The sequence below is a fragment of the Megascapheus bottae genome, chromosome 5, assembly GCF_031878675.1.
Source record: "Megascapheus bottae isolate mThoBot1 chromosome 5, mThoBot2.hap1, whole genome shotgun sequence".
NCBI classification, from domain to species: Eukaryota; Metazoa; Chordata; class Mammalia; order Rodentia; family Geomyidae; genus Megascapheus; species Megascapheus bottae.
Genome location: NC_143513.1, coordinates 10,353,955 through 10,476,787, shown reverse-complemented (window position 1 = coordinate 10,476,787; position 122,833 = coordinate 10,353,955). Strand labels below are relative to the sequence as shown.

At 44.4% G+C, this 122,833-nt stretch overlaps 5 protein-coding genes and 1 pseudogene across 19 annotated transcripts in view; 2 read left to right on the top strand and 4 right to left on the bottom strand.

Annotated features, from left to right (window-relative positions):
- Positions 1-4,136: 4,136 nt before the first annotated feature.
- LOC150062828 (retinitis pigmentosa 9 protein-like) lies at positions 4,137-15,927 on the bottom strand. The gene is made up of 6 exons (XM_090332671.1): positions 15,627-15,927; positions 9,655-9,685; positions 8,782-8,911; positions 8,404-8,495; positions 6,719-6,780; positions 4,137-5,952 (listed from the first exon to the last, which is right to left on the bottom strand). The coding sequence occupies exons 1-6, from the start codon at positions 15,782-15,784 to the stop codon at positions 5,754-5,756; spliced, it is 672 nt and encodes a 223-aa protein (XP_090188797.1). The 5' UTR covers positions 15,785-15,927; the 3' UTR covers positions 4,137-5,753.
- A 3,675-nt stretch (positions 15,928-19,602) lies between these two features.
- Fkbp9 (FKBP prolyl isomerase 9) lies at positions 19,603-38,215 on the top strand. The gene is made up of 10 exons (XM_090332669.1): positions 19,603-19,956; positions 25,401-25,546; positions 26,227-26,416; positions 27,097-27,242; positions 29,531-29,720; positions 31,579-31,724; positions 31,801-31,987; positions 32,739-32,884; positions 34,306-34,469; positions 37,040-38,215. Exons 1-10 carry the CDS (start codon positions 19,730-19,732, stop codon positions 37,214-37,216), a joined length of 1,719 nt encoding a protein of 572 aa, XP_090188795.1. The 5' UTR covers positions 19,603-19,729; the 3' UTR covers positions 37,217-38,215.
- Positions 34,593-35,681, bottom strand: LOC150062827 (large ribosomal subunit protein eL8 pseudogene; annotated as a pseudogene).
- Positions 38,216-39,817: 1,602 nt separating the features above from the next.
- On the bottom strand, positions 39,818-88,986 carry Nt5c3a (5'-nucleotidase, cytosolic IIIA). Its single transcript, XM_090332668.1, has 9 exons — positions 88,755-88,986; positions 53,725-53,823; positions 51,989-52,058; positions 50,370-50,416; positions 48,493-48,578; positions 46,078-46,167; positions 43,832-43,994; positions 41,612-41,812; positions 39,818-40,993 (listed from the first exon to the last, which is right to left on the bottom strand). The coding sequence occupies exons 1-9, from the start codon at positions 88,890-88,892 to the stop codon at positions 40,892-40,894; spliced, it is 996 nt and encodes a 331-aa protein (XP_090188794.1). The 5' UTR covers positions 88,893-88,986; the 3' UTR covers positions 39,818-40,891.
- Positions 88,987-91,423: 2,437 nt separating this feature from the next.
- Positions 91,424-100,122, bottom strand: LOC150062824 (retinitis pigmentosa 9 protein homolog). Its single transcript, XM_090332667.1, has 6 exons — positions 99,913-100,122; positions 96,514-96,544; positions 95,477-95,606; positions 94,223-94,314; positions 92,621-92,682; positions 91,424-91,960 (listed from the first exon to the last, which is right to left on the bottom strand). The coding sequence occupies exons 1-6, from the start codon at positions 100,074-100,076 to the stop codon at positions 91,765-91,767; spliced, it is 675 nt and encodes a 224-aa protein (XP_090188793.1). The 5' UTR covers positions 100,077-100,122; the 3' UTR covers positions 91,424-91,764.
- Positions 100,123-102,695: 2,573 nt separating this feature from the next.
- Positions 102,696-122,833, top strand: part of Bbs9 (Bardet-Biedl syndrome 9) — a 304,919-nt gene continuing 284,781 nt past the window's right edge. For 9 of the 15 annotated variants that reach the window (XR_016535495.1, XM_090332660.1, XM_090332659.1 and 6 more), the window contains exons 1-5: positions 102,696-102,787; positions 108,207-108,329; positions 114,939-115,089; positions 119,214-119,278; positions 122,545-122,658. Coding sequence is in view for 14 of the 15 variants with exons in the window: in XM_090332660.1 (XP_090188786.1) it covers positions 108,218-108,329; positions 114,939-115,089; positions 119,214-119,278; positions 122,545-122,658 (442 nt within the window). In the remaining variant the exon portion in view is untranslated. Of the gene's footprint in view, positions 102,788-103,035; positions 103,287-107,249; positions 107,352-108,206; positions 108,330-114,938; positions 115,090-119,213; positions 119,279-122,544; positions 122,659-122,833 lie in introns of those variants that run through there. The other 6 variants (XM_090332656.1, XM_090332664.1, XM_090332655.1 and 3 more) reach the window with 6 other exon arrangements.

The window sequence follows — 122,833 nt, the reverse complement described above, 5'->3', positions numbered from 1 at the left end:
CGGGAGGCCAAGCGTGGCCGTCTCCGACTCTGCGTTTCCCCTGGAAATACCGGTACTGGGAAGCGAGGGCGCCGTGGACAGTCCTGGCAGGCTCGGGAAGGAGTCACTTGCATGGCTACCGATAATAAATAGTACAGTCAATAAGCTAGGCTCAAAGAGGGACTCTTACTTGAGTTCTAGTATCCAATCACAGTGCTTACGGAGTCTGACCCAATGTTTGAGGAGTCTGTTAATAAATAAGCCCGACGAGAGTTAATAGGTGCGGAGGGGTGAGCATGGCTCAGGGTGCTTGGAATGCACAGGGCTTAGGGAAGAGTCTTGGAACCCGAGCACTGCCTCGCCGGGAAGGCTGCCGGGACAAGAAATGCCTCCTGTGGTTGTAAAGCACTAGACCCTGGGCTGGGAGTGTGGCTACTCAAATAGTCCAGATGTGACCTGGAGAGAGAATCCAAACTAATGCTGCTTAAAAGCGGCTTCCGCCGATCCCATGAACTAATTACAAGGAGAAAAAAGCATCTCTGTCTCCATCTTGTATGTGTCTCCTCCCGTAGCCATTTTCCCTGCCGTCAGTATGCTGTCACACTGGACTCTGGGAAGGACAGAACTTAGCACTGGTCCATAACATTTTCATAGAAATGGGAACTTAAGAGTTTCCACCAGACATGCTCCACGTAGGACAGTTCAACAGTTATGCCTACCTCTCTTTCCCGCGCACTTGAGAAACCCTAAGGCAAATGTCTGTAGGTCGGTAGACATACTGAAATGCTGTCTTCCCATGTGGCTGCCACATGAGCCTTTCTCTGTCATTCACTATGAGGCTATTTGCCATATAGAGACAATATGCTAGAACCGGTATTTGAGCCAGGTCTACAAATTCCTGTTTCAGCTTTGAAAACTAACCATGATGAACAAGCCTTGGTTACCAAGAGTATCAAGGAATGAGTTTTTACTTGAAGTGTCAAGACAGTGATATTAGCTGAGAGGAATAAGGAATTATGAGTAAAAAAAATACTTAGAAACCATTCTTGCTAAAAAGCACTAATTCCTACTTTTGAGACCTGCAAAGTAACTTTAACCAAGATAAAAGCTGGGCAGCCATCTCTGCCATTACTTGATTTCTCCTTTACTTTGGGTCAGACATCTGCTTACTTTTGCATGTAGAAATGCTAATTACTTAGGATGTGCCTTTTAAAAGGTGAAAAGTAACCTATTTGGTCCCCTTTCAAACCGAAGGCCCTAAGATTGATGCAATGGGTATCTCTGTCATATACTGTCATATTGGGGGGTGAGGGGCTTGAACTCAGGACCTACACTAAGTGCTGTCCCTGAGTCTTTTTACACAAGGCTAAGGCTCTACTACTTGAACCACAGCTCCACTTCACACCTGTTAATGACTGGAGATGAGTGTCACAGACTTTCCTGCCCCCAGGTTGGCCACAATCTTCAGATCAGCCTCCCAAGTAGCTAGTTATTAACCACTGGCTGCTGATGTCAATGGCAGCTTTCATACTGTCCTATAACAGATACTCTTCTCCCCCCCCCAAGATGTCTGAAATCCCAATCATAATTATAAACCTGCAGTCACACTGGATTTTTTTTTTTCCAGTCCTGGGAACTGAACTCAGGACCTGAGCACTGTCCTTGGGCTTTCCTCAAGGCTAGGGTTCTACCACTTAAGCCACAGCCCTAGATCTGGCTTTTCTATGTATGTGGTACCCAGGAATTGAACCTAGGACTTCCTGTATGCTAGATAAGTGCTCTACCATTAGGTCAAACTCCTAGCCCTCACACTCGATTTTTTTCACATTGAAATTGTTTCAGAGACAAATCACCCACAAATGAGGTCATCCTCCAAACAGGCTATCACCTCCTTGAACCAAATTGTCTCCTTGAACAGTAAAAACATCTTCAAATCCTCACAGAATCAAAACTGCTATAATGATCAACATTGCCTGGAACTCTCTACCTATGCATACTTCTTGCCTCTGCCCCAGTTCTTCCTGTTTAAACTTGTGCCTCCAAGATGAACACTTTTAAGTTGTCTACGCAGCAGAGCTGTGATGACTGAGATCCTTTCCTACCTTTCCACATTCATCCAGTTGCTTTCTTTGGGGCCAGAGGCTGGACCTAGAACCTTTGGAGTTGCACTTCTGGGGATGTGAAGGCAAAAGGTCACACTTTTTAGTCCTTTTAATTGCTGTGCAGTCAGGAATGCATTTGAATGCAAGTAAAATTACAAAGATTCCATTACAATGCAGTAAATAAATATATGGTCACAAAACATCTGTAGGGAGGCAAAACCTTTGTTGACCCAAAGCTGTAGAGTCATCATTTCAGTGATTCTCTGGACATTTCCCTCAGAGCTGCAAGCTGCCTGCAGGAATTTTAGGTTTCATGCCACTCTTCAGGTCAGGGGATTGTAAAAAAATTTTTCAGGAGAGCAAAGCTTTCTCCATACCCTGCTTCTGCAATTTGGTAGACTTCCCCAAGCATCTCACTTTGTAGAGTTCCTGTCTGGCCACCTGTAGCTACAAAGATTTGTTTCCAAGTTCTAGCTCTGCCTTGCCCTCACATTTGTTAGGGACAGTCCTGAGAAGGAACTCTCAGCTGGAAATTTGAGGCAGAAGCAAATAGGGTGTGTAGCTGTAAATCAGATACATTCCTGTAGCCTGTAGTAAGTCATCCTAGTGTTTTATCTCTGTAACAAATATGACTAAAATAGGTACCTGTTAGCCAATCTGCTCTTTAAGCATGGGCATAGGATGCTTGGCTGTAAATATGGTGCTATTGCATTGCAGTCGCTGGTTTCTTTCCTTCAGAAGGGAAAGATGACAAGGCAGAAGAGGAAGGAAGAAAGTAGGAAGGGAGTCTATGTATGTATGTGTGTGTGTGTATACTTTTAAATTATACATACAGCCAGGTGCTGGTGGCTCATGCTTGTAATTCTAGCTACTCAGGTGGCCCAGGCTGGTGTGATTCTCAGATCTCAACCTCCTAAAGTAGCTAGGATTACAGGTATACTGCATTTAAGAAATGACAAGAAAGTAAAATAGAACAATGAAATCTCTTGAAATTGTTTTACTAATAGGTAAGAGGAGACAGGGGGAATTTGATGCGTATGCATATTTGGAAATGTCAGTGAACCCTTTACACTATTATAATACCAATAAAAATGTAATGAAGGGCTAGGAGTTTGGCCTAGTGGTAGTGCTTGCATAGCAAGCACAAAGCCCTGGATTAGATTCCTTAGTACCACATACATTGAAAAAGCCGGAAGTGGTGTGGCTCAAGTGGTAGAACCCTTGCCTTGAGAAAGCCCAAGGACAGTGCTCAGGCCCTGAGTTCAAGTCCTAGAACTGTCTAGATAGATAGATAGATAGATAGATAGATAGATAGATAGAATGAAAAATACTTTTTACAAGACTTACACTTAAATCTAACTCATTTTGTGTTGGTCTTTATTAGTGGAAATAGTCTCATTTCATTCTTCTACATGTGTAAATCCAATTTTTCCTGCACCCTTTGTTGTAAACTATCCTTTGGCCAATATATTTTCTAAGCAAGCGACAATCAGTTGGGCTGGGTGCCACAGAGGCACACACCTTGTATTCAGGAGGCTGAGATCTGAGGATCAAGGTTCAAAGCCAACCCGGGCACAAAAGGTCCTGAGACTCTTATCTCCAATTAATCCCTAGAAAAAAACAGAAAGTGGGGCTTGGCTCAAGGGTAGGGCAGAGCTCAGGGGCAGTGCCCAGGCTGAGTTCAAGCCCTATGACCCACAAAAATAAATAAATCAGTTGGGTGCAGGTGCATGGATTTATTTCTAGAACCGATTGTTTTCTACTGGCATACCTTTCTGTAGCATTGTACTGTAATGCCACATTCCCAGCCCTGACTTAAAAAAAGAAAAAAAAAATAGTTCCTCCTTAACTCTATTAAAGAATACTGAATCACTTCTGATTTTTCTTGAAGCTGCTTTTCCTCAGAACAGCTGCTTTTAATTCACCATACTAACTACTGTCTTGTTATTTTCCGGTTTTATTCCTGTTATTTTGACTTTTAGTCATGGTTTCTTGAAAGTACCTATGTGTGATGTATTACATCATCTAAGCATTGAAGAATTAGGTATTTAGGGGTTTTTTTTTGTTCTTTTATTTTTATTTATTTTTTGCCTGTTCTGGAGCTTGAACTTGGGGCCTGGGCACTCTCCCTGTGCTTCTTTTGCTTATGACTGACACACTACCACTTGAGTCACAGCCCTACTTCTGGCTTTTTCTGTTTATGTGGCAGTGAGGAATGGAACCCAGGGCTTCTTGCATGCTAGGCAAGTACTCTACCACTAAGCCACATTCCCAGTCCTCATCTGGCCTTGTTGGTATATGCCTTTCCAGAAATTCTACCCAAGCAATGTTCTCTGAGTCACTTCTACTATTTCGGGACTGGATGTAGTCCAAACCCTAGACTATGAGTCTTTTTTATGTGTTATCATTCTTTCAACACTGGAGGGTGATACAAGCTCAGGTTCTCAAACCAGAGGGAACTAGGAAATACTTAGGTTAGTCCATACCTATAAGACTATCTGGGACTCCAGTGGACCACAGACTTTATCCATGCTCACTGGCTAATGTCAGGCATCATAAGATGGTGCCCAGCTTTGGGCAGATCACGTATGAACCAGGCCGACTGTCCTGGTGCTACCTGTTGGCCAAGATTACCACCAGGCTGAGTAAAGCTGAGAGTCCAAAGTCCAAGACTTCTCAAGACTAGTCCCACTCCAGAGTGGAAAGACAAAGGCCTACAATGCTATGTGCTACCTAATGCTGGGGTAGACTCATGGCCTGGGCTGTTGTAACCACCCTAATAACTCAGATTTTTATTTATTGTGACAACCTTCTCTGTGGTTTGAGGGGACGACTCTATCATAGGAAGTCTTAGGTGGATGGAGCCCAGTAACAAGATCAGGCAGGAAGTTAAGGGCATGGGGTCCAGTCTCCTGTTTGGTCTATTTTCCTAAGCTTGTTTCTAGTCAATACTTGTGAAAATCTTGGAACCTTGGAAGTAATAGACAAGCAAGTTAAAAGTAATGTAGTCACACTAGATTTTTCACTGTTGCTGTAAGAACCCTTCTCCCCAAATTAGCAGATACAAGATAAATGTAAACATGCACGGAAAATGATTACATCCACACACTTAAATTTTTAAAAGAACACTCACAGCTTTCATACATAAAAGCCTTATGTGTTCATGAAACAATGGAAAGTGCACTACAAATTTTAAGGAGGACTGGGAACCTCTGGGGTAGAAATGAGTCCAGGGTGAAACCTTGTAATTTGTTCCACATGCTGCCCACTCTGTTCATGAATACAGAACTGCACTTTAAAAAATAAATCATGGACTTTTATTACCTGCAACAATGCAAGGATTTAGCCTGAGGCCTGTGGGCACTGAGTTGCCAGGGAAGGCAGGCAAGGCCAGGGCAGCTCCCTAGTCCTACACCCTGTAGCCTTGCACAGGCACTGACTCCAGGGACCATCAGCAAGGACTGCCTGTTAGGACACCCAAGCAGCTCTCCTGCAGGCAGCGCCTGAAAAACAACCCATCCTGCTGGGGTTCAGCTGGCCAGAGAAAGGGGTGAGAACCCACAGCATGATGACAGTGTCCCCTCCAGCTCTGCATCTCTGTGACTCCATCTCCCTCTGTTCTCCCAAGTGCTTGATGTCTGAGAGGACCCCATGGATCACAGCAGGACCCTGTCACTCTGAGTCTGAACTTGAACTCGACTTGGAAGATTTATGCTTCCGTTTTTTCTTCTTTTTCTTTTCTTTCTTCTTTTTCTTATGCTTTTCCTTCTTCTTCTTTTTCTTATGCTTCTCTTTACACTCTGAGGAGCTGGAGCTGCTCCCATCCTCATCTGAGGTAGAATCCTCCAGCAATTGCTTTAACTGCTGTATCCTACACAGAACAGGCATGAAGACTCAATCTGTCACTGTCAGCACTTCTCTGTACACAGAAAAGCAGCTTTAAAAGCAGCGTTGGGATGAAGAGTCAGGAATATCTGTGTCACTGTCTGTCCATTTCTATGTTCATCCTTATCGTTTCTAGCTAACAGATCTACTGAACCAGCACATCCTTACTGAGCTTACCAGCCACTCAATTTCATGGTATTGATCTCTACAACTAGTTAATAAGTTATCAAGTCAAAGAATGAATTTGAAGGAAAGTTCAGATTCTCAAAAACACTGGGTTAGAAACAGAATCATACAAGAGTTAACTGCAGGGCTGGGAAGATGGCTCAGTGGTACAGTGCTTGCTTAGCATGCATGAAGCCCTAGGTTCGATTCCTCAGTACCACATACACATAAAAAATGAAGTGGCACTGTGGCTCAAGTATAGAGTGCTAGCCCTGAGCAAAAGAAGCACAGAGGCAGTTCCCAGGCCCTGAGCTCAAGCACCAGGATTGGGGAAAGAAAAAAAGAGTTAACTGAAAAGCACAAACAGATTCACATATGTGTCATCATCATCTCCATCTCACCTACATACTCAGCTGGGGCACCAAGCCCTGTTTGCTTTTAAGCAAACCCCAGAAGGAAGCTGGTCTGCCTCTGCCCCTGGTGTGGTTCCCATGTAACTTCTGTTCTCTCATCATGCATTATTTAGATTAGAATGGAGGTTTCCAACTCAAAGGCTGTGGGAAGTTATCACAATCAGATGACCTCACCTCACATCCTTCTCATGCCTTTTATTCTCCCGAATGATGTCATACATGGGGTCTTCATGTGCCTGAGGAACAGAGAAGAAGGTTGAGCTTCATGGACTTGTTATATAAAAATTAGCTCCTGAAACCAGCTTCTTTTAATTGTATGGGAAAGCTTTATGCTGAACATGTTTTCATCTTTTAAAAGCATGGTATTACTCATTAAGGCTACAAATATAATTTCCGAATAGAAAAAGAGAAAATAAGGAAGCATTCATCACCAATTAACAACATAAGTGAACAATGGTATGGTATAGTCCTGTTATAAAACAGTACTTAGGCTGAGAAGATTGAGCTAAGAAACAGTATGTAGTGGAACAAATGGGGTATCCAATGCCGTGTAGGAGTGATCCATCTCAAGCACAAAGAAATGTCACGTTACATATCTCAGGAAGCACGTAAGCACATGTGCTCTAAGATTCCTATAGGCCTGCTGTGGGAGGTGTCAGTATGATGGCCACTGGGGAGTAGGTACAGATCCTACTGTATATATGTCATCTTCAATCAGGCAACGACATTCTCCTAACTCATAAAGTGGCTTTGAACACATATACACAACTCTTTGTTTTATGCTTATGCTTTCACAAACATTTTCCTATCAGGTTATATTTTTACTAAAGCAATTCCTGATGTCTAAATAATTTGTATATTACAGTAATCAGGTGGGTATGTGGCCTTTAGTTGCCTTAAACCTATCAGCATATAATTGTTTATATGATGTCTGTAACAGCAGTGTATATGTAGGTGTTCTATGAAATCCTCGTAAATTTTCAGAAGTTGAATAGCTGAGTTTATTCCTTTCAGCAGAGCAGTTATTGAACAGTAAATGATCACTCTGCAAAATGAGTCTATTAAAAATGAAAGATGCCGAGAGTTTGGTCTAGTGATAAGAGTGCTTGCCTAGCATTCATGAAGACCCAGGCTCGGTTCCTAGGCACCACATACACAGAAAAATCTAGAAGTGGAACTGTGGCTCAAGTAGTAGAGCGCTAGCCTTGAGAAATGCCCAGGGACAGTGCTCAGGCCCTGAGCCTAAGCCCAGGACTGGCAAAAAAAAAAAAAAAAGTTCTGTTGTCAGGTGTGCTGGCTCAAGCCTGTAACCCTAGCTACACAGGAGGCTGAGAAATAAGGATCGCAATTCAAAGCCAGCCTGGGCACTAAAGTCCATGAGTCTCTTACCTCCAATTAACCACCAGAAAACTGGAAGTAGTGCTGTGGCTCAAGGGGTAGGGCAGCAGCCATGAGCTGAAGAACTCAGAGACAGCGCCCAGGCCCAGAAAAAGAAAGAAAGAAAGAAAGAAAGAAAGAAAGAAAGAAAGAAAGAAAGAAAGAAAGAAAGAAAGAAAGAAAGACAGACAGACAGACAGACAGAAAGACAGACAGACAGAAAAAAAAGAAAAGAAAAAGAGATTTACTCTTATCAAGGAGATAATGGACGTGCATGTACAAAGTCCTGGAATTATTCTTTCATGTAGGGGTGGCAGGGCGGGGCTAATCTGACACCCAAGTGTGGTTATCAAGGCAAAGATGCTTTGGTCAAGAGGCTCCTGGGAATGCCTTTCTGTGAACACTCATTCGCTGATGACAATCTGGCTCACAGCTGTCCACCATCTGTGATCAATGTATATCAATACTTCAGGTTTACTTACTACTCTGAACTGCTCTAACTTTTGGTTGCCTTTGATAAAGAAAGGACATTCTTTGTCGCCTGTTCGGTGACCATACCGTTTGCAACGCCAACCTAAAACAAAGAAAAAGGGAAATATTTCTGTAAGGCAGTGCCGTTTCACACATTCAAGTATTCCTTCCTCAGTTCTGATGCAGTTCTAAATTCAGAGGCCAACAGTGAATGACATAAGAAAATGACATATCAGAAATTAGGTAAGTCAACTGCTTCCCCACCCAGCCTCACTCTAGTTTTAGGAGCGAATGTTCCATTATTTGTGTTAATGAAGCAATACGATGTGGACTTATTGCAGATGTGATTTTACCTTTAGTGTGTTTCACTCTGTCTTTGAGACACTTACACTGCATAACCTTGACTTCTTTCCCCAGGGGCATCCACAATCCTTTAGTTGGTGCGTGAGCCAGAAACTCCCTGGCATGCTCGTTGCCTGGGACATCCGGTATGCAGTCTTCTGGCTTAGTCTCGTCTTCCTAAGGGAAAGAAAGCACCTGTAAGCAACTTGGGAAAGCACTGGCATCTGCTCTTCCTGCCCAGGACCAAACCACTACCTTCCTTCTCTTGCACAGTGGGGCCCAAGGCCATCCTCAATCCCCCCATGAACCAGAGAGACCAGTTATCCCCATGGGAGAAAAAGGAGTTCATGGAAGACAAGGGCCAGAAAATCAAACCAGTGGATGGCCTGACAGGATTAACAGTCCAATGAAGGTTTCACCATGTCAGATGTGTGCCAGGCAGGAGCCAGGCATACGAACTGAAGCAGGCCAGACTACATGAAACATGGAGACAGCCGTGAAGTTCGGTAGGCTCCTGGTGTGGTATTCTGAGTCCCTTCACTGCAGCAGCCCAACAGGAAGTCAGGTGGGGACACTGTGGGGGCTCTAATAAGGACTCTGAGACCCCAGCCTGGGGTGTACTGTGGAGTACACCCCAGTCTAGGTGAGGAACATAGCAGAGCTCCTGAAGATGCCATCAGTGAGAGAGCTGTGGCAGAGAAGCCCATGTGTGCCTGCACTGCTTCCTTGGGGAGGGAAACAAGCCTGATTCAATTCCACAGAGACATAGATGTCACAAAGCAACATATGAAGACTGGACACCTGTGGAAAGGACATGGGTTTTCATAAAAGGAAGTTTGAAAGTATGCAACCATTTTTCCTAACTAGTTTCTAAGGCAGCAAGTACAGACGGAGTTGTCAGTAACTAACACCACACTCACCTTGATAAGCCCAGGAGGAGGTTTCTCATAACTAGAAGGGAAAAGAAAAAAAGGTAAAACTTCAGCCATGTTAACAGAAACACATCTTAGCTGTGAGGTCACAGCAAAAGGGTAGTTGTAGGAGAAACTTAAGGCTAGATTATGTTTGCATCAGCAATAAAACAGGTTCTGCCTTCAGGATCTCAATGAATAAACAGGTGCATCCCACATCCTGAAGAAGTGAATGGCTTACTTCCCAGAATACTGAATGTTTTCTAAAAATAAAAGGAACTGAATATAGGGAGAGTGTAAGATTGGAAATTCCTGGCTGTGAGTATGGCCTAGTTGTAAGAGTGCACAAATAGAAAAAGCCAGTGGTGCTGTGGCTCAAGTGGTAGAGATCTGACCTTGAGAAAGCCCAAAGACAGTGATCAGGCCCTGAGTTCAAGTCCCAAGACTGAAAATTCTTGGCTAACCTGGCTCCAGAACTGCCCTGAAAGTAGGTTTACATGAAAATGCAGTCATGACCACACAAGCAAAGCACTGTCCATGAGCGAGCACAGCATCATCCAGATACAAGTGGGACATCATCCACACGCAAGCATGATGTCCATGTACAAGCATGTCATCCGTGTACTCTACAGTGCCCAGTATCCTGAAGCAGTGCCATATGGTCCTATATAGCTGGAGGAACACAGGGCAGAAGCAGGAGACTTGGGGAGCCCGTCTTCAGGGAGCCCCCCTCTGTCCAGCTGCTGTGCCAGGAGGTATATGCTCCTCAGCCCTCACGGCCCTTCACACCTGTGCTGACTACCATGGACTCAGCATGTGGCACTCCTGCATGGTGCCCTGTCCTGACGGCTGTCATGCTGACTGGTACCAGATTCAACACACAAAGGGACCAGGAGCCTTTTCTCCTTTTCCTCAACTACAATGAGCTGTGGGACTCCTGGGGTTTCAGCCTGTCCTCCACTTCTGAAACAGCCAGAAGAGGCTACTGGTCACCAAGTGTTAAAAATCAGCAACAGATGCTCAAGCTCACGTTTTAAACATCAACACGTAAACAGGTGAACTAAACACAGTGCGGGAGGTTGCCTGTTAGTCATGAATGCCTGCAGGTCAGGAAAAGTACAGAAGGGAGGCAGAACACAGACGCCTCCTCTAGAAGCTGACCTGTCATCAGAACACACTGGCTGCCTTGACATAGTATCTGGATTCCAGAAAGTTGGAAGTGGGAGCCTCAAATTGCTGCAGGAGTGACTCAGGGTCTGAATTTCTGTATTAGAAATTTTTGCATTGCTACTCTTATTAGAAGAAATACCAATGCTCAGGAATACCAACACTGGGCTACCCACAGGCCTCAGGCACTGGAGCAGAGGAACACTATGGAAATACCCACTAATCCAACAATATGTTATTTTTGCCACAGGAGTTTGCAAACAACATATGGCCATAGCAGCCAAGTTCCAAATTCCTGAAAAGCATGTCAGTGTTTCTGCACTGGTGGAAAGGGGAGAGAAGAACTGTATATTTTTTTTAGAACTGTACATTTTTAATTCTATTATTAGTAATGGTACTGCCTTAAAAGTATGTTTTACAACTGTAAAGGATGTTTTTTCCCCCAGAGCCGAAAAGCCTGGTACATGGTGCACAACTGTAGTCTCAGCTACTCAGAAGGGTGGGGCAGGAGCCCACTTGGGGCCAGGAGTTCAAAGTAGACCAGAAGTCCATTGAATTGTATCTGTGTGTGTGTGTGTGTGTTCTTCTAAAAACCATTACCCAGGGAATAAACAGTGTAGTGTGGAGCAGATAAGAGGGACTGGATCGAAGAATGAAATGACAGAGCTGGTGTGGCAGGACACAAGAAAAGACCCTCAAGCTTCTGGAGCCCAATTTTAGGGGAGAAATGCCAACAAGGAAAAGCAAATTCAGCAAAAAAAAAAAAAGAAAGAAAAACAAAAAAACTGAGCCCTTCACTATAAATTTGGACAACAATACTAGAAAGCAAAAGAAATCTCAGAATGCTATCCGGCTCAAACTTGAACACTGTGGTAGCATTACCAGTACTGCTGTAACAGAGATTAGTATAATGCACTTGTGAGACAGTCACCATCGAAGCGGATCTCACTCCCCTCCCTTAGCTGGCACTGTAAATGCTACAGGAAAGATGCATGACTAAGACCTTTACCTCGAAATCATCTGAACCCAGAGTACCTGACAACAGAATGTGTAATGCTCTCCATACTCTGGACATGTGTTCCCCTTCACACACGTGAATTGTGGGAAGGTGGAGGAAGTATAGGAATCCACAGGAGTGAAATCCTCCACACTGTTTTGCAGGAGGAACTGCTGGTTGCCTCTCTATGCGCTCTCATGTGAGTGCACTTGGGTGAAGTAATGCAGCTACAATGAAAGACTGAGACCGCAGGGTAAAAAAGACAAGTAGACAAAACTTTATGCACTGTGTCCTGAGGTTCCAGGTACAGGCAGCCAGGCCACTGCTCTAGCACCGTAGAGGTCTAAGGACTGCTTTGACAAACAGTGAAAGTTATCTCATCCATAAAGGAAATCTCCACTTCTAAATGACCCCTCCCAAGAGCATGAGGTCACCACTCATTGTCTTATAGATTATTGAATTCTAATATTTTTCTGCATACAGAACAGACATTTCTTTTTTATTTTTGTGGGTCATGGGGCTAGAACACACATTTCTCGAGATTGCCTGAGAGGAGGATTTAGTATGTCATACGTACTTAATTGGACATTCCACTATAATGTCCACACATTGCTTAATTTCCTTATAAACCCTACAATGAAATGCAAGTTAATGTAATTCAAGCTATTAAGAATACCAAGATTTGGAGGATCAAGTTCAAACCTAGCTACTCAGGCAAGGAAGTCTGTGAGACTCCACCTCCAAAATAACCTTTAAATAGCTGTGCTCGGCTAGGAGTTTGACCTAATAGTAGAGTGCTTACTTAGCATGCACGAAGACTTGAGTTCGATTCGTTGGTTCCACATACAGAAAAAAGCAGGGAGTACTGCTGTGGCTCAAGTGGTAGAGCTCTAGCCTTGAGAAAGCCCAAGAAGAGTGCTCAGACCCTGAGTTCAAACCCCAGGACTAGCGGAAAAAAAAAAAAAAACTGAGCTGGACCTATAGCTCAAATAGAATGTTAGCAATGAGCAAGAGCAACAAGTGCAGTATGGGAAAGTATTACATGGATCTTTCTCAAATTCCTTTTTATTAATTCATATTCACTCACATTTGGAGGAAAGAGAAATAAGCTTTTCGGTACTACTGGATATTTAATCTAATAAAACATTATTACCCTTGAATGAATAGAAGTTGATTTAAGGGCACACAAAGCCCTCAACCAACCAAAGAAAACCTGTTAGCAGCATAGCCAATCTTAATTGTGTGGAGCTGGGAAAGGCCACTGGCCTGGGAATTAGTCAGACACCTAGGTTTCACTAGTTTTCAAGCATGTATGGTCTGGAAGTGGAAGCTCCAATTTTCTCATCAGCAAGAGTAGTTTATAAACTGTTGTCTACAGGCTACAAAATAAATACGTTCATAAGTAGTTCAGGATATTCATTGTTCTGAGCTAGGCTCCTGCTGGACTACAACCAACTCAGATAAAAATCAAGATGGAGTTATCCATAATAAAGTTCTAAAACATCAAATTTAAACTGCCTTGTCACCTGTCCTTAAAAAAACCAGAGAGAAGAATAACAGCCAAGTTTCCTCACAGATGAATGATCTTTTATTTATTTATTTAGCCAGTCCTGGGGCTTGAGGTCAGGGGCTGGGCACTGTCTTTGGGCTTTCAAAGTTAGCACTCTACCACTTGAGCCACAGTACCACTTCTGGCTTTTTCTGTGTATGTGGCATCCAAGAATTGAATCCAGGGCTTTGTGCATTCTAGGAAAGCACTCTACCAATAGGCTACACTCCTGGACCAAATGAATGAATTTTCACAGGCATAATAATGAGGTTTCCTGTGCCTTAACCTGAAAGCAGTTTCTCTTAATCAGCTGTTTTTCTACTGTTCCGCCTCTGACCCTGCCTCCCCCTTAAAGGAAAGTAACTTTGAATTGAACTTTTTGTTTCTGGGTACTGTTTTCTTCTTCCTTTACATAAATGTCCTAACACTATTGGAATGAAGAGCTAATTAATTCTACAATCAAAATCAAAACCAGTTTCAGTGTTTGGAATAACTGCAGTTATTAGGTCCTCTGACAGTATTAACCACCACCTGGCACCTAACACTGCAAGATAATGGGTTGAGTTCAGTTTTAGAAGTATTGAGGATTGTGAACTTAGGATCTTGCTCTTCCCTGGCTAGTACCAAACCATTGAGCCATAACTTCAGCCCCCCCCTACATTTGCAGATACAGGGTCAGACTATGAAAAAGTCTTTAAACACCACATTGCTAGGGCCAGGCATGAGCCCTACATACATGCTAATGTATAAAGAGCAGCTAAACTCAAGAAGGAAGCCACTTTCCATCAAAGGTCTCCCCAGATTAACTCTGAGGACTTGCGCACATACTTAGTAACAGGGAGGTCTGAAAAACAGATTGGTGAATAACTTAAGGTAACAGCAAACTAGGAAAAGTTTGCCCTTTGTAATTAATTACACCTTAATTATATATAAAGCTAGAACTCAAAGGGCTGCTAATCTAACTACCACCTGATGCCCATGTTGGAGGGGCTACATAGTCCCCCTCAACTAAGACTGCAAGAGGTTATCAATAACCCACACCAAAATATGACTCCAATACTTTGGAGATCTGGGATTGTGGCTTTAGTGGTAAAGTCCTTGCCTGGGTTAAATTCTTCAGTACCACAGAAATAGAAAAAGCCAGAAATGGCACTGTAGCTCAAATGGTAGAAGCTCAGGGACAGAGGTCAGGCCCTGAGCTCAAGTCCTAGGACTGCCCCCTCTCCCCCAAAAAAGAAAGAAAGAAAAGAAATTGAGAACTCCAGCACAGCAATCCTAGCTACTGAGAGGTCTGAAGCCAGCTTGGGCAGGAAAGTCTGTGAGACTCTTGTATCTAACTAACCAGCAAAAAGGCAGAAGTCAAGATGTGGCTCAAGGGATAGAGAGCCAGCCTTCAGCGGAAAAGAATTAAGGGATGGCGCCCAGACTCTGAGATAAGCCTAAGAACCAGTACAAAAAGAAAAAAAAAACTGAAAGAACTCGAGAACCATTTGAAATAGGATATAAAAATCAATGTTAATAAATCTAAACAAAAAACAAAACAAACAAACAAAACAGAAATCGAGAATCACCCCAGTGATCCCTCGACCTAGCCTAAATCACGGGAGAACGTCACACCCCTTTTCACTAGAATAGCCACGGGAGCCCAGGAGCCCATAGGCGGCTCCAAGTTTCTTCCCAGGGCTGACCGCGGCCCCACTTCCTCTCCCGTTCTCTCCCTTCTCGCCCTGCTGTTCCTTAGTCCTCGGTGCCTCAGAAGCCACAGCCCCCAATCCTGGCTCCGGGGCGGGTTTTCTCTACTCCAACTCCACTTTGGGTTTCTTCTCTGGAGGGCTGTGCCGCTTCCGTCTCCTAAACGAGGATCCTCGACCCTTCCAACTAACTCCCTCCATTCCCAGTCCTCCTGGCCCGGACCCACCGAGGAACGCGTCCTTCCACCACCGGCCACCTACAGGGCCGCCCAACGGCCTGGACTCTTCCGAGGCCCTGGGCGGCTGAGGACCCGCGCGCGACACCCGCGGCCTCCCCCGCAACTCCCACCTCTACCCCCACCGCAGCCCTACCCCCAACTCAACTCCCACCTCTACCCCCACCGCACCCCTAGCCCGCCCCACCTCCCACCCCACTACACCCTGCCACCAGGACACCCCGCCCCGCCAAACTCCCACCTCAATCCCTAGCACATCCCCACCTGCCCCCGCCCCCCAACTCCCGCCCCAGCCCCCCAGCCCAGCCCTCCCCCTACCCACTCCCGCCCCGCAGACTCACAAGGACTCCAGGTGCTGCAGCTGCTGCAGCTGCTGCGCGTCCCGGCGCCGCCGCTTCAGCTCCCGACGCCGCTGCAGCTCCTGCTCCGCCGGCTCCCGCGGCCGCCGCGCGCCCCCAGCCCGCGCCCCCGCGTCGTCGCGACTCGGCCGGGACGACATCGCGGCCCGCAGGGCTCCGAGGACAGCTCCCGGCACTTCCTCCGCCCCGACCCCGCCTTCCCGCCACGGGTCCCCAACCCGGAGCACCGAGCTCCGCTACACGCAGCCAGACCCACGGGCACCCCCTGGCGGCGTCGGGAGAAGGGGCGGGGCGTGAGAGGACTTCCGGGAGCGTTAAGGGCACAGGCCACGCCTCCTCCGGTCTAGTTGGGTCTTTTATAGAGGGCGGGGCGTGAGAGGACTTCCGGTACCATTGGTGTCTGCAGGCCACGCCCCCTCCAGTCTATCCTGGTTAGTATGTTCCGTCTTCTGAAAAGAACATCAGTCTTTTCCTATAAATCCTCCAGTTTTTCAGCCTTCCACCCTGGATTAAAACCATCATATATTAATGAGGCTTGGATGCTAGCAGCAATCTAATCCCTTAATGAGATTTTATGTTGTCCCGCATCGGTAACTCATGCCTGTAATTCTAGCACTCCGGAGGTTGAGATCCAAGGATCACATTTAGAAGCCAGCCTTGGATGGAAAGTCTATGAGATTCATGAGATTCATCTCCAATTAATCACCAGAAAAAAAAAACTTTTTTTGAGGTTAATGAACATAATAGTAAAGAATTAAATTATAAACACCTAGCAGAAAAACAAAAAATAAATGTTCATATTCCTCTGAGCAAATGTTACAAGAGCAGTGGCCGTCGTTTCAGGCCTGCCTTGTCTGTAAACAGCTGTAAAGCTGGCACAGTGACAGGGTGTGAAGCTCCAAGGAGGCGTGGTGATCCTTTCCTCCTTTCCACAAGCACAGATTGATGACCAAAGTCATACAATGGCAGCTGGTCAACACATCCTCATTATTTAACCATGTCATCAGGTTGTAAGCATACAGTGCAGAAATGGCAAGGATAACTCCTGTCATGGAGGTTCTGCCCAGGATCAAGAGGTTTTTTAAACAAATTGTCAATGCCCTCAAATGCATAATTTGTTTCTTTTCTAGGTCATGAATCTGGAGTTGATTTGCTGTTCAAATATTTTCTGTACCACAGCACAGCAGACCAAGTAGCAATGAACAAATCATTAAAAAAGCTACCCGAGGTCAAATGCATACTGTTCTCTGAAGCACTGATGTTTTCTCAAGATCAGTGGAGGCTTATTTTTGTGCTTGAGCACAAAGCAGAGCAGAAGTGCTGCATTTTTGTTTGTTTTGGTTTGATTTTTGTCCATCATGGGGCTTGAACTCAGGGCCTGGGCACTGACCCTGAGCTCTTCAGCTCAAGGCCACTGCTCCTCTACCACTTTGAGCCACACAGTACCACTTCCAGTCTTCTGGTGGTTCACTGGAGGGAAGGGTCTCATGGACTTTTCCTGCCAAGGTTGGCTTTGAACTGTGATCCTCAGATCTCATTCTATGAGATTCATCTCCAATTACTCAGCAGAAAAAAAAAAACTTAAAAGAAAGATTTTATTTAATCTTTTAAACTTTGTAATGCAAGGAAGGGGCTAGGGATGGAACCACTCATGTTCAGCCAAGGGCTCCACCACTAGCCTACCTCTTCTGGGGAACTCATTTAAACATTTAAAATCATAAAAGCAGATAGAGATTTAGCTAACTAGACTCATTAAGGCCCATGACTTCTGGGGAACATCTCCCAGTGGAAAGTATTCCTGTTTGGCAAGCTGAGACTAAACTAGGGAAAATGCAAGATTGTTTAAAAAAATACAGCCCCTTGATACCATGCTTCACCCGGTCTCCATCCCTCCTAGTTCTTCCTAATCTTCCTTGGGATGGCTGGGAAGAGATTTAGAGAGTCTTCTCTGATTGCATAGGTATGACCAATCAGAGCACAGTCCTAGGTATGAATTTCCTAGACTTAGGTCCATTTACAATGATTGCACATTGCAGTAACCCAGCTGCAGTGACTTCCAGCCAAGATGCTTATGGCCTTTGCTTGCCATAAGTCTGAAGCAATCTTGGTTTACTGCAGAGCTAGAGGGGATGAGCTCAAACTGGCTATGCCTAGCTTCAAACAACAAAAGAAATTCCTAATCAATAGTGGTATCCTTCATTTATAGATAAGGAGTTGAGTAATAAGCATCATTAGGCTTTTCATTAAAAGCAGTATTAGAATTGTTTCTTAGTCCAGTTTTCCAGTACCATTTATTGAAGACACTGTCTTTTATTCAAAGTATGATCTTTCTGCCTTTGTTGAAAATCATATGGCTGTATGAATGCATCACATGAACTCACCTCCCCCCCCCCCCTCTCTCTCTCTCTCTCCTTGCCAGTCCTGGGGCTTGAACTAAGGGCCTGAGCACTGTTCTTGGGCTTTCTTAAGGCAAGAGCTCTGCCACTGGAGCCATAGCACCACTTCCGGCTTTTTTCTATGTTTGTAATATGGAGGAATAGAATCTGGGTCTTTGTGCATGCTAGGCAAGCACTCCACTACTAGGCCAAACTCCACCCCTCACTTCATTTCTTATTTGCTGTGTATGTGTGTGGAGGATTGAAGTCAGTGACTCATGAGTGCTAAACAATCCATCTGAGCTCAAGTGACTCTCTTCAGACTCTCAAGTAAACTACAGACTGCTTTCACTATACCTGGTCAGAAAAGGTAATTTTTGGTGCTTCTTGGATTGTCTGGTTATAAAAGCTGACTTTGATATGTCATTGATCCTCAGAATACAGGAGAGAAGTTTAGAGTGAGTATTTTTCTTTTTGGTTTTGCTTGAAACTGTAAGTCGTTAGGAACTCCTCTGATCTCTTTCTTCTCTGGTTTGTAAGTTAATTTAGAGCACATGAGAATTCTCCTATCACTAGAGTAAATGCTAATGGGAACAAGAACATTTTCCTGCAAGCTACCTGTAGTTTCTCACTTGATCCCTGGAACCCATTAATTACATCTATAATACTATCATTTTATCTTTATCTTACAGTTGCCACTGAAACTTCCATTAGTTTGAAGTCATTCATGTTAGTCCATGTATTGGTGACTCTGATTATAATGCTAAGTATGATGAATTTGCTCACATTTTACTCAGCAAATTTTACATTTATATTTATAAACTTAGTGGTTGTCTAGGGTTATTTTGTGTGTATGTGTGCGTCTTTTAAAATTTTCTCTTGTTCTATCTTTGCCAGGTTTTTGTGTCTGGATTATTCGGCAGCTGGTTATAAAAATGAGTTAAGAAAAACTTCTGTGGTTTAGTTTTACGCTTCCAATTTTAATCTTTAGATTTTATTATTCCAACTATAATAGATTTCAACTGCCAATCCTAAGCCAAAGGAGCAATTGCCTACTTCACTGGATCCTGTATTCCTTCTGCGGAGCAGAGGGGGTGAGTGGGTCCCGGGCCCCGGAGAAGCTGGCGAGCAATGTGCAATCGCCTGGAGACAGGAAGGACTTTTCCTCCCCACCCCGGCCAGAGACAGGCGTGGAAATCTCCAGGTCCCCAGGTCCTCAAGGATCCAGATTCCTGCTCAAGCTGCGACCCGCCCCGGCCTGACATCCCCGGCGGGGCGGCGCGTTCGGGGCGGGGCCTGAGGGTTGGGAGCCCGCGGAGAGCGTCTGTGGGCGGGGCCTGGGGTAAGGGGCGGACCTGGTCTTTGGGGCTGGGGTCGGTGGTGCTGGTTCTGGTGGACCGGCGGGCCTCGGAGCCTGGCAAAGAGGAGCCGGTTCAAGCGAGGAGTGGCATGGCACGGACCGGGAGGGACGTGGCCAGGCGGGATGGGGAGGAGTCCGGGGAGGGGCGGGGCCCTGCCGGACTGGGCGAGTCCCGGTGGGCGGGGCGGGCACTGCAGGCGGCTGGGAGCGGGCTGGGGGCGGGCAGCCGAGGGGGGCCGTGGCAAACTCCGGGAGGGACCAGGGACCATTCCACGTTTGCAGACGCCGCGCGTCCGCAGGCCCCACGCCGTCCAAGCTCCGCGCGCCCCCCACTTCTCACCCGCCGCCCGATGGCGTCCTGGGCCTGGGGCTGGCGGTCCTTGCCGCCGCCGTTGCTTCTGCTGCTGCTCTGGGTGACGGGGCAGGCGGCGCCCGTGGCGGGCCTGGGCGCCGACCCCGAGCTGCAGATCGAGCGGCGCTTCGTGCCCGAGGACTGCCCGCGTGCCGTGCGCAGCGGCGACTTCGTGCGCTACCACTACGTGGGCACCTTCCCCGACGGCCGCAAGTTCGACTCCAGGTACCTCGCCACCGCGCTCCCCACCCCCCCGCCGAGCTCCCGGCAGTCCGCCCGGGCCCGGTACCCCCTCCCGGCTCCCGCCAGGAGGCGCCGCCCCCGGCCCTCGCGGCGGGGTTGCGCCCCCCATTGAGATCTCGTGTCGGGAGTCTGGGACTGAACCCCCCCATCTCGGTGACATTGTGTGAAATGGTCCCAGGCCCGGGAGTGGACGCCGCCCGAAGTCCCTTCCGGCGGTCCCCGGCATCACTGCGTCGGGGCGGGAGCCGCTGTAGGTTCGCTGGGCCAGATGAGCGCGGCCCCCTCTGCGTGGACAGGCGGACGGGAGAAGAGGCCCCGAGTTTCCCAAGGCCGGGAAGCTGGGGTAAAGTCGGGGTGGGACCCGGGTCCCTGCACTCCCTCCCGGGGGGGGGGGGGTCATCCTGAAGCCGAGGAGGCAGAGGCGCGTGGTCTAGAGACTTGGCTGCCTGTGCACCCAGCCCTGCTCCGGTTTCAGAGGCCCAGTATCACTGCCTCGCGCCCCCCGCCCCGCGCTTTCCTGTGTAGTTTGGACCGTGCAGGCCTAGGTCCCCCACGTAGGGCTGCACTCCCTGAGGCTTCTATTGTAAACCGGGTCCTAGCCGGCAAGCAACCCCTAATCACTCCAGCTTTTGGATGCTGGGCCCTGTTTGAGGCTAGGCTGATTGCAGAACGGATAGAACGACTGCCACCTCTTTGAAGCTTCGCAGTTTTGCTTGCAGTACTACGTGGCACATTAGCACGCACGAAGAGATGACATCCTGCCTTCTTAGACACGAGGTGGCTCATGCCTGTGATCCTGACTACTCTGGAGGCTGAGGTCTGGGGAGCACCAGGGGAAGAAGTCAGCTCTGACAGACAAATCCAAGATTCCAGTTAACCAACAAAAAGCTGAAAGTGGAGCTGTGGTTCACGTGGTAGAGCACTAACCTTGAGTGAGAAAGCCAAGCCAAGGCACGAGGTCCAGAGCTCAAGCAAAAAATAAGAAGTAGAGATGGCGTCCTTATTACTATTTACTAAGGTAGGGGTTCCCCCAACCCTAGTCATGCTTACTTCAAAAACTTCCCTGAAACATTATTCTTATAATACTCACCTACTGAGAATGTAGTTAGGTGTTTTTTGTTGTTGTTTTGGGTTGGTTGGTTTGTTGTTATTGTTACTGTTGTTGAGCATGGGTCTTGAAATCCATGCCTTGAGCATTGCCCCTGAGCTTTTTTAGCTCAAGGCTAGCCCTACCACTTGAGCCACAGCTCCACTTCTGGGTTTTAGGTGGTTGATTGGAAATAGAGTTTCATGGACTTTCCTTCCTTAGGCTGGCTTTGGACTGCAATCCTCAGATCTCAGCCTACTAAGTAGCCAGGATTGCAGGCATGAGTCACCAGTGCCAGCAGTTGGGTGATTGTTTTTTAAAAGTATATTCACAGAGCCATGCAAATATCACAACTATCTACTTCCAGAACAATTCTATCATTCAAAAAAAGAAGTTAGGCATTCGCGTTGAATTTACCTGTTGCAGACATTTCATATAAACTGAGTCGTCCAATTTTTGGTGTGGGCATCTGACTTTTTTTTTTCTTCACATAGCCTTCCAAACTTCAGGCATGTTTGGCACCGTCCAGTACCGCAGTCTCTTCATGGTTGTGTATAGGATGCTGCACTGCAGGAATGCCATGAATCATCTCCCAGGCCTCGCCCATGGGCATTTGGCTCCCGCATTATGAAGTTTATATGAACCTTGTGTGCAGGATTTTGTGCCAATGCATATTTCGGTTTCTCTTGGGTTTATATCTAGGACTGTAATTGCTGGCTCATTTAACTTTGTGAAGGACTCCCATCTTTGTCCCTCTTCTACTTCTGTTCCCTCCTGCTTATTTTTTCACACCTTTTCCATTTGTCTCTGATAGTGTCTTTCATGGCTGTGATCTGCATTTAAGACATTGACTTAGAACAATGTTTCACATGTTCATCCGGTGTTTGTGTGTCTTCTTTCACTAGCTCCTTTTGTTATAAAATATGAGGTGCTGGGTATGGTGGTTCTCACCTGTGATCCCAGCTATTCAGGAGGCAGTGAGTCAGTAGGCTCACATGTCTGAGACTAGTCCCAAGCAAAAAGTTTCTTTTTTTTTTTTTTTTTTTTTTTTGGCCAGTCCTAGGGCTTGAACTCAGGGCCTGAGCACAGTCCTTGGGCTTGCGCTTTGCCACTTGAGCCACAGCACCACATCTGGCTTTTTTCTATGTATGTGATACCAAGGAATCTAACCAGGGCTTTCGTGCATGCAAGGCAAGCACTCTACCACTAGGCCAAACTCCTGGCCCTAAGCAAAAACTTTCTAAAGAAATGAGTGTGTGCTTGGTGACTTACACCTGTAATCCCAGCTATTCAAGGAGGCTGAGATTGATCAGTTCTAAGGTTTCTTGTGGATTCTGCTGGGTTTTCAACATATGATTCCATCTTGAAGCAGATACACTTCTTCCTTTCCAGTTTATAGGTTTTGTATTGCTCTTCTTTTTTAATTAGCATACATTAATTGAACCAGTGGGTTTCATCATCATGACATTCATTTCTACACAGACATAGAGCGAATCCCTATCAACCTTATTCCCCCTCAGTCTTCCCTCACCCAGAACTTTTCAACAGGTTCACTCTTCATTTTCCTATATGCAGACAAACTACTACTTATTATTATTTTTTTGCTAGTTGTGGGGCTTGAACTAAGGGTCTGAGCACTGTCCTTGGGCTTTTCTCAAGGCTAGCACTCTGCCAGGTGAGCCACAGCACCACTTCCAGCTTTTTCTATGTATGTGGTACAGAGGAATTTAACCCAGGTCTTCATGCATGCTAGGCAAACACCCTACCACTAGGCCAAACTCCCAGCCCCTACTTTGATTATTTTGGTGTACCTACAGACTCTCCCTTCTGCTGCTGTTCTGCTGTTTCTTTCCTTCCCCCACCCCTCCTTTTCTTTTCCTTTCTTTTATGCTCCATTCCTCACTCAGGGCATTTCAGACCAGAAAAGGCACAGGTGTCCTCACTGGCTCATTCCAGAATGGGAAACACTTTAGCTGTGTGTGTCTGTGTGTGCAGCTCTTTGTGAATCTTTCCTGGACCTGGGTGTGGTCTGCAGGGCCAGCCATCTGCCGAAGGTGGGAAGGAACTGGAGACCAGGACCAGCTGCCCATGCTCTTATTCCAAATGGTAGAAGTGATTTTCATGAGTGCTGGGCTGCCAGCTACACACTGGTCAGCAGAAATGCCCAGGAGACAACTGCTTTTCCAGATGGTCAGACTCGAGGCAGTCTATAAGACTGGCCTCCATAGTTAGATGCTGAATGCCTCTTTTGGAAAGGTTCTTGTTCAAGGTGCTCAAGCCATCATGGATGAGGTAACTAAGAGTGAAGCCTCTGCAGGTTTTATTGACAAAGGAAAGACTCCATGCCAGGCGCCTATGAGATGGTCTATCCTGGGATCCAGCAGTATTTTTCCCACTTGGCTAACTGACCTTGGCATGCATGTATGCCAGTCCTGGAGTTTGAACTCAGAAGCTGGGTCCTGTCCCTGAGCTATTTTGCTCAAGACTGGCACTCTTTGTTTGAGTCACAGCTCTAGTTCTGGCTTTTTGGAGATAGGAGTCGCAAAGTTTGTCTCAGCTGGTGTAGAATTGCAATATTCAGATCTCAGCTTTCTGAGTAGCTAGAATTACAGGAATGAAAACCAGAACCTGGCAGACATGTTTTTGTGTGATGTTAGGATTGAACCCAGGCCTTGTACTCACTAGGTGTGTTCTACCAACCCTGTAAACTGTGCTTTTGGAGTTAGCTGCTGCCTGTACATCGCTGTGTGCTACATTCGATACCTCTGGGTCTGTGGAGTCAGGTTCTTTGTCATAATCTGGCCAGTCAGTGATTCTTGTGGCCTAGTGTGGTACAAGCCAAGTGTAATCTAAGCTGGCATTCTAGGGTGTTGGGAGGCCCTGTGAGAGATGGGGTGGAGGTGCAGAGCTGACCAAAGCTGACCAGAGCCTCCTTATCCTCTGGCTTGGCCTGAACTGGAAATCCTGCCTCTGCTCTCTGACCTTGAAGAAGAGAAGGAGGACTATTCAGATCTGCAGAACAGGGGGATGGAGATGGCTGTGGATCCTGGCAGCTAACGTGACTTTCTGAGGGCTTGGGGAAGAGTAGATTCACACTTGCCCAAACTGTTCAGTGGGAAAAATGCAGAGAAGATTAAAGAAATTGGCAGTGAAGGACACCACATACGTAGAAAAAAGCCGGAAGTGGTACAGTGGTTCAAGTGGTAGAGCTCTAGCCTTGAGAAAACCCAAGGACAAAGTTCAGGCCCTGAGCCCAAGCCCAGGAGTGGCAAAAAAAAAACAAAAAAGAAATCTATTATAAAATAGCCACTAAGCACTTTACTATAGTCCTTCTTCCATGCAGTCAGAGCCATGCTCTCTAAGTTCTCCTGTCTAGTAGTGTAAAGTTCTGCAGTGGGTTTTTTGTTTTTGTTTTTGTCTTTTTTTTTTTCCAGTCTTGGGGCTTGAACTCAGGGCCTGGGCACTGTCCTTGGACACTTTCTGCTCTGCTATTTGAGCCACAGCCCCACTTCCAGCTTTTTCTATAGTTCCAGGGAATCAAACCCAGGGCTTCATGCATTCTAGGTGAACATGTTACCACTAGGCCATGGTCCCGGCCCCAGTGGTTGTTTTTTTTTCTTTTAAATAAATCATTTTTTCTTCTGGGTTTTCTTTTCTTGTTAAAATGTTGAAGTGTCGGCATTGTTTTGGTAACTCAGGGCCTTACACTTACTAGGCAAGTGTCCTACCACTTCAGCCACATCCTAACCTTTTTGCTCTACCTGTTTTTTCTATAAGGCCTGGTGTTTCTGCCCAGGCTCAGCCTAGACTTTGATCTTCCTCCCTCTGGGCTTGAGCAGAGGGAATGAAAGGTGGGAGCTTTTGTTGTTGTTGTTGTTGTTAAGATGGACTCTCAATCACTATTTTTCCCATACTGGCCTCTCAATCTGTCTCTTGAGAAGCAAGGATTCCAGGAGTGAACACTGGGCCTGCCCTGCGTGAGTATACTGTAGTCATGTACAGGATCTGGAACTGCCTCTCTGCCCGTTCATAAAGTATTTCTTGGCAAAATCTTTGCCTTTGGCTTCTTTCATGTGTCTCCCAAAATGCCCAGAACACTGTCAAAGGCTTCACTTGTTGAATTTGATGCTCCCAGTGAAGTCCCAGTGAGCATGGGCTGCAGTTAAGCTTCTGCCCTAGGCTGAGACCCCTCAGCCTTTTATTACAAATGAGTGGTTTCAAGATGTCCTTAGATTCTCATTACCTGTGACATTTGTGGTAGTAACCTCACCCCTATGCTTATAGCAACTTTCATGATGTTGGAGTTTATGCTTTCCCCCCTCTGCCTTCTGGTCATCAGCTATGACAGAGACTCTACATTCAACGTGTTTGTGGGAAAAGGACAGCTGATTGCCGGAATGGACCAGGCTCTGGTTGGGATGTGTGTAAATGAGAGGCGCTTCGTGAAGATCCCCCCAAAGCTGGCCTATGGAAGTGAAGGCGTTTGTGAGTTCTCTTGTTCTGTACTTACTTATTTTCTTGTTTCCATTTCTTGGAGTTCATTCCAATAAATATTATTTTATGTAATGAGAGTTGTTCAGTACTTGTAAGCACGCTAGAGAAACGGCCAGAACACTCTGAGACCGTGGCCAACCAGACTGGAGAGTTTTGGAAGCTTTAAGAAGGGAAAATGGGGCCGGGAGTTTGGCCTAGTGGTTAAGGTGCTTGTCTAGCATGCATGAAGACCCGGGTTCGATTCCTCGGTACCACATACATAGAAAAAAGCCAGAAGTGGTTCTGAGGCTCAAGCGGTAGAGCTCTAGCCTTGAGAAAGTCCAAGGACACTGCTCAGGCCCTGAGCTCAAGCCCAGGACTGGCAAAAAAAAAAAAAAAAGAAGGGAAAATGTAAAGCAATGAAAGGAGACACAAGTGACATTTCTGTTTTAGATCTCATTGCTTCTAGAAATAAAAGGTGTCTGGACATGGTTATGTCGAGTGGTGTTTTTGATGAGATGGAATGTGTTTTCTTTTAAAATTTTATTTGGAGGGAAGATGGATCATTTTGGAATAGTTCATCAGTGACCAACTTGAACCCTTTGGGTTTCCATTACTGTTAGCAGTGTGCTAAGTATTTGTATGGCCTGAAAAGCAGTAGTTTCTAAGTGTGAACTCTCTTTAATTTCTAGCTGGTGTGATTCCCCCAAACTCTCTGCTTCATTTTGATGTACTTCTGATAGACATCTGGAATTCTGAAGACCAGGTCCAGATTCACACTTACTTCAAGCCCCCAACATGTACTCGGACTATCCAGGTGTCAGATTTTGTTAGGTACCACTATAATGGGACGTTCTTGGATGGGACGCTGTTTGACTCCAGGTAAGCCCTTCTGCTTGTAAGAGTGACCGAAATGCTCCTGTGTTCCTAGGTCTTATCTACATTTTATGCCCATGAGGAAGCCAGAAAAGGGACCTTTCTGAGCTTTCACCATATTAAACTTCTCTTTGTAATACTTTTGGGTAGTGTCTTACACTCATGGTGCTAGAATCATGGCTTAGTACATCTCAGAAAACTCTCAAGTATTTCTTACCTAATTTAACAGTATTTTGAGATTTTTTTTCATTAAGCAAAGAGCTATCTTAGTAGATTCATATGTTTTGGCATATATATACGTATATATATGTATATATATACATATATATACGTATATATATATGTGTATATATATATATATATCCTTTGAAAGGAGAATAGGCAGAAAAAAGCTATAAGTACCTCCAGATAAAGCTATACACAGGCTAAGCTTTTAGACCAGATTTTCTGTCATGACAGTGTATTTGACAAGTGGAATAAATTGGTCTATGGTAGTCAGTCACTGATAGAATCCCAAGCCTTTCCTTGCTTCTGAACCTGGCTGCCTTCTGTTAGGGGTGGTAATCTCCAGAGATGGATGTAGGCTTGTTCACCTGAGATTTGGTAACATAATCCTCCTTGAAGGACAAACTGGATCTCTTTCCCTTTACACTGTGGAACTCTTTCCCTTTCTCTTTGGCTTGCAGTCACAATCGCATGAGAACCTACGACACATATGTGGGCATTGGCTGGCTGATTCCTGGCATGGATACAGGGTTGCTGGGGATGTGTGTTGGGGAAAAGCGAGTCATCACTATTCCTCCTTTCCTGGCCTATGGAGAACACGGGGATGGTGAGTCCCCCTCCTTCTCAGGGATTGATCCAGTTGTGATCCATGGAACCCATTATTGTGCAATCCACTTGTGATCCCATTGGGACCCACTGCTGTCCCATCCAGTCTTCATCTCATGGGATCCACTGCTGTCCAATATGGCGGCCACTTGCTACATTCCTAGTGACAATTTCACCTTGCTGGACAAATGACAGACGGCTTCTTAAAAGAAGTGTGGACTTAGTGTTCTGCTAAGGGAAAAATTTGGAAATGATTGCCATAAATATATCCCCATTCTCCCTTCTCTGAGGTTTGAGTTCTTTGCACTGCTATTCTTCACCAGTGGAAGTTATTTCACCTTGTCTCAGACCCTTTGTGTTTTTATCCACATTGTAACAAACAAGATGTTCTATCTTCTAGGAAGACTATTCTTTGCCTTAAATAAATACTTAGTAGCTTAAATATTTAAAATAAGTAGTTTATATTTGAATAATGCACACAGATATTTAAGTACATCTTTAAATGGCTGAATATATGTTGGGAAATATATGTATATCGATCTGTCTGTCTGTCTATCTATCTAATGCTAAAAAATGCAAACTTTGGGGTTTGTTTGGAGATGAGTAATTGCCTAGCATGCATGAAGCCCTGGGTTCCATCCTAGTACCACAAAAGGCAAAAATGAAAACCCTTGCTCCTCTTTCTGATCCAAAGTATAAAGGATTAACCTTTGTGGCAGGCATCTACTATAGAGATGGAGTACACTGTCTTCTAGAGGCTGGTGCACGTCCCACTCCAGGGATGGGCATGCCATGTGTTCCAGAGGCTAGCTTAGCTGCCTGTCTTCTGAAGACATCATCATGCTCAGAAGAGAGGGAGAGATGTCAGGGCTGACATGCCACCCAGGATGCCACTGTCCTCTTACACTGTAACACATGGCCAGTAGGGATGCTGAGGGCTCCCAGTGCAATGGGTTTGGTGTCGTTTACCAGCTGGTGGGGATTTTTACAGAAAGCTGTGCCTTGCCTGCCATACCCCAGGCTTTGGAACTGCTCTTTTCAGAAACTTCCTGTGGAGTTCATTTTAAAGATAGGCTCTGCTGCTTCTTTTCCAGCCAGAGCTGTGGGTTCCAACCTCTCAGAGTTCCCATCTGTGAAATGAGATTTGAAGTAGACATTTTAGATGGACAGATTTACCCATATGATGTCAAAATTGCCAAGTTTTCCCCATTTTCATCCTCTATTCTGGGCTATACCAATGATTAACTCCATATGACAAGGAAAACAATTATTTTATTAATACTCTGCGTGTGTGTGTGTGTGTGTGTGTGTGTGTGATGTTTGCATGCACGCGTATGTGTACCAGAACTGGGGCTTGAACTCAAGACCTTGTTTGGTTCTTTTGCTTAAGGTTGGCACTCTGCCACTTGAGCAATACCTCCCTTTCTTGCCTTTTGCTGGTTAATTGATATCAAAAGGCATTCAGATTTGTCTGCCTAGGCTGGCTTTGAACCCTGATTCTTAGATCTCAGGGTCCTGAGCAGCTAGGATTATAGATGTATGTCACTTAACACCCAGTTAACATTATTTTTGAAAAATCCTTTTGTATTTTCATATTTTCAATGTGAGGTTGGTCAAATTCCCCAAATAGGGAGCCCAGAGCAATGGGGGGGAGGGGTGGATGGTGTTCAGTGAGTGTCCCTGTGCACACACAGGCTTGTCCTAGAGAAGCTACATCATCCAGGAGGGAAGAGATAAAATCACTGTTTTGGATTGTGGGTGCCATTTTTTCCCTTTGTTATCTAGCTTTGGTTTTGCTTATATCATGTTTTTAGATAAAGCACTGAAATTTCAATTTTGCCTTTTAAACAACTTTGCTGTGGTCATGAAGCCCACAGTTCCTAAAGGGAGGAATGGAGGATTAAGGAAGAGGAATAGGGTAGATATGTGTTGCCATGTACTACATATAAGCAAGCATGGAAGACTTCCCAGAGATGCATTGTGCAGTTAAGTCATCTAACTTGAAAGTCGGGCTGTCAGTGGTTGTCAGGGACCCCATAGAGTGGGGGTTCTGCAGAACCAGTGCACCTTTAGGGCCTGTCCACACACAGAAAGCCCAAGTCTGTGTGAGTGTGGGTGCATGTGGTGCAGAGCCACACAGCACTGGCACAGGCAGTGGGGTTGCACCGTGCATGGTTGAGCACTATGAGACACTACCAGGACTTGGAATCCCCCCCTCCACCCTTGGCTAGAGAAGGTCAAGTGCCAGCCCCAGCATGATGCAGATGTCTCTCTTCTTCTGGCGGTTAGGGAAGGACGTCCCTGGACAGGCGTCCCTGGTGTTTGATGTGGTCCTGCTGGACCTCCACAACCCCAAGGATGGCATCACGGTGGAGAGCACAGAGGTGCCCGCAGATTGTGCGCGACGCAGCCAGAGTGGAGACTTCCTCAGGTACCACTACAATGGCTCTCTGCTTGATGGCACCGCCTTCGACTCCAGGTGAGGAAGCAGCCCCCAAACTCCCTGGCCAGGGCAGCAGTGAGGGGCCTCTGTACTGTTTCTGCAAGGGACTCTAGGCCTTTGCCTCCCATAAAGGTTGGCAGCCCTACCATTCCCTCTCGGTGTTAGACTTCTAGTTTATGTGCACATCTAAGAGCCTTGAAGAATTTTCTGTGGTAAGATGTCATGTGAGCCAGGGGCAGTGGCTCACACCTGTAATCCTGGCTAATAGGAGGCTGAGATCTGAGGATCCTGGCTATAAGCAAGCCAGCCAGGAAAGTCCATGAGACTCTTCTTCTCTAGCCACACAAAAGCCAGAAGTGAAAGTATGGTTCAAGTGGTGGAGTGCTAGCCTTGAGCAAAAAAGCTCAGGTGTAAGCCCTGAGTCCAAACCTCATAACAAAATAACAAATGGCACAATACCTACAAAGAGGATTTTATTTGAATAATCAACTCTTTATTCCAAACAGCTCTTTTCCATTTAAGATTTTTTTGAAAGAGCATAATCAGTCATATGATTCCAAATCAAAACAAAATGAGGTTATGGGGAGGGGGCAAGCAGATGGAGGGAGGGAAGTGGGTAGAAACATTTAAAAATTCAGTGTATGTGTGTGAAAATGGAACCAGGTGATGTGAGGGGATGGGTGGCAATGGGAGAAGTGGGGAGAGTGGTGAATTAATGAAGATGTAGTGTACTCAAACTGATCTGGTAAATTGAAATACTTTTCTGCAGCTACTTAATATATACAAAATCAATATGTTCTATGCCTGCCCATTTGCCTAGATCCCTTCTTCCTGCCCCTAGAGTTACCATTTTATTACTAATCCTCTTTATTACTTTCTGATTAGTTCATTAGTTTCTTTATGGCATACAAAATGTCATGTATATATGTATAATATGTAACAAAATAGTACCTATTACATAATAAAACTGTATAATAATGCCCTGTTAACCCCTTATCATCCTTACCTCAAGGCCACCAACTCTTAAAAACCTCTGTCACTTCTCTATGCACAGAGTCCTTTCTATTCAGCCTTTTATTATCTATCTCTAGTTGTACAAAGAGGTCACCATTCAACTAAACTTTCTGTGTATAATGCATCTTGGTTGGCAGTCACCCTTTCAACATTCTTCCCTCTCCCTCCAACATCCAGAAATCTTGGTGCTATCAATTTTTATGATGGAGAACCTCACTTAATTTGTCTACCTGGGTTTTCTAGCACCTTTCACTTTCCCCTCAGTGGCTGAGGAATGACTTCTATGGTGAAGTTAGTTCCTTCATGAAATTTGGGGGGGTCTTCATCTAGGATTGTTTCTGCTCTCAGGGGACAGGGAGCTTCTCCCCGAGTCCCTCAGGAAGGAGTATGTACAATCTCTGGAGTGAAATGTTCCTCAGACTTGTGCTACTCTCCTGGAACTGGTGTCCACACCATTGCAGAGGGTATGACTTTGTGGTACAGCATTTGCCTAGCATGTATGAGGCCCTGGGTCCAATTCCCAGCCCTACACATTGGCTCACATGCACACACATGCCATCCATATCTCCCAGACAGATACTCTCTTCTCTAGATGCTGGAGACACTGCCCTGTGATCTCTTAGTTTCTGCTGAGACCTACCCTTGGTGTTTCATTGTCAGTGCTGGCTCTCTGTGACTCCCTCTTGTAGGTCCTGGTGCATTTACAACTTGACCAGAGCTGATGTCTGCTCTTGGCCTATTCCATCATATTCCAGGAAGCACATGTTGCCACTGTGGCTTTACGTGATCTGGGGTCTGGAGGCCTCTGTGGTGCTGATGGCTGATGTGGTACTATGCTGTGTTATGTGATTGCCTGGCTGTTTCTGTTCTTCTCTTATAGCTACTCAAGGAACCGCACCTTTGACACATACATCGGGCAGGGCTATGTGATTCCTGGGATGGATGAAGGCTTGCTGGGCGTCTGCATTGGAGAGAGGAGAAGGATCATAATTCCCCCTCACCTGGCCTATGGAGAGGAGGGGAGAGGTGTGCATTGCCTGCCTTTCTGTTCACTGGCTGCTCCCACCTTGCTGGGCTTCTAAGTTTCTGTGTCTGTCCTCAGGGAATATTCCAGGCTCAGCTGTGCTGGTGTTCGATGTGCATGTGATCGACTTCCACAACCCCTCGGACTCCATCAACATCACCTCCCACTACAAGCCCCCCAACTGCTCAGTGAGGAGCAAAAAGGGTGACTACCTCAAGTACCACTACAATGCCTCCCTTCTGGATGGGACTCTGCTGGACTCCACGTAAGCTTCCCCGGGGAGGGGACTGGGGGTATACTCCAACCTCAGATCCTCCTGCCTCAGCCTTCACAGTGCTGGGGTTCTAGGCCTACATAGTCACATCTGGCCTACCAGATTACTTTTTCTTTTTTTAATCGGTGATGGGACTTGAATTCTGGGCGTAGGCATTGTCTCTGAGCTCTTCAGCTCCGGCCAGCATCCTACTCCTTGAGCCACAGTGTCACTTCTGGTTTTCTAGTGGTTAATTGGAGTAAGCGTTTCATGGATTTTAGTGCCCAGGCTGGCTTTAAACTGTGATCCTCAGATCTCAGCCTCCTGAGTCGCTAGGATTACGTAGGCGTGAGCCACCGTGCCTGGCCAGATTAGTTCTTTTTTTTTTTTTTTTTTTGGACAGTCCTGGGCTTGAGCTCAGGGCCTGAGCACTGTCCTTGGACTTTCTCAAGGCTAGAGCTCTACCACTTGAGCCTCAGCACCACTTCCGGCTTTTTTCTATGTATGTGGTACCGAGGAATCGAACCCGGGTCTTCATCCAGGTCTTCATGCATGCTAGGCAAGCACTTTAACCACTAGGCCAAACTCCCGGCCCCCAGATTACTTCTTATCCTGTGAAACTTTATCAAATTGTGTGCTCTTCTGCACACCTTCTGCCTTGGGTTAAATGTCCTACCTTTTCTCAACAGCGTGTTCCTCTCCCAAGCACCCTTTCTTGCCCCACTGGCGGGCCGATCTAACCCATGTCTCTTGTCTCTTTCAGCTGGAGTTTAGGCCGGACTTACAACATCGTGCTGGGGTCGGGTCAGGTGGTCCTGGGGATGGACATGGGCCTCCGGGAAATGTGCGTGGGTGAGAAGAGGACTGTAATCATCCCGCCACACCTGGGCTACGGGGAGGCCGGTGTAGGTAAGTACCATGCTCAGGGTGCAGGCTGTGCTTTTTTAGACCAGAGCTAGAATCGCCATATACCTCTTCCATTTAAGAACCCAAGGATTGGATTGGGAGTTTGGCCTAGTGGTTGAGTGCTTGCCTAGCATGCACAAAGACCCGGGTTCAATTCCTTGGTACTACATACATAGAAAAAAGCCAGAAGTGGTGCTGTGGCTCAAGTGGTTGAGCTCTTGCCTTGAGAAAACCCAAGAACAGTGTTCAGGCCCTGAGTTCATGCCCAGGACTGACAAAAAAAAAAAAAAAAGAACCCAAGGACTATGCTTTGTTTTTTCCTTTGATGTTGGTCCTGGGGTTTGAAGTCAGAGCCTGGGGCACTGTCTTTGAGCTTCTTTGCTCCAGGGTAGAGCTCTATCATTTGATTTACAAGGAAACTTCTGCCTTTTTTGGTTTTGGTAGTTAATTGGAGATAAGAGTCTCAAGAGCTTTCCTGCCCAAGCTGGCTTTGAATCATGATCTTTAAATCTGAGCCTACTGAGTAGCTATGCTTTCTGGTTTGAAGTTGCTTAAAGAGCCTGTGAACTTGGTGCTCCTGAGCTTTTTTAGGAGTAGGGGGGAAGCAAACTGGGTGCGTAGGTGTGGGTGGCAAGGTGCCACTGCCCTTCTCTGAAAGCAGGACCTCCTCCCTCAGGCCTCTGGTCTGGACAGGTGGATGCTGAAGGCCAGGGCTCCTCACTACAAGTCAGCCAGGAAGGTTTGGCAGAGTTCAGTCTTGTTCTGGGAAGAGTGACTTCTGTATCTTCTTGGGGTTGTGTCCCACTATATGACTTGCTGAGGTATAGCTTCTCCAGGGACCCCAGAACACTTTTTTTCTGGGGTCGCCATTACAGTGGAAGGTGTCAGCTTTGTTTGAGGGGAGCAGTACTAAGGTTTGCTTGCAAGGCAGATGCTCTACCATTGGGCCATGCCCCCGTCTTTCTGCATAGTCATTTTTCGGATAGGGTGTTGCCATTTATTTTGCCCAGAGTTGGCCTCAGTCCACCATCACTGTATTTATAGCTCTCTATAGCTGGGATGACAGGTACAAGCCATCATTCCTGGCTTGTTGGTTGAGATGGGATCTTGCTTAACTTTTTTTTTTTTTTTTTTTTTGCCAGGGATGGTCTTGAACCTTGATTCTCCCAACCTCTAGTAGCTGGGATTATAGATTGAGATATTATATATAATTACATTTATTTAATGTTGCATATAAAATTGAAACTCAATTTGCATGAGACAATGCCTATCTTTTCTGAATGCCATTTTTAGGATCTAGTTCATTTTATTCATTTACTTGGAAAAGCAAGCACAGTCTCTCTGCTTTTAGGTTGGGGAAGGGGGTTCGTGGGTGGAGGAATCTGTTGGGCGAGAACCCATGCCACTTGCCTTTCCCTGAGCAGATGGAGAGGTACCAGGCAGTGCCGTCTTGGTGTTTGACATTGAGTTGCTGGAGCTGGTGGCTGGCCTGCCTGAGGGGTACATGTTCGTGTGGAATGGGGAGGTGTCCCCCAACCTCTTTGAGGAGATTGACAAGGACGGAGATGGAGAAGTCCTCCTGGAAGAGGTGAGCAGCCTGAGGGGCAGGTGTGCCCAGCATTTCTACCAGCACTTATGACTCAGCTCAGCTGAGAAAAGAGAGCAGGGGTGTGCAGGAGGGATCCCATGCTTCTCCATAAAAGTGGGAGATGTACTATACTAACACAAGCTGGAGACCAGCTCCCTGGCTTTTCCTCTGTGCATTCTTGTGCAGGCTCCAGGCATTCCTTTAGCATCAGTTTTCTTCTAGCTCCTGTCTTATTTTCTGTTGTTTTGTATTTGTGACAGAGTCTCATTTTGAACCAGAGATCTTCCTGCCTCAGCCTCCTGGATTACAGGTGTTCAACACACCTGGCTCGCCAACCTTTTTTTTTTTAATTTTTTTTCCTGAGGAAGGATAGTTTTATTATCTTTATGTACAGAGAAATCAACATTGCACACTTAATCCAGCTTAGTAGCAAGATCTTTAGCCTTTGCCTTTTCCAGCGTGGCAATTCGAGCCACAGATTTTGGACCCAGGATGTTGCCTTCCCAGTGATGACGGATCTTGTGGTATCTGTTATTGTAGTTGGTTCTGGGAGCTTCCACCAGCTTTGCCAGTGATCCTTTGTCTTCTGAGTTGACTTGGGTGAAGGAAACAGTGGTACATGTCTTCCTATGGATGAGGCACCCCAGGGCTTCCCCTTAGCGATGCAGTAGGGAACACCCATCTTATGGCACAGGGCAGGCAGGGATACAGCCAGCTCAATGGGGTCCACTTCATGTGCAGTCCCCACAAGCTGAGCCTTCTTGTTCTCCATTAAGGTAGTAACAGTGCTAACCTCTGCTTGAAGGACTGGTTGTGTCTTAGTGGGGATGACTCCTTTGCCTGCAGCTTTCTTCTTAGCTCAGGCCAACAATCTCTGTTTCTTCTCCTGCTTTGTCTCTGGCCTGTACTTGTGGGCCAGCTTAAGTAGCTGCGTAGCTGTCTGGCAGTCCAAGGCCTGAATGAACTGGTTAATCACAGGAGGCACTTCCAGCCGCTTGTACAGGATCATCCTTTGTTGTTGCAGCCAGATATAGCGGGGCCATTTGACAAAACATGTGGGATCCCTTCTAGGCTGGCTGTCCTGTCCAGTGCCAAAGTTCTTGGGCCTTTTTTCAGAGGACTTATCACCTTCTTGGCCTCCTGATTTTTCACAACAGCAGGGGCCAGGGCCACCTTCTTACCCTTGGCCTTCTTTCCTTTTGGCATCTTGGGTGGCTGGAGAAAGGAAAGGGAATTGTCCTGGCTAAACTTTTTAAGAGACAGGGTCTCACTGTACTTTCCAGGCTGGTCAGAGTGTCCATGCTGCTGGGATTACAGGAATATGCCACTATACAAGGCATGGGTATTGTCCCTGTGCTTTTCTGCTCAAGACCAGTGCTCTGCTACTTTAGGCCACTGCTCTACTTCCAGTTTTCTGGTAGTTAATTGAAGATAAGCATCTCATGGACTTTCCTGCTGGCTTTGAACTGTGATCCTTAGATCTCAGTCCTGTGTAGCTAGAGTACAGGCATCAGCCACCAGTACTTGGCTTCCTTCCTTTCCTAAGCTCTCTTCTGGCGAATGTTTGTCCTGCAATGCTACTGTTGTTTTGTTTCTCAGACCTCCTTGCCACATGTCCAGTGTCTTGTGTGCTGCTGGACCCATGGTTGAGATTAGTTCTCAATTTTCTAGCTTCTCAGCTGGAAATGACTTCAGCATCCTTGACTGTCCCAACTTCCAGGGGTATGGTTGTCTGGTATCCCTCGCAATGTCCCAGCTGGGCCTGTGCTGTCCTGGTCCATCCAGGCTCCATTTTGAATCATCTGAGTCCTAGATGACCCAGGTTTCAGGTGTGAAGCTCAAGCTTATGTATCCCTACCTGCCTCAGCTTGACATCGAACTCATTATATTGCTGGTTCCCCTTTACCCTCTAAGCCTTTACTTCCTGTGGCCCTCAGCACAGCTCTGTCCTGCAGCTCCTCAAAAGCTCAGTTTACTCAGGGCCTCACAAAGCTGTAAGACCTCCGCTTCCTGCCTGTGTTTCATCTGTGCTCCAGCGAGGCCTTCGCAGGACCCGTGCTCCCAGCTCAGAAGACCCTGCCCCAGATGGTGAATAGCTCATTCGCTTCCTTTAAGCTTTTGTACACATCTCTCCCGACTGTGAGGTTTTCATTCCAATCACTGCTTCCTGTTCTCCCTTCCTTCCATTCTATGCCTGAGCTTTGGAACAAGGTGTGCCATTTGTTCACTAATTGTGTTCATCTTTCCCCCTGGAATGCTAGCACAAGCAGGGTGTTTGTTCATTTGTATCCTGATAAGTTCCCACGGTCAACAAGGGTGGCTGGTACTTCATAGATGTCAGGTTTGTACAATGTGAGTGAATGAATGAATGCAACTCAGTTCTGAGTGGCCAGGATAGTGAAGAGCTTGTGGGGTGAGGAGATACTTTGGTGGCCACTGGTGTAGGGGTCTGATTGGAGCAGGCTCTGGCTCAGCCATGTCCCCTCAGCTGTGTTTGGGTCAGGGCTATATTTGGGCCATGTATGTGTTCTCAGCCACGGTTTCACATCTGCCCTGTTCTCTGTCCCTAGTTTTCACAGTATATCCATGCCCAGGTGGCCACTGGCAAAGGGAAACTCGCTCCTGGCTTTGAGGCTGAAATGATCGTGAAGAATATGTTCACCAACCAGGACCGGAATGGCGATGGGAAGGTCACGGCTGAGGAATTCAAACTCAAAGACCAGGAGACCAAACACGATGAACTCTAAAGCTAACATGAACTAGGCAAAGTTAGGGAATGTGTGACCCAAGCCACCACTTTGGCAGAACCCAGGGAGGGTGAGGGCCTTGGCAGTAGGGGCCACATGGACCTGCTACCAACTTCAAACTGGGGGACACCCATGAGGAACTTGGCTAATAGACAGATTCTGCAGGGGCCTTAAGTGCCTGCTCGGAAAATGCTAGAAAGGCTCTTCTGCCAGTCTGAGTCTTCTGGGAAATTTTATCATTAAAGGAAAATAGGATCAGATAGAAGTTTTAATTTTTTGGAGGAAATAGTATCTTGTCCAGTCTCTATGTCGAGTGATTAAAATTTTTTTTTTAACTTCCCAGTGTCTTAAAAATATTCTCTTAGTGGGAAGAAGGCCTGTGTACCTGAGAGATTCCTTTTCTCAGGTTCCCCCCACCCTAGCCCCAGTTCCCTACTCATTTAGAAGATCATATCCCACCTGAGCCGCCCCTTACCGGAAGGTTAATGGGGCCTCCTGCAGACAAGTCCATGGACAAATGAGTGGCTGTGACACTGCTGTTGCTACTTGGAGCATCTGCCTGGCTCCTTCCTCCCTAGAGCCCTCTCCTACTAGGCCATGGCTGTCCCTCCTGGCCTGGCCTTTTGGCCACTCAGCAGCCTCACTGGAGCCGAGAGAGGTGACCTTTTCCTGCTGCTCTTCTGCATCCCGGAGAATTATTTGGGGGCTCTGGGTCACCCTTCTCTGCCACAGGAAAGCGGAGATACTGTCTGCTGGCTGCTTTCTGCATTGTGCATTAGTCATGTGGTCACGGCCACATGGTCAGTGTGCCTTTCTTCTGCCCTTATGTGGTATGGGTACCGCCCCCAATGAATTCACCATTTCCTTTGGAAACTGCCTTTGTTCTGAGGCTGTTGTGTGTGGATGTAGCCTCGAGAGGGTTCACGGAAATGCTATACTTTCCTCTAGAGGAATAAATGTTGGAAAGCTGACCTCACTGATATAAAATGTTGAATCACACCATCTTACTGTGTGGCATTTTATTTGGAGATATAGCAGGTACCTAGAGAACACAGTGGCCATCAGAGCCAGGAAGGACCCCACATGACCATTCCATGCTTGCTGAAAGGGAGTGATGCCTCGTGTGGCATTGCAGGTCCCTCTGGGTCCTGTAGGAAATCTAGGGGTCCTGAGGGCAGTATCGGTCATCAGGTTGTTCACCCTAACAAGAGCTGGGCACTGTAGTTCATGCCTGCAATCCTAGCTACTTAGGAGGCTGAGATCTGAGGATCATGGTTTAAAATCAGTACAGATAGGAAAGACTCTGATCTTCAGTTGACTACCAAAAAGCTGCAAGTGGAGTGGTGGCTCAAGTGGCCTCAGAGGTTAGCCTCTTTGGGTGTAGAGAAATGTGGAGAATGGATCTGAGCTATGGGCTGAGGTGCTGGTATTGAGGCTTGAACTCGAGGCCATGTCTCCCCTTGGCTTTTTCAATCTAGGCAAGCACTCCAGCACAGCTCTACTTCTGGCTTTTTAATGGTCATTTGGAAATGGGTTTCACAGACTTTTCTGCCTGGACTGGCTTTGGAACTCAATCCTCATATATCAGCCTTCAGAGAAGGTACGGTTACAGGTGTGACACTGGCAACTGACTGGTAATGTATCTTTGGATACTTAACTGCTAAGTTCTTGAAAACAGAACTTTAAACAAATGTGGCATGGTGTGACTAGTAGATGAGACAAGGGGACAATCACATGTGTGGATGTTGTAGGGGAGAGGGCCTCAGATCTCAGGGTACTCAGCATAGGAGTGATGGACTGACTTCCTCAGATTAAGATTAGAATTCAGGTCTTGGGTTGGATGGTGGCTTGCCTGGCATGTACAAAGCCTAGAGTTTAATCCTTGCATCACAGAATATTTTATAAAAAGACAATTACAGGTCTTAGGTTTTTGTATATTTAAACTCTTTTTTTTTTTGCCAATGTATTATGTATTATGAAGGCCTTTGGAAGGCATCCAGGATGACAGTGGAATGCTGAAATCAGGTCTGCCATTTCTGTTGTTGTTCTATATGAAAAACCTTCTAGTAAGTTCTGAAATGCATGGTGCCTGCTTTCCTGTGTCAGTGTGAAACCTGGAACCTTGTCCATGTTAAGTACATACTTTACTTTTGGACTTTTCCTTTTGCAGTGCTGGGTTGGGACCCAGGATCTCTGGCTTGCTAGACAAGTGCTCTACCACTAAGCCACCTCCCTGGTGCAAGCTAATTTTTGAGTTGTACCTTAGGAATACCTAAACAAGGTCTAGCCTATCTTCCCCCCTTTCCTTTTTTATTTCATTGGTTATTCTATGAAAGAAGAAACAGTGGAGAAGGGTAGGGACTGTACTTCTTCCTTGCCCCCCTCTCTCTCCCCTAGCACCACCATCATTGCAGAGACCAACAAACATGCCGTGTGGATCACAACTCAGATGCCACAGCAAACCACTTAGTTGCCCATAGCTTAGTTGCCCATAGCTTAAGTTCAAGGTCAGAGGGTGAAATGTATTACAGTGGCAAATCTAAGGCTATAAATATAAGGCAATTATGGAACAACAACAGAGATTTTAGAATGGAAACTGTATTGGTTCCAAATCTGGTATTTCCCAGTTTATTCTTTGTTTCCAAATTCACAAGAAAGTACTCTCCAGAGATTTTCAGTGGTAAATAATCATTTTCACAGGCCTCAGTATTTTCTGGAGGGCAGGTTGCATTTTCTTTGCAAATCTCTTTTTTTATGCCTGGACTGAAAGTTCATGACTTTTCAAAAATCATCCAAAATAAATAGCTACTACAACAAGGATTCTGGGACTCAACTGTCACAGAAGAAAGGAAGGAGGAAGAGGAGAGATGAAAAAGGAAACCAATGGTAGGTGATTGGTACAGTCACTGCTGAAAAATACAGCCCAGATGGCAGAGAAAATCTGCAATGCTCAGCAATACGAGTAGCTTCCAGACTCACCCACCAGTGTTCCTAGGAAAAGGTGGTCAGGTGTGTAACATGAGCACAGAAGATGGTGACAACCCTCGTCATCACAATCTACCACAGAGCAGCCACACTAAAAATCAGACAGATTGTCACCACTTCACAAAACTAAAAACGTCCCTGCAGTCGGACACCTTGTGATACCTTCAAAGAAAAGGCTCACTGTGGATGAATGGGGAGGTATGTTTCTACTTTTGGCTGTGAAAGTTTTTTGTTTTCTTGTTTTGTTTTGTTTTTGTCAGTCGTGGGATTTGGACTCAGCCTGGGCATTGTCCCTGGGCTACCCTGCTACCCCTTGAGCCACAGCGCCACTTCTGTTTTTCTAGTGGTTAAGTGTAGGTAAGAGTCTCACAGTCTTTAGTACCTGGGCTGGCTTTGAACCTTGATCCTCAGATCTCAGCCTCCTGAATAGCTAGGATTACAGGCGCAAGCCACCATGCCCAGTGGCTATTTAAGTTCTTTAAAAAATCAGTTTTAAAACTGTGTTGAGGAGTGTCTTGAGGTGGGCACATGGAGTTTCCAGCGGACGAATGGATGTGTCTGAAAGCACTTCGGCCACACAGAGTGAAAGCTTTAAGAGCAAAACCACATTATAAACAGGAGTTCCTTCAGCATGATGGATGAGGAGATCCATATGGATGTGTATGAGGCCTTCTGGGAAAAAAAAATCTGTTATAGAATCTTCTGAAAAATAGAGTTGGCCACCTCCAGTGATTCATCTTGGACCAAAACAATATCATAAGAGTCCATGTACTTTTCCAAAAGCTCTTCTACCTAATCAAGAGAATAACAGATACATCAGCACAGGGAGCAGTATACAATGTGCAAATTAATCCCATCTAGGCAGAGCTACAGAATGTAGCAAATAAAATTCAAGTTCATAAGACTCGTCAAGCTTTTAAGGTTGACAGATATGTTTGCCACATGGTAGTTTTTCTTCCAGAATGCTTTCTCTCCAGTCCAGCGGTCTTAACCAGGGAGTTCTGACCAAGGGAAACTTCAATGTCTTGACACGTTTTTGTTTTTTTTTTCTGAAGACTACCACTCTATCACATTAGCCACAACCCCACTTCCAGTTTTTTGCTGGCAGTAGAAATGATTCTGAACCCAGATCCTCAGATCTCAGCCTCCTGAATATCTAGGATCATAGGCATGCATCAGCCACTATTTCTGGTTGGAAACATTTTTGATCCTGAAGAACAGGGCGCATGCCTAGTATCTGGAATCACCATAGAGGTGGAACCCTTCCATGGCCAATGCTGTGGGCTCACTGCACTGGCCACCTAAGCAAAGAGATGACATAAGCATGTGCTCATGCACCCTGGGCAACAATCACCAGTGAGCTTCATGCTCACTGTTCTCTTAAAAGGAAGCTGCAGACCTGACACTTACCCGGTCATTTAGATAGCCGATTTTCAGGATGTTCTGGACATTGGCGACCCCGTCGGCCATCTGCAGGTCCCCCTGGGAGTCTCCCAGCAGGATGATGTTACTGTTGTCCCTCACTTGGCTGAAGAAGGCGCTATTCCTCAAGGCACCATCATGCTTATTAAATACGTGGATTAGTTCTCCTTTAAACCCTCTCAGCACCCCCTGTCAGAAATACAAGGGCTATTAAATGATAGCTTTCACTGACTGTCCTATGGCACAGTTCTTAATAGATTCACTAAGATTCCGCCTATGTGTAAACATCTCTTTGACACTAGAGGTCTCAAGCAATCCAGTCACCACTCATGTATATAAGTGTTCTGAGAACTTTCTTGCTTGCTTCTTGCTTTTCTTTTCTTATTTCTGTCAGTCATGGGACTTGAACTCTGGATCTGGTGCTGTCCCTGAGCTCTTCAGCTCAAGGCTACTGCCTTACCCCTGGGCCTGGGTGTTGTTCCTGAGCTCTACAGCTCAAGGCTACCCCCCTACCACTTGAAACACAGTGCCATTTCCGGTTTTCTGGTGATTAATTGGAGATGAGAGTCTCATGGACTTTAGTGCCTGGGCTGGCTTTGATCCTAGGATTTTAGCCTCCTGAATTTCTAGGAGTACAGGTGTGTGCCATCACACCCAGATTCATCCTCCCTTTCTTTCTCTTTCTTTCTCTTTCTTTCTCTTTCCTCTCTTTGTCTGTCTGTCTGTCTCTCTTTTTGGTGCCTATCCTGGGTCTTGAACCCAAGGCCTGGATGCTGTTCCTGTGTTTCTGTGCTTGAGGCTGGCTCAAGAGATAGCACAAGGCTATCACTTGGAGCTACAGCTCTACTTCTGGCTTTTAGATTGCTAACTGGAGAAGAGTCACACAGACTTTCCTACCAAGGCTGGTTTTGAACCAGGATCCTCAGTCCTGAGTAGCTATGTTTAGACGCGAGAGCCACTGGCACCCCACTACAAATAACTCGTTTTCTAGTGATAACTCTAAGTAGTAAAACTAAGGGAGCTGAAAGTTCAACTATCATTTATCATTCTATATCTTCTTCCTAATCACAAAGTCCCATTTTATGTATTTTATAATAATACACTCTTGATTCTTGACTAGGAAGATTCATTCCATCAGTCTCAGTTCTAATCACTTTTTTTTTTTTTTTGCCAGTCCTGGGCTTCAGCTCAGGGCCTGAGCACTGTCCTTGGACTTTCTCAAGGCTAGAGTTCTACCACTTGAGCCTCAGCACCACTTCCAGCTTTTTTCTATATGTGGTTCCGAGGAATCGAACCCGGGTCTTCATGCATGATAGGCACGCACTTTAACCACCAGGCCAAACTCCCGGCCCCAGTTCTAATCACTTTTAAAATAAAATCTCTAAATGTTAAAACTTAAGTTGTTGCTGTAAATTAGTTAAAGAGAGCCAGTGCCCCATGCCTGAATCCTAGCTACTTAGGAAATTGAAACCTGGAAGATGGCAGTTCAAAGCCAGCCTGGACAGCAAAAGACTGTGAGATTCCATGTCCAGTTAACCAGTAAAATGCCAGACTGGAGGCGTGACTCAAGTGGTAGAGCACTAGACATGAACAAAAAGCCAAGTGAGAGCATGAAGCCCTGACACAGACATATGCACACAGACAGACAGACAGACACACACACACACACACCAGACACTTACATGCAAAGAAGTTTTTAGTCTATTAACTTTGAATGATACTTCAAGAAAATTATTTTTAAAATAAAGATAGGACAGATTGGGTACTGGTGGCTCATGTCTGTAATACTGCCTATTCAGGAAGCTGAGATATGAGGATTGTGGTTCAAGGTCAGCCCGGGCATAAAAGTTTATGAGATTCTTACCTCCAATTAACCACCAGAAAACTGGAAGTGCTCCATTGGTAGAGCAGTAGCCTTGAGCTAAAGAGCTCAGGGACAGCACCCAGGCCCAGAGTTCAAGCCCCAAGACAGATAAAAAAGAAATAGGATATTAGGAAAGATAATGAGTCCCATAATAGAATTACGGACTTCATTTGAAATGAATATTTATCAGATAATAACAGAGAGCAGATTAATTTATAAGATTAAAATGCTTCAGGTTTTAGACATATTCTGAGCAGAATGTGGCAACCTTGGAGGTGTAGACAGGGAGATCATTTCTCACTATGAACAAAAGGTTATTCTGAGGTCCAATTCTGTCTTCTTACCTTTTCATCAAAGTCCATGAAGTTGGACACGACTCTGACATTTCGGTAATAAACTCCAGCTTGGCGGATGACTTCCTCCAGCACATCACCGATTCCAGCCGAAAAGATGAACACTGGCACGCCATGCTGTCGCAACTTATCAAAGAAATTCTCAAACCCCTCCCTGCCAGGTAAGGGACAAAGTCATGGTCAACTCTTCCTTGCCTTGACTTAATCAAAGAAATTCTCCTCTACCCAGCTCTGCCTGGGGTATGTAGAGTGGAGGGTGGGTTAAGGCAGGGAAAAATTTATTGTCAAAGAGCAGAGTATCTCCTGGTTACTTACAAGGGGAAAAGAGAAAGATTTCTGCCTAATTCTATGGTTGATTTCTATTTTCATCTTTAAGTCAGTCATATAATGAGATATGTTTAGATCGGCAATAATAGATTCACATTATACCACCTTTTGGCAGAACGCAAGCCTTGACCAAAAAATATCCAAGGACAGTGCTCAGGCCCTGAGTTCAAGCCCCATGACTGGCAAAAAAAGGGGGTGGGCGGGAATGTGGCCTAGTGGTAAAAGTGCTCACTTCACATTATACCACTTAGAGGCAGGTAATTAAAACCATATCTTGAGAAGCCCACACTGGGTAGTCACTGGCCTGACCAGCTTGGCTCCTCTTAGCCACCAGAGCAACAGAGGAGCTGTGTGCTGGATTCTTGGTATCCCCTTCCCAACTCCTCACTCCCTTTTATGATCCTTGGCTACAGGTTAACTCAACCCATTGCTGCTCATGAATGGAATACTCAGCCATACTCATGGTCTTTCTGACAAGTTCATAATTTCCTCACAGAAGTAATCATTTTGAAATAGACCATCATCCAAATGGAAAAAAGAAAACTGAAGACTTTGCTGGTGGGAGGCTGCTCAGGGGTGAGGATCTGGGTCCTAATCCCAATGCCATGTACACCAAATATGCAGAATCATATTTGTCTCATGAATTGAAAATTTTAACAGATGGTAAGCAAATTGGAAGTTAGATGAATGTTTTGTAGATATTTTAATTCACACTATTTTAAGTATATATGAAAACATATTTCCTACAACATTTCAATGATAGCATGAGAACTAAGAAAGTAGATTCCTAGAAATTTAGAAAGAAGGTGCTTAGCTAAATCCTCAGCTTGATTCCTTTCATATTTGACTATTTCTTTCATAGCTCATACCTTGAAAAAAATGTTTTTTTGCTAAAGGATTTCAAAATGGTTTTGGTTGCATAAATTCGCAAGGAAGTCTAGTCTGCCTTAGTTTTGGTTTATTACATGTGCAGTCAAAACAGAATTCCCACACTGGTTCATGGATCAGCAGATATGGAGAAACTGTTCCATATATGTTTCAGTCAGTTGTGTTTCAATCACTGTATATCACCTCCTTAGTTTTCCTTGACCTTTGTTTGTGACAGTCTGCCTTCAAAAAAGCAAATGGCAAACTGGGGATTACTAGCTCATACCTATAATCCTATCTACTCAGGAGACTTGAGATTTGAGGAATTTGGTTAGAAGCCAGCTCAGGAAGGAAAGTCCAAGAGACTCTTACCCCCAGTTAACATCTGAGAAAAGGCTGGAAGTGCTGGGCATTGGGTGGCCTGTAATTTGAGCTACTCAGGAGGCTGAGATCTGAGGATCTTGGTTCAAAGTCAGCCCAGGCACGAAAGTCTATGAGACTCTTATGTCCAATTAACACCAGAAAATTGGAAGTGGCACTGTGGCTCAAAGTGGTACAGCACCAGACTTGAGTCGAAGAGCTCAGGGAGAGTGCCCAGGCCCAGAGTTCAAACCCAATGACCAGGAAATAAAAAAAAAATGTGGAAGTAGTGCTGTGGCTTAAGAGGTAGAGCACTAGTTTTGAGTAAAAGAAGCTGGCTGGGCCCTGAGTTGAAGCCACAGCACGGCACCAAAAAAAAAAAAAAAAAAAAAAAAAAAAAGCCAATGCTGCCCCCCAAATAGAGTGAGGATGAATGTGCTTAACTTAAGTAATAAATGAAAACATGGGAGTTAATGACATGTAGTTTGTCTTTGAAGGAAGTTGCATGGTATTTTGGGAAAAATGAGTCAGGCACCTTCAGAATAGCACTGATCTGTATGCATCCTGAGCATGTGCAGTTTTCTTCAAGGGCAGTCTCCTTGGACCTCTGGAGCACCTCCTGCATGTCAACTCTGGACAACACCAACAATAGCAAATAAACCCTATGAGCACTTAGTACTTACTTGAGCATGATGTCAGACTCCGCCACGATTTCTTTAAGTTTAGCTTTCTCTATACCTTGCTCAATAAGCAAACTATGAGACTTAGTATACCTAGAGGTTAAGACCAAATACAAATGAAAAAAACATTAGCTGGAACAAACATCACCACTGTCACCACCATTACTACCACCATTACTACCACCACCACCACCACCACCAGCACACCAACAAAAGGTATTAGCTAGGTTCCAGTAGTTCATGTCTTATTCCTAACTACTTAGAGGGCTGACCTGGGAGGTTGTATTTTAACACCAACCCGGGCAGTAAGATTCACAAGACCACATTCATGAAGCCCTGTGTTCTATTCCTTGGTACCACATACACAGAAAAAAGCTAGAAGTGGTGCTGTGGCTCTAATAGTAGAGCACTAGCCTGGAGAAAGCTCAAGGACAGTTCCCAGACCCTGAGTTCAAGCCCCAGGAATGGCAAAAAAAGAAGTGCCCCAAAAGGGCTGGAATGTCTGGCCAATGTAACTGTGACTCCTGTATACATTACAATAAAAATTTAAAAAAAGAAAATGAAGGGCTGGAGGTATGGTTGAGTTGTAGCGCGCTTTTGTGTGTATATGTGTGGCTGTTTGACCCCAAGTCTGACTATTGTAGTCCCAAACTCCTGATCCTCCTGTCTTAGCATCTGTGGTGCTGGGATTCTAGGCATGCAGCACCATACCTGGCTGCAAAGCACTCTTGATTATAAGAAGGTGATTTGGGGGGCTGGTAGTTAGGCCTAGTGGTAGAGTGCTTGCCTAGCATGCACAAGGACCAAGGTTCGATTCCTCGTACCACATACATAGAAAAAAAAGCTGGAAGTGGTGCTGTGGCTCAAGTGGTAGAGCTCTAGCCTCGAGAAAAGTCCAAGGTCAGTGCTCAAGCCCTGAGTTCAATCCCCACAACTGGCAAAAAAAAAAAAAAAAAAAAAAAGGTGATTTGGGAGCTGGGAATGTGGCTGTCTGAAGCCTGGATTCGATTCCTTTGTACCACATAAAGCCAGAGTAGTGCTGTGGCTCAAGTGGAATCAGAGTGCAGGACTTGAGCTAAAAAAGCTCAGAGATAGTGCCCAGGCCTTAGTTCAAGCCCTAGAACTGGACAAAAAACAATGTTTGCTTACCATATTACACTTAGATCTTAAGACATTTCAGTTCATCATTAAAGGATATCTCAGTGTGCTTCAAGGTACAATGGTTATGTTTTCTCTGTATTTTTCCAAACTCAGACTTGGCTTGAATACACTTAGGTAGTAGGAGTCATAGGCCATAACCCTCTCCTCAGCCTGCAAACAAAAACATGTGCCAACCTAGTGTGGCAAATCATCTCTGACTACAGTAAGCTGTCACTCTGTCATCAACTTAGAGTCTGAAACGTTTGAGTTCTCAAATTCTGCCTGTGAGGCATGGAGAATGTATGCAGATGGGTGTGCTTTATAATTAGGTAGCCACCCCAGTCCAACTCTCAGGGTAAGGACCCTTAGAACCTGACTCTTTACCAGATGCCTCAGTGTCCCTGAGTTCGCTGTGTCTGCCTCACAGAGAGTTGATTTCTGATGAGGAGGGACTGACTGGAACTCTAGGTCCAGCTCCATTTCCAAAGGCAGGTAGGGTCTGTCTTCAACATTCAGTACCAGAAATGCAGATGCCCTGTGCAAAATGCCCTATTGTGTGATGAGCGAGAAGAGATACATAGTCTATTCTTGGCCTCTTGAAGTTTTCAAACCAAAGTATTTTACTGGACTGTCCTCAAGTGGCATGGCTGATGTGTGTGATCATGATAGTGGATCCGCTGCGCCGTTTCCCAGGTTTGTAACAGCAGTATTTCTGTCCCAGTGCCCAGGGGCACTCACCTGGTCCTCTCAGCACAGTCTGGCCTTCATCACATGTCTGCTGTACCCAAGTGTCCAGCCAGTTCAACCTTAGTGCTTTGTCTCTACTAATGCGCATCTTGCTCATGGGTCTCTTTCAAAGACTGAAATGCAGAATCTCATGGATTCCTACAGGGAATCCACTTACATGCTAGATAATCAATGGGAGTCTCCTGAGCTGAACTGTTGCCCTTGGTCCACTGTGAATGCGTACCAAGGGAAACTGCACTGAATCCGACTACCGTTTATTTTTTACTGACCCTGGAGCTTGAAATCAGGGTCTGAGCACTGTCCTTGAGCTTCTTTTTGCTGAGGCTAGCACCCTATTGTGGCTGAGCCACAGTGCCACTCTCAGTTTCTTCTGAGTAGTTTCTATTGGAGATAAGAGTCTCACAGACTTTCTTGCCTGAGGTTGGCCTCAAACTGCAATACTCAGATCTCAGACTCCTGAGTAGTTAGGATTCTAAGCATAAGCCACCAGTGCCTGGCTGAGTCTGACTAGTTCTTTTCCCCCCTACTCACCACTCCACGATGTATGGGCACTTTTCTTCCACAGTAAGGTGAGGATCAACTTCGATGTTATAATATTTCTCCTTTAGCATCAGCAACTAGGAGAGTGGGAAATGTGGTTTTGTGGCTTAATATGGTTATTACAGAAAGTAAAACTGTTACCACAAAGCAACTTTTTTTTTTTTTTTTTTTTTTGCCAGTCCTGGGGCTTGAACTCAGAGCCTAGACACTTTGAGTTTTTTTTTTCCCCCTCAAGTTAGCACTATACTACTTAAACCATAGTTCCGGCTTATTCTGTTTTATGTGGTGCTAAGCAAGCACTCTATCACTAAGCCACTTTCCCAGTCCAGAAACTTTAATAATCTTATAGGAAATCATTTAGAGCTTCAATAACACTGTCTTACTCCATTAAGATAAACTAAGTCAAAAAAAGATAAACAGAGGCAGCTAATCAGCAAAATACTGACTGAAGTCATTTCTGCATTATTTATTTATTTATTTATTTATTTATTTATTTATTTATTTATTTATTTATTTTTGCAGGTCCTGGGCTTGAGCTCAAGGCCTGAGCACTGTCCTTGGACTTTCTCAAGGCTAGAGCTCTACCACTTGAGCCTCAGCACCACTTCTGGCTTTTTCCTATGTATGTGGTACCAAGGAATTGAACCCAGGTCTTCGTGCATGCTGGGCAAGCACTCTTGACACTAGGCCAAACTCCCGGCCATTTCTGCATTATTTTAATGCAGGAAAAAAAAAGAGCTGGGCACTGGTGACTCGTACCTGTAGTCTAAGCTATTCAGGAGGCTGAGATCTGAGGATCATTGTTCAAAACAAGTCTGCAAGACTCTATTTCCAATTAACCAGAAGAAAAAAAGAAACAACAGAAAGTAGAGGCAAAGTACAAGTGGTATAGTGCCAGCCATGAGTGGAATAAGCTGCTTTAGATCTTGAGACCCTGAGTTCTAGCCTGCTACTGGCAATGAAATAAAAATAGAGTTCTGGTGGCTTATGCCTATGATCCTAGCTACTCAGGAGGGTGTGAGAAGCCAACTTTAGCAGGAAAGTGTGCAAGATTCTTATCTCCTATTAAACACCAAGAAAAGAAAAGAAAAGAAAAGAAAAGAAAAGAAAAGAAAAGAAAAAGCTGGAAGTAGAGCTGTGACTCAAGTGGTAGATCACTAGTCGGAACACAAAAGCTAAGGGACAGTTCCTAGTCTTGAGATCAACTCCTAGGACCAGCAAAATAAATAAATAGATAAATAAATACATAAACTATATAAAGCCAAATTATTTTAAATTTTCTAACACAGGACAGATTCAAAAGTTTTAAATCTAAGTTTGATGTTTATAGCACTAAGCTAGATGAACTGATTCGTGCCTGTAATCTTGGTTACTTGGGAAGGTGAGATCACCAGGATCAAGGTTCAAAGCTGTCTGGGGCAAAAACTTTGAAAGACCTCATCTCAACCAATACAAAGCTAGAGGTGGTGAAGCATGCCTGTCATCCCAGCTACACAGGATGCATACATAGGACTGTGATCCAGGCTGGCTTGGTCAAAGGATGAGATCTTATTTGAAAAATAATGAATGCAGAAAAGGCCAGGAGTATGGCTCAGCAAGCATGCTTTCCTAGCAAGCACAAGACTCCTGGAGTTCAAACCCCAGTACTGCCACAAGAAAAATAAAAGCTTCTGTTAGTTTTTCCTTAATGATACACTGGGTACATGCTCCTCCTGCAGTGAGATCTGTGAGTGTCTGCCATGTGGCATGTAGGCCGGGAGCCCTGTCCCCATTTTCACTCGTGACAATGACCCCATGGGTGGCAGCAGACAATGAGGGTGCAAACAGACAACCACGCATGGCTAGCAGGGTAGCAGAGGTTACTTTACCTTCTCTCTGCACTCATCAGTAATACACTTGGAGTTGTCGATGACATCTGAGGGGAGAAGTGAAGCAAGCATTATAAAAGAATATCAGCTCAGTAACCCCACACCTGTATTTTCACAGCCAAGTCCATGAAGAACAATGTTAGTGCAATCCTCGGTCTCAGTGCTGTGGTCTGCACACATTGTGTGCCACATGCTGCTGTCACCAACACTGTGAGCCGAGCTGAATCCTTCCTACCTTTTTTTTTTTTTGAGTCCAGTCTTGGGGCTTGAACTCAGGGCCTGGGTACTGTTCTTGAGTTTCTTTTGCTCAAGGTTACCACTCCACCACTTGAGCTAGTGTTCTATTTTTGGCTTTTTGGTGGATAACTGGTGATAAGAGTCTCTGTGACTTTTCTTTCTGGACTAGCTTCCAACTGCGAACCTCAGCCCTCAGCCTCTTGAGTAGTTAGGATTACAGGTGTGAGCCACTGGTGCCCAAGCCCCAGCTTATTAAATAGAAAAAATATCTTTTGGAAAAACACCTTTTCTTTTCTTTTTGCCTGTCTTGGGGCTTGAACTCAGGACCTGGGCTCTATCCTTGAGTTTTCTAGTGCTCTACCACTTGAGCCATAGCACCACTTCTAGCTTTTTCTGTGTATGTGATACCCAGGAATTGAACCCAGGGCTTCGTGCATGCTAGGCAAGCACTCTACCACCAGGCCATGCTCCTGGCCAAAATACTTTTTCTTACCAGAGAGCTTAACATGAAAATATGGAAAATGCTATTATAATTCTATCTTTCAAACTAAATTATTAATATGTTAGTATATTTTCTTTCAATTTTCAAAGGTTTTATGTATTTTTAATTAGATTAGAGATCAAACCACATCTGGAATTTTTATTGCTTTTTAAATTCATAATGCTGCCTGTGTTTACACCATTTCTGCAGTGCTTCAATTTTAGGTTGCTTCCAGGGTCTTGTTATTATAAATAATTTTATGTTGATCTTTTTTGGCCCGTGTGTGTGTGTGTGTGTGTGTGTGTGTGTGTGTGTGTGTGTGTGTGTGTGTGTGATGTGTGTGGTTGGAGATCAAACCCAAGGCTTTGCACATGCTAGGCAGATACTCCACAACTGAGCTATATTCAACCCAGAGTATCTGACAAATACTATTTCTCTCAGTTAATTCAAACATTCTTTTTTTTTTTTTTGCCAGTCCTGGGCTTGAGCTCAGGGCCTGAGCACTGTCCTTGGACTTTCTCAAGGCTAGAGCTCTACCACTTGAGCCTCTGCACCACTTCCGGCTTTTTTCTATGTATGTGGTACCGAGGAATTGAACCCAGGTCTTCATGCATGCTAGGCAAGCACTTTAACCTCTAGGCCAAACTCCTGGCCCCAATTCAAACATTCTTGAACAATAAACAGTTGACATTTGTTGACAAGTTTTCTGAAGTTTCCATTTTCTACCATCAGTCTACACACATAAGGAAGCATTTCCCTAACACTTGTGAAAACAAACCTCTACACACAGTAAGGAGGAACAGGATCTCCTTATTTCTGGCAGCCAAAAGGCTGCTACACAGGTGACACAGAGATATGAACATGACACCATGCCATGCAGAGATGTGAAAGTGACACTCACTGTGACTTGTTGGGCACCTTCTTCCATTGTAGGAGAATCTACTCAGAGTCATATCGAAGTCTGTGATTATCTATAAGAAAAGAGGAAGGCATCAGGCAGCCACAGGGACCACCACCAGAACCACTGCTATCCTCTACCTTGCACAGTCCTCTCCACCCTGCACCACTCCACCCACCGCTTCCCACTCCACCTCACACTATCCATTCCACCCTGCACTGACCTCCCCACACTGCCAGCATCTTGGCCACAGGCAGTGCCGGCTCCTGGCTCTCTGTAGTCATAATTTATGTGCTCAGCTTTCTGGGGTAGTTGGTAGCCTTCACTAGGAAGCAGAGTGGCCAGTGTCTGTACCATGTGGCTACTCCATATGAGACTGCAGCAGCTGGGAAACACTGCATACTCAACCACCTCTTCAGTGTGCACAAACACAATGGCTGCAGCTGAACTCACAAGGCTCCAAGTTCCTGAAACGGACACACCTGACCCATGATAACTCATGACCTGGCCACACTTGACCTATATACTCTACTCCGTGACCCTATCTCATATGATCTATATGTTACTCCCATGACCCTGTTACACATGACCTACCTGTGACTCTATGCCCATGTAACATGCTGGATCTAATTTCTTTATTTATGGTAAATCATACCCATTTAATAATGATATATGCAGAAATAGTTTGGTGGCTCATAAAACAGGAGATGGTATTAATATGAGTTTTTAGAAATGTATTAAAAAAAGGAACTTTTGGGCCTGGAGTTTGGCCTAGTGGTAGAGTGCTTGTCTAGCATGCATGAAGACCTGGGTTCAATTCCTCAGTACCACATACATAGAAAAAAGCCGGAAGTGGTGCTGAAACAGTATATGTTTAAATATTATTATTATTATTATTGGGCTTGAACTCAGCCTGGGCGCTATCTCTGAGCTCTTCAGCTCAAGGCTACCATCCTACCCTGAGCCAAGCCCCACTTCCCATTTTCTAGAAGTTAATTGGAAATAAGAGTCTCAGATCCTTTAGTGCCCGGGCTGGCTTTGAACCTTGATTCTCATATCTCAGTCTCCTGAGTAGCTAAGATTACAGGCATGAGCCACTGCACCTGTAAATTTTATTATTTACATATTAAATATTAAACATTGCATATCAAATATTATTATTAAAGTGTCTGAATATCTATGTACAATAATTGTTAGCTTAGTACTCAATATGGAAGAAAACTGAGTTAGGGCTGGCATGTAGTCCATGGGTAGAGCACATACTTAATATATTTAAGCCCTGAGTAATCTCCTGCAGAAAAAAAGAAAAAGGAAAGGAAGGAGAGGGGATAGGAGAGGAGGACAAAAGGGAGTGGGTGGGAGAGAGGGGATGGGGAAGGCAAGGAGGGGACAACTGAGCCTGGTAGAACATGGCCATTGCCCAACCCAGCCTGGGCTATGCAGTGAGTTCCAGATAAGCCTGGGCTGCAAAGTGCATCCCTATTTAAAAAACAGGAGATGAGACAGAGAAAGAAGAAGAAAGAGAAAGGACCTAAATTTACCTCAAGGCAAGTACTTTTTGAGCCCAATGGAGCATTCTGTGTGTTTCAGGAGAATTTCTGGCTGCATTATTTTAGATTAAAAAATTTCAAAACATAAGGCAAAAATGACTAAATACATTTGCCTGTGATTTTATCCAAATAGGAAAATGAGTCTACTTGAATGATTAAAAACAAATAGTTCCACGATAAAGGCTTCACCTGAAGTTTGGCAGCTCCTCCTTTGATAAGACCACAGATGATTTCTTCTACGTGTGTAGGGTTCTTGATACGAACTGAACTTTTCTGGAATTCTGGCATCTAAGAGACAAGGAAATGAACTATTTTTAATTCTTCTTTTTCCAAGTACCTTTGTTATTAAGCAGAAGCCAATATTTATTATTATTATTATTATTATTATTATTATTATTAGCCAGTCCTCATCTTGAGCTCAGGGCCTGAACATTGTCCTTGGACTTTCTCAAGGCTAGAGCTCTACCACTTGAGCCTCAGCTCCACTTCTGGCTTTTTTCTATGTATGTGGTACACACCCAGGACTTCGTGCATGCTAGGCAAGCACTCTTCCACTAGGCCAAACTCCCAGCCCCGCCTGTATTATTTAAACATATAGCAATGTTGACATAAAGCCCAGCATGGTAGTACAAAGCTGTAGTCTCAACACTGGGGAGGCTGAGGCAGGGGGACCTAGAAATTAAGGCCAACCTGAGCTCTTTAGTGAGTTCTTGTGTGAAAAGCAAACACAGAGAGTCTGAGGCCCTATTTTAAAAATGTAAGCCACCACATCTAATTACCATGTAGACACACAGAGTTTTTAGATCACATTTATCATCTTCCACCTTAAAGGCTAAAACTTGTCAGGCATGGATATGGCACACTCTGGGATTACAAGCATGTACCACTATGCCCACCTACCCTTTCTCATTTTTACCCTAGCAAAAGTGGAATGGAATAGGTCAGAAGAACACTAACATAGGAACCACAGCTCCTCCAGCACCACACAGAACAGTGGGGACTAGGGATTATTTTATAGTGGGTTTCGGGTGGATTATTTTACTGTCACTTGCACAGACAGCTAAGACAGTAAGTGACTTAGATTACTGAGATATCTTTATGTGTTTTTATTCTGGATTGGCTACGCAATAGTAACACATTTCATGTGTGTTATACACATAAAAGATCCCTAGATTTCTGTCTTACATTAACAAGAGACTAACTAGGATAATCTACCAGGTCCTCCAGTGTTACTACAGAACACTGGGAGGAAGAATGGAGATTCCGGAAATGGCTAGAACATTTCCAGAGGCTGGAAGGATCTAGAAGTATACAGGAAAGAGAGGTGCTCATGTGAACATTTTCTTCCTGAATGAAAAGAGCTGGAGCGACCCTGTACTCCCCATCCCATACCCCAGCTGGTATGGAGAATGCACAAACTCTACTGGTCAAATAACTCCCTTCATGCACACACTTGGTCTAGCGAAAGGCACGGTCTAGTTGCTGGTGTCCTCACACGTCCTTTGGAGCAGTGAGGACTGGTGCTGTCATGCAGGGTCCCCTCCCAGCTCCCTTCCTTGCCCCTGCTCTCATCCTGACAGGCTCCTTGGAGGACACAAAGTGATCAGCACACTTTGCTCCATGATTAACCCATTCCACCTAGCAGGGCAAAGGACGGCATTACCAGCCACACTGTCACCACAAAACATAGCATGAGGTCAGAATGGCTGCCTGCCTCAGGTCTCAAGTGACAGCCAGGGACTAGAACTCCTGTCCCAAGGCTTCACTGTTTCCTAACACTTCAGAGACCAACAGCAAAGGTTTCAGGCAACTGATTGAGCCTGCTCTTCCACTCTGCTTACGGCTGCTTTCTGGACTCTCAATCAGTGCCCACAAAGAGAATCAACTGCTTAGAGCAACAGCAGCAGCTGTGTCAGTTGCTCCAGACAAACAAGTAGCAAGTGGTCAGCAGCCCTGGGGGGAGCAAGGGAAGGAAGCAGAGGAGAGAGCAGTGCCTGCTCCGGGCACAAGATGACAGAGGACATCAGTGTGGACACATGGCAGCCCAGGTTCAATCCCCAGCAGACAGAAACAACCATTATAGGTGTACAACACTTTTCCACCACAACACACACACACACACACACATACACAACACACACACACAACACACACACACACACCCTGCTGTCTCTTTTCCACCACAACACACACACACACACAACACACAACACAACACAACACACACACACACACATACACAACACACACACACAACACACACACACACACTCTGCTCTTTTCCACCACAACACACACACACACACACACAACACACAACACACACACACACACACACACACACACACACACACACACACACACACACACACACACACACACACCCTGCTGTCTCTAAATACTTCCCAGGTGCCTTTGGGAATGCATCCAGGCAACAGAGTTGAAGCACTGCAGTCTGGAAAAGGCCACGGGCCACCAGACCACTTAAAAGGCCCGGGAGTGCAGGCATATGAAATCTGTCACATGTGTTTCTCTCCCCATATCCTTTCCCTCCAGGTTCTTCATGTACAAAACAAAGACTGGTTTGGTGATGCACTGCATAATCACACTTCAAACCTGAAGGGCAAGTTATTTTGAAGGGTGGAAAGGCTTTTCCATTTGTGTGTGATACAGTGTTACAGAAAACAAGAAAAGGAAAATAAAGCCATAACCCCAAAAGCTGGGAGGTGTACAACAGCCCTGCTGTGCAGACCCAGGGAGTCTGACTGGGGAGGTCCTGCTGATTCAGCACTGAAGACTACCAAGTACCTCAAACACATTAATTCTGAACTCAGGTCCTTGTTCTTGCTTGGCTTTGTCGTTCAAAGCAGGGGCTCTACCACTTGAGCCACAGCTCTGCTTCCTGATTTTTTTCATTTTGAGGCAGGGTCCAAGCCATGTAGGCTAAGCAAGCTTTGAACTCACTGTATATCCTTGGTTGGCCTTGAACTCTCAATCTTCCTGCCTCTCTCTTCACAACTCCTCACATTATAGGCAGGTACCACACGCTTGGCTCTGCATATTTATGTGTTGCATTTTTACTAAGTGAACTCCCACTTTTCAGTCTACTTCCATATATGGTTTCCAGATCAACTGATTTGAAAGTGGTACCACTTTCTTCACAAGTCAACAGCAGTTTTCAGTCCTTTGGTATTACCCTGTGGATTCATTAGGAAAAATAAAAATGAGTTATCTCCAAGTACAGTCATCTGATTTCTGGACTCCTGTTGTTACCATCAGTCTAGTAAAGTCCCTAGTTCCATCCTGGAATTATGAAATTATGTTCAGAAGTAATCAATAATGCATCATTATTCTTAAGCTCAAATGTGAGAATAAAATCTAAAAGGTTAGTATAATTCATACTGTATAACAATACAGTTCATGTCTAATCAGAGAAAACAAATTATTTGTACTTTGCTTATATGCATTTATCTAAGTTAATTATCTTAACATTAAACTGTACTGTTCTGAAAATGGCCCACATACAAATTAGTTAAACAACTTAATGTCAGCAAGACACTCTTTATTCTTTCTTGGTCTCTCATTATTCATGCTTGGGCCTTACAGCTCAGTACTGCCATGGCACAAAGGAGAAGATTCTGTAATTTATGTACCAGATTTAAAGTCACCTATTCAACCTCCTGATTGGAGGGTGGAAACACAAATGAATGAACTTAACATTTCTTTGGGAGCTTATGCATTGTCAAATTTCCGTGGTACCATCATCAGGATGGAGAAGGCCTAACCAGTCCATCCACTTGCCCACCACTTGCAACCTAAGAATAAGGCCATGCATTCTGCATTCTAAGACTTCTGAAAGTCTGTATTCAAAACCTATTTTCTAATATGGAATGTAAAGCCAGGACCCTAAGTGACTAACTCAGTGCTGGAAAGTCCAGATAAAACATATGAGGCACAGAAGAACAGGAGCTATGACACTGAGGCTCCAGGAAGAAGACTGGGGGTCAGCCTTGGAAGAGGGTAGGATCTGGGCATACAGACTGGAGAGGAGACATAAGGAGGCACAAGGAACCTTTGGAATTCTATTAGTATTTTCAGAAAAAATCAAAAGCAAGGTTGAACTTGCATATATAATAATGCCCATTTTATTCTCTTTTGCTTGTCCATATGCAGGGAAATGGATGAAAGGAGTTTGTATTGGTGACATACATCCATTCAGTGGAGGGTTAATGGGACTTGATACAATTTATTCCCTGAATGGAGGGTGGAAACAGAGCCCTTTGTATATACTGATGCAGAGAAACAAGAACTTGCCTTGTTAATGGGAAGATTGAAAAGTATTACATTCATGCATTTGTACAAATCTATAAATACATGTATGCATATATGTATAAAGATATGTACATATCTATTTCCCCCAAAAAATGTGTGTGTGTAAAAGACCTTTATTAAGCAAGATTATATGCCCATGACCTAAGCACCAGTAGCTCTGCCTGTAATCCTAGCTACTTAGGAGGCTGGGATCTGAGGATCACAGTTTGAAGCCAGCATGAGTAAGAAAGTCCATGAGAATTTCATTTCCAACTAAATACCACAATATAATAAGTGGAGCTGTGGCTCAAGTGACAGAGCACCAGCCTTGAAAGAAAAAGCTCAGAGACATTGTTCAGTTCCTGCATTCAAGCCCCGCATCAAGAAAGAGACTGAGAGAGAGGGAGGAGGAAGGAAGGAAAGAAGGAAAGAAGGAGAAAGAAAGAGCAAAAGAAGCTATGTGCTAAGAAGTGTTATAATATACCTTCTATATTTCAAGCAAAAAGATTTCGAAGATAATTTCAAATTCAATGCAATGAGCAATGAGGTTGCAAGGTGTGTCAAGTACTGTGAGGAAAGAGCAAGGTGAAGTTCCAGTCCCATCATCTCCAGGTAAAATTTCAGTCCCATGATGCTCAGGGTGAAATTTCAGTTAGGGAGAGCTCAGGGCAGGAGGTTCACCATTAGTTAGCAGAGATGAAATACTCAATACCCACCATTTCCAAATGCACAGCAGATTCTTGCATTTCTTGATTATTCATTCTTCTGGATTCCCCAGGTAGTATCACAGCAAGAGAAAGAAAAAGAGTCACATACATAAATTTCAGGCTCTTCATGTATGCAAACGATATGCTAAGGCCAGGCTCTTGGTAGGATTTAAATACCAAGTGATAGAGGCATCTCATTTTTCTTTTATGAAGCTCAGTCTAGCAAAGCTGTGGCTTGAAAAACACTAGGATGAGCTTGAAGCCGTTCTGTAGTACTGAGCTGGTGGTAAGACAATTCGAGTAAGAGCTTTAGGAACATACATGTGCACAGACAAGACTTACTGCAAGAACCCCCAGGAACCCTCCTCTAAATAGAAGGATGAAGCCTGGGAGAAATCTCTTCACAGGACTAAAAACAAGGAGAAACTTTCCATTGTATGGTCTGATGGTTAGGCTAAGCATTTGAATGTGGAACACTGTCCCCTAAAAATGGGTGTGGTACTGTGTTTGTATAATGAAACAAGGGGTTTTTAACTGGTCTGGGTAAAGTATGTGCAAGTTAAATTATAAGGAAATATTCCTTCCTCATCATTATTCTAATTATTCTTTCTTTCCAGCAGTACAAATCTTACAGAAGAGAGCTGGGCACCAGTGGCTCATACCAGTGTCTCATGCGTGTAATCCTAACTACTCAGAAGGCTGAGATCTGAGGATCGCAGTTTGAAGTCAGCCTTGTCAAGAAAGTCCATGGAATTTTTATCCATAATCAATCACCAAAAAGGAAGAAGTGGCTGGGCACTGGTGACTTATACCTGTAATCCTTGCTACTCAGGAAGTTGAGAGATGAGGATCAAGATTCAGCCAGGGCACAAAAGTCCATGAGACACTATCTCCAATTAACTACCAGAAAACCATAAGTGGCACTGTGGCTTAAGTGCTAGCCTTGAGCTGAAGAGCTCAGGGAGAGTGCCCAGGCCCAGAGATCAAGCTTCATGACCAAAAAAAAAAAAAAAAAAAGGAGGAGGAAGAAAAAGAAGAAGAAGAAGAAGAAGAAGAAGAAGAGGAGGAGGAGGAGGAGGAGGAGGAGGAGGAGGAGGAGGAGGAAGAAGACGACGATGATGCTGACAACTTACATCTATGTGGCTCTATATCTTAGGATAAATTACTCACTTTTTTCCTGTCATGATTTTGCTTTTACTTTATTCCAGCTAAATAAATAGTAAAAGTTTTACAAAGTCTATTTTAAAAGGCCTATTTAAGGGTCCTTGCCCAGAACGTATGCAAGAGGCCTTGGATTCAATCCTTACTAACACAAAATAAATGAAGTAAATTTTGGGCCGGGAATTTGGCCTAGTGGTAGAGTGCTTGCCTGGCATGCACAAAGACCCGGGTTCGATTCCTCAGTACCACATACATAGAAAAAAGCCAGAAGTGGTGCTGTGGCTCAAGTGGTAGAGCTCTAGCCTTGAGAAAGCCCAAGGACAGTGCTCAGGCCCTGAGGTTCAAGCCCTGGCACTGGCAAAAAAAAAAAAAGTACATTTTGAAAAGAAGGTAGAGTCAGTAAAAGAATAACTATCTTTAATTATCTCTTTAAAGAGTTGTTAAACAACAACAAAGATTGATCAGAAATATGATACTAGCTAGCTTCTCTTCTACCAGTTCCTAGAAACAATGCAAGTCTCAATGTTAGAGCTACCTCACTGAACTCACCCTGGCTTCCAGAAAAGGATGCCATGGTCTACCACCCTGAACTTCCTATTCTTATGAGTATAAGCGCTCAGCACAAATGTCAGTCCTCTGGCACTCTGCGAAGGAAGAGCCAACGTTAGGGCAGAGTATTTTAAGCAATAGTCTGTACACAGGCCGGGCATAAAGTCAGGCTGGCTCTGTGGCAAATGTTAGGGAAGGGGTACAGGAAGAACACATCAGGTGCAGAGATGCCCAGAATAGAAGGTGGTGCCCTTGAACTAGAGCCTCCTGTCAAGTCAGCAATCTTTACCCAGTAACAACTGGAGAATAATCTGTATGCTGAGCTATGAGGTTGAGTCCACTGAAGAGAGCCGAGATGCCTATGACCCAGCCTGGAGCAAGGAACTGTACTTCAAAGGCACAAGCCAGATACTAGGGGAAAACTTTTAGTTAGTTTCAGGATGTTACTCTGAGGTAACAGTTTACTAAGCATTAATGAAGATGGTTAAAGCATTTGCTTTAAAACAAGTCTTAAAACTAGTCAAGGCGACCTGATGCTGTGCTTTACTGGAAAGCACAAAAGATGAAGTTCACTAACTCAGCTTGAAAGTTGTGACTGCCTGAATTTTGATACCAGAAGGAACACAGAAGGCATTTGAACTACATTTTCAGAGAGGGCTGCCTGCAATTACTCTGCTCTCCAAAATCAATTCTATGTGTCTACAGCTTAGATTCATTCAGGGCAGCTAGCTCATGAACAATCTAGCTATCAGTTCATGTTTTTTTGGGGGGGTGGTGGGAATAGTTGTACTGATTCCCTTGAAACATTAAAATAATTCTCCCTAATTAGATTTTTAATTTGGTAGTAAAAAATCACAAACTGGAAAGTGAAACTTTTCCAGTAAAGGAATCAGAAATGAAACTGAACTGAAAGGGGAGGGGCTGGAGGAAAGAGGAAATAATAAAATTCAAATTGGGCTTAAAAGTAGGCAACCTATAACCAGGCTGTCAAACAGAAAGCATGAACTCCTGAAGGTGAAGTTTCAGGACTGGCCTGGGATTCTCCTCACCTCAGAAACCTGACAAACTTTACTCGGATGAAAGCCAAGCAGGTGTGGGTGTGGGGACTTTAAACTACAACCCTCATGGGAGCTGACTTCTGATCTTGACTGTTCTGGAACAATGCATGGGATAAACCACATCCAGAGATGTTGGGTTTGGGTGCAGCCTGCTCTCCTAAGACCCAGTAGAGGCTTTCAGGATAGTCTGCTATATTTTAAAATCATTTTTGTGATTAAAATAAAAAAATCACTACATAAAGCCTGCATACTTGATTACTGAAATCTAACAGAAATGTGATACTAGCTAGCTTCTCTTCTACCAGTTCCTAGAAACAATGCAAGTGTCAATGTTAGAGCTACCTCACTGAACTCACCCTGCCTCTATCATGTAATGTTCGAACCCAATGGACAAGGACGAATCCAGGTCCTCCACAGTGTAGGTAAGTGCTGCTCCACTGAGCTCCATCCCAGCCCTCACATATCTGAATTTTCATGTGCAAAAATAAAGTTGTTACACTGTAATCTAGCTTTTATCAATTCATAAAAGAGACTCAGTATAATGTCAGCTTATAATGTGCTAGATCTGGCTCTTGGATACTGAGTTGAAATGGGAATAATCTTTGTTATCAGCCATAATAAATGGTTTCTAATCCTAGAGACAGAAAGTAGGTGGCCCAGAGCAGCTGGTGAAGCGGCGTTGGGACTCTTGTCCCATGGGAGAGTGAAATACTTCTAGCTGTCACCTAAAAGAACCTCTCAAAACTAGACCATATAAACAAAGACACCTGTAAGTCCCTTGCAAAGTGTAAAGAACTTTCACACTACCTGTCTCACTCTACTTTTGTTTCCCAACTTGTCTTCTTAAACACTCCCCAATTTCAAAATGATAAAGAATTAACTAAGAATGTAAAAGTTAAATACCAGAAGCTCCCATGCACACACAAACTGTAAACAAACACTTACCCTGAAGGTAACCAGACTAGCTGGGCCAGCGGAAGAAAACTCTTCCTGTCGGAGGAGAACTAATATAGACCAGGTGCTGGAGGGCGGTTCCTGAAGCCTGGCCGAGCCTATGCAGAGCAGCCATGACGCTGCTTGCTGCTGACCAGGGCGGGCCACTCCTTGCTCTGAGCATATCAGCAGCTGGACCCAGGGTGGTGAGAGAAGGCTGGGGACACAGGAAGAAGCCTCTCCCTCTAACACTGACAAAGTTTCCTCCCCTACATGCTTTGGATTTGCCTGTGTGCTTATCTGGGCTTATCTGGGTGGACTGGGCAGCTATCCAGAGTAAGGAGACCAGGTGGAGGCTGGCAGCCAGCACTGGGGAGGGCCAGGGGCAAGGTCTGGGGAAGGAGAGAGTTCTGAAGGTGGCTGTGATGATTACAAAACAGAGCAGGGTATAGTGCTGCCACACACGGGGCCTTCAGCATTATGTAACATTAAGTAACTTAAAACTGGGGTCCACAGAATGCTAACAGTCCTCTCAGCAGGCTGGCTGACGGGGTTGGGGATGTGGTTAGAGTGGTTTTTATCTTGTTCTTCATATTTCCCTGTATATGTGGGGAACTTTAACAAGACCAAACCGTAAGAATGAAAACCAGTCAAAACTATTTTTTTTTTAAATACCAGAAGAGCCAGGTAAAAAACTGGGTACCTGCAGTCCCAGCTGCTCCCAAGCCAGAGAAGTCTAGATGACTCCGAGAGTCCCAGCCTGGCTCACACAGCATTGCTGCTGTAGACCTCATCAACACAATAAACACCAAACACGCAACAAAACACAAGACCAAAAAAAAAAAAAAAAAAAAACATTCCTTCTAGTTAGAAAGAAAAGCAGTCAGGCTACTGGGAAGAAAATGTTTTTTAAAAACCAATCCTGCTTTTTAAACTATCATGTGCTAAAGCCTTGTCAGGACCTGCCAGATAAGTCAGCACACGCAGAACTGGGCTCAGGAGCTTTATCATCTGGAACACAGCTAAGCTGCACTGACGTAAATCAACTTTCATAGCACCTCCCTCTTGCTGGTACTTAGAGAAATCTCACCCAGGCAACATACTTCAGGAATGAAACTTTGTGAAGTAGCATTTTCTATTAAAAACAAGAAAAAACTGTTTATTTTTTTAACTAGCCCACGCTGGCCTCCAACTCCTAAGCTTAAGAATTCTGCTCTCTGTTCAGCCTCTTGGGTGATAGGGATATCACCATGCCAGTTTTCAAACAGCTTTTCCAAAAATAAGCTGCTTTTAAAGAGCTGAGTACACTGGCTCTTGCCTATAATCCCAGCTACTCAAGAGGAAGAGGTAAGAGAATAACAGGACAAAGCCAGCATAACTTTTTGACCCTATCTGAAAGTAAATCAAAGAGAGCTGTAAGTGTGGTTCAAGGCTTTGAGTTAAAATCCCAGAACCACCAAAAAATTAAAATAAAATAAAAATAAAAACAGCCAGATTTTTTTAAAAGACCAGAAAGAAATTGTCTTTTTATTTTTATTATTTTTATTTTTGTCATTCCTGGTACTTGGACTCAAAGGTCTCAGTACTGTCCTTGGTTTTCTCAAGGCTAGAACTCTACCACTTGAGCCACAGCACCACTTCCGGCTTTTTTCATGTATGTGGCACTGAGGAATCGAACCCAGGTCTTTGTGCATACTAGGCTAGCACTCTACCACTAGGCCAAACATTTACCTATACTTAGTACTTTTTAAGTGTGAAACTCTTAGCATTGCTAATTTAATAAGATGAGAAGGTTTCCTCCAAGAGGAAAATCTATGACAGGGCTGGAGGGCAGCTTGGTGGCCCAGTGACGGGCCTTTTCTTCTTACTTTCCTTCTGAGTCTAGGAATCCCTCCCTGAGGACACAGGATGCAGTAGCAAGGATGCAAGGATGTGGATGTGTTTTTACAATACTAGAAAACTAGCACCCAGTGCCAGTGGCTGAAATTTGAAGGCGGCCAGAATTGAAGACTCTTATTTCCAATTAACTAACAGAAAGTCTAAAAGTAGAAATGTGGCTCAAGTAGTAGAGTGCCAGCCTTGAGTAAAAAGCTAAGAGAGCTTGTCCTGGAATTTATGTTGGCGATGCATACAAGTGAGTATACACACACAAACGCAAATGCACACAGAGACACTGAAAATCACGTAAATGACCATTGATTTAGGAGAGGTAGGGGCCACGATGTGGCTTGATGAAAAGCATTTCTGAGAACACAAAGGGCATCAACCAATATCAGATAAGTGACCATACTATGATCCCTAGGTGAACCACAATCCTATAGCTCTTACACAGCCCTTATCACTGTCAAAACTGTCATAAATGGCTAAAACACACTAAATTGTAGGCAGGTAACATTCCTTATTCTTGTAACTCTGAGGCACAAGCCATTACCATCTTCCCTTCACAGAGGAGTGTGAGGCTTCTATCTGGCAAGTGGCAGAAGTGGATGAAAGCGCAGGTCTGACTCCAGGGTCAGAGTCCAAGTATGCAAACACTAGGCCAGCCTGGTCCACAGGATCCTTCTGCATAGACACACTGACAAACAGGCACAGATCAGCACCCAGAGAAAGGAGTGCCAACTGTGCTGACAGCCAGAATCCAGTTCTAGGGGAAAAAGTTGGGGTTTTTTGTTGGTCATGGGACTTGAAGAAAAATTTTCTTACCATCATTTTTGAGAGTATAAATTGTATGAGATAAAAATGTCAGAATAAGCTGGGAGCCAGCAGCTCACACCTGTAATCCTAGCTACTCAGGAGAAAGAGATCTGAAGATTGTGTTCAAAGCCCAAATGGGGAAGGAAAGTCCAGGAGACTATTATCTCCAATTAACCACCAGAATATCAGAAGCAGCGCAAAGTGATAGAGTGTTAGCCCTGAGCAAAAGAAGCTCAGAGACAGTGCCCAGGCCCTGAGTTCAAGCCTTGTGATTGACAAACAAAACAAAAAAGTCAGAACAGCAACACTGATCCTCTCCCTTATCAGAAAATTAATAAATCTAGTGCATCTCATACAGATGGACTGCTAGTGCTTTTATGGTATGAACAGAAGCTGAAGGAAATCACCTAAGATGGGTATGGGAGCTGAGTATAGAGGGCTGCAAGTTCAAGACCAGCTTGGGTTACCTAGCATGTCAACCCCATGTACAGGGGTCTTAAGGACAAGTGTTGGGATGGGGGGAAAAGGAGAGGAAGGCAGGGAGGGGCAGTGGCGGAAGCTAGTGTGGTACTAGGATCTCCAAGGCAGGGGAGCACAGTGTCACTTCCTTCCAGGACACGGTTCTGTCCTTTGACTCCACCCCTAGCTAGCTAGCTGTGTGGGCTGTGAGCTGAGGCTCTGTAAAAGAAGGCCTGGATGTTGGGAGGGATTTGCATTCACCAAGCTTGACTAATATATCTCTAGGGCTTTTCTCCTGTTTGACAGAGCCAGGTGTATGAATGGCCTTAACAGATGTTCAAATTTTATCAGTAGAATAACAGGGGCTGGAGATGTGGCTGGATGGAGCCCCTGCCTAGCAATTGGGAGGCCCAGAACTTCAAAACCCAGAGCTACCCCAAAAAAGAATGCTCCCCTTACAGAGAAGGAATATGAAGTCCAGATGAGCTGACTTACTACTTCTGTGATTTATGCGCAAGAGGGGCAACTTCTTCTTTATCCAGTGTGCTGTCTGTATCTCTGTGTAGTGCTACATCTTCACACAGACATGGACACGAAGGACTCAAGAAGTTTGCCTGTAAGGATGTTCTATATATATCACAGCACAACCCAGGGACAGGGATACACAGAGCTGAATTAAAAACAAAAAAGCAGTCTTGGGTTGGAGATGCAGTCCTGGGTGGAGTGCTTGCCTGCCAGGGTTGGGGCCCTGATTATGATCCCCAGCACCAGAAAATCCCATTTTATTTTAAGTAGTTTTGTTTTCTTGTGATGGGTTAAAAGAAATGCAGGAATAAGGGCAGGTACTTCAACAGTAGGATGGACTTTCACCTTTGGAGAAGGACTGCCAGTCTCCATAGAGACAGAAACCACTTAGGCGGCTCCCAGGCAAATACTACTCAAAATTTAAAGGCCAGGGCCTGGAGTGTGGCCTAGTGGTAGAGTGCTTGCCTACCATGCATGAAGCCCTGGGTTCAATTCCTTGGTACCACATACACAGAAAAAGCTGAAAGTGGTGCTGTGGCTCAAGTGGTATAGCCTTGAGAAAGTCCAAGGAAAGTGCCCAGGTCCTGAGTTCAAGCCCCAGGAATGGCAAAAAAAAAAAAAAAAAAGAAAAAAAAAGAAAAAAGTAAAGGCCAAAAGGAAGAGCAGAGGATTTCTCATGTGGGGTGATGTCTTCAGTTTGACAATGGTAACTAACTGGTAACATCTTCCTTTTTTAAAATTTTTATTTATATTTATTTTGCCACTCCTCAGGGCCTGAGAACTGTCCTTGGGTTTTCTCAAGGCCAGAGCTCTACCACTTGAGCCACAGCACTACTTCTGAGGAATCAAACCTGGGTCTTCATGCATGCTAGGCAAGCACTCTACCACTAGGATAAATTTCCAGCCCTTATTTTTATTTTTTTATAGGGATGGATATCTTGATCAGTGAACACAATAGCTACTTGTGCTCAAAGCACTGTAGCTACTGTCCATTATTCAGTCCACTTAAAGGGCTAAAAATGATTACTTCATATTTGATTGACAACAAGTTTCTAAACTAACTATGGTGGTATATGCCTCTATTCCCATTACTTGGAACACTGAGGCAGGAGAAACAAGAGTTTTCAGCCAGCTTGGGCTACAGAGCATGACCAGGTATCCAAAACAAGTTTCTCAGAAGTTCCGAGAGGGTCCTCTAGAGAGAAGTAAACTTGTGTATTATAATCTTTAGAACTCTTGACTTTCTATCTTTAATACTGAGACAGGGAAGTAAAAACTAAATCAAACATGTCATAATCCCGTATTAAAGCTGTAGTACCTATAGGTGTTGCTCAATAATCCAGTCTAAGAATACCAAATCATAATTGGGTCATAATCCAATGATCACTCCAACAAGGAATGTGGTTTTAAACATCAACCAAAGTTCAGCTGACACCTGAGGAGTTGTTGAAGACAATAGGATAAAACCAAATAAGGAAAAGTAGTCCTGAGAGATTTCCTACACTGACTTGCCCAGCTTTGCCTTCCTGCCAACTGTAAACACAAGATGGATTTTCGGCATGTAAGGAATCATTCTAGGTATTTGGGTCTTCTTCAGACTTCCCTGAAAAGGCAGCAGAGACCTGGCTTCCAGAATGTGATGGTTCAAAAGAAGTTTGAACTAGTTCTAGAAATGTGTCTTGGAAAATAGCCTTGAGGAAATTGTCCTCACAATAATCACAAGTGTAGGTGATGCTGTTAAAGCTGCTGGGAAGTGACAGATTACAGGGCCAAGCACATGCAAACCCAGGAAAAGCTGCTCTGGCCCCACGGATCACACGAAAACCTCCCCCAAAGACCAGAGGACTTCAAATGAAGTTCCCAAACTCCATTCCTTTCACCTTAGTGAAACATCATGCAATTCTGTGTAGTCCCGGCCCTTCTGGAGAAAATGACATTTGTATTGCAGCAGTCATATAGGCAGAGCTGTCACCAGCTAGCTCAACCTTCAACCTTCTGTGCTGTAATGTGTTCAAGATGAGTAGCACTGAAGCTGTTTCCATTGATTACAGCCAGATCTTTGGGCCGGAAATGGAACAACATGAAATCTTTCTGTCTTCACAGTCAGGATTTTTGTCCCAGAAAGAGGAACAGCAGTTTAGGAGATCATAGCAAAGGAAAATAGCAACTAGGATTGGTACCTTGCACTTTTACTTTAAGATAGTTTTTTTTTTTTCCCCTACTGGGCATGGTTTTCTACATTGAAAACACAAAGCGAGACCCAACTCATTAGCCTCCCCTTTTGTTGTGCTAGATATATAAACCTTTTTACAATGTGCGATGGAGTTGAGCAGTGGCGTGCTCATCTACTGGGCATGAGGCTCTTGCTTTGATTCCTAGCACTGCAAGTCAGCTACTAAAGCGCTACCAGGTGCCATGGTTATGGCAGCACAGAAGCCCACTGTGACTAATCTACCAATCATATTTATGAACTCATCAGCTCAGTACCCATCAGCTGATGAGTTCATAAATATGGTTGGTAGGTTAGTTACAGAGACAGATGTCTTATCCCAACCCCTGTGCACATACAAATGGAGTCTCATAATGTCATTTTCTGGAAAATGGATGAAACCAGAGATCACCATAAAAGTGCCATAACTGCATTTGTCACAAAAAGGAAAACAAGGTCATGAAAGTAAAATGAGGGTACTAGAGGTGAAATGGGAAGGAAGAGGGGGACAGGGAATAAGAAAGAGTAAGGGGGAGAGGTGGCAATGATCAAAGTTTATTTGATGCATACAGGGAAATATCACCAGGACTGTGCTTTGTAATTTATGTATGCTAATAAAAAAAAACCTCCCCAAACCCACACCACCCACCTATCAAACAGAACCTATAAAGATGCGATTACCCGCCCTGTGCGCCTCCCCTGAGCCTTTAAGCTTCATCTAAGAAGGGGAGCAAACCCCAGCAGCAGCCACTGGGCAGTGCCTGCCGTTTCCCCTTTTCAATACTGGAAAGGTATTATAAGAAAGTTATCAGGCAGCTGGTGTGGCAGCAGGTGCAGGAGGCTGAGCCAGAAGGCCTGGCAGTTGGAGGCTCACGGTAATCAAAGCATGTAGGAGGCTGAGGACAGGAGGCCTGGGAGCTGGAGGTTTTGTCTCCAACAAAATAAGATGAAGGAAAAGAGGGCAGAAAAAGGCAAACCATACCTGACTTCACTTACAACTATGGATATAAAACTTCATCACCAGTAATCAACTGAGCTGAATGAAGAAGGTGACAAGACAGAATCAGGACATCCCAAGAACCAGTCTCCAGAGGGGGAGGACAGGGCCTCGGGTGGTTGTGCTTCCTGTCTGATGCCTGCTGTTACCAAATCAAGGGGAAAAAACCGAGGAGCAAAGCTAATCCACAGTGACTTTTTCATGGACTTGCTTCCTCGTTCTTAGGATGGGAGGACAACAGACGGAGCACTGAACTGTTTCCTTCTCCTTGGTAAACCTGCTACTGCAGGTGAGGCCTATAAGCCATGCCCAGGCTCACTGGGCTACAGTGGGGTTGGGACAGACAGGGAAGAACCATGGGAGGGATGAGCTGATAACCAGGCATTGTCCTCATAAAGGACACATGGCACTGATGCCCCTTTGTACAACTATTCAAAGATAATAATGAGTAAGTGAAACAGAATAAACGTTTTTGAAAATAATTTGAAAAGGCTTTTCATTTAGATTGCTAAAAGATGAGAGTGAAGCCAGGTACCAGGGGATCATACCTATAATCCTAGCTACTCAGGAGACTGAGAGCTGAGGATTATAGTGCAAAATTGGTCCACGCAGGGAAGTCTGTGAGACACCTGTCTCTGAATAACCATCATAAAACCAGAAGTGGCTCTGTGACTCCAAGTGGTAGAGTGGTAGCTTTGAGCAAAAGAGCTCAAGAACAGTGCCCAGGCCCTGAGTTCAAGCCCCATGACTGACTATATGTGTATGTGTATGTATGTAGATGTATATATTCTCATATATACACATATACACATATGTATACATATATGCATGAGTAAGGCTTGGAGGATATGCCATACCAAAAAAAAATGTATTCCCCACATACTTTCATGGATAGTCTTTTTTTAATTTATTTTTTATTTTATTATTATTATTATTTTTTTGGCCAGTCCTGGGCTTGAGCTCAGGGCCTGAGCACTGTCTTTGGACTTTCTCAAGGCTAGAGCTCTCCCACTTGAGCCTCAGCACCATTTTGGCTTTTTCCTATGTATGTGGTACTGAGGAATCAAACCTGGGTCTTTGTGCATGCTAGGCAAGCACGCTGCCACTAGGCCAAACTCCCAGCCCCTGATGGATAGTCTTTTTATAAAGGGCTCTTGTACATCAGGAAAAAGAACCTAGGGCTAGAGTGTCAGTGGTACAGCCCCAAGTAGCTTAACAGGAGACAATTACACAAGTGAGCCTACGAGGGAATAGATGTAACCTAGGCAGTGATAGTGGCACTCAAGGACTAGGATGTGTCTGCTGCCTGTCAGATTAACCATGCTGCACAAAACCTGGCATTAGGTTACATGTCTTCTATTCTCCATACTCATAAACATGAAGAAAGATGGATCCATCCCAGCCTATCAGGAGACTAAGGAAGGAGGATCCAAAGTTGAAGGCCAGACTGGACAACAGAGCAAGGCTCATATGGCAGAGTACCTACTTCCCAATCTCAAGGCCCTGAGTTTAAACCCCAGTACTATCCCCCCAAAATAAATAAAAGTTCATATATGATATAATGAAACATATTGGTCTGACCTCCCAGTTGACTCAAAGTAGCTTTAAAATACATCAGTTAACTGAGACTATCATGAGTGAGCATGTCTAAAAGAAAATTAGGGGGCCAGGAGTTTGGCCTAGCGATAGAGTGCTTGTCTAGCATGCAGGAAGACCTGGGTTCGATTCCTCGGTACCACATACCTAGAAAAAGCCGGAAATGGTACTGTGGCTCAAGTGATAGAGCTCTAGCTTTAAGAAAGCCCAAAGACAGTGCTCAGGCCTTGAGTTCAGTCCCCAGGACTGGCATGAAAAGAAAAAGAAAAAAAAAAAGAAAATTAAGAGAGAATGAGACTGAATGCTTACCAAGTGACTACAATGTGCTCAAGGAGGTCCATGTTACTCATCTGGGAAAGCGCCTGGCAGTCACACTGAGTGGACGTTCCCCAACATAATAACCAAAACACCACACACAATCGAATACTCTCAGAATTAAAAAAAAAATCAGACAGGGTTTTACTCTGCAGCCCAGGCTGGCCTCAGCCTCATGACCTTCTGTCTCTGTCTCCCAAATACTGGGGTTCTCTGAGAGCAGGTGAACCACCTCCATCTTCACGCCTGGAAATAGGATTCTGAGGAGTGGTAGATTCTGTCCAAGGACACACTAATACAAGGTGGCAGACCTGAGATCCACCCTGAGTGTTCACAATTCCCCAGCATAGCCCTACTCTTTCACAAGACTGTTTTGGGCTTGAAGCAGAATGCTGTGCAGGATCTCTTACTCACTAAGTGAGCCCTTAGCAGGATGGAACAGAGATGCAGAGCAAATTGCACATGCATGCGTGTATGTACATGGGAGCTGCTTCTCAAATAGCTGAGGGACATTTGTGCTAGCATATGCACAGACACAAGATGACAAGAAGAAAGTCTGTGTCTGTACACATGCCTTCTGGAGTCTGGGGACACTTGCACAATCCGGGGATGGGACCTTGTGGATAGAAAGGACCAACACAGACACAGACACAGACACACAATGTCCTGGTTTGGAAGGATCTGGGCTGAGGGTGGCTCTGTGACAGACCAGGAGCGAGCACCTGCATGGCCAGTTCAGGGCCCTGGGCTCAATCCTCTATACCACAAAAAAAGCAATTACAAGAAAATCAAGTAAAAATAAATAACACTCAGTAACACATTCACAAGTACTGTGGTTCCCCATCGGTGACTTTACCCATAAGCTTGGGAGAGTCACAATCTGACTGCAAGCAGATGACAGGCCAGGTAAGGCCTGAGGGAGTGCTGTGCTCAGGATAAAAGTCCACACCCTCAAATGAGTCCAAAGGGAATCAGTTTCTACTTTGCAACATTTCTTCATGTTGTAGCTCCCTGGGATTGGACTTGTTCCCATCTGTCATCAGCCTCATCTAGGGACTCATTTGTTTCCTTCCAATCTGACAACTGGACAGAGAAATCTAGACAGAGCAGAGCAGTAAGATGATTTTTGTTCCTGGGGATGGCTACCTAAGAACATAATGCCTGTTTTGGAACAGGACTGAGGTTTGAATTCAGAGCTGCACAAACAGGGTTAGCTAGGACCACATCAGCAACCTGAGATAGGGTCTCACTTCCAGCTGGGTGTGTGCCAGGACTTTGGTCCTGGGCATTTTGCTTCCCACTACAAAGGAAGAGAAGCACACCTATCACACCCAGCTTCTGCTGAGATGACTTCCGTGGGCTTTTCTGCCAGGGCTAGCCACAACTGTCCTGATGTAAGCCTCTTATAGGTTAGGGTATACCCCAGCTTCATCTTTTTATTATTACTATTATTATTATAACATGTTATATTATAATAATATAATGCATAATTTAAAAAAATTATTTGTTTTTGAGACAGTGTCTCCCTGTATTGCCCAGGTTGTTCAGGAACTCATCTGTCTGAATGACCCTCCTGTCTCAGCCTGCCAAGGATTGGGTCTACGCACATGTGAAACCACACCTGGTTTAGATTACTGAATTCTTAATCACTTCCCCAGCCCAGCTCCCAGCAGGTGAGGTAAATGAGAGGCCTGTATTTTGACAAGGTGGAGATAGGCAGCATCTTGCAAGAACCTCTATCTACTTCCACCTACTTACAAGAAGGATTTGCCAACCAAATTAAGCAGCCCCAATCAACAGCTACATCATTCTGTATCTTCCTCATTCCAGAAGGTAATCATCGTATCTTAAAAAAAGAATGAGGCCAGGCTTGGTGGCTTGACATCAAGAGGATGTCAGTTTAAGACCAGCCTAGGTTTAAAAACAATGTTAGCAGGATTTCCATCTCAATAAACAAGCTGGGTGTGTTGGCGTATATCTATAATTCCAGCTAGGCAAGGGATGTAAATAATAGTACTGCAGTCCATGCCAGCCTACACAACAAAAAACAAATGCCACCAAAAAAGAAATAAAGGACAGGGAACATGGCTCAAGTGGCTGTGGAGCCCCTGCCCAGCAAGTACAAGGGCCCAAGTTTAAACTGCAGTAGTCTTTTCCAACAAGGGAGCTGACAACCTGTTATGGTGATATATGCATTTAACCCAGCTCTAGGGAGGGGGAGCAGGAGTATCATGAATTATGAGGCAGCTTAGGCTACACAGAGAAGCCTTGTCTCCAAAAACAAAATATCATTAGAGGTGTGGGGGGGCATCTGCCTCACCTAGCATGCATCATTAGGCACCTAGGGAAGAGAGAGAAGAGGGGCGGAGGAGAAGGGAGGAGGAAAGAGAAAAAGAGGGGAAACAGGGGAGAGGGACAGGGGAGGGAGGAGAAGCACTCTTTCTTGAGATATAGGTCTGCACCACGCTGAGAGAAGCACGCCCCCTGCTGGCAGAACAACTGAATTGTTTGGACCTCCCTGACTACTGGTTTGTTTTTTAAACCAAAACATTTATCGCATCACTAATCTTTGAAATTCTCAAGATGTACTGGACGCTGCAAAAGCTGCTCTCTTGGGTTTTGGCATTGTTCCTTCACGGAATCCATGCCTGAATCTGTGGCAAACAATTTTGAGGTGCCTCATTCGGCCTGTCTGTAATGTTTCATCTCTTAGCCTTGGCACTACAGTTAAACTTTCTCTTGCGTTTTGCAGGGTAACCACATTTTCACAAGTTGACTTCTGAAGGTGGTAAGCCTTAGAACCACAGTGGCAGCCAATGTGTGCATCTTATGGATGACATTCCCTTTGTCATCTCACCTCTGCCACCAAGGCCAAAGAGCTGACTGCTGTTTTTAAAGATCCCAAGGCTTCACCCTTGTCACACAGACATGCTATTGTCACTTGAGCCACACCTCTAGCTCTTCTTTTACGTTATTTTTCTGACAGGGTCTTGTGCTTTCTGCCTGAACCAGCCACAGACAACAATCCTTCAAATTTTATGTTCTGAGTTGCTGGGATTATATGATATGAACCACCACTTGCACCCTGTCTATTAGTGGAAATGTGGTCTCAAACTTTTTTTGCTCAGCTTTTCCCCAGGCTTGCTTTGAACTATAAATCCTCCCAAAGTCTGCCTCTCATACAGCTAGGATTACAGTCCTTACTACCATTCTTAGTTCAGAACATTTAATCTGTAAGACGATCAAGGAGCAGTGTGTGGTGACACAGCCCTGGAGTCCCAGCACTAGGGAACTCTTTGCACACTTACTATTAACTATGTACTACCTCCTTATATTAAGGACTCATGATCTATTTAACAGTAGAGTACACCATCATGGCCATGTCACCATTCTGGTTGGCTGTGAGCAAGCAAACAGGGATTTCCATGGCATGCCAACCTTGTACTTGGCTGGGAGGGGAGTGCAAACTGTTCACTCCAGTGCTTTGGTTCTTTTACCTGCATCACAACCACCCAGCAGCTTAGTTTAAACATTGATGGTCAGATATGGTAGCACATGCCTGAAATTCTGCAGCTCCAGCAAACACTGGGGGAAGCTGAAGCAGGAGGCTGAAGTTCGAGGCTGGTTTAATTTCTGACTGAGAGTGGGGGACCTGGATAGGTCTAGGTAATTTGCATATTTAAGTTGCCCCAGTGGCTCACAGGGGAAAGCTGATGTCAGACCCTAGGTGTGCCATGCTGTACTTCAAAATAAGTTGTTGTTGGGTCCACAAAATCAGACTTTTGTCAGCTGTGGGACTTGAACTCTGGGCCTTGGCACTGTCCCTGAGCTCTTTAGCTCCAGGCTACCACCCTAACCCTTGAGCCACAGTGGCACTTCTAGTTTTCTAGTGGTTAATTGGAGATAAGAGCCTCATAGACTTTAGTGCCTAGGCTGGCTTTGAACTGCTATCCTCAGATCTCAGTCTTCTGAGTAGCTAAGATTATAGGTATGAGCCACTGCACCCAGCTCAAAATCAGACTGTTATGCCCTGGCCTCCATGAGCAGCATGAAAGGAAAGTACAGCTCTGCAAAGTTTATGTACAGACTTTACACTCCAATGCTTGGCCATTGCTGGCAATCCACATGCATAGAATAAGGGACTGAGGGGGAGGGTGGCCAGTTCAAGGTTGGCCCATTGGTTATGCAAATGAATTCACAGAAGAAGGAAGCTTAAGCCATCTCATGAGCTGCAGGAAAGAATTACTTCTAGTTTTCCTGGAAGCTGATGGTGAGGTGTGGTCACTGGGGCAACTCTGCTTTGAAAGAACCTAGTTATATAGAGCTAGCTCCTCCCACTTCCACACTTCCATGTTTGGGGTTCGGGAAGAGCTGGAAGAGCTGATGAAGCTTGGGGCAGGGCACTGGCCTGGCTCCTGCCATCTCCACCTCCATGCACAAGCAAACCAGGCATGATAACCCCAGGTTAGTGTCTATGGTTAACTTTCTCTTACCTTGTATTATGCCTTCTTTAAACATTCTTCTTGCTCACTGTTAGCCTTCCACCACTTGAGCCACACCTCCAGTCCTTTCCTTTTTGACATTTTTGTTAGCATATATTGTGTGTACAGAGGGTTTCATTGAGACATTTCCATACACACATGTATATTACGTACAAACTCACCTTAAGTTCCCTGTTCCACTGGCTGCCCACAGACTGTTTAACTTTCCTGTCATGTTTAGTGTATATGAACTATATTTCACATGTGCATGAAATTTAGTCAACCTCCCCGCACTGATCTTTCTCTCAGCCCCTGCTCAGAGTGTTCAACAGCTTTCAACTTCCATGTGCACCTTCCTATGCAGATATAATGTATGTGAGTATTATTTATGTACTGTCCCTCACCCCCTAACCACACAGGGTGTGTGTGTGTGTGTGTGTGTGTGTGTGTATGTGTGTCCCACATTAGGCTCCACAAAGAGTAAAAACATGCAATATCTGGCTGCTTATCTCAGCATTTATGGTGACTCCTACTTGATTCATTTTCCTGCAAATGATTTCACTTTTCTTCATGGCTGAGTAATATTCCATGGTGAATATCTTGATCCATTTGTTGGTTGTTGGACACCATGGCTGGTCCCTTACCATGTACTGCCCCCCCCCGCCCCAATACTGCCACAGCTAGGACTCCTTCTCCAGTGCCACCACCAGGAATCCTTCTCCAGTGCCAACGTCAGAACATTTTCTCCAGTGCTACAGATTTCCCCAGCACACCTCAGGGAACACTGGCACACTCGCCTACTGAGTCACTCTGTGGCTCTAGGGTTGCTGGCCTTATTTCCTTCCCAGGGCTTCCCATGGACTCGGCAAGCACTCACTGCAGGCCCAGCTCTATCCCTAGCCCTAAGCACTAAAGCTCAGGTCTCAAGAAGTACCTAACCTCCAGGTATTTCTTTACTTAATACTTCTGTACCCTTGTGTTAGACAAAAGGAAAGCTCCTGCTCCACCTCCTGTTCCTCCTCCTTCCTTTTTTCTTTTCTTTTTTTGTCAGTTGGGGCCTGGGCACTGTCTCTGAGTTTCTTTTGCTCAAGGCTAACATTCTACCATTTGAGCCACAGCTCCATTTCCAGCTTTTTCTGTGTATGTGGTACTGAGAATTGAACCCAGGGTTCATGCAAGCTAGGCGAACACTCTACCACTAAGCCACATTTCCAGTGCCAAGAGGAAAGCTCTTCTGAGTCTGGGTTCTCTACTACTAACCAAAACACTCTCCCTTCTAGTAGAATCTCAATTTTTGAAAGGGACAGACTACTCAACCAAAATTAACTACCCTGCTCTCTCTTCTGGCAATGTAAGTAGAAAATGACTAGAACAAATCCCAGTTCCCCTCTGGCTTCTTCCATTCTGTTGCCTGAAACACGGTCGTGTGAGTTCGGTGGTTGCAGCCTCTCTATGACATGAGAAAAATCCAAGAGGTAAAGCATGTGCTTAGACAAGGGGGGGGAGATAAGAATATAGAGACAAAGAGATACATTGAAAAGGGAGGGAGAGACAGACAGGAACAGATAGACAGGAAGGGAGGGGAGGAGAGGGAAAAAGGGAAGGCAGGAGGGAGAGAGAACCACAAATAGAGAAAGAGAGAGGGAGGGAAGGAGCAACAAAGAGAGAAAGAGAGAGCCATCTATCAGGTTTTCAAAGAACATATTAACTATGAACGGGAAACATTATGAATTGTGTTTCATAACACAAATGACAAATTCAACGCAGGTACTAAAAGGTCCCAGATGTGAGTGTTGGTAAACGCTGAGCTGCAGACACTTTAACAGACTGCCATGACAGCAGTTGTTTACTTCTCATCTCCCCTTCCTGATTCCTAAATATAGAGCTGGCCCTGGGCTGGTGACCCCAGGCCAGCACTGCAGGACACATCTTAAATTAGCTTAAGGTGGAATAAGGGATATTGTTAGTTGATCTCCTAAAATGAAACCCAGAAACTTTTTTTTTTTTAGTGATTTTTTTTAGGGACCACAGACAATGTCCACAATGAAGGCCAGGCTGTGCTTATTTTGGAATGACCAGTTTGGTCTGGGCACTACTGGGGATCGTGCTCAGGGTGTCCTATTGGCAAGGCAAGCTCTATTTCTTCTATCTCTTGAGCCATCCCTGCTGGGGGGTGACAGCACAGTGCCCTAGGCATCCTGCTGGGCCAACAATTTCCTCCACCGATAAGGCTGGACTTGGGCTGGTATTTCTTCCCACTCTGAGGGCATATAAGCCAGCTCATTTGAAAGAGTTTCCTAAGCAGGGTGCAGGTGGCTCACATCTGTAACACCAGCTACTCAAGAGGCTGAGATCTGAGAATCATAGTTCAAAGGCATCCTGGGCAGGAAAGTTCATGAGAATCATACCCCCAGTGAACTACCAAAAGAGCTGGAAGTGGAGCTGTGGCTCAAGTAGTAGATCATTAGTGTTAAGCAAAAGAAGCTCAGGGAGAATGCCCAGGACCCCAGTTCAAGTTAAAGGACTGGTGTGCACACACACACACACACACACACACACACACACACAGAGTCTCCTAATGCAGACAAATAAGATGTTTGCTGATGAAAGATAGAATAAAGAACACAGTCTGGTGACACACACCTGTTGTCCCAACACACATGGGGCAAAGGCATGGGGATATTGAATACCAGGCCAGCCTGGGCTACAGCAAGGGCCTGTTGAAAAGCAGGCAAGTAAACAAAAATAAAACAAGAGACAACTGTCCACCTCTGTTCTCCACAGGACACACTCAGTGTTTGTAAGGGGTGACCTTGAAACCAATGAAAGTTGTCAGTCCATGGAAACTGATGTCTTAAGAGCAACTACTGTCATTTTTTTCTCAGAAGTGCATACATTAAAAATGCACTTTCCAAACAATGGTATCTTTGCCTCACTAAGTCTGGTACCACCACCCTACACTGGCACACACACCCAAATTCACATCCACACAGAGCATACACAGGCTGCGGGCCCCACCCAAACACAGGGAGGTAGTACAAACAGAGCCAGCAGGAGCATTGGGCACAGGTCACTGGGTAAGAGGATCAGTTGAACTCTGCCCAGCAGAGCTCCCAGTCCTGTGCTTTGTGTTGTTTCCTCTCTGAGATGCCTCTCATGAGGCAAAATTGCATTTGCTAATACATCCCTACGAGTGTATTATTATTAATGCCTTTATTTTTAGGCTAATCAGAAAGCAGGCAAGTGCTCTCTGGAGACAATAAAATATGAAAGTAATACCAGTAAGTAAAAATCAATGGAGTAAAACTCAGAGATTGTTAGATATCATTCAGCATGAAAAACTGGCCAGATGCCAAAGGTTCATGCCTATAATACTAGCCAGCCAGGTAGGAAAGTCCATGATACTCTTATCTCCAATTAACTACCAGAAAACCAGAAGTAGTGCTATACCTCAAAGTGGTAGAGTGCTTGCTAGCTTTGAACACAAAAGCTCAGGGACAGTGCCTAGGCCCTGAGTTCAAGCCCCATGACAGACTAAAAATGAAACAAAACAAAACAACCCAAACAGTATATGAGGGCAGGCATGGTGGCTCAGGCCTGTCATCCCAGTTCCTCAGGAGGTAAAGATTGGGAGGATCTTGGTTCATACGCAGCTCGGTTTTTGAAGACCCAATCTTGACACCTCTAGGCATAGGGGTGCAGTGCCGTTACACTGTGTGGGAAGGTGAGATCAAGGATATAGTGCCAGCCCAGCCAAACAGTTCATGGAGACCCCATCTATAGGGAAGAAGCTGGGTGCAGTGGAGTAGACCTGTCATTCCAGCTATGGTGAGAAATGTACACAGGAGGAATGAGGTCCAGGCTGGCCCAAGGAAAAAGTAAGACTCTATCTCAAAAAAAAAAAAAAAAAAAAAAAAAAAAAAGCACAGCAAAAAAGGGGTGGGGGACAAGACTAGGGTGGAGCACCTGTATAACAAGCATAAAACTCAGAGGTCAAACCCCAGAGAAGCCCCGAAGAAACGAGAACAGGAAAGATGCAAGTGATTACACCGAAGAAAGGAGAACAGGAAAGATGCAAGTGATTACACGTGCTTTCTCTCCACCCCCAGCACATCAACCTTCATGGCCTGAGCTTCCTCTACTCTGGGATGGATTTAGTCACCTGGCAAGGAACTAGAAGTTTTGTCTCCAAAGAGCAGGGATTCTGAAGTGAATGATGTACATGGGCCAAGAACAGGCCACAACTGGATCCACACAGTGACATCAGATGTCCTTAGACAGCCATGCTTGCTAATTTTACTCTGAGAGAAGCCAAGCCAACAGAGGAATTCAAGCTTCAGTTCTATTTTGTAATGCAGCCCCAAACACCAGCTTTGTTTATGACATATAGACTTTTGTCTATATGTCTGTCAACCTTTAGATTTGATTTTGAGTTTACAAAAATTGCACATCACTCTTACTGGGAACTAGGAAAAAAAAACCAAACCTGAAGCCAGGTGCTAGTGGCTCTTACCTATAATCCTAGCTACTCAGGAGGCTGAGATCTGAGGATTTCAGCTTGAAGCCAGTCAGGATAGGGAAGTCCATAAGAGTCTTCTCTGTGTCTGTCTCTCTCTGTTTGTCTCTGTCGCTCTGTATCTCTCTGCCTGTTTGTCTTCCCCCTCTCCCTCTCTCCCTTCCCCCCTCTCTGTCAGTCATGGTGCTTGAATTCTGGGCCTGGGTTCTGTTCCTGAGCACTTCAGCTCAAAGCTAGAGCTCTACCATTTGAGCTATCGTGCCACACCACTTCCAGTTTTCTGGTGGTTAATTGGAGATAAAAGTCTCACAGACTTTTTGTGGCTGGGTCTGGCTTTGAACCACAATCCTCAGATCTCAGTCTCCTAAGTAGCCAGGATTACAGGAGGCCTGAGCCACTGGCACTCATCTTATAAGAGACTCTTATCTTCAATTAATCTCAGAAAGAGACAGAAGTAGTGCTGTGGCTTGAATGATAGAGTGCTAGTAGCCCTGAGTGAAAATGCTCAAGGGCAATGCCCAGACCTTGAGTTCAAGCCCCATGATCAGAAAAAGAAAAAGAAAAAGGAAAAACAAAGATGAGAGCTAGGCAAGGCATGACAGTGCATGCCTGTAATCCCAGCACTAGAGTGGATAAGGCAGGTGGATCATGAGTTCAAGGCCAACATCGGTTACATAGTCATTACAAGGTCAGCCTGGGCTACACAGTGTGTTTCTGTTTGAAAACTAAGGGGGGGGAAGGGAGACAGAGAGAGAGGGGGGAGGAGGGGGAGTGTAACACCAAGGTTAAAGAACAATAAGAGAAGATCACAGTAAGACATAATAACCTATGATGCAGAATAATCACTCTACATACTGTTTGTGAAGCAGTTACTATGGGTCAGATATTACCAGTTACTCTACATACATTAATTCATGCTATGCTTACAATTCCAGATATACAATATACTGCAATAGGGATGTAGTCAGATCAGACCAGGGATCAAGCTGGTGGCTCATGCCCATCATTTACTAAGCTACTCCTCAAGAGACTGAAACATGGATGCTTGAAGCTGGAATCCAGCTTGGTCAGAAAAGTCCAGGAGATTGCATTTCCAATTAAATAGCAAAAAGCCAGACTTGGAAGTGTGGCTTAAATGGCAGAGTACCAGCCTTAAGGAAGAAAAGCCAAGCAAGAGTGTGAAGCCTTGAGTTCCAGCCCTAGAATGGGGGCGGGGGGAAGCTCAGGCTCAGAGACTTCTTCAAAAGTTACAATCTGTCCAAGCCCATATCATTTGCAAGTGGGGGAGCAAGGTCTGAGCATATGTATACATATCAATAATATTAAAACACAAGCTACAAGCAGGGGGTGGAGCACTTTGGGGAGAATGCACAAAGCTCTGGATCCAATCCCAGCACAAAAACTAAAGCAGAAGTTAGCTGGACATTGTGGCCTACACCTAGAATCCCAGTACTTGGGAGCCTGAGACAGGAGGATCCTTAGTAGTTCCAGGCAACCTGGGCTACACAGAAACAAAACAAAACAACAGGAAAAAACCAAAATGAATTGATATCCTGGGTTAGTGTGCAAATTGTGAGACTCCTGAAGTGCTTCTTGGAGGTTATGTTTTCTTTTTTTTAATAACAATTTTTCTTTTGTCAGTTGTGGAACTTGAACTCAGGCCTGAGCACTGTTCCTGAGTCCTTGTGCACCGTCCTTATGCTCAAGGCTAGGGTTCTACCATTTGAGGCATAGCTCTCCACTTTTGGTTTTCAAGTGGTAAGAGTCTCAGGGGAACTTTTCTGTCTGGGCTGGTTTCCAGTCAGGATCCTCAGATCTCAGCCTCCTGAGTAGTTAGGATTATAGATGTGAGCTACTGGTGCCCGGCTAATGATTTTTCTTAATTGGGGTTCAAAGTTACCATTCTCTATTGTGAACACCTACTCTGGCCAGGCATGGTAGCACATTCCTGTAAATCTCAGCGACAATTATTTCTTTGGCAATGATTTTCTTTTTTCCCCACACAGATAAGTGATAGGATGATACATAAAATGTTTGCCCTTTATTACCAAGCCACAGGGATCTGAAATATGCCAAGAAGTAGCAGGAAGTAATCCATTCTCTCACTCAAATATAATCCTGGATGCCACCTGAGAGCAGGTCCGGATGGTATAGAATGAGCCCCAACTTGGTACAATAAATCTAATCTAACCAACAATGAAATCTGGGGTTCAGAGAATATCAAGTATTATAAAACTATATTCTTCCTTTTTCTTTCCTCACGTTCTGGAGCTTGAACTCAGGGACTGGGCACTGTCCCTGAGCTTTTTTTTGCTCAAGGCTAGCACTCTACCACTTGAACCACAGTACTACTTCCAGTCTTTGCTGTGTACGTGGTACTGAGGAATCAAACCCAGGGCTTCATACATGCTAGGCAAGCACTCTACCACTAGGCCACACATCCCCCCCTTATTTTTTTAATTATTGAAGAAAATTACTATACTTTGCAAAAGCTTCTCCTAAAGCCAGGCCTAGTGATAGATTACTGTAGCTGTAGCTACACACAAGAGTAAGATAGGAGGACCACTTCAGCCCAGGGGTTCAAGATCAGCCTGGGCAACAGAGATCTCCCTAGCCTTCTCAAAAAAAAGTAGGGCCTGTAATCCCAGCCCTCTAAGGCTGAGGCAAGTTCAGCCTGGGTTACACAGTAAGATTCAGTTCCCCCCAAACCAGACAGAGATTCATCAAAGAAAGAGAACTACAGACCTATATCTCTGATGAACATCGATGCAAAACTTCTCAACAAAATACTGGTCAACCGTCTACAACAACTCATCAAAAAAATTATACACTATGATCAAACTGGATTCATCACAGGGAGGCAAAGCTGGTTCAACATACGCAAATCAATTAATATAATTCAACACATCAACAGGAGCAAGGACAAAAATCACATGATTGTCTCAATAGACGCGGAAAAGGCATTTGACAAGATCCAACACCCCTTTATGTTAAAAGCTCTGGAGAAACTAGAAATCCATGGAACATTCCTCAATGTAATAAAGGCTGTGTATGAGAAACCTACTGCTAGTATTACACTTAATGGTGAAAATCTAAAGCCATTCCCTCTAAAATCAGGAATGAGACAAGGATGCCCACTCTCTCCACTCCTCTTTAACATAGTACTAGAATTCCTAGCCAGTGCAATAAGGCAAGAAGCAAGCATAAAGGGGATCCAAGTAGGGAAAGAGGAAATAAAACTATCTCTCTTTGCAGATGACATGATTCTGTATTTAGAGAATCCTATAGACTCTACTCCCAAGCTCCTTGAGCTGATTCAAAACTTTGGAAGAGTAGCAGGCTATAAAATCAACCCTCAAAAATCAACTGCCTTCCTTTACGCCAGCAGTGAGAGGAACGAGGCAATAATCAGGAAAGAAACTCCTTTCACAATAGCCTCAAAGAAAATAAAGTACCTAGGAATTAGCTTAACTAAGAATGTAAAGGACCTTTTTGATGAAAACTTTAAAACCCTAAAAAAGGAAATTAAAGCAGAACTAAGGAAATGGAAAAATCTCCCATGCTCCTGGATTGGAAGAATCAACATTGTGAAAATGACAATCTTGCCAAGAGCTATCTACAAATTCAATGCAATACCCATCAACATCCCAATGTCATTCTTTAAAGAAATAGAAGAGGCAATCCAAAATTTCATATGGAATAATAAAAGACCCCGTATAGCAAAAACACTTCTTAGCAGAAAGAACAGCGCTGGAGGAATTTCAATTCCAAACTTTAGACTCTATTACAGAGCTATAATTATCAAAACAGCTTGGTACTGGCACAAGAACAGGCCTGAAGACTAATGGAATAGAACTGAGGACCCAGACATTAAACCACAGACCTATGGCCACCTAATCTTTGACAAGGGAGCCAAAAAAATAGAATGGAAGAAAGACAGCCTCTTCAACAAGTTGTGCTGGCAGAACTGGTTAAGCACCTGCAGAAAACTAAAGTTGGATCCTTCTTTGTCACCTTGCACTAGAATTAATTCCAAATGGATCAAAGACCTGGAGGTAAAAGCTGACACACTAAAAACTTTACAGGAAGGAATAGGAGATACACTAGGCCTCCTTGGCACAGGTCGAAACTTTCTTAATAAGGACCAAGAATCACAACAAATCAGAGAAAGGCTGGATAAGTGGGACTGCGATTAAACTGCAGAGCTTTTGTATGGCAAAGGACATAGCTAGTAAACTAATCAGGAAGCCTACAGAGTGGGAGAAGATCTTCACCAACCAAACAACGGACAAAGGCCTCATATCTAAAATATATCAACAACTCAAAAAATTGAATCACTCCAAAACTAACCTCCAAAGTAACAACCATCCCATTAAAAAATGGGCCAAAGACTTAAAGAGAGTCTTCTCTGAAGAAGAAACAAAAATGGCCTATAGACACATGAAGAAATGCTCAACATCTCTGGTCATAAAAGAAATGCAAATCAAAACAACTCTAAGATTCCACCTCACTCCAGTTAGAATGGCCAGGATAAGGAAAATGAATGACAACAGATGCTGGAGGGGATGTGGCCAGGAGGGATCACTACTACACTGTTGGTGGGAGTGCAAACTCATTCAACCACTATGGAAAGCAGTGTGGCAGTGCCTCAAAAGGCTAACATAGAACTCCCCTATGACCCAGCAATTCCACTACTTGGCATTTACCCAACCATCCAGAAACAAGGACATACTAAATCCACTAGCACAACAATGTTCATTGCAGCACTATTCACCATAGCAAAGATATGGAACCAACCTAGATGTCCCTCAGTTGATGAGTGGATCAACAAGTTGTGGTATTTGTACACAATGGAATTCTATGCTGCTGTCAGAAAGAATGACATCGCCCCATTTGTTAGGAAATGAAAAGACTTAGAAAAAATCATATTAAGTGAAGTAAGCCAGACTCAAAGGAACTTAGGCTCAATGGTTTCCCTCATTCGTCATAATCAGTAGAAACCTTGGGCTCTACTAGCAGAGATCTGCAATAGAGCAAAATCTGGATACATAAGGCCATATAATGTGAAGCTAATTGAAAGGACCTCCAGGATATTGAAACAAAAGCCATATAATGAATGATTGTTGTCCTTAATGTACTATGTTGTCTCTCATCTCCTTTGCTGTCCCTTGGTTATCTCATATTGGTATAGTATCTCACTTTGTTATCTGATATATTGAATTTATTTGTATTTGGATATTTGAAATTTGATAGGGAAGGGGGGAAAACCAAGATGGGTGGGGGGTGTGTGTGGGGGGGAGAGAAATGGGTACCAAGACATGTGAAAGGGTATCAATGTATGTGAATTAATGCACCTTCTATCTGGCAAATATCATGTAACCCTTTTACTAATTACAATAAAAAAATAGAAAAAAAAAGATTCAGTTCCAAATACAAATCAACAGAATATACCAACCTGCTATTCTAACCCTTTCCATTCTTGCCACAAGAACTACAAGTCACCCAAATATTTCATCTTCAGGTAGAATTTTCACCATAGTGAATGATGGGACTGTGGCAGGAACAGTAAAGCCAATTAACAGTGCCCATGGTCAAAGCCACACAGTGGGAGCCATAGTGAAATTGTGAAATACACAGCTGGGCCTGTTGAGTGAGTGCAGGAGTGGACATTGAATGTCCCGGACAGAGGTCTCCCTCCACTCATCTCTGCAGACCAGCGCCCCATCTCATTGTGGGAACTCCAGAGACTCTTTTTCAAACACCTCTGTGTGGGAGCCCCCAGAGAACAGGGAGCCCGTAGATACCATACCATGTCAGCCAAGCTCAGAATATGCACCCTTGACTGCAACAAAAGCAACAGTCAACAGTCAAATGAAGATAAAGTTGAACTGAGGGATGGTCCACAAAATACCTGACCACAGCTACTCAAACCTGTGAAGGATATATGCAAGCAGGGACTGATGAACACACACAGAAAAAGCAAGAAGTAGTGCTGTGGCTCAAATGATAGAGCACTAGCCTTGAGCAAAAGAAGCTCAGGGACAGTGCCCAAGCTCTGAGTTCAAGCCTCAGGACTGGCAAAACAAACAAACAAACAAACAAAAAACACCAAACGTGCCTGTAATCCTGTAAAGTTACATGGAAAGCTGAAACAAGGAGGACTACAGTCTAAGGCCAATTCACAAGTTCACAATGCTCCATCTCAACAGAAAAAGCTAGATGTGATGTTGTGTCTCACATCTCAGCTATACAGGAATAATTAACAGGAGAGTCTTGCTACAGTTAAAGTCTGGAAGGAAGTTCTTAAAGACCCTTTCTCTACAGAAAAAAAAAAGTGGGTGTGATGGTACATCCCAGCTGTGTGTGTATGACATACAGGAGGGTCGAGGCCATAGAATCAAGACTATTTGAAAAAGAACTGAAGCAGAAAGTGGTAGAGTACCTGTCTAGCAAGATTGAAACTCAAGAGTTCAAACCATAGTACCACCACCACCAGAGAGAGAGAGAAAGAGAGAGAGAGAGAGAGAGAGAGAGAGAGAGAGAGAGAGAGAGAGAGAGAGAGAGAGAGAGAGAGAGAGAGAGAGAGAGAGAGAGAGAGAGAGAGAGAGAGAGAGAGAGAGAGAGAGACAGGGGGGGGAGGAAGAGAGAGAGAGAGAGAGAGAGAGAGAGGGAGAGGAAGAGAGGAAGAGAGGGAGAAAGAGAGAACTAAAAAGTAAGATATAAGGCATGGCTTCAAAAGTCACGAAAACCATTTGTTTCCTTGCCCTCCATATTTGTCTCTAGTTCCATTTGCTGTTGATTAGAGGCCAACATGGCTTTGTAAGTTTCTGAGAGAAGGATAGTCAATGAGCAAACCAGACCTTAAAACACCATTACTCCAAAGAGAAAAAAATCAGAACCAGAATCCACATTTGGGTGTCCCAGTCAAATACTTTTCCTATTAGAGGAAACAACCCATAAAAACTACAGAAGTTCAAGATGGGCACTGGTAATTCATACCTGCAATCCTAGCTACCGAAGAGGCTAAGACCTAAGGATAGGTTCAAAGTCAGCCTTGGCAGGAAAGTCCATGAGATTCTTACCTCCAGTTAATCAACAAAAAGCTGGAAATGGAGAGGTGGCTCAAGTGGTAGAGCACTAACCTTGAGCAAAAAGAAGCCTCAGGAACAGTACCTAGGCTCTAAGTTCAAGCCCCAGGTCTGGTATCAAATAAGTAAATAAACAAAAATAATGCCACTTAAGTTCAGAACACAAATCTCTGAACATTTACACTGGAGAGCTTCAAGTAGGTTGCTTATGTATCCCAGTCTCAGTTAAAATAATATACTTGGTATACAATTAGCGATGGACTGGTGTTCACAATATATATGGATTTATCATGGACCTTCACTACTTTTTGCAAAGAAAACAGTTTCTTAACAAACTTCTGGGAAAGACCAATTATGTACAGAAAGACAGAATGAGGAATTATCTTTCCACATACAGATTATAAAATTGGGGTTTGGAGCAAAAGAAAACTACTAAAGTTCTCTAAGCAGGATGAGAATGTGAACAAAATGAAACTACAGAGATGAAAACATTTGGGCTGGAGCCAGGAGCTTGGCTTAGTGGTACAGTGCTTGCCAAGCATGCACAAAGCCACAGGTTCAAGTCCTCACTACCACATTTACAGAGAAAACCGGAAGTGGGGCTGTGGCTCAAGTGGTAAGAGTTCTAGCCTTGAGAAAGCCCAAGGACAGTCCCCAGGCCCTGAGTTCAAGGGCCAGGACCGCCAAAAAAAAAAAAAAAAAGGAAAAAAGAAAGAAAATATTTGGGGCACACAGTGGTAGAAAGGAAACTATCATGATCCAAGAATAAGTCAATTCAAAATCTGGGAATATTTTGAGATAAACATGGGAACCAACCCATTATTCCAAAATGTTCTTGTATTCAGCTTTGGGCCACTGTGCACTAATCAGCAGGCTAAATTATCTTTCTTCTTCAGTTTGAATCTATTTTAGGGACTGTATCCTACAACACGCTTATTTAGAATTGCAAGTTGAGCCTCACCTTGTCTGTGTCGGGCACACATGGCCCAGGTATTTGAGTGGGAGCACAGGCTGGGTATTGGAGCCTGGACCTTGCATGTCAGTCAATGAACGAATCCAGTCCCCACCCCTGCCTCATTCAACTAACAAAACTGAACATATCCAGCCTCTCCTCATATGGAATTCTTGAGACACACTGCTTTGATCCGCTTGGGAATACATTCCCAAAGGAAATGGTAAATATTTATGCAAGTTCTTGGGAGGAGGGAGGGAGAGAAGCAGACTTCTTGGAGTTTGAAACAAGAAGGAAAATACATCAAATCCAGAAAAAATTATTCTGACCTGTATTTTTTAAAGCATCGAGGATATCAGGTTCTCACAATGTAACTCGAGCCGCCGCAGCTGAGTGCGGGTCGGCAGGGGTGCAGGTTGGTGGGGTGCGGGGACAGCCTGCCCAGAACCAGGCCGGTCCTGAGAGGCGGGGTTGGCAGCAGCACAGGGCGAACGCGTCCCGAGCATCATTTTTCTACCGGCTCCTTCGCAGGGATACAAAGCCCGCCGGCCCCCGCGGCCGCCCTCCGGCCCCGGAGCCTCACGCGCCTCACTGGCCGGCCGCACGACGGACGCCCGGGGCCCCGCCGCGTGCCGTGGTGCCTAGCGATGCCGTCCTTCCGCACTCACCATCTCGATGATCTTGGTCTTGCGGCCCGTCTTCCTCCTCAAGGTGAAAATGTACTGAGCCAGCACCACCCCCGCCACCAACGCGCACACGCTGGCGCTCGCCACCGCGCCCATCCGCGCCACGGCCGCTCGGTCCATGCTGGCCTCGAGTCCCTCAGGACAGAACGCTAGCCGCCACCCGCACGAACAAGAGCTGCGGGGCCTCAGAGCCTCGCGCCTGGCCAAGAGGCCCCGACGCCCCGCCCCAGAAGTCCCGCCCTCCAGAGACCACGCCCCCAAGAGGGCCCGCCGTCGCCACCAACCCCACCCCAAGAAGGCCACGCCCTACTCGTCCGCCTGCAGGCTCCGCCCTAAAACGCCCCGCCTTGCTAGGGCTCCGCCTCTCTCCCATAAACCACGCCCTAACGCTGGAGGCGTGGCCTCCGTTGTACTCCAAGCTGGAGGCGAGACTTCCGCAGACTACGTCTGAGGGCCAGCGTGCGAAGTTCCTGGCTTCTGCCTCTGGCGGCTGTGCCCGTTAGTCTCCGCTGGAACCAAGCAGGTAGCGTCTGGACGGCCCCGGGAGAAGTCGGGGTCCAGCCGCGGCCCTGTCAGAGGCACGCCTCGTTGACCCGTGCTGCTATGACTACCGCGCCGCGGCGGGGCGTTGGGCGGGACGGGCCATCGCGCTGCCCCTCGCGCGTCTGGTCTCCGCATTGGTGGAGCTGGGGCCGGCGGTGCTGGCAGCCCTGGCGTTCCAGCCTCCCGGCTGATTCCCGCCTTCTTTCTGCTACTCTGAGACAGAAACCCTGTTTGATCCAGGCCCCACGGGGGCCTGGCCAAGTGGATGCCCCTGCCTAGGGTGAATGAGCTGCATATTCAGTGCTGTGGTTATTTCTTAAATTCATATGTGTTTAACTATTTTTAACTTTTCACTGCGGAACTCAAGGCTTCTTATACTTTACTTTTTCATTCATAGCTGGTGCTCTACCATTTGCGCCACAACTTCACCCCCAGCTTTTTGCTATTTGGAATAATAATTTCCTGGATGTGTCTGCCCAGTCTGGTTCCAAACTACAACTTCTAGATCTTAGCCTTCCGAGTAGATAGGACTATAAGCATGAGTCACCATCACATGGCTCCTTAAGTGTTTTCTTCTTTGAACCAGGATCTTGCTACTAGCCCACACTGGCCTTTAACTTTTTGTGTGCATATGGTGGTTCCGGAACTTGAACTCCAGCCTGGGCACTGTCATGAGATATTTTGCTCAAGGCTAGTACTCTTGAGCCACAGCTCTACTTCTGACTTTTATGTATATTTTTAAAATTACTTTTTGGTAGAGATGAGTCTCATGGGCTTTTCTGTCTAGGTTACCTTTTAACTCTGACCCTCAGATCTCAGTCTGCTGAATAGCTAGGAATACTGCCAAAAACTCTCCAAGCCCAGCTGAACTCTTAATCCTGTTGCCTCAGCCTCGTGAGAGCTAGGTTATAGGCAATTAGATCTAGCTTTTACCTAGCAGGTATGAGTATAGGAACTGAAGAGGGACGACAAAGATCAATGGAAGGAAAAGATGGACTCAACTGGCCTTTGGCTTTGAGAAACAAAACCTGGAGGTTTCAGTATGACTCAATGGTAAACATTCAGTCCCAAGTAATACAAAAACAAATAAGCTTCCCTCCCCCTCACCCTATTTTCAAGTCCTGGCCATTGGAGTACAGGTATCCTGTGTTCCTAAGGTGCTTTTCCAAAGCCAAGAATAGAGAATTTCCTTAGACAGGTGGGTGTTACAGGCTTAGAATGGGTTCATCAATGAGGGGTAACACAGTTTCTAGAAAGTAGATTTTGGACCCTAAATGAACAAGGAAGTAGGTCCATGGTGGGTATGTGCTAACACACTTACCTTTGGGCAAGATCCAGCTGCACTTTGACTCATTAAAGAATGCACCTGTGTCCTCTCAGCAGGCACCTCCCTGACCCCTGTTGCAGCCTACCACAAGCTACAAGGTCACAGGTAAGTGAGCTGTGTTCATGGAAGAGGCAGGAAGTGAGGAGTGTATTCTGGGATATAGCTCACTGGTCCAGGATAGTATTTCCCTTCTAAACTTTCTGGGTCAATACTTCTGTGTAAAGGTCAGGATCCAGTATTTTACAGGAACCCTCCAAATTAAGCAAGTTGCTAGTTATGAAGTGAATATAAATGTGCACCTTTTATAGGGCAATAGGGCCATACATATTGGACTAAAAGATGGTCACATTTATACCATTAACTTTAAAAAGGAACAATATACATTTGTATATAAAAAGCCCTATGTGTACTGGGCACTGGTGGCTCATGCCTGTGATCCTAGCTATCTAGGATACTGAGATCTGAGGATCGTGGTCCAAAGCCAGCCTAGGCAGGAAAATCCATGAGATTGCTTATTTCCAGTTAACTACCTGAAAACTGGAGGTGGAGGTGCTAGCCTTGAGCAAAAAGAGATCAACGATCAACAGTGCCCAGGCCTCGTTCAAGCCCCACCAAAAAAAAAAAAAGAAAAAAAGTGGCCTAAGTGTTCACTGTAGTGAACTGGCAAGTTCACTACAAACTAAGCAAGAACAGGAAGTAACAAGTACAAATGAAGAGTCCAGGAAGAAACCCTTGAAATTTGTTCCACATGCTCATGCTGTTCATGAATATATGACTACACTTTAAAAAATAAATCATGAACTTTTATTACTCTCAACAATAGAAAGGTTCAGCCTGAGGCCTGTGGGCACTGAGTTCCCCAGGATGGTGGGCAAGGCCAGGGCAGCTCCCTTGTCCTACACCTTGCAGCCTTTCAGAGGCACGGATCCAGGGACCATCAACAGTGACTGGCAGGGAGGACACCTGAGCAGCTCTCCTGCAGGCAGCACCTGGGGGAGGTCAGCTAGTCATGGGAAGGGGTGAGGACCCACAGTGGGGGGTCTGTGTCTCTGTGATTCCAATCCCATCTCCCTCTGTTCTTCTAGTGCCTGAAAGGACCCTAGGGACCAGAGTGGGATCCCATCACTCTGAATCTGAACTTGAACTTGACTTGGAAGATTTATGCTTCCGTTTTTTCTTCTTTCTCTTTTCTTTCTTCCTTTTTTTATGCTTTTCCTTCTTCTTTTTCTTATGCTTCTCTTTACATTCGGAGGAGCTAGAGCTGTTCCCATCCTCATCTGAGGTGGAATCCTCCAGCAACTGTTTTAACTGCTGTATCCTAAACATAGAACAGTCAGGAAGACTTTATCTGTCATTGTCAGCACTTTTCTGTACACAGATGATTTGAAAGAAACATTGGGGGAAGAATCGGGAACAACTGTGTCACTAGCGACAACACCTACACTCCATTGTCCTGAGCTCTGCATGTTTCCACTCCTTATCATTTCTAGCAGATGCAGGTTTATTTAAACTTTTCTCCTTGTTCAGTTTCATTATAATCTATCTTCTCAAGTACAATTAAGTATAGCCAGCTAGAAAAAAAAAGTTAACTTTTTTCACCCTCTCTTTAAATCATGTCCAAGTTTTCAAGATTAGGTCCTCCGTGATAATGAAGTCAAACTAGATTAGAACTGGTTTTGCTGGGTGGTGTTATGAACCTAGAATCTCTGAAGGCTGAGGCAGGAAGACGGCAAATCCATACCCAGCCTGGACCATGTATCCAGACCATCTCTAAAAACAAACAAACCCATGGTGCTACAGGAGGAGGTTTGCTGGCCCCTGTCCTTCATATCAGCCTGTTGGGGTATGGTTCCTGCCTCCTACCATTCACAGTTACAGGATCATGTTCACAGGACCAGCCCCCTAGTACTAGAATGGTCATCTAAACATTGTATAATCTAAGACTGGGGGGGGTGGATATTAAGTCAGATGACCTCACCTCATGTCCTTCTCATGCCTTTTATTCTCTCGAATGATGTCATACATGGGGTCTTCATGTGCCTGAGGGTCAGAGAAAGTTGGGTAAGATTTCAAGGACTTGTTACATAAAAATTAAATTCTATGTCATTGAAACCATTGTCTGATGGAGCTTTTGTTTCATCTTTAAAAATTATATATACTGAATTATGTATTTTAGGCTTGCCTGGAATTTGTGATCCTCCTGTTTCAGCTAGGTTTTCGACTGTTAACGCAAGGTCTATCTTGATCTCCTTTTAGTTTCAACATTTTGTGTGTGTGTGTGTGTATGTGTGTGTGTGTGTGTGCGCGCGCGCGCGCCGCTGGTCCAGGGGTTTTAAACTCAGGGCCTAGAGGCTATCTTTGACATTTTTGTTTTTGTTTTTGCCAGTCCTGGGCTTGAGCTCAGGGCCTGAGTATTGTCCTTGGGTTTTCTGAAGACTAGAGCTCTACCACTTGAGCCACAGAACCACTTCTGACATATGTGGTACCGGGGAAGCGAACCCGGGTCTTTGTGCATGCTAGGCAAGCACTCTACCACTAGGCCAAACTCCCGGCCCCTGTCTTTGACATTTTTGCTCAAGGCTAATGCTCTCCCCACTTGAGCCACAGCTCAAGTCACAGCTTTTTGTGAGTAATTGGAGATAGGCGTCTCAGACTTTCTTGCTCAGTTTTTGAGCTGTGATTCTCAGACTCAGCCATCTGAGTGGCTAAAATTATAGGTGTGAGGTACTGGTGCTGGGCTCTCTATTCTTTTTAAAGGACTTAACTGACTATAAAATAATTACAAATACAAAAATACTTCTCTAATTAGAAAAACACAGGAAACAAATACTCTTTAGGAAGAATCCCTTAAAAAAAAAAAAAACCGTGGTATAGAGCTGTGAGCCTTGGGAAGTACCAGTCTGCTTTAAAGAGACTGATGTCCTTAACATATGAATAAATGTTTTATTTTGTATAAATTGGGAATTAAACCCTAGGCAAGCCCCTTAAAAAGTCCCTGCTAGGGTCAGGTGCGCGGCCTAGTGGTAGAGTGCTTGCCTAGCATGCACAAAGACCCAGGTTCAGAATTGGTGCTGTGACTCAAATGGTAGAGTACTAGACTTGAGGAAAGCCCAAGGACAGTGCTCAGGACCTGAGTTCAAGCTCCAGAACAAAAAAAAAAAGAAAAAATGCCCCAACCCCTGTCAGGCTGGCATGGACTTTGTGATTCTCTTACCCACCCTTGCAGGCTGGCCTCAAACTTGTGATGCACCTACCTAATTTTCTTCTGCTCATTGTCTGCCAGTGTGCACCATCATAGATGGACAAAAATGTGTTACTTTGAGACAGAAGGGTTTCTCCAAGTTACACAGGCTGGCCCCAAACTAGTGCTCTTTCTGCCCCAATCTTCTGAGTAACCACTATGTATAACTAAGTAGAAAACATGTTAACAGAGCCAATCTGTCACGCAAGTGTGACAAGAGTGTGACCCAAGAGGCTTCTGGGAATGGCTTTCTGTGAACACTCATTCGCTGATGACAATCTGGCTCACAGCTGTCCACCATCTGTGATCAATGTATATCAATACTGCAGGTTTACTTACTACTCTGAACTGCTCTAACTTTTGGTTGCCTTTGATAAAGAAAGGACATTCTTTGTCGCCTGTTCGGTGACCATACCGTTTGCAACGCCAACCTAAAACAAAGAAAAAGGGAAATTATTTCTGTAAGACAGTATGATTTCTCACATTCAAGTTTTCCTTCTTTAGATTGGACAATGCTTTTCTAAATTCAGAGGTGAACGGTGGGTGACATAAGAAAGTGACATCTCAGAAAACAGTTAAGTGATGTCCTGTAGCTTCAGGTGTGAATGTTCTATTACCACAATTTAAGAAGCAATGTGATGTAACTTTATTGTAGATGAGAATTTATCTTTGGTGTGTCTCACTCTGTCTTGAAGAGTGAATCTTTTCCACTGACCAAGTGGTAAAAAGTCTCACTTAGAAACACGAGTAAAAACAAGCTTCTTTCTCTGCTTGAATCAGCTATAGTACAATTTCCTCAGTTTTAAGGAAATTCAGTCACCAGTTCTCTGAAAATGTGAACACCATCACAACCCTTGCAGAGCCATTTGCAGAACAGGGTGACTGTGTGCTTAGTGACATCTGTTCTTACAAGCGTGCATGGTTCAAGTTGATAGTTCCAGGAATCTCTTAAAGCATGGACCTCACAGTGTGCTCAGGCCTATACTGTATGCAGATTTTGATGCTTTCTCAACCATTATGGTAAAATTCTATTCCTGGGGCTTGGCTATCAACCATGAAGGCTTCATTTTTTTGGAAAATGCTTTATGTTCTCTCACATGTGACTGCTCTGGTGGGCAAGGCACAGAACTCGCAGCTGCAGTGAGCAAGGTACAGACATGGCAAGCTCTACCTGGGCAGAACATCTGGCAGTGGTCCAGGCTGTCTCATTTCAGGTATTTGAAAGGACTACCTAGCACCTCTGATAGGGCAACTTAGAAAGGAACAATTCCAACACACCAGCACTCATACACTATAAGATCCCAAGTAGGTTCAGTGTGTAACATCCTGTATGTATAGGTGGATCACTGGGGAGAGGATTTGCTCTGGGCAAGCAAGGTCCTGAGCAAAGACCACTGGACTTGAGTCAAAGGTGGCTCTGCCCCTGTTAATGGACCTTTCACCAGCCTGAGAAAGCTCCTTCTTTCTCTAGAATGGACAACATGTCAAGACTTTACAAGGGGCACACTGAGCACAAGTTAAGAAGTTAGTACACTGGGACATTTGGTATGCACCTGATCATCATGCACTATACATAGCACCCTGCATACTCACACTGCATAACCTTGACTTCTTTCCCCAGGGGCATCCAAAGTCCTTTAGTTGGAGCGTGAGCCAGAAACTCCCTGGCATGCTCGTTGCCTGGGACATCCGGTATGCAGTCTTCCGGCTTAGTCTCGTCTTCCTAAGGGAAAGAAAGCACCTGTAAGCAACTTGGGAAAGCACTGGCATCTGCTCTTCCTGCCCAGGACCAAACCACTACCTTCCTTCTCTTGCACAGTGGGGCCCAAGGCCATCCTCAATCCCCCCCATGAACCAGAGAGACCAGTTATCCCCATGGGAGAAAAAGGAGCTCATGGAAGACAAGGGCCAGAAAATCAAACCAGTGGATGGCCTGACAGGATTAACAGTCCAATGAAGGTTTCACCATGTCAGATGTGTGCCAGGCAGGAGCCAGGCATACGAACTGAAGCAGGCCAGACTACATGAAACATGGAGACAGCCGTGAAGTTCGGTAGGCTCCTGGTGTGGTATTCTGAGTCCCTTCACTGCAGCAGCCCAACAGGAAGCTGGGTGGGGACACTGTGGGGGCTCTAATAAGGACTCTGAGACCCCAGTCTTAGGTGAAGAACATAGCAGAGCTCCTGAAGATGCCACCAGTGAGGGAGCTGTGGCAGAGAAGCCTATAGGTCCTGGCACTGCTTCCTTGGGGAGGAGAAACATGGCTGATTCAATTCCACAGAGACATAGATATCATAAAACCCCACACAAGGACCTGACACCAGCATGGAGAGACATTTTCTATGAAAGAGGTTTGAAACCTCATGCAAAGTTAAGTGTTGCAGCAATCCCAGCATATAGGACATGGAGGAAGAACTGTGAATTCAAGCCAGCCTAGCTACCTAGTGAATTTGAGGTCAGCCTGGGCAATATAGTGAGACCCTTTCTCAAAAACAGTAACAGACTCCCCCCCCCCCAAAAAAAAATCAAATCCCTCATGTACTCAAGGTACCATGCAACCATTTTTTGTAGTTATTACTGAGGCTGCAAGCTCAGCCTGTAGAGTGAAAGAATACTAACCTCACACTCACCTTGATAAGCCCAGGAGGAGGTTTTTCATAGCTATAAGATAAAAAATAAAAAGCAAAACTTCATTCACTGTGCTAACAGATATGTTAACTAGCTAATGTGAAACAGAGCTCTGGCACTTTCAGAGATTTTAGCAATGAACTTTTGCCCTAACACAGCAAGAAGACCTCTGACTCCGATCCAGCCTTCCTCAAGCAACAGAGATTAACTGACCTGTATTCCCAGAGCCCCAGAGAGCAGGGTGTGCAAGTTTACATTTGGGAAAAAGGCTGGCAGGACATGTTCATGCATTCAAGAGCAGCTCTAGTGCTCTTCATGGCACTCCATGGCCTCCAAAGCAGGATGTGGTGTTCTCAGTTCAATATGTACATCACTGCTCCAAGCTCCAGGCTGATACTCATGTATGTTAATGTTCCAGAGTACTAACTGGAAAGGATGGAGACAATGACATGCTTTTCTTATTACAGTTCTCCATCTATGCAGGTAGTGTGGAGGGGTCCTTCAGAAGAGAGGGCAAAGTAGGTATAGAGGGGTCAGAGAGAAGAGGCAAAGGGAAAGTAAGATGCTTTCCTGTCTCTTCTCCAATATATGGGAGCAAACACCTTAGTAGACAACGGATGAGAACCCCTGTGAGGTTTCCTAAGGATCGGGAGTGATCTGCCCCTGGAACTTCTTCAGTAAATGACTGGGTTTGAATGGATTCAGCTTCTTGCATTTGATATAGTACTGCTTCCCAAGTGGATGCTAAAAATACTTTGTGAAGGAACACTGTGGGGAACACAGAACTACATTAGCAAAACCAAGTGAATCCTGGGTAATGATTCATTAGCATATTAAGTCATTACCTCATGAAATGATAGTAAAATACATAAATTAAAAAAAATTCTGAGCCATAAGAGTTGTACAAACAACATATGGCCAATTAAACTGAGGTCCAAATACATGATAAGTATTAAGTGTTCTTGCCAGGATGAAAATACCATGGAATTATGGACTTTGAAATATGGTATACTAACAATGCACTCTCTAAAAAGTCCATTTCAGAACTGGTTAATAAGGTGGCCAGTATTTATTCCTTGAGCAAGCCAATTCACAAATGCAGCACATTTAAAATTTAAATCACAGCTGGGCTACAGTGGTGCATGCCTATAATCCTAACTATTCAGGAGGTTGAGATCTGAGGATTATGATTTGAAGCCAGCCTTGGCAGAAAACTCTATAGAAGATTCACCTCCAATTAAGTAAAAACCTGGAAATGGAGGTATGGCCGACGTGATAGAGCACCAGCCGTGAGAAAAAAAGCCAAGCAAAAGTTTGAGCTCCAGCAGTTGTGCACATACACACACAAAAATGTCTCAAACGGTCGGGAATTTGGCTTAGTGGTAGAGTGCTTGCCTAGCATGCACGAACACTTGGGTACACAGACAAAAGCTGGAAGTGGTGCTGAGGCTCAGGTGGTAGAGCTCTAGCCTTGAGAAAGTCTAAAGACAGTGTTCAGGCCCTGAGCTCAAGCTCAGGACTGGCAAAAAAAAAAAAATCTCAAAGACCTACTTATGTACTATATATGTGCAATCAGGAAACTTTAATATGTTCAGGTGCCTAAACCTATTTAGCTCTGTGCTGACAGTTAAATCTGTGGTTGAGGTTGCAGCTTACCAAGATAATGCTGGACTAGCATGTATAAGGTCTGGATTCAATCTCTGGGACTGAAAAAACATTACTCAATACCTATATTTTGAACTATGGAGACACTATACTACACAGTCATTGAGATTGCTCTGAGAACCAAGAAAATATTTATTTATTGGCTTTTTGAGACAAGTCTGGCCTTGAACTCACAATCCTTCCTTAGTCTCTTAGAGTTTCAAGTGTGGCCCACCAGGCGTAAGTCTTTACTTTATGAACATTTTAAATTATTGGTTGTGTTTGTGAGCACTGGGATGTGATTTGAGTTAGGCTTGCCCTAGGGAGACAAAAAGGATGTCTTCAGTGAACCACTTTGTTGCTGCCTGCCTGGAATCAAGGAGAAATAAGTACTGTGAAAGTGAAGAGACATAACTGGGTGCCAGTGGCTCATTGGGTGCCTGTAATCCTAGCTACTCATGAGGCTGAAATCAGGATCATGGTTCAAGTGTGGGGGGGGGGGCAGGAAAGTCTGTGTGACACATCTCCAGTTAACTACCAGAAACTGAAGTGGCACTATGGCTCAGAGTGGTAGAGTGTTTGCTTGCCTTAAGTGAAATAGCTCAGGGACAGCGCCAAGGCCCAGAGTTCAAGCCCTATGACCAACAACAACAAAAAACTTAAGACATGAGGACCCATCCCATTTATCAGGGATGAACACATTTGGATCCAACTTGAGGAACTCCACTATGAGTTAATTTATAACATGGCTGGGGAACCTGTCTGGGATTTGTCTTGCTCCCCGGGTACTGTGTGATGGCACACGCCTGTAATACCACTCAAGAGGAACAGGCTGAGGCAGGAGGATGCAACCTGGGTTAATGAGACATTGGCTCAAAAAGAAAAGGCAGTCAGAAAGAAACAGGAGAAAGACACTGGTGGTCATGGAGAGGGAAGATGGACCTGGAGCCAGGAGACCAGCACACTAGATCCCTGAAAGGTAGGGCCCCTTCCACCCCACCCCAAGCAAGGGACTGAACACTTGTGAAGTCCACTAAAGGAAGTCCACCTGCTGATCCCAGGTCTCCACCTGCGGACCTGGAGAGGCTACAGAGGCAACTCGGGGCCGCCGTCCTACCTTGTGTCTCACGACCCAGGGAAAGGAATATTATTACAGTCCTTTAAACATAGACGCTTGGGGCAGAAAGAAAAACAAATCAGAAGACAGAGATGGCCGCAGTGAAGACAGGAAAATGAGCGAACAGGTTTTCCCCCTCAATCTAGTTCCACTTCAAGTTTCTTCTTCCAAGGTCCCCTGGGCGGGGACCCCATAGCCCCTTCAATCCCCCTGTCCTCAGGCTGGGGCTGTGCCCGACGCGCATCCGGACCCACCGCGGAAGGATCCTTCCGCCACCTGCCACCGCCAGGGCCGCCCAACGGCCTGGGCCCCTCCACGACCCCGATCGATGAGGACCCGCGCGACACCCGCGCCCTCCACCTCTACCCCCGACCACAGCCCCACCCCCAACTCAACTCTCACCTCTACCCCTCCACACGCTAGCCCCGCCCACCTCCACCCCCAGCACTCCTCATCTCCCCTACCGCCACCTCCTCCCTCCACTCCTCCCCTCCAGCACACTCCTGCCCCGCCCCTTCCTCCCTCATCACTATCTCCCACCCCCATCTCCGCCCTCCCGCGGCCCTCCCCGCTCCCCCAACTCCCGCCCCAGCCCCCCAGCCCAGCCCTCCCCCTACCCACTCCCGCCCCGCAGACTCACAAGGACTCCAGGTGCTGCAGCTGCTGCAGCTGCTGCGCGTCCCGGCGCCGCCGCTTCAGCTCCCGACGCCGCTGCAGCTCCTGCTCCGCCGGCTCCCGCGGCCGCCGCGCGCCCCCAGCCCGCGCCCCGGACCCCGAGTGGTCGCGACTCGGCCGGGACGACATCGCGGCCCTCGGGGCCCCGGGCACTTCCTCCGCCCCGACCCCGCCTTCCCGCCACGGGTCCCCAGGTCGGTGTAGCCCGTCTCACGGGCGCCCCCTGGCGGCGCCGGGGCGGGGCGGGGCCTGAGAGGACTTCCGGGAGCGGCGGGCCCGCGGGCCAAGCTTCCTCCCGGCCGGGTTGGGCTGCAGGCGGAGACGCCACACTAGTGCAGTCACTTGTCTTATTCTTGATCTTCTCCCGCCCCCCCCCCCCACACCCATGCACATGTTAGAATTAATAAGTTTATTTTTTGGTCAGTCGTGGGGCTTGAACTCAGGGCTTGTGCACTGTCCTTGAGCCCTTTTGCTCAAGGCTAATGTTCTGCCACATTGAGCCACAGAGCCACTTCCAGGTTTTTGGTAGTTAGTTGCAGGGTAGAGTCTCAAGGACTTTTCTGCCTGGGCTGGCTTCGAACCGCCATCCTCATATCTCAGCCTCGTGAGCCGTTAGGGTTACTGGCCTGAGCCACTGGAGCCTGGGCATGTTTGTTTTTAGTTGAGTCTTTCTACATAGTTCAAGTAACGTTAGGCATGGACCTGTCTCATCCTCTCCAGAACTGGGATTTGGGACATGTACTTTCTTTGCCCAGTGGCAGGATTCAACTATTTTGGGACAAAAGCAGTCTTATATAAGTTCTTCAGTTTTCTCAAGCATGGTATCTAGAGTTAAAACATCAACGATGCATTTTGCATTTACTGAGGTTTGATGCTGTAATAAAGCTCAGCATTTGTTATGTGCTGTCATTCATCTAAGGCCTCAGTAAGAATTGATTTAATTTTATAAAACACAAGTATCGACACTAATTTTTGTTGTTTATAATGTATTTGGTGAGAGGTTTTCCCACAAATTCTGGAATACTTTGGTGCTGCTTACTCCTGAGTAAGCATCTTCTGTAAGCTTTGCTCTTCCTCCTGTAAGCTTGAAATCAGAGTTTCCAAGTCCAGAATCTGAGCCTTCAAACAAGTTATATCTGGCCACACAGCCCAAAGGAAGCCACCAAAAGTAATGGCAAAAAGGCAGGAAAAGATTTTAACCAACAGAACCATAATGGGGAGATGGAAATCAAATGTCTCAGCTCATTTCTGGTGTTATGACCGACACATTTTAAAAGGGGAAGAAATGGGCCAGGTGCTCTTGCCATGGTTATGTCAGGGGAATGTAAGGTTTGTACTGATCCACATTCTACTCAACACTAAGGAGACATTTCGGTTCAGGTGTTACTGGAGGTGAAGTCAGATGGAGTCCTTTACTGGGTTTCTAGGTTTTGTGTTTCTAGGTCCTGGTCACTATCAGAAGAGTAATTCAGAAAAAAGGCAAAGTAAGAAATTTAAGGGTTGAGTGCTTATTAGACAGCTGTTGTATGGCTTGAGACACACCTCTAGTCTGTTTTTGTATTGTTTATTCTCCAGGTCGGGTTTTGCTTTACACCCTGGTGAGCCTGGGGTGTGATTCTCCTAGCATGTCTGGGGATAACAGGCACCTGCCACTGTGCCTGGCCAGTGTGCTTTCTCCACAGCTGTGGTAAGGTGTGTGTGTGCGTGTGTGTGTGTGTGTGTGTGTGTGTGTGTGTGGTTGCACCCAGCAGTTGGTTGAGGTGAATTCCACAGGAACTTTTTTTGGTACTGGCTAGCCTGTAACCACAATCCTCCAATTTCTCACTGCCTTACAAGTAGCTAGTATTAGAGGCTTTAGCCACTTACTAAGTTTTGCATTTGAAACAAATCTATCTACCATATGGTAGCCAATAATGTGCCAAATCTGCCTACATGACAGTTCATTCACAAATATTTGTGACTGAAAAATGCTATATTCATGTTTTTAAGCTGTGGGTAGAAGTCACTATTGAATTGAAAATGCAAATTAAGCAGTTGTCAGAACTATCTTTAGAAATGAAATTAGGGCTGGACGTGTAGCTGAGTGGTAGAATGCTTGCTCAGCATGCACAAGATCTGAGTTTGATCCCGAGCACTGGAAAATAAACAGAAATATCAGCAGGTGTTGCCATCACTGAGTTTTTTTCCCCCCTAAACTTATATTGTTTTGATTTACCATACAGAATGACTGTATTGTCTTAAAAAAAAATCCTCAAGGAAACAAAAGCAAAAATCTCCACCATATCTTTCTTTCTTTCTTTTTGCCAGTCAGGGGGCTTGATTCAGGGACTAAGCACTGTCCTCGGGCTTTCTGAAAGCTAGCATTGTACCACTTGAGCCACACCACTACTTCTGGCTCTTGCTGTGTATGTGGTACTGAGGACTGGAACCGAGGGCTTCATGCATGCTAGGCAAGCCATCCACCACTAGGTCACGCTCCTGGCAAATTTCGATGACCCTGGTCTTTAAAAGAGGCACCACCATGCCACCAGGGCACACAGTTCAAGAAAGAGAGGTCAGGTTCACCCCCTGGCAGGAGCCCTCCCTCCTGCCCTGCGATAGCCCCGTCTGCACGTCAATCTAACTAGCTCCCTCCGAAGGCCCGCCCCTCTCAGTCAGCCCCGCCCCCGAGGACCAGGGGCGGGGTTAAGGAGACCCCCCCCCCTTGGAGGGCGTGGCTTGCGTCGCACTCCACGCGGGAGGCGGGGCTTCCGCAGACCCTGCATCTGTAGACCTTCGTGAGAAGAGCCGAGGCTCGGGCTGGGGAGGACGTCGGCACTCCTGGTACAGAAGACGAGCAGGTAGTTTCCGGACGGCCCCGCCCCGACAGATGTAGAGTTTGGGCCGCATACACGGAGGTACCTCCTGCCGTCCCGGCCGGACTACAAGGCCCGGCGGGCTCCGCGGCGCCTCGTGCGGCCTGCGCGGCCGTGTAGAAATGCGGTGCTATGACAACCGCGCCGCGGCGGGGAATCGGGCGGGCCGGGTGTCCGCGCCGCCCCTGGCCTCGGGCGTCTCCCGGTCTGTGGAGCCGGGGCCCTCGGTGCTGGCAGCCCGGGTGTCCCGGGCGCCCGGCCTCTCCCGCGCTGTCTCGGGGGGGGTGGCGGGCCAGGCTGTGCGCAGTCGCTGGGACTCTGCTCAGCGGGGTTTCTGTCCGCCCGTCGGGAGGAGCGGGAGCCGTGGAGTTGCGGTGCCCCTCTCCGCACCCAGTGTTCTTGCTACGTCCCTGGGTTCTTAAAAAGAAGCCTGGAGCCTGTGGTTCGCGGGAAGGTGAGGCAGATCCGCTTGATTTGGCTTCAGGTAGGAAATGTCTGGAATTCAACCCCGGTGCACGGAAAGCCCAGCCCGTGTTTTGTTTCGTGGACAAGACTCAACCTGTAATACCTTGAAATGATCTTTGGCGATGTATGGCGATCAGTGTTTTACAGAAGGAAGGAAGTTCGCATTCAAACAAACCAGGAGCACAAAGGGTGTGAGATCCTGTGAATATCTGAGCAAAGAGTGGTTTTTAGGGATGCCTTGGGAGAAGTCACGTGATGCTCAAGCATCCTCTGGAGACTTTTCAACAGGTCTAGGGAGTTCTTAAGGAGAGCATACTCCCTAATGCTCCCTGCAATGGGATTAGTTCCTTCTCTCTTCACTGTGCAAACCACAGCAGTTTAGGGGACTAAGCTGATTTTTATCAGCACCTCCTCCCTGTCAAAGTCTTTAGATGAATTCAATATCCTGGAGAAACTGGCGGATTTTGTTTTTTGTATCTTTCACCATGGCTTATTTGTTCACACATCTAACGTGTACACACACAGTTTGGAAAGGTACTGAAAAGAAAAACTATACCACTAAGCCACATTCTCAGCCCCACACATAAGTCTTAAAGTCTCCAATGTGAGAGAAAGATTAGCTAGGTTGTTACAAAAAGAGCACAATTGCAGTACTGTTAGAAGTAAAAATGAGACGTTTTTGAAAATAATTTACAAGTTATTTGTGAATTTAAGGGATATTTTCATTATGTATCAATCCTTTTAAATAGCTTATGCTTAAGTTTATGGTGCAGCTTCACTTTTTTTTTTTTGCCTGGGGCTTGAACTCAGGGCCTGAGCACTGTCTCTGAGATTTCTCAAGACTAGCACTCTGCCACTTGAGCCACAGACCACTTCAGGCTTTTTCTGTGTATGGTACTGAGGAATTGAACCCAGGGCTTCATGCATGCTAGACAAGCACTGTACCACTAGGCCATGCTCCCAGCCCGGTGGTGCAGCTCCTTGATGGAAATACTCACTGAGATAGGAATCAAGTAGTGACATAAAGTTTTCTCTTCTTTGGAATTTGAACTCAGGGCCTCTAGCATTTACTAATCTGGTATTCTACCACTTGAGACAGGCTTTCAGCCCAGTAATCATGTAGCTTAACGTCTTTTTAGGAATATAGTAAGTCTCATCCCTCAGGACAAACACATACAGACACACACACACACACACACACACACACACACACACACACACACACACGAGCCGCAGCCCCTTGGATGTCATTTAAAATTTTGTTTTCAAGATCAAATTGACATTTCTAAGTTTGTTTGGTTCAGAGCACTGTACCAGTATTAGGTTACTAGCGCTCTTCACCTTGTGCTTCATTGAGTACTCATGTGGGCACTGGCTAAGCAGTTGCACACGTTAGGCCATTTTATTCTCTCATTGCACTGATTAATTGGGAGACTTATTTGATATCAGTGTTGCTGGAATGTGGGGTTAGGAAAGTGAACTAAGTTTTGCCCAGCTGCAGTTCTGTGACCTCTTACCTTTTGCATTTATTGAAAATATCAACACTGAGTCCTTATAATACCACCTTCAATATTTTCTAACTCTGTATAAAATGTCTTTCCTGGCCTGAATGATCTGATCTGGCTTTCTCAGATTTGGTGCCATTCTTGGAGAGAGAGAAGTTCCAAGTATGAACCACAGCAGCTTTGGGGTCTTAGTCTCTGATTTCAAAATCTGCAGTCAGGCAACAGCTTCCTTCTGTAGTATCTATGGGTTTATCATCACCATTGGCATGCTTCTAGCCTTCCACATTGGGGAACTTGGTCAGTAAGATCTTAAGACCATCCACCTTTCCAGTGAAACCCAGAGTCTGAAGACCAAACATCTACCTTTTCTGTGAAATTGGAGCTTTTAGGAGCCAATGTCCACTTTGCAAGTGAAATACAAGTCTAAGTAGACTCAGTGTGGAAAGCAACAAGTTCATAAGTAAATATCAAACTAAAAATGAAGTGTCATATGATACATTTAGAAAAGAAAGTTTGGAGTTAGAAGATAAAGAGGTTATCTACATTTATTGTTCTAAGGATTTTGAAATTAGCCTTTTGTCTTATTTATGGCCTCCTTAGTAGCTAGGATTACATGTGTGAGCCACCAGGCTATTTTCTCTACCTAATAGGCAAGGCGCTCCTCCCCTCTTCCCCCCCTTCTCACTGTCTCTCTCTGTCTCTCTCTCTGTCTCTCTCACTTTTAATTCAAAACAATGTTAAGAAAATTAAAAATCTGCATGCCAGTACTGGAGCTTGAACTCAGGGCCTTCTGATCTTGCTTAGCTTTTTCTATTCAATGCTGGGCCTCTACCATTTGAGCCACACCTCTATTTCTAGCTGTTTTTGGTTAATTGGAGATTAGAATCTAGTGGGTTTGTCTTCCTGAGGTAGTCTTTGAACTACCTTGCTGACTGAAGAAACTCTTCCTTTCCTCACCTTTCCTCATTACCTAACTTTCGGTGTTACCTCAAACCCCGCCCCCCTCCAGCCCCATGAGGCTCATTGTCCCCAGCACCTCCAGGCCATTTTCTCCAGAGGGAAAGAAGTGAAAGTATATACTCTTGGTGTTGAGTCTCTTCCCATCCTGTTTTTCCTGCTTTAGTCTACTTTTCAGGGATTTTCTCTCTCTTTCTTTCTTTTCTTTTCTTTTTTTGGAAGTGCTGGAGGTTCAACTGAGAGCCTTTTGCTCGAGCCACACCCCTGCCTGTTGTCTTCTTTTGAAGTAGTCAAGGGACAGATCATTCGTCATTTTTAGAAAAGTACCAAAAATAACATTTCCTATAGAAGATTCAGAAAGAGTGGTTTTCCAAAGATAAACACAAATGAAGAGAAACATTAAGTTAGCATCAATGTAACACTAAAATAAGCTGCAGATTTTGTTTGGTTTCACCAGGTTTTACATAAGTGCATTTTTCTTTTGATATACAGACTGTGAATATCTACAAGGAATTGACTCCATGATCACCATGGACACCGGAATCTTTTTAAATTTTTTGTGCCAGTACTGGGACTTGAACTCAGGGGCTCATACTATTTTTTTTTTATTGTAATTAGTAAAAGGGTTACATGATATTTGCCAGATAGAAGGTGCATTAATTCACGTACATTGATACCCTTTCACATGTCTTGGTACCCATTACCCTCCCTCCCACACCCCCCACCCGTCTTGGTTTTCCTCCCTTCCCTATCAAATTTCAAATAACCAAATACAAATAAATTCAATATATCAGATAGCAAAGTGAGATACTGTAACAATATGAGATAACCAAGGGACAGCAAAGGAGATGAGAGACAACATAGTACATTAAGAACAACAATCATTCGTTATATGGCTTTTGTTTCAATATCCTGGAGGTCCTTTCAATTAGCTTCATACTATATGGCCTTATGTATCAAGACTTTGCTCTATTGCAGATCTCTGCTAGTAGAGGGGCTCATACTATTGCTTAGTTCTTTCGCTCATGGTGACTCTCTCCTACTTGAGCCATGCCTCCAATTCTTGCTTTATTGCTGAATAAGTAGAGACAAGTCTCCGATTTGTCTGCTCTCTGCTGGCTTTGAACCTCAATATTCAGATCTCAGCCTCTTGAATAGCTAGGATTACAGGCTCAAGACACCAGCATCTGGCAATAAATATTTATGATTTTCTGTGTACTCTTAAGTACAACGACTTTTAAGAATTAATGTAAAATAACCAAGTTATACAAACATAGCTTTTCTTTTATGATTTTTTTTTTAAACTCTCGGCCTGGCTGCTGTCCCTGAGCTCTTTAGCTTAAGGCTACCGCTCTACCACTTGAGCCATAATGCCACTTCTGGTTTTCTCATAATTTGAGATAAGAGTCTTTTATGCCTAGGCTGGTTTTGAACCAACATTCTCAGATCACAGCCTCCTGAGTAGTTGGGATTACAGGCCTGAGCCACTGGTACCTGGATTTTAATTTTTTTTTTTTAAGGAATAAATCTTGCTGGCATCAAGCTTAGGATTCTCCTGCTTCTGCTTACTGGGTACTAGAATTTCAAGTATGTGCCACAACATTCAGCCTTAAGTTTCTTATGTAAGTTTGTATTATATCACCTACATACACACACACACACACACACACATGTATGTTTTAGAGTTTATCTCTAGGTTGCTGAATACAGTGGCATAGTCTTTGCATATCACCTGGATATACAAGTATACACACACACACACACACACACACACACACACACACACACACACACATACATATATATGTATTTTAGAGTTCTTCTCTAGATTAATGGAAATGCCTAATGCAAAATAGTACTGTGGTAATAATTCTTTTATTTTATTTTATTTTATTGTAATTAGTAAAAGGGTTACAGGATATTTGCCAGATAGAAGGTGCATTAATTCACATACATTGATACCCTTTCACATGTCTTGGTACCCATTTCCCTCCTCCCCCCCCCCCCGTGGTAATAATTCTTACATTGTATTGTCTAGGGAATAATGATAAGAAGAATCTGTACTCAAAACAGAAGCACCTATCATAGGCCCAATGTATGTGCCAACAAGCACTGCTAGATTTTAGGTCTCCATTATTTCCAAAATTTTTTCTACTGTTACATTGTAAGTATAGTTCTTTCTTAAATTTCCCAGAAGATAGCCCAGTGACCATTATTTGTATTTATATAATTATATATAACAGAATTATACATTTAAAACATATACTTTCTCAGACCAATTTATAACTGGCAAATGACATTGTAAAATGCCTGACTGATACCTACTTGTGATTTCATATATGTGTATAAAATACAACAAATTATGGCTAATATAGAAATGTTAATCTCAAAGATATCCAATTTTAATTTTATATGACTTGAGATGTCATTTATCATGTTAAGTGGATTTTTATTATAAATGAATGCTTCCTTTTTAGAGTGAAAGAAAATGTCTTTATTTAAAGCCCGCGATTGGTGGTCTACTGTTCTGGGAGAAAAAGAAGAATTTGATCAAGGCTGTTTGTGTTTGGCTGATGTTGATAATAGTGGAAATGGACAAGGTAAGCATTTTCAGTCCATGCACTTGAGCCAGACCTTTACGGTCTTACACATGGAACCAGGACCTCACAAATGCTGGTCAGGTGTTTTTTGCAGAGCTCCATCCCTTGCCAGTATTTCCATTGTATCTGAGGGCATTCATGCCATGATGAAGGTATGCTTGCAAAAGAATTGTTAAATGATTGCTTTCATTATTATATCCTAATGTATACCCAGATCCTATCTTGTTATGTTGTTTGTTCCTCTTTGCATCATCTTTTGTTTAAATGACACTTAAATGACTTTTAAACCAGTTCTAGGACTGAAGGCACTAGAAAGTACAGGCCCTGACTTCACTGCCCTCTTTCCATTATAGTAAGAAGAAACAAAACAACAATGAAAACCCACTATAGTTCTGTGCCGTTAGTATATAAATTTGGTATTTTTTTTTAAATACTTTGAGTTTTTATTTTGCTGTTCAGCTCATTATTGGCCTTTTAAAAAGAAATAAGATCATTTTTGTGTTCACTGCATATAGTACTATATTATCTCTATAATTTTGTTTATTTTTTGTCTGTAATAACATCAGTAGGATCTGGGGGAAAAGGTAGAAAAGAATAAATTATATCAGTAAAGAAGAAGTTGAGTGCCAGTGTCTCACTGGTGCTGTAATCCTACCTATTTAGGGAGCTGAAATCTTTGAAGTTCAGAGTCGACCTAGAGTAGAAAATCTTTAAGACTGTTATCTCTAGTTAACCACAAAAAGATGGACATGGAGCTCTGGCTCAAGTGGTAGAGTACTGGTATTGAGTAGAAAAAGAGAAAAAGTCAAGAGAGCTTGAGGCTCTGAGTTCAAGTCTTTTTTTTTTTTTTCCAGTCCTGGGCTTGAGCTCAGGGCCTGAGCACTGTCCTTGGACTTTCTCAAGGCTAGAGCTCTACCACTTGAGCCTCAGCACCACTTCCAGCTTTTTTCTATGTATGTGGTACCGAGGAATCGAACCCAGGTATTCGTGCATGCTAGGCAAGCACTCTACCACTAGGCCAAACTCCTGGCCCCCTGAGTTCAAGTCTTAATACTGGTGTGTGTGCGTGTGTGCGCACACACTCACACACCTACACAATGCTCCAATAAAGTCTTCAACTGCACACAGATATTCCTTTTTTTTCTTTTTTTCATATATTTTTTATTGTAATTAATAGAAGGGTTACATTACATTTACCAGATAGAAGGTCCATTACTTCACATACATTGATACCCTTTCTCATGTTTTGGTCCCCATTTCCCTCCCCCCACCCCCACCCCTCATCTTGTTTTCCCCCCTTCCCTATCCGATTTCAAAGAACCAAATACACATATATCCAGTATCAGATAACAAGGTGAAATACTGTAACAATATGAGATAACCAAGGGACAGCAAAAGAGATGAGAGATAGCATAGTACATTAAGAGCAACAATTACTCATTAAATAACTTTTGTTTCCATATCCTAGAGGTCCTTTTGTTTAGCATCATACTATATGGCCTTATGTATTTAGGTTTTGTTCTTTTGTAAATTGCTGCTAGGAGAGCCCAAGGTTTCTACTGATTATGACAAATGAGGGAAACCATTGAGCCTATGTTCCTTTGAGTCTGGCTTACTTCACTTAATATGATTTTTTTCTAAGTCTTTCCATTTCCTTACAAATGTTGTTCTTTCTGACAGCAGCATAGAATTCCATTGTGTATAAATACCACATCTTGTTGATCCACTCATCAACTGAGGGATATCTGGGTTGGTTCCATATCTTTGCTATGGTAAATAGTGCTACAATGAACATCATTGTGCTAGTGGATTTAGTATGCCCTTGTTTCTGGATTGTTGGGTAAATGCCAAGTAGTGGCATTGCTGGTTCATAGGGGAGCTCTATGTTTAGTTTTTCCATAGTGGTTGAATGAGTTTGCACTCCCACCAACAGTGTAGTAGTGATCCCTCCTGGCTACATCCCCTCCAGCATCTGTTGTTATTAGATTTCTTGATCATGGCCATTCTAACTGGAGTGAGGTGGAATCTTAGAGTTGTTCTGATTTGCATTTCTTTTATGGTCAGAGATGTTGAGCATTTCTTCATGGGTCTATAGGCCATTCTTATTTCTTCTTCAGAGAAGACTCTCTTTAAGTCTTTGGCCCATCTTTTAATGGGATGGTTGTTTCTTTGGAGATTAGTTTTAGAGTGATTCAATTTTTTGAGCTGTTGATATATTTTAGATATGAGACCTTTGTCTGTTGTATGGTTAGTGAAGATCTTCTTCCACTGTGTAGGCTTTCTAGTTAATTTGCTAGCTATGTCCTTTGCCATATAGAAGCTCTGCAGTTTAATGCAGTCCCACTTGTCCAGACTTTGTCTTATTTGTTGTGATTCTTGGTCCTTATTAAGAAAGTTTTGACCTGTGCCAAGGAGACCTAGTGTATCTCCTATTCCTTCTTGTAAAGTTTTCAGTGTATCTGCTTTTACCTCGAGATCTTTGATCCATTTGGAGTTAATCCTTGTGCAGGGTGACAAAGAAGGATTCAACTTCAGTTTTCTGCAGGTGCTTAACCAGTTCTACCAGTACCACTTGTTGAAGAGGCTGTCTTTCTTCCATTCTATTTTTTTGGCTCCCTTGTGAAAGACTAGGTGGCCATAGGTCTTACACACAGATATTCTAAATTCTTTTTTTTTTTTTTTGTGAGTCATTGGGTTTAAACTCAGCCTGTGCTCTTCAGCTCAAGGCTACTGCCCTACCCTTGAGCCAAGCCCCACTTCCATTTCCTAGAGGTTAATTAGACATGAGAGTCTCAGGTTCTTTTGTGCCCTGACTGGCTTTGAACGTTAATCCTCAGATCTCAGCCTCCAGAGTAGCTAGGGTTATAGGTGTGAGCCATCGAATGGCTCTTCTAAATTATTTCTGAGGGAAATCTGAGGAGGAGATAAGAAGGTCTTTTGTTCACAGGGTGAACTTCAAAGATGGTTACACCTGCTTCTGCCCAACTTTTATTGCTCATAGTTTGTTCCCCTTATGCAGCACATGAAGTGATGTCACAACTGTGTAGTGGTCTAGCCTGTAACCTAGCATTTAGACTGCTGAGTCAGGAGGATTGTGACTTCAAGGCCAATCTAGGCTTGAATCCGGGTAAATATGGCCAATCTGGGTGAAGAGCCATTCCATACAAACACTTGCCATAACAATATCAAGTCCACTTCCGCCAAAACTGTCTAAAGCTTAACCTGATTGGAAACTATGTCTGATTTATTGACTATTTACTCATGTATTCCTAGAAGAGCTGTTTCTGAGTTACTGATATGCTGGGATATCTCTCTCAGTTTGTGGCTAGCTGGGAGCAGTGCTATACAGAAATCATTACATGTATGTGTTTATGTAGACAAAAACTGTGATCAGTATTTCCTAAAGCCTGGACCCCTCATTGTCACATCCTGGGGTGACTCTTGTAGATGAATGTTGGGAGCCGAGTGCAGGGTCAGGCTGGCCCATGAATCTGCATCACTGAGTAAGATAACCACACAAAGAAATGAGCTGTCATGTATGAACACCATGCCTACCTTTGAGCTATATCGTCAGTATTGTGAATCACTTTCTGCTGAGACTTTATTACCATTGGGCATGTGTTATTGCTTTATCACTCTCTGCTGAGCCCTATAGTGAGAGTAAACACGTGGACCTCCCCCGCCCTGCCCACCTTTGTGCTGATAGGCTCCTGCACCCTATATTAGCTGAATGTACTTCCTCAAACTTGACGGTCTCCCTGACATGTCTGATTGTCCTCTGGCAAGGGAGGGCTGAGTGCGGGCGGTCAGTGGGCCCTCTCCTTTCTCCACTCGTCCTGGTCGGGGCATGTTCTCCCTATCCCTCCTGAGGGTCGGGAGGGACCTAGGACTAAAAACCCCAACAGATGAAGAAGGTTGTCTGTTCCAGACATACAAGGTCTGGTAAACTTGTATTCTCTGTGCATAGTAGAGTGGCAAGGGCTATGTAGCTGCATTATCTCTTCTTCTTTTTTTCTGTCACCTCCCCCTTTTCTCCCTTTTTGGGGAGCAATACTGGTTTTGAGTGAGGGTGTTGTGCTTGCTAGGCAGACACTCTACCACTAAAGCCCTTTGTGCTTTACTTAATTTTGGGATAGGATTTTGCACTTTTTTCTGGAGTTAGCCTTGGACCACGATCATACTCACCTATACATCTTATACAGTTGAGATTACAGGTGTGAACTTGAACTATGCCATGCTCAGCTTGTTTGTTGAGATGGAGTCTTGTGGACTTTTTGTTTGGGCTAGCTTTGAACTGCAGTCTTCCTCATCCCTACCTGAGTAGCTAGATAATAAGAGTGTGTCACTACACCCAAGTCCTGTACTTTGAGAAACTCTAATGTAGGATAATTAATACTGATGGTGTTAGGGAATCTAACATTTTAGATGTGCTCCTTTATCTTGCTCTAGTGGTCAGTAGCTGTCTATCTTCTTTTTTTTTTTTGCCAGTCCTGGGCTTGGGCTCAGGGCTTGAGCACTGTCCTTGGACTTTCTCAAGGCTAGAGCTCTACCACTTGAGCCTCAGCACCACTTCCAGCTTTTTGCTGTGTATGTGGAGTACTGAGGAATTGAACCCGGGTCTTCGTGCATGCTAGGCAAGCACTCTACCACTAGGCCAAACTCCCGGCCCCTGTCTATCTTCTATAGCGTTTTACCTCCAGTGGACACAAGTCTCCAACAACTTGAGGTGATAACTAACGAATTGCTCTGTTACTTGTACAGTGCCACTTAATACAGTATAGAATATGACACAAGTATTGCTTTGTGCTCTGATTGAGCTCCAAAAGCAATCCCACATATCTCATTTGAAGGGGCATTTGTGTCGTGCCTAGGTTATTCTCTGGTGTTCATTTCTGTAGTAGATTGCTGTTTTTTTTGGGGGGGAGGGGCATAGGTAAATGGAAACTATGATAAATTTAAAGTAGGAAGGACTTGGAATGAGAGTGAGGTCACTTCCTCAGATGCAAGCAGAGATCATCTTGCTGGGGATAGGAACATGTGGACTTGACCAGACTGCCATGGGTCCTCCTTCACCACAGTAGTGCTGAGGTCCCCACAGGAGTCCCTTGCTTGTCAGGTTATTATGCAGATGTGAGAGGAAGTCACTGAGAACTACCTGGGCCATTGCCTGCATCATCCACAGCTGTCAGGAAATGAGCTTCCTAGTACTGTAAAAGATACTACACATTTACGTGGCTTATAACAACCAAATGTGTTCCCTCACAGTTTTAGAAACTAAAGTTCTGGAATCAGGGCAGGACCATCGTCCTTTTGCAGCCTCCAGGCAACTTGCTTCCTTTAGCTGCTGTAGACCTAAACACTCTTCGCTATAACTCCATTCTCTGTCAAATGGACATCATCTTTCTCTGTCTTTTTTTTGGGGGGGGGTATTCTCACTATTTCACCAAGGCTGCCATTGAACTCATGACATAGCCCAGGCTAACCCGAAACTCTATCTTCCAAGTGCTAGAATTATAGGCATATGCCATCATGCCTGGCTTCCTTGGCTTTCCTACTAAGATGATCTCAAAGGGCATTATTACAGACTGTGTCCTCACTCACTGTAGCTTGTTTATTTCTGCCAAACCCTCTTTCTAAATAACATCACATGCGTAGCTGTGTGAGATTAGCCCTGAGAATGCTTGCCTAGAGGACGTGTATCGTGATTCCCTCCTTATTCAGGACTATACACTGTAAATCAGGGTAGTCCAGGGAAGCGTCCAGGCTTTTCTAATGCAATGCTTCCTGCAGCCCCCACCAGTAGGAGAGTTAGCACAGTGGTGAGGTCAGTTCACAGGATTCTACTAGATTAAAGGGCTTGCTGTGATTGAGTGAAATTGCTAGGTGATCTAATTGAGATTTTGGGGAAAATATACTATGTTAGTGAGCTGGAAATTGCTGGTGATATAAGGCTTTTTTTTTTTTTTTTTTGTGGCAGTCCTAGGGCTTGAACCTCAGGGTCTGGGTACTGTCCTTAAGCTGCCTTTGCTAATGGCTAGTGCTCAACCACTTGATTTACAGCTCTACTTTTGGGTTTCCTTTTTTGTTGTTGTTGTTGGTTTTGGGGCTTGAACTCTGGGTCTGGGCGCTGTCCCTGAGCTCTTCAGCTCAATGTTACTGCCCTACCCCTTGAGCAACAGCTCCACTTCTAGTTTTCTAATGGTTAATTGAAGGTAAGAGTCTCATGGTCTTTAGTGCCCAGGCTGGCTTTGAACCATGATCCTCAGATTTCAGCCTCCTGAGCAGCAAGGATTACAGCCATGAGCCACTGCGCCCAGTTACTTCTGGCTTTTTTGAGAGAAGCTTACTGGAGACTAAAGTTTCACAGACTTTTCTGCCTGGGCTGGCTTTGAACCATGATCAGTTTCCTGTGTAGCTAGGATTATAGGTATTAGACACTTGTGTCTGGCTCAGCTAAGGTCATCTCCTGTTAGCAGAGTGGCCTTTGTATGTAAAGGAAGACTGGATTCTTTTTAAATTTATATTTATCTTGCAGATTAACATCTTTTGATTCCAAAAGATATTAGCTAATGTCTGTATATTCTTATCTTTAAAAAAATCTCTCTACAGATAAAATAATTGTTGGTAGCTTTATGGGATACCTAAGAATCTTTAACCCCCATCCTGTGAAAATGGGAGACGGTGCTCAGCCTGAGGACTTGCTCCTGGAAGTGCATCTCCGAGAGCCCATACTTCAGGTGGAAGTCGGGAAGTTTGTTTCGTAAGTATAGTTCACTAATTCCAGTGTCCTGTTTTAATCAGAGGGTCTGCCATTTCTCAGGTGTCACCTGTGACTCTTCAAACAGCATTTCCCATGAGTTATATAGACATTTGGGATCTTGTCACATAGGCATTCCATACACACTGACTGCTATGTGTGTAGAAATTGGTACATTTTTAGGTAGAATAAGACATTATTATTATTATTCTGTAATTATAATATTATGTAGTTGTACAAAGGGGTTACATTTCTATAATTCAGGTTGTGAGTGCTATGTACCTTAGAATTTAAGACTTTTAAAAATAGTAATGGACCTGAAGATGCCTGGCATATTAGAGGTTTAATGGAAAAGAAAGGAGCTTTAAAAAGATAACTAAATAAAGATCTACCCAGTATTTACTTACTTAGAGAACATATTGTAGTCAGGGTGCTAGTGGCTGACATCTGAAATCCTATTTACTGAGGAGGCTGACATCTGAGGATTGAGGTTTGAAGCCATAGTAGGCAGAAAAGTCTGTGAGACTTGATCTCCAGTGAATAGCAAAAAGGTGGGGTAGAGGTATGGCTCCAATGGTAGAACACAGCTTTGAACGAATAAGCAGAGAAAGAGCTTGAGGCTCTTCACTCAAGCTTGAGGCCTTGAGTTCCAGCCCCAGTACTGGCACCAAAAAACCCAAAATCAAACAAACAAACAAACAAACAAAAAAACCCCCAAACAATGACAACAAAGAGCAAATTGTCTAACTTCTGATGGTGTCGGTTTATTAGACAAGGTTACAATGGCTATTGTTTTTTGGTTTGGATTTTGAAGTTTAAAAAATCTATTCTTTATTTGGGGTAGAGAGTCCTGACTTGAAAGAAGTCAGTTCAGTCTACAAACTTAATCTACTCCATGCTACAAATTTGTTTCAAAATCATATGCCAGGTACCTTCAGGTTCATTACTATAAAAAATGTCTTAAATACTAAGATGCTTAGCATTTATAACCTGAGTTGTAGAAGGCAACTCCTTTGTACAACTACATAATATTATAATTATAGAATAATAATAACAATAAAATCTTATTCTACCTAAAACTGTACCAATTTCTACACACATAGCAGTCAGTGTGTATGGAATGCTCATGTGACAGAATCCAAAATGTCTATATTTTTTATACTTCATATTGTGTTGTTACTAAGGTATGAATTGTAGAAGTTGAACCATACCCAGCCCTATTTTCTACATACAGAGTTTTGCTTTTGCCATAGCTGGGCCATAGACCCTGAACCTCTTACCTACACTTTCTGGATAGCTTGATTTACAAGTATGTACCACTGTAACTGCCACCTTTAGGGACTAGACCTTGCTATGTTCCCATGCCAGACTCAAACTCAGAATCCTTCAGCCTCTACCTCTTGACATTACATGAGTTTTCTTAAAGTGAATAGAATGTTAAATTTCTTTTCTTTTTTTGTTTTTTTTGGTCAGTTGTGGGACTTGAACTCAGGGCCTGGGTGCTGCTGTACCTGAACGTTTTTGCTGAAGGCTAGTGCTTTACCACATGGAGTCACAGTACCACCTTCTGTTTTCTGGTGGTTAATTAGAGATGAGAATCTCACAGCCTTTCCTGCCCAGGCTGGCTATGGTGCCTGTTTTCTTTTTTTTTTTTTTTAAGTTTTCTTTTTATTTTTGAGACACTGTCTTGACCTATAGTCTAACTGGTATGTATCTTACTGTGTATAGCCCATGCCCATTCTGGCTTAGAACTCTTGATTCTCTTGCTTTAGTCTCCAGAGGGTTAGAATTACAGGTGTGTGCTGGTACACCCCAAAAGCTTGTGTTTGTTTGTTTGTTTATTTATTTATTGTGCCTGTACTAGGGTACTGGGTCTAAGGTTCTGTACTAGGATACAGGGTGTCTTGCTCTTGTTTAGCTTTTATACTCAAGATGAGTGTTCTCCCACTTGAGTCATACTCTCATTTCCTGCTTTTTGCTGGTAATTGGAAATAAGAGCCTCTAGATTTGTCTTTCTCTGCTAGCTTTGAATCAAGATCTCAGCCTCCTGAGTAGTTACTGCCATCCAGGTATAGAACACATTTGTGCCTTTTAATTTTACTTTTATTTATTGTATTATTTTTCATTTATTTTGTTTTATATTTTTGAGACAATGTCACTATATAGATTAGGTGGCTCCAAGCTTGAATCCTCCTGACTCATCCCTGTCCAGGTGCTGGGATGACAGGTGTGTGTCACCTTACCTGCATTCTGGTGGGGCAGTCATCCTGTTCTCACCTTTGTGATCTCTGTTGTGAGGGTGAACACTATGTGTGGATGCTGTTTTTGGCTTCTACACACACAGTCTCTGTAATGATATCTGTGTTTAGAGGAGGGTGCTGGACTCAGAGCCAGGTTACACAGCAAGCTTTACACTCAGGTCTCTGTGACCCCACACCTCACTGTCTTTCAATGACAATTATGCTGTTTTGTGAGCATGACAGGAAAATTGCTTTGCCTGTCTAGTACATTATCTAGTACATATAAAAATGAACTGAAGCTGGGTGGATGGCTCACGCCTGTAATCCTCCAGGAGGCTGAGATCTGAGGATCAAGGTTCAAAAGCCAGCCCTAGCACGAGCATGAGCACGAAAGTACTTGAGACTCTCATCTCCAGTTAACCTCTAGAAAATGGGAAGTGGGGCTTGGCTCAAGGATAGGGTAAGAGACTTAAGCTGAAGAGCTCAGGGACAATGTTCAAGCCCACGGGTAGGGCAGCAGCCTTGAGCTGAAGAGCTCAGGGATAGTGCCCACAAAAAACAAAAACAAAAAACTGAAGGCATTATCAGTTTCATGAAGCATTTGTAATTTGTATTTTCCGGTACCTAAGGAACAATAGGGATTTTCTACTGATTGTAACAATGTTTTCTAGTTATGACTTAATACATGTCTTATTTTGTAATGAGACACAAATGCTCTCTAAATCTAAATGATCCCACATAGAGTGGGGTAATTGCCGTCCAGGTTCTCAGACTTTAATTGTAGTCTTTGTAGTTTCAAAGAGAGTTTCACAGATTGCACACTGGAGGTCTGGAGGTCTGCTTGCACATGGGGCCCTGAAGTGATTTAAATTGAAAAGAGCTGCCAACATTGAAGAACCAGGAGTTTTTACTCAACATCTCAGCTTTCTTCTGGCTTTTCTTGAAAAATGTGGAGATCTGGACACAAGCCCAGAACCAAGTAGTAGCCACCTCCATTAGTCTGGCCCCAGTCTCCCATTAATCACAGCCATTTGCACCTCTTCTCATTAATGGCCATTCTCTTGACCCTTGGACTCCTAGAATGCCTTGCTCCTGTCTCTGGAAACCACTTGACATGGCTGGCAAATGTACCGGGAATACTATATTTTATTCCTATTTGAGATTTAGTCCAAACTGAAATATTTTCAACTCTTTTAATAAACTTTTAGTTCTGAAAGTTATATATGCCATTTATTAATAATGATTCACATTTATGGCACATTATACTTTACAAGGTACTTTCTCATTATTTTGTTTACTTGAAACCTTTTAATTTTCCAGAAGGTGAAATAGACTCAGGGAAATAAATTGACTTGCACAAAGTCAATGAGCCAGGAATAGAATTTGTAGTTTGTTATTGTAGGAGAGCTGAGAACACTCATGAACCAATTCTGGCTTGCAGTTTCTCCTCCCCTTTCCTTTCCTTCCTTTCCCTTCCCTCCCCCCTCTCCCCTGCCTTATTCTTTTTTTTTCCTTTCTTCTTGTAGGGTGGTCCATATGCACTGTTCTCATCTTTGTGATCACTTGTAAGGGGTGAGGTAAATGTTGATGGGTGTCCTATCTTCCTTTCCACTTTTCTGTCCAGAGAGGATCTCACTCTGTAGTGTAGGCTGGACTCAAACTTGTTACTCTCCTGCCTCAGACTCCTCTGGGTTACAGGTTTATACTTGGTGAGGCAGTGTTTGAGCCTTCATGTTTCTCAGATTGTCAGATTGTTGTTGCATTTATTTTTCAGTTTAGAATATTTAGTACTTGTTTTATGTTATACTTATGAGATGTTTTGAAATTATTTTATAACTGGTTAAATATGAATAATATTTAAAAACTTGAAAATTTCTCATTTTTCAGAGGCACAGAAATGCTTCATTTGGCTGTATTACATTCTAGAAAACTTTGCGTCTATGCTGTCTCAGGTAAAAAATATTTTTTTTCTGGAATTTGTATTAGTAAGTAGATTTCTCACAGGAAGAAAAAATATTACCTTTTGTATATATGTATTGGTGCTGTGGCTTAAACTCAGTGCATTGCACTCTTGCTTAGCATTTTTGCTCAAGATTTTCATTACATCATTTGAGTCATACCTCTGCTTCTGGCTTTATTGCTAATTAACTGGAGATGAAAGTTATGAATTTGTCTACCTTGGCTACAGTCCTCAGACGTCAGCCTCCTGAGCAGTTAAGATTATAGTCGTGAGCCACCAGTGCTCACCAAGAGTAGAGAATCTCTTAAAAATAGAACCCAAAACACTCATTTGGTTAGCATTTTCCCATCATCCATTACTCTTTTCAGGATACTGAAGGTTCTTGGGCTACTATTTCTTGCATCTTATTTTTCTGGCAGAGGGATTCTTGTCATCTCCTTATTCTCAAGGTTGTGTCCAGGGTTGACTGTGACTAATGATAGAGGACACTTCTGGGTTATTTGGGGCCCTTGAGTCTTAAGAAGTGTTCATAGTGGGACATAGTATTGGAAATATAAACACAACTACATAGACATAAAAATCTATGTGTCTATAGACATAATGTTTTATTACATAGCTTAATATGTATCTATGACATACAAACCCTCAGCCTAATTTTAATTATGTTCTAAAATCTAAGTGCCAGTGATTGTATATAGAGATTCCCTTCTTGAATACTTGTTTGTTAAACACATCATTTGAAATATAATGTAAAAATCAATGTTAATAAATTCTTTAATAATAATAATAAAAAGAAATGTTCATAGTGGTTGGAAGGGCATTTTCTTTGGTCAACCTAGAGGGCTTTCTCTTTGTGGTTCTAATACTTGACTTTTTACTTGCCTTTACTTACATTGACCTCAAGCACTTATCTCAGGCTTATCAGTTTCATCTTGTGACATGGCCCTGTCGATCCAAGTATAGTTGATTGTCGTCTGTGTTAGCATTTTGGCTTCTACAAATGCTAAAAGAAGTAACTGTATTTGTTTTGGTTATTGAATATATTTTAACTCAACACCAGTGGACTTTTTTTTTGTGGTTTTGATAGTGCTCAGCATCTAGTCTATTCCTTACACTTTCTTTTGAAGTTTGCTGTAAGTACATTCCAGTATTTGGTTTAAGCTTGACTTGATTTTTGTCTTTTTTCAGAGTAACAATTCATATTTCCTGTCCCCAGCCTGTACAGTTTTAGGCAGTCTCTTTTTTTGGGATAAAGCTCTACTTGTGAGCTTTACAGAAGTTTGACGTAATGGTAGAATGGGAAAAAGAAGCGCTACTTGCTTCCTAAGGCAGCCTAGTTAACAGGCGATCTAGTAGTGGTAGACAGGCAGTAAACACTGGTTCAGTGAATGAGGGGACAGATTGCTAACCCTTTCTCCTCACTGGTGCTATTTTACCTGTGAACACACTGCCCTTGGCTTCTTGGCAAGGATATTGCTCCTCCTAATGATAGAGCAAAGTAAGCAAAAAGGTTGCATAGGTTACCTGATGTCACGGATGTATTTCTTTGGGACAGATTTTTCATGATATAGTCCCAGGCTGGCTTGGAACTCACTACATGTGAGTTACATGATTCTCCTGCCTCCATTTCCCAAGTGCTGGGATTACAGGCATGCAGCACTCTTCCCAGCTCCAGTTCCTTTATTCTTGACCATTCCAGTGGTTTTACTTATGGGATTCCACAGGCCATAGAAGGGAACTTGCTTACACCCAAGGGAGAAAGAAAACAGCTTCCCTGAGCCTAGACAGTCAGCCTTCCTGGTTCTGCATTATTAGATTTAACCAAGCTCTATGGAAAATATTCAAGGAGGCTGAGATCTGAGAGTCTTAATTCTAAGATACCCAGGCAGACAAATGCATGAAACCCTTATATTCTTTCTTTTTTGCCAGTCCTGGGGACTGAACTCAGGGTCTGAGCACTGTCCTTGGGCTTTCCTCCAGGCTAATGCTCTACCACTTGAGCCACAGGACCACTTCTGGCTTTTCTACATATGTGGTACTGAGGACTTGAACCTGGGTCTTTGTGCATGTTAGGCAAGCCCAATACCACTTGGCCAAACTCCCAGCCTTAGACTCTTTTTTTTTTTTTCCTTTTGCCAGTCGTGAGGCTTGAACTCAGGGCACTGCCTTTGGATACTTTTTGCTCAAGGCTAGCACTCTGCCATTTGAGCCACAGCAGTATCCAGAAGTTGTCCCGTGGCTCAAGTGGTAGAGCACTAGCCTGGAGGAAAGCCCAAGGACAGTGCTCAGACCCTGAGTTCAGTCCCCAGGACTGGCAAAAAAAGAAAGTGGGTACTGAGGAGTCGAACCCAGGGCTTTGTGCATGCAAGGAGAGCAATCAACCACTAAGCTACACTCTGGGCTCCTCAGCCTTAGACTCTTATCTCCAGTTAAGCAACAAAACAGCCAGAAGTGGCAGTCTCTCTCTTCCTCCCTCCTTTTCTATTTCTTCCCTCCCCATCCCCCAATCTCTATTGACCCTCCTCCCACTGTCTGCCTTTTAAGGAGCTTAGGATTACATGCTTGAGACACACATCTAGCTTTCTAAGTATAACTATTCTTAAAATTCTAACACTGAAGAGTAAGTAAAGTAAATAGAGTACATCTTTTCCTTTCTAGAATGAACTAGAAAGTAATTATAGGATTTTTTTTAAGTGCAGAGAGAACATTTTTCTCTGTTTTGAAGGAAATTCTTCTTGACTGACTTCAAAGAAGACACATTGTCTTATTTACTTGCTGAGGAAAGCTCCAAGGATCATCCTATTTTGTTTCAATATAATATATTAGGACATTTCATATTTTGAAAGTTGGTGCAGGAAAATGAATTGCTTTGAAATATTGGGATGTTTTTCTTAGACACGGAGGCATTTCTTTACTCTTTTGTAAATGCAAGGAACTTAGCCTCATTTATTTCAGTACTGAAATTGGAGAGCTTTATTGTTAGGTCAATAATTATACTTTACTCAGGCATGTCTAATAGATATAGATCATAAATGTTTCCCACGGTAGTACTTCATCAATGCTGTGATATAGCTGAGATTTAAATGTTCTGACTGTGCCAACTTTGTGTTACTGTGAGATAATTGTTCATAACGTTTTAGTGATTTGTCATTTTACATTTCACTAAAAAAATTTGTAATTAGTATGGAGAATGAGAAGAAATGAGTGGTTTGTTAGTGTAAACAAAGATAAAGTAATCTTCATAATATTTCTCCTCAGGTACCTTGGGCAATGTGGAGCATGGGAACCAGTATCAGATCACATTAATGTATGAGCACCACCTTCAGAGGACAGCCTGCAGTATGACATATGGACCATTTGGTGGTGTAAAAGGTAATTTGTTTTTAATTGTGGTCATGTAAAACTATGGAAGGTTATATAGTTTTCGTGAAAACTTTGTATCTAAATACTAAAATAATAAACAGTGGATGTATTCATATTCATGTAATCAACATCCATAACTGTATATGGTCTACAGACTTATTTCTAGATGCTTTTTTTTTAACAG

What these genes read in the sequence shown, in the direction of transcription:
- Fkbp9 (XM_090332669.1), top strand. Translation starts at nt 19,730, where the DNA reads ATGGCGTCCTGGGCCTGGGGCTGGCGGTCCTTGCCGCCGCCGTTGCTT. An exon ending in CTATGGAAGTGAAGGCGTTT is followed by an intron (nt 25,547 to 26,226) that starts GTGAGTTCTCTT and finishes TTTAATTTCTAG; the next exon opens with CTGGTGTGATTCCCCCAAAC. An exon ending in GGCACCGCCTTCGACTCCAG is followed by an intron (nt 29,721 to 31,578) that starts GTGAGGAAGCAG and finishes CTTCTCTTATAG; the next exon opens with CTACTCAAGGAACCGCACCT.
- LOC150062824 (XM_090332667.1), bottom strand. Translation starts at nt 100,076, where the DNA reads ATGTCGTCCCGGCCGAGTCGCGACCACTCGGGGTCCGGGGCGCGGGCT. An exon ending in AGTTAGAGCAGTTCAGAGTA is followed by an intron (nt 92,683 to 94,222) that starts GTAAGTAAACCT and finishes TCTGACCCTCAG; the next exon opens with GCACATGAAGACCCCATGTA. An exon ending in AGGCATGAGAAGGACATGAG is followed by an intron (nt 91,961 to 92,620) that starts GTGAGGTCATCT and finishes TTCTATGTTTAG; the next exon opens with GATACAGCAGTTAAAACAGT.
- LOC150062828 (XM_090332671.1), bottom strand. Translation starts at nt 15,784, where the DNA reads ATGTCGTCCCGGCCGAGTCGCGACGACGCGGGGGCGCGGGCTGGGGGC. An exon ending in AGTTAGAGCAGTTCAGAGTA is followed by an intron (nt 6,781 to 8,403) that starts GTAAGTAAACCT and finishes TCTGTTCCTCAG; the next exon opens with GCACATGAAGACCCCATGTA. An exon ending in AGGCATGAGAAGGATGTGAG is followed by an intron (nt 5,953 to 6,718) that starts GTGAGGTCATCT and finishes TGTTCTGTGTAG; the next exon opens with GATACAGCAGTTAAAGCAAT.
- Nt5c3a (XM_090332668.1), bottom strand. Translation starts at nt 88,892, where the DNA reads ATGGACCGAGCGGCCGTGGCGCGGATGGGCGCGGTGGCGAGCGCCAGC. An exon ending in GAGTCTGACATCATGCTCAA is followed by an intron (nt 43,995 to 46,077) that starts GTAAGTACTAAG and finishes CTTACCTGGCAG; the next exon opens with GGAGGGGTTTGAGAATTTCT. An exon ending in TCGGCTATCTAAATGACCGG is followed by an intron (nt 40,994 to 41,611) that starts GTAAGTGTCAGG and finishes TCTCTTGATTAG; the next exon opens with GTAGAAGAGCTTTTGGAAAA.